The sequence below is a fragment of the Vulpes vulpes genome, chromosome 15, assembly GCF_048418805.1.
Source record: "Vulpes vulpes isolate BD-2025 chromosome 15, VulVul3, whole genome shotgun sequence".
Taxonomy (NCBI): Eukaryota; Metazoa; Chordata; class Mammalia; order Carnivora; family Canidae; genus Vulpes; species Vulpes vulpes.
The window spans coordinates 108,671,722-108,814,310 of record NC_132794.1 but is presented as its reverse complement, the minus strand read 5'-3'; the positions used below and the strand labels follow the sequence as shown (position 1 = coordinate 108,814,310).

Sequence of the window (142,589 nt, the reverse complement as noted above, 5' to 3'; positions counted from 1 at the left end):
CATTCATTCATTAAGATTTTATTTACTTACTCATGAGAGGCATAGAGAGAGGCAGAGACATAGGCAGAGGGAGAAGCAGGGTCCCTGTGGGGAGTCCGATGCGGGACTCAAACCCAGGACCCTGGGATCACAACCTGAGCCAGAGACAGATCCTCAACCACTAAGCTCCCGGGCACCCCTGGTGATCCCATTTTTAATGATGTGAATTGTTCTGTGGGTTCAGGCAGTGTCAGCCTGGTCACTTCATGACATTACTCCCCATCGGTCTGTTCTTTACAGCCATCATGAGCACTGTCGAGGTCCCTGTGGGACAGCAAAACGGAGATGTTTGTCATCTTGCCATCCTGGTCTGTACCTATTAGCTGAGCCGCTCCTCTGAAGTTTTCCCACATCAACCACTTGCTAACCCAGGCAGTTAGACTTGAGAGTTTGTGCCCCAAATCTGTGTTTCTCGAACCTTCATGTGTGCACAGATCATCTGAGAATCTTGTTAAGTTGCAGATTCTGACTCAGTAGGGGATGGGGCCTGAGGTTCTGTATTTTTAATAAGCTCCCAAGTGATATGGATGCTGGGTGCTGTTGCTCCGTGGACCACACGTGGAGTAGCAGGGCCAATCAATCACCTGTTATTGCTTCTTCATTAAACTTTTCTGACTGGTTCTTTACAGAATTATTGGTTTTTACATGGACAAGCTAGTCTAATGCTAAACTGTGGTTTCCCATATACCCATGTACAGTCAAGGTTAGTGGCTTTTACATTTACCCCTCCCCTCAAAATTGCCTCTGCTTTAACTTAAGCTCCAGGCTGTGTTATGTCTCTGCCTCTCTGTGTGTGTGTCTCTCATGAATAAATAAATAAAATCTTAAAAAAAAAAAAAAAAAAAAAACCAAAGTCGAATGTTTTTCTAAGGGGAAAATGACCTGGTGGTGTGCCAGGAGAACTGTCGTCTTCTGGTGGTAAGTTCATAAAGAACCACGGTTTTGCCTTCCCTGCATCTGGGACCCCTTCTTTTATTTTTTTTTAAATTTTATTTATTTATTCATAAGAGACACAGAGAGAAGGAGAGAAGCAGAGACACAGGCAGAGGGAGAAGCAGGCTCCATGCAGGGAGCCCGATGTAGGACTCGATCCTGGGACTCCAGGATTACAGCCTGGGCCAAAGGCAGGCGCTAAACCGCTGAGCCTCCCAGGGATCCCTGGGACCCCTTCTTTTAATGGGAGCTTGGTGTTGCTTTGGAGAAATATCTCCCCCAGGTTTTGTGTTTCTGCTTAGTTGGGGGTGGAGCAGCCAAGCAGACCCTCTTTCCATGGGTTTAAGTCTTGAGTAGAGCGACATTGGGACTGAAGATGGTGGGAGTGGATTTATTTCAACAGCAGTGATGAGAAAGGACAGTCACCTGTGTCCTCCCTCCCAGGTTCCTAGAGCTTCCCTAATTCTGTTTTTTTCTTAAAGATTTATTTATTCATGAGAGAGAAGGAGAGAGACAGAGACATAGGCAGAGGGAGAAGCAGGCTCCCTACAGGGACCCAATGTGGGGCTTGATCCCTGGATGGGGATCACGCCCTGAGGCAGAGGCAGATGCCCAACTGTTGAGCCACCCAGGCGTCCCTCAGTCGTCTAATTCTGCATGACTTCTGCTCTGCTAAAGTTAGCCTGAGCTGCTGTCTGTGGCTCACAACCAAGATGCCCAGCTAGGGAACCTCCACCAGTGTCTCAGACGATGGGACTTACCTGCCAGGGCTGTGGTCACACAGAGTGGGCAAGCTGACAGGAAGCGCATTGGTCACTGGCCTTTGTGACATCCAGCTCTTGTCACTGTCCCATGGTGGGCTGCACCCGGAGAGAGGAGAGACGATGGTGATTTGGGGCACCAGGAAAGCCCTCAGAATGAGGCTGCTTCCTTTTGGCTTTTCCGATGAGCTTGTTTTGTTTTTTTAAAGATTTTATTTATTTATTTTAGAAGAGAGCAAGTGAGAGAGAGAGCACTAGCTGTGGGAAGAAGTGGAAGGAGAGGGAGAAGCAGACTTTTGCTGAGCAGGGAGCTCGGTGCCAGACTCGATCCCAGGACCTTGAGATCACGACCTGAGCTGAAGGCAGATGCTTAACTGACAGAGCCACCCAGGTGTCCTAACTTAGTTTTATGGGAAGTACATGTTTTCCTACTGGTCAGAAGGGCATGTGGCTTCACCAGCTTAATCTCACATTTACCAGACAGAGGAAAAGTAGCAAGAAACTACCAGCATCGAGGATTGGATCTTCTCATAGGATCCTCACTCCTCTACCTCCCACAGTGACCTCGTCAATGCCCCCAATTGCATCCACATTTAAGGGATGTTTCAATTATGAGGGACTCAGTGAGGTCCCTGAGTCATCAGACAAGTTTTGTTTAGTACATTCTGCTTAAGAAGGTGGTGGTGGTGGGAGGGTGCCAGGGTGGCACAGTCAGTTGAACGTCTGACTCTTGATTTCAGCTCAGGTCATGATCCTCAGGGTCTTGAGATTAAGCCCCATGTTGAGCTCTGTGCTGGGAGTGCAGCCTGCTTGAGATTCTCTCCCTTGTCCTCTGCCCCTCCCCGTCCCCATTCCCTTGTGCCCGTGCTCTCTCTCTCTCTCTCTCTCTAAAAAAAAAAAAAAAAAAAAAGAGGAAGGATTTCTTGCCAAAGAAAGGAGAAGGATATTCATCCTCCTGATTCCCCAAAAGCCAAACAAATTAGTAAATAACAACAACAATAAAACGAAACCCAAAAAGCAAAGAAAACAAACAACAAAAGCCCTACCAAAACCAAACAAATGAACAAACAAACCAAAAACCCACAAGTAGTAGCCAAGCAAGGAATTACCTTTTCTAGAAAAGTCATGACTTTGGAAAGAAACAGAAAGTCCTGATGTAGTGCAGTTCCTGAGCCCAATTTTTATGAATATTCTTTCATTTAGAGAGAAGCAGGATCTCTAGCAGAGTATGCAAGAGGAGGTAGCCCTGTGAAAAGATCCCTTGAATTTGCAAGGCCCTAAATGTCCCCCTTGAAGCCTCAGCCAAGGTTTGGCAGTGCGCAGGAAGCCCAAAGCTGCAGAAGTGTGATGCAGCCTCGGCTGGGTGGAAGGGCCCTTGGTTTATGGCACCTAGTGACATCCCCATAGAGAGCAGAACCCAGGCTTCTGAGAGAAGGCTGCTGGCCATGCTCCCGACCCCATGACCTGGTTGGCCCCATCTCGTTTCCCCAGACTATAAAAGTATGAAGGGTTAGTAAAGTCCCCACCATGCTGTGAACTGTAAAACGATGAGCCCTCAATAACGCGAAGACTGGGTCAAGGACGATTCCTCCACTATTTTTTTCCTTTTTTTTTTTTTTTAAAGATTTATTGATTTATTTTAGAAAGACAGAAAGTACACAAGCTGGGGGAGAGAGAAGGAGGGGGAACGGATGCAGACTCCTCACTGGGCAGGGAGCCAGAGATGGGGCTCTATCTCATGACCCTGAGATTATGACCTGAGCCAGTCACTTAACCAACTGAGCCACCCAGGGGCTCCTAAAAATTTCTCCACAATTTTAGAGTAAATAGGTGTGTGAAGATCTGCAGTTATTCAGCTTGAATATGACAAGACATGGTATGGGAACCCTCCAAACACATTATAGCCACAGCAGCGTAGGAAAGAAAGGGAACTCAGCTGGCAAGAAAACAAAACAGATGAGGAGCCTGTCCCGGATGAGAACATAGTCCAGGAACTACCCATGAACAACTTGGATAACGGAAGAACTTAGTAAGGCTTTTAATCCAGGCAAACAAGGCCTCAAAAGTGAGATGATACAAAATAATAGAATGAGATTTTAAGATTTCAGAGCAAAGGAAACATACTGAGAAATTTTTTAAAAAACAGTATTGGGGTGCCTGGGTGGCTCAGTCAGTTAAGCATCTGCCTTCAGCTCAGGTCATGATCCCAGGGCTCTGGGATCTGGCCCCGCACTGGGCTCCCTGCTCTGTGGGGAGTCTGCTTCTCTCTCTCCTCCCCACTTGTGTTCTCTCTATCTCTGTTTCTCTCTCGAATAAATAAACAAAATCTTAAAAAAAAAAAAAAAGGAAAAACAGTATTGATGATATCACTAATATATTGGAAGTCAGGAGTGATGGAGATACATCTGAAAGATCAAATTCTTTTTTTTTTTTTTTTTTTGAAAAATCAAATTCTTGACCAGAGAGACTTGCTGGAATTATTCCTGGTAAGTGCAGGAAGTCCCAAAGGCAGAGTTGAGAGGAGATTAGAGCACATGAGAGCCACAGAAGACAGAGATGGCCCAACATGGTCATGAGCTCTCAGAACAAGGGACCCAGGAGACGAAAAAGGGGGGGAATGCACTCGGTTAGAGAAATCCTCAGAAAGAAAATACAAACCATTAGAACAAAAGGGCATCAGGAAAAAAAAAAAAACAGCATGCACGTACTGACTTTCAGCTGTATCCTGGTGAAGATATTGAACTTGGAGGATAAACAAAGACTTCTCAGACATTTGGGCAGAAGAAGCCATGAGGGGAAAAAGTCAAGTTTCCCAGACTCAGTAAGAGAAGACAATGGAGCAATGTCTAGAGTGTTCTGAAGGAAGGAAAGTAAAATCCAAGAATATTAAACCGATGCAAGCTGTCACTCAGCAGGCAGACACCTGACCAGGGAGGGTGCAGGGCCTGTAGCACCTGCATGCTCTTCTAGAAGGAGCCCCGCCAACCAGAGAGAGAAATTCAGATGAACCTGGAACTGTCATCCACTCAACAAAAACTAGGAGGTGGAAGGAAATGACTCCGAATCTTGACTCTCTATTTCTTTTTTTTTTAGATTTTTATTTATTTATCTGACTGAGAAAGAGACAAGGAGCCCACACAAGCAAGGGGAGCAGGAGAGGGAGAAGCAGACTCCCCACCGAGCAGGAAGCCCGACGGATGCGAGGCTCGATCCCAGGACACCGAGACCACGACCGCAGCTGAAGGCAGATGCTTAACCAACTGAGCCACCCAGGTGCCCCATCACTCTTTCTTTTATTTTTTTAAGAACAAAAAAATCAATATTAAAATATAAAAATTTGGAAAAAAGCTTCATGATTCCAATCACTTTATGACTTGGTCTTCATTTTTTTAAACATTGGAAGAATCTATGAGAGCTAATATTTCTTTTGGAAATTCAATGAACTGCAAACATTATTTGAAGTTCAGAAGTTTTTTCCAGCTTTTTGCCTTCTGTAAAATCAAAATAAAATTAATGTAAATTCTTTTTATTTTAAAGTAGTATTATGATATGATACCATTCAGCTCATTCATTCAACAAATGTTTATCTGTGTGACAAACACTACTCTGGGCACTGAGGAACCTGAAGGGAGAAAAAAAAAAAAAAACCAAAACGTTATGTATCTTATGTTAACATCATATATAGCATTATTACATCTAATATAGCCTATAAAATATTTAAAATATAGTAATATACATATTATCATATATCATATGTCACATATATATGATATATATAGCATTATTATATATATAAAATAGTATAAAATTATCTCTACTCATCCTTCTATCTTTACAGAACTTTAGAATGACTTTCACCAAATATTAATGCTGTGATTTCTGGGTGGTGGGGTGTGAGGTGTGTCCTTGAAACTTTCAAGTTGATTAAACTCTTCTTATAAAGCATGTGTGTGACACTTTTCAAATAAAACCACGTATGTTTTTAAAAAACTTGACTGCTGTAGTTAATTGCAAATTGAGGAATTATTCCCTTTTACTTATTAATTTTGCATCTCTTTCATTGCTAATGGTATTGAATGTTTTCCTGTATCTTTGTTAATTTAAGAATATATCAATCTTCATTGATATGTTTGTTATATGTTCCACTTACATGTATTGGTATGTAAATGTGTTATTTTGGGGCACCTGGGTGGCTCGGTGGTTGAGCATCTGCCTTCAGCTCAAAGTCATGATCCCCTTCAGCTCAGGTTGTGATCCGGGGTCCTGGGATCGAATCCCACATCAGGATCCCCTCAGGGAGCCTGCTTCTCCTTCTGCCTATGTCTCTGCCTCTCTCTCTCTATCTCTCATGAATAAAATCTTTTTTCTTTTTACTTTTACAATTTTAATAAATAAAATCTTTTAAAAAATGTGTTCTTTTGACCTTGGCAATCTCCAATCTATTATTCCTGGTCTGGTTGATGTTTATGTCTTAATTATTAAAATAACATATTTCCCTTTATAAAGATACATGATCATTGCAGAAAAATAATATAAATAAGCAGAGAGGGGGAAAAATCACACCATTCCACCTATTCAGAAACAACTTCCATTAACACCTTGGAGTACATATTTCCAGATGCATTTCTGTATAAATGCCAGTTGGGATTTAAAAAAAAAAAAACAAAAACGTCACAATACCACACTGTTTTGCAATATGCTTTTCTTCACTTAATTTACTGTGAACATCTTTCCATATCATTAAACTGTTCTGTTTTATTGTTTGGCTCCTTATTTTTAGTTAATTCACTCTTGGCTATTTCGATGGTTTCCTGTCTGTCAGTATTATAATCCATGACGCAGTGAATGTGTTTTATAAATAAATTTTTGTACACGCCCATGTTTCTTTCCATGCACAGTTGCTGGGACAGAAACTAAACACATTTTTTTTTCTAAACACATTTTTAAAAGATGTTTAACATATATCGAAAACTCCCATCCCGGAAGATAGACCAAATATCAGTCCCACAGGAAGTACATGGGTGTTTTTGTCCTTACAACTTGCTAAAAAGGCATCCTGTTAGTTTCTTAAACCTCTGTATAGGTGAAAAATTGTGTCTGAAAGTTGCTTTAATGTGAAGCATTTTGATTAGCAGGAAGGTTGATTTTTAAAAATTCTTATCAGTCATTTCTATTTCTTCTCGAAGAAATGCATCTTCATTTTTTTTTGCCATTTTAAAAAAATGGGCACCTATTTCTTCTTGTTTCAGAATAGCTGCTTATGCTATAAGGATCACAACCCTCTATTATATATTTTATTAACTCTTTCTCCTGGTTGACATTTAATTTTTATTCTGATCTGTGCAGAAGTTTTGTTTATTTCCGTTGCCAGATTTGTCAAAATCCTCCTTAAAAACAGTAGGGGGAAATTTTTTAAAAAAATTTAAAAAAATGAAGGGACACCTGGGTGGCTCAGTGGTTGGGCATCTGCCTTCGGCTCACCAGGCGTGGTCCTGGAGTCCCAGCATCTAGTCCCACATCCGGCTCCCTGCATGGAGCCTGCTTCTCCCTCTGCCTGTGTCTCTGCCTCTCTGTCTGTCTATCATGAATAAATAAATAAAATATTTTTAAAAAAATTTTAAAAATTAAAACATTAGGGGAGCATATTGTGTAATATCCAGAAATTTCTATTTAACCTCAATGAGAGTGGAAACACTCGAGCACATGACCTCACAAGTGGCCTCTCCAGCAGGGCTCTTTCTGCTGAGATTTCCAGTCACCCTGGTTCCGCCGCAGTTTGCTTTCTCCTGTCCCCAGGATGGTTGGTGACCTGCGACAATCCGTTTCTCTTTTCTGGGGCACCTGCTACTCACTACTCACCAGGGCTTCCTTTTGATGGAAAGATCAGTTTGACGGAGCCTCATCCTCAGGGTGCCAGGGCTTTAAGCCGAGCTGCCACCGGGCACCAAAGCAGTCTTCCTGCAAAAAGCAGCCCTTTCCCAGGTGGGTGCCTACTGATAGGAGGTGTGCATTTGGGCCCCCAGGGGATGTGGCTCTGGGTCTGGACTCCCTCCCTGGGACACCTGAAAAGGGCAAGGTGATGCTCCTCCGTCATGGAGAATGTGGGGAGTCAGCTGAGAGCCCTGCCACTGACAGGTTTGAGGAAGCCGGGTCATGAGGAACAAAGCCTGGATCCAGAAACCAGGGGTGGTCAGAGCCCAGCAGCTGCCAGAAAGGGGCTCTGAAGACTTTAACACCTGCAGGCTTTAACATTTCTTGACTTACCCAACCCCAGGCTTTAGGCAATCCCCCCTGCTTCCATACACTTTACCCACCTGCTCTGCAGCATGCTTTGCTTTGAGTTAGGATAACTAATGCACAGGTGTTATCTCCCTCCTGGATTGCACCCCTCCTTGTCCTGCACTTGCACCCCCTTGAGCACCCAACACAACCCCCAGTTTGCACAACCTGTCCTTCAGAATGAATGTGTCATGGGAATGGGTGACCATATGCATATTTAGTTGTCAAAATAGAAAACTTCTTTTCCTCCTCCTTTTCCTCATGATGATGATGATAGTGGTAGCGGTGGTGGTGATTTCTCTTTTAAGATTTTATGTACTTATTCACGAGAGACACAGAGAGAGGCAGAGACATGGGCGGAAGGAGAAGCAGGCTCCCTGCAGGGAGCCCGATGTGGGACTCGATCCCAGGACCCCAGGATCGCGACCTGAGCCAAAGGCAGACACTCAACCACTGAGCCACCCAGGGGCCCCAGAGGTGGTGATTAATGATGCATTTGTTTCCCCAAAGTTGGCTGCATTGATCACGCAGTTCATCTGAATCGCTGACACAGAATCACTGAAGAAGTAGGGTTTTCCCAGCCAGTCACCTTTGTCTCAAAGATGAGTTTTGTTGTAAACAGAGGTTTCTTTGTTACAAAGTATGAAAACCTGATCCAAAGCTACATTCATCTGGGGGCTCTCCTACCCGGGTCCCGGGTGCTCCAGGCAGGCGCCCACCACAGTACTTATCAGTTTCCACAGGACCAGCCAAGACCGTGGCCCAAAAAGGATGTAACAGTCCAAAGACAGTGGGACGCAGGAAAGCATGTGTTCTGCTTGCGTGGAGGCCTGGGGGACACTTGACTCCAAGGGTCCGGCTTACAGTGTCCCAGGGGGAAGGTGACCCCAGAACCACAGAAGCCAAGCCAAGACCCTGAGAAGCAGCAGCCTCCCTTTAGAGATGTGACGTCCCAACTCCGGGGGTGGGAGGTTGTGAAGAAGGACAAGGTGGGGCCATCAGGGAGGCCACAGGAGGCCGGGGGGAGGTTTCTGCTTCTGGCTCCAGGCCTCTGTTTCCAGCTTTTGGAAGGAAACTGTTGAAAATGAACCTGAGGGGCCCCTGGGTGGCTCAGTCGGTTGAGCGGCTGCCTTTGGCTCAGGTCATGATCCTAGGGTCCTGAGACCGAGTCCCCCCATCGGGCTCCCTGCTCAGTGCAGAGTCTGCTTCTCCCTCTCCCTCTGCTGCTCCCCCTGCTTGTGCTCTGTCTCTCTCTCTCAAATAAATAAAATCTTTTTTTTCTTTTTAATGCACCTGAATTTACTTATTTCTTTTTCCTGCACATAAGCTCTGCTCGCCCTGGTGGCCAGCGCTGACCTAGAAGCGTGGCGCATCAGAACCCGTTCCCACCCCAACTCAGACAACCGCGGTGCTCTGTGTTGACTCCCACCCTCTGGGTGGCCTCCCTCCCCCTGGCTCCCCTACCGGGGGTCCCCACCAGCAGTGGCAGCCTGAAGGGAAGCCCACGTGTGCAGGTTCTGGCTGACCGGGGAGAAGAAAGGCAGGAGGGTGGATCTGCTGAGAGCCCAGTGCTGGAAACCCCAGGTCCCCTCCGCCACCAGAAAGGAACAGAGGAGTGTTTGTTATTCTTTAAAATGTGTCTTTCTAAGCATCTGGCAAGTCACCATCTATAAAGTAAAGCTCGTTCCGGTGAGGGGAGGGTTTGAGTGATAAAGCTGACTATTCACCGTCTGGCCCAGTGTGTTTGACTTGAACGACCGTCAGAAGGATGAGTGTGTACTTGACATTTCTCCTCAAGTACAGAGTCTAAAGCGTTGCCAATCCGTCTCCAGGATGGGAAACTAGTAGAAACCTCTGTGTGTTCACCAGGGACTGTTCAGCTGCAAGTCACCCAGCATGGAGCCGCTTTCCGTGAAAAAACTCAGAGATCTGAACTTGACTTGTTTCCCAACCACACTGGGGTGTAGACTCCCAGCTCCCGATTCGAGTTAGGCCACTTGATCACTGTGTCACCATGGACAGGTCGTTTGGCCTCTCTGTGCCTCAGTTTGAACACTCGTACAGAGCAGAGGGTCTGACTCGCATGTGTGCAAACCTGCTTTAGGTGAGAGACTTGGGCAAACAGTGGGTCAAATCTAGCTTTTGCGTGGCTGGGAGGTAAGAGAGGCTTTTACACTTTTAAATCAGTGAAAAAGTCAAAAGAACAATATGCTGTGACATGCCAAAATCACATGATTCACATCATGCTAAGTGAAATACGCCAGACACAAAAGGATAAAATCCTGCATGGTTCTGCTTATAGGAGGCAGCAGAGGAGTAGGATGGCGGGCCAGAGGCTGGGGGCAGGGGCAGGGGAAGGGGGGGTTAGTGTTGGATTTGTGTGGAGTTTCGGTTTGGGAAGACGAAAAAGTTCCAGGGATGGATGATGGTGGGTGGAAAACAATGTGCGTGTGCTTAATGCCACGGAACTGTACGCTCGGAAATGGTTAAAATGGTCCCTGTATGTTACGTGTGCTTTATCACAATAAAACAAGGATGTGAAATTCAAATTTCAGCATCCATACATCAGGTTTTATCGGAACAGGACATGGCCAGCCGCACCCAGATCATCTATGATGATCCTTCTGCTACAACTGTAGACTTGAATAGCTACAGCAGAGACCGTGCGGCCCACAGGCCAAAATTATTTCTATCTGGCCTTTTGCAGGAAAGGTTTGCTGAGCCCTCGAGTCATAAAACACACTCCTCTTTGCAAGGGGGGGCAAACCTGACATCAGGGCACTTATTCGGAAGCTGTAATCCCCCTTGGGGAGCCTGGGTGGCTCTGTCGGTGGAACATCTGCCTTCAGCTCAGGTCATGATCTCCGGGTCCTGGGATCGAGCCCCACATCGGGCTCCCTGCTCAGTGGGGAGTCTGTTTCTCCCTCTGCTCCTCCCCTCTGCTCTTTGCTCTCTCCCTCACGCTCTCGCTGTTGCTCACTCTCTCAAATATATAAATAAATCAAATCTTTAAAAGAAAAAATGGAAACCGTAACCCCTCATATTCGGGCATCTCTGAATTCAAGACATCGTTCACAAAGGCCGAGTGGTGAGATAGAAAGACGGTGCCATGGCAGGGGGGATGTCTAGCTCTGCCACGAGCCACCTGGGTGGCTTTGGGCAGGTCCTTTCCCTCTCTGGGCCACAATGTACTGAGAGAGGTGGGGGTGCATGCGGACCCCAGACACACAGGTGTGTATCTATCTCCAATCAGAGCCACTTCTGAGCTGCGGGATGTTGGGCTAGTCATTGTTCCAGCCTGTGCCTCAGTTTCCCCATCCTCACAGGATTGAGGAGTGGATGTGTATAGTTTGGGATGATGAAAAAGTTCTGGAGACAGGTGCTGGTGATGGTTGCACAACAAGGCGAATGAACCTCATGCCCATGAGCTGCACACTCACAATGTCTAATATAATACATTTTATGAGGTGGACATTTTACCACAACAGTGAGAAAAGAGTGGATTTCGTACACTGTTCAGCCTTGTACCCGGCATGCAGCAGGCGCTTCATAAATACGGATCATCTGTGCAATGAAGGGTTGAAACCAGACAATGAAGAGCTATGGTAACACTTGGGATCTGAGGGGGGTGTGCTCTTTGGGTCCCAAATTTATTGCACGATCGCCCTCTCATTGATTGCTGAAGGCAGACTCTTCCTGCTAGCGCATTCTCCCGCAGGGCTGGGGCTCAGTGATGAGCAGGGAAAATTGGGCAGGTGTCAGGACTTTCCTCCCCGTCGAAGGGAGCCAACAACTGAAGGAACGTGCTCGGGTTCTTCCGACTTCACGAGACCCAGGTGGCCAGAACGGCTTCCACCTCCCTTGGGCCCACCTGCGCTTCCTTGATGAGACTCAGCCAACCGCCAGTGCTCAGTGGCCCCGCACGGAGAATTTAGGATGGGGAGTTATGGGCGAGGTCCTTGCTCGCTTTCTCCTAGTAATAGGAGCAAAAGGTTTCCTTCGGAGATGACTAAGAACATAACTGCTACAAAATTAAATGTCCTAAAACCAACCCTGCCAATGCAGTGACTATTTTTTGTAAGCTTTACCAGCCTCTGCATTTCTTTTTTTTTTTTTATTTTGTTTCTAAAATAATCAGGTTACAGCTCAGGGCGTCTGGGTGGCTTAGTGGTTGAGCATCTGCCTTCGGCCCAGGGCGTGATCCTGGAGTCCCGGGATCGAGTCCCGCATCGGGCTCCCTGCATGGAGCCTGCTTCTCCCTCTGCCTGTGTCTCTGCCTCTCTCTCTGTATGTCTCATGAATAAATACATAAAATCTTTTTTTAAAAATCGGGTTACAGCTCAATTAACAAGGAGTGATCAGTTCATTGCTTTGAGAGGCTGGCACCGTCTCATGGGTCCGTCCTGTCTAAACATGGTTGGTACAGGCAGGGAGGACAGTAGAGTTGAATAAGGCTTCTCTTCCTGGTAAGCCTTTATTGCTGGTTTTTGAAATCATCGTAATGATCGTGGAGAGAGCCAGCTGAAACCCAGCCGCACCGCATCATTACCCAGGGAGCCTTCGTGCCTGGACGCTGACCAACGAGAAAGGTAGGGCTGAGATGCGCGCTCCTCAGTTCGAGCAGGCTTGCTGAAAATCACAATCTGGGCTTGCAAAACGGCTCGGATTTCAGGCTTAGAGGCTGCCCCAGTCTGTAACCATCCATGTAAACAGGTCGTAACCTAATTCTGTAGATGAGCATTCCTGCAAAGGAGAACGTATTTAGCTGGGAGGCCTCTGCCCAGACTTCCCCGGCAGCCTGGCTTGGGAGTGCTGTGCGCCTTTCTCTGTCCTCGGACCCTTCAGGACAGGACCGAATGCTGAGAAACTTTAGCCCGTTTTTTTTTTTTTTTTTAATTTTATTTACTTATGATAGTCATACAGAGAGAGAGAGAGAGAGAGGCAGAGACACAGGCAGAGGGAGAAGCAGGCTCCATGCACCGGGACCCCGATGTGGGATTTGATCCTGGGTCTCCAGGATCGTGCCCTGGGCCAAAGGCAGGTGCCAAACCGCTGCGCCACCCAGGGATCCCACTTTAGCCCGTTTAAAAGAAACTCAGTCCATATGTAGACCCCTGACAGGACCCAGAGCAGGCTGGAGATTTAAAAATGTGGTGATCGCATTTTGTTTGGGCCGTGGGAGGGGGAGTGGAGGGGGACTGGATAATTTTTCAACAAGTAAAGGCATGTGTAAGACGTAGATCTGAAAGAAATTTTATAAAAGCATTTTTTTATGAGCAGCATGCTAAGTGGACCCGTGTAGGGGGGAAATTTGGTGGTAAGGGATTCTCTTCTAGATGGTACTTCGTGCCCCTGTAACAGAGCTGTGCTGACTGGCCACAGCTGGCAGGGGAGGGCAGCAGGATTGAGAGAACAGGTAGGCCGTGGGGGGACAGTCGGATGGGGTTTGGTGGCAGCAGTGCTGTGCTGGTAAATGTTTAACAACTGGCTCTCTACGAGGGGCCGGGATTGGGGAGATGCCCTGATTTATAGCACTTGCCGATGTCTGTGGTGTAAATACCGCTGCCACGGCCACATTCAAACTGTCCATGTGAGCTCTCCGGACAGGGCCTCGGCGCAAGGTGACCTAGGAGGAGCCAGCTCCATCACACCCATGACATAAAGAGCGATTCTCCAGAATTTCAGAAAGAGATGGACGTGTGCACAGGGGAAAGAGACCTGGCTGAGGAAACCCACTGGCTGTGAACCGGAAAGCTGTCGCCCATCACTTTTTCACAGAGGTGTAGGACATGCCAGCAGGGATGCTCAGGGCCCTTTCTGAGAATCTTCATGTCTCAACAGGGGAAAGTTGGATCACTGTCAGTTTGGATTGGATTGTCAGCAATGAGACAGATACAGAGAACGGTGACGTTCAGTGAACTTGTATTAGAGAGGCAGCACGACCACCGTGGTGCCAGGCATAGCCTCTCCCTCTACAGAGCTCAGACTCCAGAAAGAGACACAGAGTTATATTAATTATGCTATGATACGGGTACGGCGGCCAGGGGAAGGAGCAGTGACTTCTGCCCAAATGTCTGCATCGTGCCCCAATGATCACGACGCATCGGTGAGCTCTGAAACATGCACCCCAAAGAAGAGGCAAGAAGTTGTTGGAATTGCAACCGACATCAGCATGCCACCCACCACTCGACTGTTGGAAGCCACACAGTGACATCCAGAAGAGAGTCCAGGAGACCACCTGCACTTACCGCTGTGTGGCCTTAGGCAGGTTTCTTAACTTCTCTGAGGTTCACTGTCAGGCTTTGCAGAATGGGACCTTGCAGAACCGCAGGGCCAGAGATGGCCTCCTCAGAGCGGCGCTCAGCAGCACTCCTGTTGTTGAGGGCAAGGAGCTTGACACCTGCAGCGTGACTCTGAGCTCATGCCCTGCTAACAGGCATTGTGGCTTCGTCCCTCTTCAGATCCCAGGAATCACTAACTTGATGCATTAAAAAAATAGGCTGTTTCCGATAATCTCTAGGATCTCTTGTATGAAACAGTGACAGTGGGGGTGGCCCCATGCCCTCCCTTACCTGGGACAGTCCTGTTGGACACCTGCTGTTCTGGTGTAATTGTTAAAGCGCCCTATTTGCTACCCAAAGTGTCCCTATTTGGCCAAGAGTGTATATGGTCACCTTCCACGGCTAACATTTTTCAAGTATTTGCTACTTGCCAGAACATATGCTTTATAAATTTGATTTTAATGACGTTACTTTCATTTAATCATTTAAACTTATGAATACATAAGCTTGGGGGATGTAAAGTCATGCAAAGTGGCAAGTGATCACTGAAACGCAGACCCAGATCCTTCCGTCTGAAGCCAACGTCTCAATCCCTTTCAGCCACCATGCTTCACTGCCTCGATGTTGTTCAGTCACTCAACAAATATTTATAGAGTGCCTGTGATTCTATTCTAGTCCTGTGGTTCAGAAGAGTTTTCCAGAAATAAGTTCAAAAGGCTGTGCATGTGAAGTTGGTTATTGCTCATAAGTAAAAGCATCATTAATTAGGTCTGTGCCCACAGCACACACTGGAGGCTTTTGTGCACGTGTGGTGCCTACACGTAGCACATCTAGGCTTCAAGGAATCTTGCAGTAAATGAGCTTTGCCTTTTCAACTTGGTGCTTTGGAGAGGCCAAAATAATGTGAAACATTAGCTTAAGTAAAGTACCAATTAAGTAGGTGTGTTTGGTGCAAGGCGTGTTTCTGCTTGATAATTGTTCTTTATCATACACAGATGTGGGTTAGATTCCCAGAGATGCCCAACCCTGATGCCAAAGGAAATCAGGGAGACCTATTGGGGCCTTAAAGAGACAGAATAGCCTTTTCAGGTACGACTGGTTTTGCGTGATGTTTTTACGAGGCTTCTCTGTGACTCCCGATCGCGGTCTTTTTCTCCGACTACCACAGATTCATTTGTGCTGCATTGAATCCATACAACTGCGTGCCAAGGCTGACTCTCGACTGCTTCCTCCATTCAAATCCCCAACCCAGGATCCCCATCTGTTGGTCTGCTTCCAGGCTGGGTCAACTCCAGGCTTCTAGATCTGACTTCTCATTATATTAATGTCAGTTTCCTCTGATTGCACCAAATACTGCAAGGAAAGCAGGGCTGCATTATTGGCCCCACGCACAGATGGGCCTCTAGGGCCAGGAGGTTAAATGCTTGTTAGAGATGTAGCTGGAGCTTGAAGCATCATCGAGCCCAACCTGCTGCTCTTTCCACAGCACCCAGAGCACCCGAGGACCGAGTACAGCAATCAGAGACTCAGTAATGGAAAGAGGCAGGTCCAAGTGGATGAAATGGCTGGGTGCTGAGCTGCTAAGGACGAGCTAGTTGGCTGGGGTTTGCAGCGTGTACTGTGTTCCGTGGTCCCTGGACCAGCAGCAACATTAGCTCATCCGAAAGCTGGTGAGACAGGCAGCATCTCAAGCCCCCGCTCAGAATTAGTGTATCAGGCCACATTTTTTTTAAATTTTTTATTTATTTATGATAGTCACAGAGAGAGAGAGAGAGAGAGAGAGAGAGGCAGAGACACAGGCAGAGGGAGAAGCAGGCTCCATGCACCGGGAGCCCGACGTGGGATTCGATCCCGGGTCTCCAGGATCGCGCCCTGGGCCAAAGGCAGGCGCCAAACCGCTGCGCCACCCAGGGATCCCTAGGCCGCATTTTTTAACAGGATCCAGAGGCACTTCGGGTGCACACTGTAGTTTGAGACCGTCTTTAGACAGTGGCTGCCCACCTGCAGAAAGGTGGGGCTCCAAACCACAGGGATGAGGCCCCGCAGGTACTCCTGACTTCCATCATTTTCTTTTCTTTTTCATTCTCATGATCTGTAATTATCTTGCTCACTTATTTACTTGTTTACTGTCTGTCCCCTCCAGAACACAAATTTTATGGGGGCAGCAAAGACATCGTCTTGTTCAATGCTGAGTCCCTGGTGTCTCACCCAGAGCTCTGCACAAGGCAGGTGTGCAAAAAATATTAGTAGGCTGACTGGTCGGTTGGATGAGAATGAATGCATGAATGAATGAATGAATGAATGAACAAATGAATATGAAGAGAGGTGATAAGGAAAGGAGGAGGGAGGTGGATTAGCAGACAGGTGGCCATCCTTTTCTCAAATCCCCGAAAAACAGCTCTTGTTGCTTGTGAACTATTTGTCACTATTTGTCACAAAGCTGCCATTAGTAGAAATGGGTGACATTTGCAGATTGTAGGAGGTACAGAGTTGTCAGTAGGATCCTTCAATCACCAAGCATTGTGGTTGTCACATTTATCTTAGCAGTGAAACTCCTTTGCAAATGAAATCCGATGCAGAAACCCCACTTAGATGACATACACAACCAGGGGCAATAGGGTTCCAGATCAGAGGACAGGTTCCAGATGCCCGGTTGGGGCCTACCAGGTGCCCTGCATGGGGGCTCACCTGGGCATCTCCTCACTTCCATCCCTCTTGCTCTGACCCTGGCCTTCTTCAGAATGCAGCACAGAGCACCCCGTTTCCCCCTCTGTCATGATGGGGCTCGATGGTCTGCAGAGTGACAGCAAAGCTGACAATGCTCCTCAGCACAGAACAGTGGGGGCAACAGCCAGGATCTCTGGGGCCAGCAACCTTCCCTGCCCTGCACAGGGTAGGCTTTTACCCTGCTGACAGGTCCCCAGACAACAGTTTGGTTGGGGACCAGCCCCTGCACCCCAAGGGAAGCCTCCCCCTGCCCCCCAGTTGCCTCCCTGTTGCTCAGTGAAAGAGCAGGGCCAACCGGTCCTTTCCACTCACATTTGCAGATAAGGAAACAAAGTCAGAGAAGGGCAGTGGTCTGCCTTTGGCCCCCAGTGACGAGCAGGCATGAGAACTGCCGGCCCCTGGGACAGGCCCAGTTCTTCCTCCACCTCCCCAGGCTGGGCCCCTCTTCTTCATAGGCTAAAACTGAATCCCCAGTGTGATGATATCTGGAGGTGGGGCTTTTGAAAGAGGATTGGGTCATGAGGGTGGAGCCCTCAGGAATGGGATAAGCACCCTGGTAAGAGGCCTGAGGGTGCCCTCCGCCCTCTACCACAAGAGGACACAGCCAGAAGGTGGTCATTTAGGAAATAGAAGATGGGCTCTCATCAGACTCGAATCTGCCAGCACTTGATCTTGGACTTTCCAGCCTCCAGAACTATGAGCAGTATGGATTTGCTGTTCAAGGCACCCGGTCTAGGTGTTTCTGTGCTAGCGGCCCGAGCAGACTAAGACAGCGGGTCACCAGAACGTTGGGCTGCGGAGAGGAGTGATGGAGGAGGGACTCGCTTCTTCTCCATGGTCAAGTGTCCATTTACTGGTGTGAGATTTAGATCGTTGTAGGGTATTTGGTGGCTGGGTCATTTTATCAACACGTAGCGCTGTGCCGACCAAAACGCAACAGCAGACCGCATTACTCCTCAAATCACTTGTTCATGATGTATTTGTTACTTTTTCAGACAGGACTTTGGCCTATAGCTGCAGAACCTTGTTAGAAGAGAAAACTTTTCTCTCTGTAGTGTTCCAACTGTTCTCTCTTTACATCTCAGGTCGAATTCGTAGGTGTTCAGGATGTTTTGAAAGTTATCTAGGTAAGTCTGTGGGACCAGCGGAGTTGAGGACCCCTACTCTTCTGCTATCTTGCCCCGGTCTATAGCTGCAGAACCGAATAGGTGGTGACTTTTTGTATTGAGACACAGGACTAACGACACGATTCGCATTTGCAGCAAGAGGCCGTTCTATGAGGCTCTTCCTGCTTGGAATTATTTATCGAACACCTGTGCTCCCACCTGACCACAAGCTCCAGGACGACGGGCTCTGGCTGCCCAGCTGCTCAATAAATGTTGATTGAGTGACTGAATAAACAAATCTAAGTCAGTGGAAGTTGTCTGGAGTTTCTTGGTTATTCACTGCGTGTTTGTCCGTGCGTTTTATCAAATGCTCCAATTACCTCCCAGGTATGCCTTGACATAGAGACCAACCGTCTATTTTATTTCATTTTGTTCAATTTTAAATGTGCTTTGGGAACACCTCGGAAAGGAAGGCAGAAGAATATATTGAGACAGCTGGCTGGTGACAGCATTCGTCACTGTGGAGAGGGGGACGCATGGCTGCTGTGGCTGTCCCCGCACCCCTGGGCTGCAGTCTGCAGCTTTGTCTTTATGTGCTCTGGAATTGCCTTGTGGATGAGAAATCGCTTTCTGGAAATCTAGTGTGGTTTTCACATTACCGTTTCGGAGTCCTTTGAAGCTATTTCTGATACCCACACCCATCCCCCCTGCTCTTCCCAGGAATTGATTGGATTGGCCTCCTGTGCATGTGGGGCGGGGGGAGGTCCTCAGGGGCCCAGCTCAGAGATCCCTGCCGAGCTTAAAGTCGTATCTGTAGTCCGTGTACGTGAAATCGGGCAGGGATGGGAGAAAGGAGGTTAAAAAGAAAAAGGAAGTGTGTGTCTCTTTCCGAGTGTTCTTTCTCAACACAGATTTAAATTTACGCGTGTATCCAACCCTAGGCTTCAGCTTCACTTGATTTAGATCACAGCACTGCCACATAGAAAACGGCTACTGGAACTCGTGTTTGGAGCTTGGGACTGGAAGGTGTGGAGAGCAGTAGGGTGCGGTCACCAGCAGACCAAAGTGGGCATTGACAATCAGTGAGAGCTCCTCGTTTGCATCAGGAACCTCCAGATCTAACGGAAAAGAGAAAAAGTGGCAAGGCCAGGACAGTGGGGCTTCAAAGCCAAGCCATCTCTCCCCCATTGAGGGAAAGGTGGAATGTTTCCTTGTTTCCATGACTTTGTGCCTCCAGCCATTGGTCTCCCAGCCACTTCAGTGTCAGTCCAGGACAGCCGTGTGTCTGATCCTTCCACCCAGGCTGCTGTGAGTCCTCAGCCACCAGTGGTGTCTTTAGCTCCATAACAACATGGCCAACGTGGAGTATCACTCTCCATCCCCCAACAGCGGCCTCCTGCAGTGGATTGAAGATGGCCTCAAATTCTCTGCCACTCCTCCCATCAAGGGGTGAAGTCCCTTCCTACTCTCCTTGGCTTTGGGCTGGCCTGTCTTGGATGGAAGGAGGGTGATGGAACCTCTGGGGCTGGGCTTCCACAGGTCTGTAGCTCCTGCTCAGAACCCAGCACTGCACCATGAGAAGCTCAAGCCCGATGGGAGTGAGTGTAGAGAGGGAAACTGAGGCTCTCTGTTGACGGCCCACCTGAGCTCCTGAACACACTGCTGTCTGTGTGAGTGAATGGGAGGGTGGGCTTTCCAGCCCAGTGAAGCTTCCGGATGAGTCCACCCCCGGTGACACACTGGAGAGCAAAAGACCCCCCCAGCTGAGCCCAGCCAACCCACACTACTGTGAGGATAGCAACCGGCTGCTGTTTAAGCCACGGTATGTTGGGATGGTGTGTCCTGTAACAATGGATCACTGAGAAACCCAAAGATGGGCTTGCTAAGAGGGTTTCCGAAGGCTGGTAAAGGATTTTCCCCATTTCTTACAAAGCGCAGTGTGTAGCCAGGATATACATTTCCAATGAAAACCATACCTGGATGGTGAGTTCTTCAAAGTCAGAGCCAAGGGGGTCTTTGTAGACCTCATCGTCCATCTTTCATTTCACAGGCAGCGACATTCCTGGTCCCCGTGCCACTTGGCAACCTCTGTCCCCACTTTGACATCAAGAAGCCTTTCTTTTACTTGGTGATCCCCTCCAGCTATTTTTGTCATATGGATTGCACGGTACTTTCATATCTTCCTTCCCTCCCTCCAATCAGCCAGCAACACCCGGATGCTCTTGTCAGCTGCACCGTGGTGCCTATGACCACAAAATGCCAGAGGTTGTCTTTATTCATCTTTGACATGAGGGAAAGTTGGGGGAGGCTCGGGGGGAACCAGGACCTCAGTGCTGTCTCCTCTCGGTTGCATGTCTTGGGGCCCTCTTTTAGCAACAGCCCAGATGTCTCTGCCAATTCAGGGATGACCCAGAGTCCCCAGAGCTAAATGGATATTAATCCAGTTTCATATCGAATAAGCCTGCATGGGCAGGATGCCTGGGAAGGGGAACATCAGGCTGGGCATCTTGCCTTCCTTCTTGCCCCCTGGGTGAGCCTCCCTATGATGTCTGTTGTATGGCCTCGACCTTGATGAGCCCCTCAACGAGCCCTATGCTGCCAGACCCAAATGCAACTTTTGCTGTTGTCTTAGGCTGGATTCCTGGTGCACAGGAAGCTTACTTTGGCGTGTCCTTGGGACTCACATCCATGGAGGAGTGAAGGCAGTAGGACCAGAAAAGTCAACCGTGATGTGGTCATGGCAAATCCCTCAGCCGATGGCTCACATGACCCTGGAGGTAGGTGACTCCTCATAGTCTCTCACTGGGTGAAGGGCTGGGCCTTCCTGGGGCCCGCTCCAACAACTAGGGTAGCCAATTGTTACAGGACTGAGGGGCTTCCTGGCATGTGGGCCTTTCAGTCCCTAAAGGAGTCGGTCACCCTGCCGATGACCAGCCATTGGATATGGGCTGCCCAGGAAGTGTCATGGCCTCGGAAGGAGAAGGGATTCATGTCTTCAGCACCATGAGGGGCCTGGTTGAGGGTCATGGCCGCCAGCACTCACAGCACAGTCTCCTGGGTCCTGAGGGAGGACCAGGCACCCCTGCAGTCCCCACCACGGCCATTTGTTGCCTCACCGTGCTCCTGGCTGTGTGCGAGGAGCAGGTGGAGATAAAGTGGGAGCTGTAGCAGCCCAGGCTTCTCTCTAGGAGTTGGTGATAGTGGCCCTTCTGTGGGCACGTGTGGAGGGTGGGAGTCAGGGTCTAGGTTAGCAGAAAGGCGAAAATCTCTGTCAAAATCATCCTTGGACATCTCTGGACAAGGGTCTGTATCCGGTCTTCCAGCACCAGGCTTTCCTCTGACGGGAGCCGACCTCCAGTTGTCTGAGCACCAGAGGCAGTGGTCAGTTTACATCTTGGAGCCACATTGTCAAAAAAGGAAAAAATAACGTGAGGCTCTTCTCAGGGCCCTGAGGTACTGTGATGGCAGCGCTCAGGAGCTGGAGGTAGCGCTTCTGGTCTCTCACCTTTTGGCCCAACACCTGGAAGGGTGGGGCATAGGGCCTGCATCATTCAAACCCTCTTCCCTCCCTCCTACTCTCTTTTCTCCTTTCTTTCTTCCAACCCCCTTTCCCAACACAAAGCGCCGACTCCTAGGTTAGCAGGTGGGTAGGATGCAATTCTGCCGAGTGGTGGGAAGACCCTCCATACAGGCAGCAGACCCAGACTCGGGGGCTCTTCCTACCACCGACTAGGTGAGACCTTAGCCAAATCCCCCAAGACTTCTCTGGGTTTCTGTTTCCTGAAAGCTGGACTCTCTACCCCTTGAAGGCAGCCACTGTCTACAGCCAAGAGCAGCCAGGAGCAGGGTCAGGTCCCACTCGGGTCCTCAATAACCTGATGGCCCCATGAATGAATGAATGAATGAATGAATGGCTGCCCTATAGGGCTCCCGGGGACTCCCTAGGGGAAAAGCAGTCTGCAATCTGGTGCTGTAGGAATAAATGCACTGTCTTCACGATGGCTCCACTCAAGGCAGGAGGTGATGAAATCTCCAGGTGTGTTCTTCTGGCCTGAGACTGAAAAGGAGTAAAACCCAAGGCTGAATCTCTCCCCTCCTCCTCTGAGTAGAGGTCCCACAAGGGAACAGAGGCAGGCGAGGCAGGCAGATGTGGTCAGAGATGTCTCAGGGTCGCGATAAAGAGGAGGCCCCGGCTCAAAAGCCCCAGGTGGCCTCTCACCTGGCTTACCCGACCTCACCTGCTTTCGGCTGAGCTGAGGCCATCGGCAGCAGATGTTGATGATCACCTCCTGGATCGTGTGAAGAGTCACCTGGCCTGCCTGGATTGCGCCTGGAGATATACTGGAAGGATCTGGGGCTGGGACTCTCCCTCCCCCACATCCTAACAGGGAGTATTTCCTCTGAGCGGAACTTCCACACACAGGCCCATAGGAGGGGATCCATAAACTAGGTTTATTAACCAGCTGAAAGGCGAGCAGCTCAGGACCCCGGGCTCTGACGCTAGGAAGATTCAAACATCACCACGTTTGTTTATTTTTTTTAAGTTTCTGAGCGAATGTATATTTCTTTATGTTTAGAGATTGGCAGCCCTGGAAAATGAAGTTTATTTATCTACCAGATACACATCATATAAACAGCTGCAAACGGCCCCCCCCGACCCCCCGCGGCTGTGGCTCTCGGCTCTGACCGATGGGACCCCACGCTCTTGCAGCTGAAAGGTGCTTGCGTTTCCTCCTGTGCTCTGCCCTTGGCCGGGCCTTGGGATGGGCAGGGGGCGGGGAGCCTGCATGCGGGGACCCAGGTAGCAGGGAGAACAGGTCTCTGCTGCAAGTGGGGGCGGCTTCTAGAATCTTCGCCGGTTGCCTCAAGTCACTTCCATGTCTACACTTACTTGTTCATTCAACAAACTGATGTGGATCTTTTTTGGGCTCTGAGCGAGCCCCTGGTGATGCAGAGATGACCAGCCCAGACCCCGGGATGGGGGGGGACCCTTACCCCAAAGGTGAGAGCCTTGGGGTGCAGCATCTTGGGGGAAATGGTGACTTCCCTCTGCGGCATCTTTTGACCCCAAGCAAGCCCACCCGCCTCTTTTACTTCCCCAGCAGCGACAGCTGTCCCATGTCCTCCCAGCCCCGTTCCCATCTGTGCTGGGGGAAGTGAGCTTAAAGACGTTTCCGGAAATGAGGAGAGGTCAGGATGCTGAAGTGTTTGGAAGTCATCCTAGAGGACGCCCGCTGAGGCCCCTGCTCTCCACTAAACTTCGCTTGTGGGACTGCTCTGGCTTTGCACGTGTTCCGATTTATTAAATGTGGAGCCCTCCACAACGGGGTGAGCTCCCAGGGCTGCTGATGGGATCCATCAAACCTTCCTCCGCTGCATTGGGAGGCAGGCCGACAGAGCAAGTGCGCCAGGGCGGTAAGCAGCCAATACCCAGAGCCTTGCATGCAATGCAGATCCCCAAAGAATTATGGCTCCTGGAAGGCTAACTTGGCAAGAGTGTTTGGATGTTATTGTTTTTCTTTCTAGGAAGAGCAGTTCACGTTTACAAGATGGATTATTATCGGGCCAGGAGCGGCAGAGGGTGCAATTTCTTGCCTGAAAATTACTCGTCTTCTGAACCTTTCAGCCACTGAGTCAGCACCTTGCTTTGTCTTTGCTTCTCCCTGGTGGGGCGGGGCTTTTCCTATCTGCATTTCCTAATAGGAAGGCTCTTTTCTTGGGCAGCTGAGCAGTGGGATTTCCAGGCTGGTGCAACCTCTCCAATCTCCCTCTTTCACCAGCACAACCTGCCCATGGGCTCAGCACCTGAGGAGTGGCCTTCCAGAACTTGTGGCATTTGAAGAGTGGCCGAGATGTGGGTTTGGACAGCCCCGGAGAAGGGAGGGGGGCGTCACAGGCAAGGCGGCAGCCTGGGTAAGGGGCCGGAGGGACTGCTGAACCCCTGATGGGAGAGAAACAGTTGGGAAGGCAGGATGGAAGGAGGTGTAACTTCTCTAGCTCTTCCCACATGTGCACCAGCCAGCCCAATCCGTGCCTACTGGGACCCAGAGCCTATGACAAGACAGTGGCCCAGTGCCAACTGCCCCTGCTGATTAAGCACCAGGAGAGGTCTGGCCCCACCCTGGGTGCTTTTCTGCCATTACCTTGTGTTTTGGGTTGAATTATGTCATGTTGAAGTCCTAACCCCAATATCTATGAATGTGACCTTATTTGGAAATAGGATCTTTGCTGATGGAATCAAGTTAAAATGAGGGTCAGTAGGGAGGACCCTCCTGCAGTAGGACTGGTGTCCTCAGGAGAAGAGAGAAATTTGGACCCAGACACACAGGAAGAAGGCTGACTCGTGACAGAGGCAAAGCTGCGGGCCCAGGACTCCGATGACTGCCAGCCAGGAGAGGAGAGAAAGGATTCTCCTCTAAGGTTTCAGAGGGGGCATGGCCCTGCTGACACCTTGATTCGGGACTTCTAGACACCAGAACTGTGAGACAAGTCACCTGGTTGGTGGCACTTGGCCAACAAGCCTGGTTTTACGTGACAACTTCGTTATCGGACCTGTGGTTGGCAAATAATGGCCCCTGCCCTGAGATGGCCATTCTCAATCCCCAGAATCTGGTGACAGGACTTGCAGGGGACATGACATTAGAGTCACTGAGGTTCAAGTATGGCGAGCACCTGGGTGGACCCAATCTCATCTCGGAAGCCCCTGACCGTGCTCTCCAGCTGGAGCAGAAGAGACGAAGCAGAGGGTGAGGTCACAGAGACCCAGGGGGCTGTGGGCGCTGGACATGTGTGGCTCTGAAAATGGGGGTTGGGGGAGGCTCCTGGGTGCCGGCCAGGCCGGGAAACAGCATCTGAGCCCTGCAGCCACAGACAACCGCCTTCTGCCAACAGCCCGAATGCACCTGGAGCAGCTTCTTCCCCTAGAGTTTCCAGAAAGGAGCACAGCTCTGTCGGTGCCTTGATTTCGACCTGAGCCCTCCTAGACCTCTGACCTTCCAGAACTGTGACCTGCGAAATGTGTGTTGTTTCAAGCCACTGGGTTTGTGGTCACTTGTTCCGGCAGCCCTAGGACACTCATGTACCATTTATAAAACAGACAGAAGAACCATAAGCACACAGAGACAGGTTAGTCACCTTGCCCAAGTTCAGACGGAGGCTCAGGGGAGAAGCCAGCATGGGGACGCAGCTCCGACTGGAACCAATGTCCATGACTTACCTGTTGGAAGCCGAAGAAATTTGTGGCAAAGGTGGATGACAGGTGAAGTGAGTCCAGAGACAGTGTCACCTGATGTGACGTGACAGGGGCTTGGCAGGGGGACCAAGATCCCCAGGCTGGTGGAGGGGGTGGTACCCACAGCAGATGGCAACACTGACGGGGTCAGAGAAATTTTTGGGAACCCAGCAGGCTCGAGCAGAGAGCTGGCCCCTGACAATCAGAACCAGGTAGAGTGGCAGGAACGCAGCCAGAAAAATGGGCCAAATGTGTGAGGGCAGCACTTGCAGCAGGAGGGTTGTCTGCCTCCATCCTGCACCAGAGTTCTGTTTTCCCCATAAACGAACTCCCCGCAGGATAGCTGAGACCAGGTGGGAAACCACAGTGATGGGAGGGCTGTTATCACAGGCTTTGTGGCCACGTCCTCCTGGATCCACGCTAACCCTGGGCAGGAAGGTGGGAGCCAGGATGGCCAATGAAGTACCATTCCTTGGTGACATGGTCACTGGGTTCTGAGAAGTGGATGGTGGCCAGGATTTCTCCCCAGGGGCGGCCACGAGAGCCTGGCTGCTGAGGACCTGCCAGGAATGACTTCTCTGTCTGGCTCATGGTGAAACTGCCTGGTGCCTTAAATGTTTGGGGACTCATGGAGATTGTCCACTGTGGCAAGACTCTGCCCAGGGAACTGACCACAGCCACACATTTCATATACACACTAGATGACCAAACACCATAGCATCCTCATACCGCAGTCAACACCCTGCTTACTACTTCATTCAAGAGGAAACATGCCCGGGGCACCTGGAGGTCAGCAGGGAGAGCCTGCAACTTTTTTTTTTTTTTTTAAGATTTATTTATTTATTTATTTATTTATGATAGACAGAGAGAGAGAGAGAGAGAGAGAGAGAGAGAGATTGGCAGAGACACAGGAGGAGGGAGAAGCAGGTTCTATGCCAGGAGCCCAATGTGGGACTTGATCCCGGGACTCCAGGATCGCGCCCTGGGCCAAAGGCAGGTGCCAAACCGCTGACCCACCCAGGGATCCCCGAGAGCCTACCACTCTTGATCTCAGGGTTGTAAGTTTGAGCCCCATGTTGGGTGTAGAGATTACTTAAAAATAAATTTAAAAATTTTTTTACTTAAAATAAAACTTAAAAAATCTCTTTAATTAAACAAAGAGGAAACAGGGCTTTCTATCAGATTATTATCAACAACACCAAATATTCAAGTAGCTCTATTGATACATAAATTAATCACTTCAAAATAGGCACAACTGTGCCATACAGTGGCCCCAGAAACCAAGCCCAGGGGGGCAAACATCATGGAGTTTCAGATTAGGCCTGACTCCCTCATATTTAATGGGGGCCTTTCCAGTGTGAGCCCAGGATGGAAGGAAAAGGCACGTAATTCCCAGTGGTCTCTGGGAAGAATGCCCATCTCTCCTGGACTTGTCCCAACCAGTCCACCTGTGAGAGTGAAGGGCTTCTACCCACTATCAGGTTGCCATAGAAAATACAGAACACAAAGTTCAGTCTGAATTTCAGAAAAGCAGTAATTTTTAAAAAAGATTTTGAATTATTTATTCATGAGACAGAGAGAGAGGCAGAGACACAGGCAGAGGGAGAAGCAGGCTCCATGCAAGGAGCCTGATGTGGGACTCGATCCCGGGTCTCCAGGATCATGCCCTGGACTGAAGGTGGCACTAAACCGCTGAGCCACCCAGGCTACCCAAAGCAGTAATTTTTAATGTGGGTATGTCCCATGGAATACTTGTTCATACAATATTGGGGAATGGTTCTACTAAAAAATAGTGCCTGTGTTTATCTGAAATTCTAATTTAATGGAGTGTCCTGCATATTATTAGCTCAATCTGGTACCCCACCCCAGGTGTTCTGGGGTGGTATCTTATTTGGAGGAGACAAGGCAAACAAATATCTTGATTCCTATTTTGAAGCAGAGAGGATTTTTTTTTTTTAAACAAAGAAAATGTCCTTGTCCTCAGAGGATAGAACAAAACAATACTTCAGTTGGATAAATGCAGAATCTGCCCATCATCATGATGAGCTAACAATGGAATGAATCTGTGATATTTAGAAGACTTTTATTAGAAAGTGAGCAGGGCACTCGGGTGGCTCAGTCAGTTCATGGTCTGCCTTCAGCTCAGGTCATGATCCCAGGGTCCTGGGGTCAAGCCCCGAGGTGGGCTCTCTGCTCAGCGGGGAGCCTGCTTCTCCCTCTCCCTTGGCCTGCCACTCTGCCTACTTGTGCTCTCTCTCTCTCTCTCTGTCAAATAAATAAATAAAATCTTAAAAAAAATAAAAGGAAAGTGAACAAATCCTCTGCCCTCGATAGCTCCAGCTTCTGCTGGAATCAAGACTCTTCAAGGTGAGTCTGGGATATGATTACAACCAATACTCACAACCTATGAATAAGGTCACAGAGAGTCAGAAAGGCCGAGTAGCTTTCCCTGGTCACTGAACAAAGGTAAGCAGTGGGAACTGAGGCCAGGGTTAGGACAGGGCTACAGAGAGGGAGGTCTGAATGCCTCTAGTCTGGAAATAGTGATACCAGCTAACACATACTGATCATTTGCCATGAACCAAGCACTTTACATGAAGCTGCCCATTGGATCCACAAAAACTCTGGTAAACACATTAAACGGGTATTATTCCAGTTTACAGAGGAAGATGTGGTAAGAAGGGGCAGACACGAGGCCCCTTAGCAGGTGAACTGGCGGAAAAATCCCATATTCTTAGCCACCTCAGGACAGCAGAGGATATGACCTGCAGACCCACAGATCTCAAAAAGCTACTGTCTAAAAATTGAGACAATTACCATAATCTAAATGGGATGGCCAACTTCTCTAGAAGGGTCGGAAGAATGGACCCCACTGGCCTACATTCCCAGTCCTCAGCTGCTGCACCACCCTGGACCTTCCTCCAGCCCATACCACCTGCTCAGAGAAAACGGACAACATAGCTAAGTGAAAAGCACATGCTCTGAGGTCAAGCTCCCTCCGTCATGATCCTATGACCTTGGGCAAGCTCTGAATGTTCTCACTGCCCAATTTGGAAAATTGGGGTCATAGTGGTATCTACTTCACAGAATCCTTGTAATCAATATGTGATAATTCATTAAAGGTCATGATCACAGTTGTTTGGAACATAATAAAAACCCAATAAATGTCAGTCTCCATGCACCCACTCTGTGCCGGGAGCACTTGTCATGGGTCTTGCAAAGGGGGAACCACCAAAGCTCTGAGTGACCTGATTGGAGGAGCAGGGCTGTGGTCCCCCCTATGGACAGAGTGGCTGGCAAGGAACAAAGATTAGACACAGAAGCTGCCCTCGAAGCCTGAATGACCGTCCCTAGGGAGCCAGGACAGCTTCAGGGATACTAGGGAAAAAGCCCAAAAGGATGGGGGTGCGTGGCTTTCAAAAGTCAGCCCAGATCTAGGCATGGACTGGCCTTGGTGGGAGGGAAGCTGGTCATCCTCCACCTGGAGGGTGAAGGTAGCTCCCTGGCTTGAGGATCCAGGTGGAGAGATGCCCCGAGCTGGGGACAGAGAGGAGCCGGGGATGGCTTGGGGCTGGGCCACCCCACTCCCTGCAGGATGGCCTCCCAGCTGCGCTTCAGGAGGCACCAGGGTTCCTGCTGCGGACGCGCCTCCGCTCTGATGGCTCATCACCTGCGCAGCCCGAACGAGTTGGAGCCGGGGAGGCCGGGGGCAGACGGATCGCGCCCCCACCGCCTCCCCCGACCCCCCACCCCCCACCCGGGTCCCCGCCCCCGCCGCGCGCGCTCCCCGGACCCCGCGGCCACACGGGGGCGCTGACGCCCGCCGCGCGCGTACCTGCGCGGATCCCGGAGAACAAAGGGCCCCCTGGGGATGGAGCTCGGCCTCCCTCACCTGGAGCCACCTGCTCCGCACCCTGGCATCTGGCCCCCGCGAAGGAGTTAATTTTTTTGCTCAACGCTGCTCTTAGAAATCTGTTAAAGAAATCGCTCCTCCCTTGATGGCCTTTCTCCCCAGCTTGGGGACAAAATATAAGAGCTCTGGGACTCTAAAAGGGTTACTGGGTTTGTGGTTTTACGATGCGTCCTGCTCTGTATTCTCCGTCTCCTTCCCGGAGTTTACCAGGATCCTGGCAGCATCATTTTTCTCCCCTTTGGTTTATTAAAGTGAACTTCTTTTCACGTTTGGACCAAGTAGACTCAGGCTGTGGGGAAATGGTCTAACAAACTAAACACAGAAATGCGGGAGGGGGGGTTGTGGGGGGGGGGGGAGGAATGCACCGTGGAAATCGGGTCATTGCAAGGAAGAGAAATGTCCACCACGCAGCTCGGTCAGCCTTGCCCTAACATGGCTTTTTATTCTCTAACTTCAAAATATACCTCATCGACTAGGTGCAAAGCCCTGGGCTAACGTACCCGGCTGCCTTAATTGGGAAACCCCAAAAGAGGCTAAGTTACAATCACCATCAATCAAGTATCTATTGAGGGCCTGTGAGCACAAAAGGAGCTTAATAAACTGCCAGAGGCTAGCCAGGCAGTGTGCCCGGCCCTGGAACAGCAAGACGGGGGTGGCAGGCTAAGCTTTCTGGGTGTTATAATTTAGTGGTCCCCGATTAACCCCTCTCCCCCCAAACTGATGCCCGTGGTCAAATTCAAAGGGCTTTTTCCAAGGGCATTGCTGTCTTGGCTCAACCAGCCTTTCTCACTCTGGGTTCACGGCTCTGAGCATACAGATGTGAGTTCCTGAGGACTTGAGGGAGCAGGAGGCCTCCCAGAGAGGAACTGAGACCCTCCCCCTACAGAAACCCCCACTGCTTCGGTGGACCCCAGAATCAGGAGGTGATACTACAGACACCATATCACTGACGTTCAGTCAACAGAAATATTGCAGTTGTCCAACGAAGACCTTTCCTGGGAATGTCCAGTCCGTGCTGAGGAGTGGAGTTCCTGCCCCTAAATTCCTCAGGTAGCATGATAAAACAGCAGGAATACATGGGAATGTGTGTGTGTGGGGGGGGGGTGGTGGGGAGTGTGGGGCTCGGGAGGCAGAAGCAGTTTCTGGAGACCCTCCTAGTTAAGGAGATCCCAGAGGAGAAGAGGAGGTCAGGCGCACTCCCCAGTGACAATTGGCCTGTAGTACCAGCACCACTCAATTTGGTGGCCCTAGCCACGGGGTGAAATGTGGTTGGTGTTCCTGAAAGGCTGAAGTGTAAGTTTTGTTTAGTTTTAATTGATTTAACTTGAAATAACCACACTGGCCAGTGGCCACCGTATCAGATAGTATCAGTACAGGTCTAGGTGGGGGCGGTGGGCGGAGGGTGGGAATGGAGCAAAAATTGGCAATAGGACATCATTGTTAATCTCGTCTCAAATGCCCCACATCGGCTAAAAGCACCTGCATATTTTCTCTCCAGTCTGCTGGGAGCCATTGTCCTGGTGGAGGTGGTGGTTGAGTGCAGGCTGGGGGTGGCAGGAAGGCACAGAGTCTTGCAGCCGAGCAGTGACATGCCATAAATTGTCCTTAAGCAGCAATGGGCCAGGGATTAGAGGACTTTCCCCGGTAGATACCTACCGTTACCAGTAGGTGACTCCCCCTGGGGTCAACAGCAAGGTTCCTAGACTATGGTTTCAAAATACTTTATAGAGGATGTTGACTTCCTCTAACCTGGTTGCTGTTTGGTGATGGGTGAATGACAACTTTTTAGTTTCTCTGGAGGCAGCGAATGTTCAGCGCTTGGAGGGGCTGGAGATCTTAGACAAATTCATTTCTTAAAAGGAGACCTTAATTATGCAAAAGAGGGTGAGGCCAAGGAGTGCGAGTGTGTAGGGGGCACGTTCAAGGACCTTCCCAGAATCGTATGGTTCTTGGCAGCATTGGGGTAAAAACCCAGGTCTTGGATGCCCTGGCCTGGCGCTGTTTCTACTGCACAATGTTGCTGGTCAAATACCCTGTGACTTTGGGCAGTGTAGACATTACATGTGGCTGGTTTGGCCAACCAGTGAACTGACCAATCAATTTTGCTTCACAGATGGGCAGGTGCCTGGTAAGAACTCGCAGCATTGGGTGAGGGGGTGGAGGTGGGGTGCACCTGGGGGCAGTGTTGAGGCCAGAGTAAAATTTCCCCAATTATTCCCCCTCCCACTACTTTTATAGCAATGTTTGCTTTTCTTGAACCAGAATGCAGTCAGAGTTCCAGAATTGCCCGTTCATTGCTCTTTGAGTAACAGACCTGGTTACTCGGTTTTATGTAGCAAATATAGGCAGATTTTTAAACCTTAATTCCTCAAACACAATTCTTTAGAATTTTCCATTTCCGTTTGTTTTCATAATATCACTGATAAGAGTCATTTTATGAACCACAAACTTTGGCCCTTACCTCTCCTCCTATTTGGAAGACTGCAAATTCAGCCGACGAACTATAGGTGTGTGAAAGAGGTATAACAATCTTACGTACCTGAACTTGAAGGTTCTTGGAAACATTAATAGCAACAATGACCCTAACCAAATTCTTAAATCATTTAAAGTAGGCTGAACCCATGGTGAGTGGGTAACTGTTCTCTTGAAATATTAACATTTGGGGAGGCAATGAATTCTAATCAGCATATTTCAACTCTGCACTGGGTTGAAACCACCTAAAAGAAGCCATCACCTGGCATGGATAGATGAAAATGGTTGACTTGAGCTGATGACGATTGCAATGAATCCCAGCCCCATTAGGAGACCAGACTTTGGGTTTCTCTGCCCTTAACTGTGGTGAGACCTTGAGCCCACCACTACCCCTTTCTGTAGCCCACCCTTCTCCCCTGTAAAATGTGAGGTGTCAACGTGATGGTTTAACACATACTTCCTCACCTTTGGGTCTGGTCTCCTTAGGAAAACCTACGCATGTCACGGAAGCCACTTGGAAATCAAATGAACTGTACGAGCAGAACATAGGGGCAATTTTAATTCAGGTGCTTCTCATGTTTATTTTATTTATTATTTTTTAAAAATATTTTATTTATTTATTCACAAGAGATAGAGAGAGAGAGAGGCAGAGACACAGGCAGAGGGAGAAGCAGGCTCCATGCAGGGAGCCCGACGTGGGACCCGATCCCGGGACCCCAGGGACACACCCTGGGCTGAAGGCAGGCACTAAACCACTGAGCCACCCAGGGATCCCCCAGCTTCCTCATGTTTATAAAGAAATTCTTTCTTTGGGGCTGAATTGTTCACCAGTGTTAAAACATCTTCTATCTGACCTTACCCCTGCCTCTCTTGCTACCCCCACTGCTGGGGAGCAGTGGGTACCAAGAAGCATCGCGTTGCCTTCCATTTGGATAATGGTTTGTAGGACTCAGGCTGCCTGCCCAGGCCACATTCCATCTCAGGAATCTCCAGGTAGGCACCACCAGGTCCTTCAGCCAGGGCAGAGGGTGAGGATGGGGAATTCAGAAGTCATGGCTCCAGACTGTGTTAAAACCAAGTCCATAATAATATCCTGGTGGTGCCAATGGGTTCTAGACCCTTCATTGAAACACTTGAATCCTTCCAATAGACCCAGGGCGGAAATATTAAGAATGGCTAATAATAATCATAGAAAACACGTTGCATTTCCAGAATCATGAGGAGTATTTAAATAAAAACAGGTTTTATCACACTTTCATTCACTTAAGCTTCTCAGTGACCCTATTAAATAACTACAAGATAGGTACCACCATTGTCCTCTTTTATCTGAGAAGATGGAAAACTCAGAGAACTTAAGTAACATGCCCAAGGTCACACAGTCACTGAGCGGAGAGAGCTGCACCTTGCCTGTTAGAACCAAAGCTCCTTCACCTCAAAGTGAGGCAGGTGATCTGGAAAGACTTTGTCCCCAGGGAAGTCTTAGCTTTAAGATTCTGTTCTAAGTTTAGAAGCACTGCGGATGTTCGATATTCGGTGCTGGGATTTATGATGTTGCTTGAGTTAAATGCCATAAGCTCCCTGAAGATGGGACAGAGCTGTCAGGGGACCTGGCCTCTCTCCTCCTCCCAGGAGTTAACTATGCTAACCACCGTCCTTGGACTATTCTATATTTCTCCTTTCAAACGTTTCTTTTATGCTACGGACATTATTGAGATGTAGCCTAAAGAATGAAATTCATAGTTTTGCAGGGAGCTCAGAGCAACATCAGAAGGGCTCATTAGCACTTAACACCAGCGGCCTTTATTCATCTAACTTTTCTATAGGGTGAAGGAACAGCCACCCATTAAAAAACAAATTATTAAAAAAAAAAATTCAGAATCTTTAGAGGAGAATGGCCCGTGGCTGCTAGGGCTCCTACCACCTCCCCCCTCTTCCCCTCCCCTCTCCCATCCTCCCCTCCCCTCCCATAACTGATGGGTTAGCGACACAATTTGTTTCTTGAAAGTCATGGGGCATCGGAGTTCTGGTGTCCTCATTTTTCTTCCTTCCATTGATGTATCATTACTAGAGTGAAAGAAAGAAGGGCGTCTCGAGGGCTTTTGAAAAAAAAAAAAAGGTGGCTACTCAAGACATTTTGTAAAGGGGGAAAAATTGTGAAGAAAAGGGCCCCCGGTGGGGGGTGGAGGGGTGGTGAATGTGGCCTTGTCTGGCGGTTCTTTCAGCAGAAACCTGGTGCTAGCGTTGGTAGTTCAGTGCAAACTGTCACCTTTAGTTCTCGCTGGCTTTTCTGCCCTCGGCCCTGAACCTCAACAGATTGGGGCTTATTTACCTATTCACACTCGGCCGGGGAAGCTCATTAATAGGCTTATTAGCAACACCATTCACGGGAGGCCATTGACAAAAGGGGTTCCAGCCACTTGAAGAGGGAAGAGAAAAAAAACTGTCCAGAGATTATTTTCTCATTCAGAAGCCTCACTGGTGTGAAAGCTTTCCTAGACCCTCTGAGGTCACTTGAAGCCTAAATATGATGACAGAATTGGTTTTTGTAAAAAAAAAAAAAGAAAAAGAAAAGAAAAGAAAAAAATTCCAAACATGCTTTTGCTTCTCTCAAAACTGAAGAGTTTGCTGCTGTGGGCCTGTGGGCTTTGCTCCCTTAAAAATGAACACTCTTAAGGGAATAAGGGTCTTGTGATGGATTGGTGTCTTTTCATCCCTATAAAGAATAAATTCTGCAGACTGCATCTGGACATGAAAGTAGGTGTTCTGATTTGTCATTTTCGGCGGAAGCCTGCCTTTTTATTCAGTGTACATAAAGCTATTGATGAATGGGGTTAGGGACGATGGCTTCCTGCACCAGTAATTTATGTGAGAATGTGTTAACAGCATTTTCAATGGCTGACGGATGGGTCGCAGGCTGAGAAGGGAATCAGTCCCGAGACACTTGAGTTTCCCATCGGGGGAGAATATAAAGATGTAAGGGCCAGTGCCCGGAGCCCGCAGACAGTCAGCCACCCCGCTTCCTTGTGACCACGGTCTGAGAACTGGAAAAGGTACTGGTGGGCGTGTTCAGAACCATCCAGGTGTGAGTGGGCAGCTGAGGCTCACCTGGCTGAGGTGTCAGTTAATTAAAAGGCTTTTTTGGGGGGGGGGGCACCTGGGTGGCTCAGTGGTGGAGCATCTGCCTTTGGCTTAGGTCCTGATTCTGGGGTCCTTCATCGGCTCTCTGCAGGACGGCTGCTTCTCCCTCTGCCTATGTCTCTGCCTCTCTCTGTGTGTCTCTCATGAATAAATGTAAGATCTTAAAAATAAATAAATAAATAAATAAATAAATAAATAAATAAATAAATAAATAAATAGGCTTTTGGGACGGATCCAGGTTAGAAGACTTGACCTGGTTAAAAAACATAACCCAGTCGATGGACCGATAATTTTGCTTGAGATTCTATTATTTTTACTGTCGGATTTCCAAAATATAATTTCACAGCCATTTGCCCTAGGCATTTCAATGGAGTTGGTACTCCCAGCATATGTCATTTACATAAAAGTTTTCTGCGATGTATTGTGAAGCATTATTTTCTCACGATCCGGCACCTTCAAAAAAAAATTTTTTTTTTCCCCATCAATGTTATTGAAGTGCTCTATGTCGGTGACCCAGGAGCAACTGCATTTCTAAATGCTGGAAAAGTCGATTTTCCAGGTCAGTTTTGTACTCACTGCTCCATCTATCTTCAGGCCTCAAAAGCATTCTGAAGCACTTCTGGGTTTAATGACCTTTTCCAAGGAAAAATAATTAAGGTCTTTATCTATATTGTCTTGGACTTAAGCACCAAAGCTTAGGAGCTGGATGAGCGAGGAGAGGAGAAAGTATATTAAAAAATAAATTATCCCATAGACACAGCCACGTGAGAAAGGTAAATGGAAAATACGAACTTTAACCAATTGCAGCCTGCCATTCAGTCGAAGAATCTGATTTTGCATTTGAAGTTAGCTAAGATTCAGAAGGAGGAACTGCTTTGCTCAAGGCCACACAGCTATTTATAGCAGAGTTGAGTCTTTAGAATCTTTCCAATTTCTTTTTATTGCTCCAAATATATATTACTACACACCCCCCTCCTCCTTTTTTTTTGTTTCTTTTTCTTTTTCTTTTTTTTTTTTTTTGGTTGCAGTTTTTGACTGCCGATTTCAAAAGTCAGCCTGTGCAGATAACCAGCTGTGTGGCCCTGGACACATTACTCAACCTCTCTCCTCCCGCTTCTTTTATCAGAAACTGGGACTATTCCTCTGCAGGGCGGTCGTGCCGAGAAAAATACCCTGCCCCGGGGGTGCCCTGCCCAGAGCAGGGCCTCCGTTTAGCTGGTGCTGGTTTCTTCTCTCACTGCTATTGTTTTGCAGGACAGACAAATGCAACGTCCTGCAGACGTTCCCAGGTTGCTTCCTCTCCTCCAAAAGTTTCAGTTGCATTAAATTTCTCCGCGCACCCCCCTCCCCCGCCGCCCCCCACGGCGGTGCAGTGGCTTTAGGGGCAGGGCAGGGCAGGGCAGGGCAGGGCAGGGCAGGGCAGGCAGGGAGGGAGGCAACTGTTTTTTGGGACTTGAACTAACGCAAGGCAGCGCGACCGGACCGCCGCGGCCGCACCTCTCGGGGCGCCTCCCGGGCACCTCCCGGGCACCTCCCGGGCCCGGCGGCCGCGGTCTCGGGCTGCGCGCGGGCGTCGGGAGCCGCGCGGAGTCGGGGCGGCGGGTGCGCGGCGCTGATTGGCCGAGCGGGCGCCGCCGTCCAGGAAACGGCTCGGGTTTCAGCGGGGGCGTGACCCGCGGGGAGGGGGCGGCGGCGGCGGCGGCGAGCGCGGCGAGAGCCGAGCGGGCGGGCGGCGGGTGCGCAGCGGGCAGGGAGCGCGGCCGCCTCGGAGCTCGGGCGCCGCGGGGTGAGCGCGGCGGCTGCTCTGCGGGCCGGCGGGGCCGGGCGCCCCGGGGCCGCGGCTTCGCGGGCCGCTCGGAGCCTTCGCGAGTCGCGAGCGAAGTTTGGCGGCGGAGGCGCGGAGCCTGCCCGCTCCCTCCGTCGCGCTCCCCGGACCCGAGGGCGGCCGGCGGGCGTCATGCCCGCGCTCCCCCGCAGCCCGCGGTGCGCCTGAAGCCTCGGAGCCGGGGCGCGCGCAGGACCCGAGGAGCGAGCACTCTCCTTTTTTTTTTTTTTTTTCCTTTTTTTGGAGTTTCCCCCGACTTCGTCGCTCGCTGCATCCCGACCGGCCGCCGAGGAGCGTTGCCATTCAAGGTAATCGCCGCGTCGGGAGCCCCGGGGAGCCCCGGGGAGCCTCGGGGAGCCTCGGAGCATCCGCCGCCGGGGAGGCAGGCGCCGCGGGAGCCCCGGCCCCGGAGCGGAGGGCGCGGGGGGCCGGCACGGTGCAGCCCGGTCCCTGCCCTCCCTCCCGGGCTGCACGGGCACGGGGGCGCAGGGAGCGTGCTGACGGCGGGCACGGCGAGCTCTGCCTCCCACGCATCACCCCGTCCAGATGCTGACATCTGCCTGTGGTGCGACACCCACCCCCCTCCCTGTCAAACTCCGGCCGGCGCCATCCTGCGACCCCGGGGCGAGCCCACCGCCCGGCTGGCGGTTCGGCCCCGCAGGCAGGCCCGGGGCCCGGGGGGGCGCATCCTCGGGGCGCCCCATTCCGGGGTCCGCGCGCCCTGTCCCACCCGGGCCGGGCGGGGGTGGGGGCCCGTCTCCACCCCCCACCCCCACCCCGGAGGGAGCCGCTGCAGGGGGGCCGGCTGGGCAACGGGGTGGGGGCACCTTTGGGGCAGGAGGCCGCTGGGGCTCCCGGGCTTCAGGACCGGCCCCCTCGCCGCCGCCGCCGCCGCCGTCGGTGCTCCCGGAGGGAGCGCAGCGCGCCTGGGGCTAGGGGGCGAGCTGGACCGACTTTTCCCAGCTCAGCCGCGGCAGCTCGCGGGGGTTGAACGCGCAGGCGAGTTCGAACTTGCGCGCTGGTTCTTGCAGCGCCGGAGCCGCGCGGGGGAGCCAGGCCGGGCCCGGGAGGCGCCGGTGGGGCTCGGGGGGTCCCGGCCGGGCGCGCCCCGCCGCCGCCGTCCCCTCCAAGCCGCGCTCTCGCCAAACCCTCCTGCGGGCCTGCCTTCCTCCGGCCCGATTCAGTAAAACCCAGCCTTAAAAGCAAACCTGCTTTCACACTCGGGGCACCCATTATGTGTTTGGTGTGAAACGCTATCAACATTTAAAACCCCATTGTCCCCCTGGTCCCAAATCCCTGTAAATCTTCTACTGGCCGCAACTCATTTTCATCTGAAAAGCCTGTTTAGTTTGAATAGAAAAGCAATCAGGCGCCCCTCTCCCTCCTCTCCCTCTCCCTCTCCCTGGAATGTCAATTAAAATGCAGATTTCTCTGAGCTCTTTAGCGCCCCAAGAAGGGGGAGAAAAACAGGATATTCCAGGCCAACAAATGAAAGAAATGCTACAATGGAAGCGGACCTGCTGGTGGTTAGGAGTTCCCCAAAGCTGCTGCAAGTTCTCGCTGGCTTGCTGGCGTTCACCGAGGGGTGGGTTGTCGGCCGGGTCAGCCTGTATGTTGTGTTTTTTTGAGATTTCGGGATGTTGAGGACCCTCCTCTCCACCCCCTCTCGCCTCGGCCGCCCAGATTTGACCCCTTGATAGCTCCCTCCATTACTCAGCTCCAAAGACAAGGGGAGCAGTAGGGAGGCTTTGAGCTCCGAGATAGGTCTGCCCCCTGGGGGGGACCCCGGCATCCCAACCTTGCTTGGCACTGTTGACTTTCCTGATGTAAAATCTGCCGGGAACAAAGCGCCCAAGTGCTCAGCGCGGCTGAGCCAGCGGAGGCCAGATCACCGCTCAGTGGTAGAAGCTCAGTCGAAGCAGGCGCCGCGTCGGTTTGCCTTCTTGGAGCGTGGGGGCTTTGGGGATATTTTGGCTGATTGAGGAAACCAGCACAAACCTGGCATGGGGACCACTCGCCCCCCAGGCTCTCTTGCTTGTCACTTTGCCTGTCTTTGGGGGCAGGCTTGTGCCCAGGTGAAAACGGACCAGGGGAGCGGGTGGCCGTCAAGAGCCAGCCGTCCATCATAGGGAGGGTGACAGCTCCTCCTGGGGCCCAGGCTGAGAAGAGAGTTCCCTTTCAAGGGGAAAAATAAACACGCTGGGGCTTTCACTGAGGCTCAGACTCCAGGAAGGATTATGGTATTGAAGGCAGGAAGCCGAGATTGTGGCCGCCAGCAGCCTGCTGGGCCTGTGTTCCCAACACCGAGCCTCGGGACCTAATTATCCTGCCTAGGAGGTCCCTCCGTGCCTGTGTCCACTCCGGTGAGGAGTTGTGCAGACCTGTTGCCTTAGGCTTCTGCCTCCTAGAGGTTTGGGCAGGGGGCTGCCTGCGGCCTGGACCTGGTAGTGGCCAAAACTCAAGTTTCTGGTGCAAACTGATGGGCTGAATGAATGGGCTGAGATTTAGCTGATTTGGGTCACTGGCCAGCTTTCTCTGCCTGGAGCAGAGGAAGCCCCTCTGGGCTGGGACAGGTGGGTGATGAGGCCAGGGAAGCAGCCTGGGATGAAATCTACTAGGACTGAAGATTGTGCACAAAGTTGTGTCAGAGGCAGAACGTTCCCATGCATTCTGGAAATGCTTAGTAAATCAATGAGAGCGCTTGTGTACTCTCCTCCCACACGTATGTAGAAATAGATACGAGTTATCTTTTGAGGCTCTTAACTTCAAGAGGAAAGAAGATTTAGGGGAAAACAACATCCTTCAAGCAATCTGAAAATAGGAGGGTGTGCTCACATGCACACGCTTTCCTTGCTTTTCCTGTGAATCACACCGTTTCACATGTGCTCTCTTCTGAAGCCGAGGGTTTTTTTTTTTTTTTTTTTTTCTTTTTCTTTCTCCTTCTCAGGAACTGGTTACAGCATTCTCTTTTCCCATTCTAATCCCTAGTCAAGGCTAACAGGAACAGTTTTTCTGATGTAGCTTCGGAGAGGCTCAGGCAATGATGAAATCTTACGGCAGGATTTGAAACATCAAGTTGGCATGCCAAAAGCCCGGGCTTTAGAGATTATTATATTAGAGGTCTCACCCTCAACAACCCCCACCCCCACCCCTCCCACCCCGATCTTAAAATGTAGTTCACAGAATCTGTGATTCTTTTCAGCTTTTCTCAAGTTTGTGCATTTTGGTTCTGCACCTAGTAATTGCGGATAATGAACACATTTAAAGTTATTTGGAATCCTTAAGCTTGGACGATTCTCTTTGCTTTTGGGTCACATGGGTGAACAGACCAGCAAGTGGAGCAGCACCCCCTGTAACATCTACTCTGAGGTTTTAGCCAATTGGTGAGCGTTTTGAAAGTTGTCGGCCCAATCACGCACCACGACAGTAATTTACATATCACCATCCTCGCTAATAAACACCTGCGTTCGTCCTCACAGTTCGCACCCGCTCCTCTCCTTTGGCTAACCCAGCCTGTATGGGCTGAAGACATTTTCGAGGCCCCGGCTGCCGGTAGTGACAGTGGAAGGGGATTCAGGCTCTGATCCCCTTTTGGGAATCCGCCGCCTTGAATGTATTTGCCGTCCCGTTCATTCTCCGTAAGTGGCTGCTTGGCGAACGGTTGCAATACATTTCCGCATTGGAAAATGAATCCTGACCAGTGTAAACTGGTGGGGCTTTTTGGTAGCCTTCCTGGGGTCCCTTTTATTTCGCCGGTCCCCTTTCTTGCTGGGTACTACGGTGCAGCCCCAGGAATAAGTCTGCAAAGCAGCCGCCTCCGCCGTCCCCATCCAGCTGTCTGAAAAGGCCCAGTTGGCCTAAGAGAGGTTAGCAGGGCCGGCTCTGCCAACCCGAGCCTTGGTCACTTGCCTTTGTAATTGCCCTTGAAACTAAGGTCACGTTGCTTCTGCGTTCGGAGGGCTGTGGAGGTGACAGCGGATGGCAGAAGAGAGCGCACTTTGCCTAAGTGAAGTGGCCGCTCCGAGCCGGAGCCGCGTCCCGGGGCTACTCTTTCATCTCCGCTTCTGAAAAGTCTGCTTCCTGGAGATCAGCCCGCCCCGGGGTGGGCCGGCCTGGTGGGAGCACCCGCGACCCCGAGGCACGCGTGCGTTTGCCGCTGATGCAGAGGAACTGCTGGCGCATATCTGTTTGAAGAGGCCCAGAAACTGTTTTAGCCCCTTGGGTCTCAATGAATTGGCCTTGGGGAGGAGGATTTCACTGACTCGCCGACTCTGTCTCCCCTAGAGGCTGCAGCGGCTGCGGCAGCACCTTGGCTCCGTAGCCCACCGCAGGCTGGAGGCGTTGCTGGCAGTCCATGCTCGCAGAGGAGGTGTGCAGATGGGAGTGACGTCCACATGGAGATACGGAAGAGGACGGGGGATTGGCACCGCCGCGGCCATGGTCAGCTGGGCCCGCTTCGTCTGCCTGGCCGCGGTCACCATGGCAACCTTGTCCCTGGCCCGGCCCTCCTTCAATTTAGTGGAGGACACCACGTTAGAGCCGGAAGGTAAGTTGCTTCGCCCCACCTTTCGGGGTGCCAAGTTTGTTTGGGGAGGTGTCTGCGGAAGTGGCACTTTAGGTCAAGGCCTGTTTGGGGAATCAGCTGCCCTTGCATTGTAAGTGAGTCTCTGTAGAGCAAGGAAAGGGGCCTCTCTGCTCCCCTGCAAGTCCGAGATTGCTGCCTGCCTCCCCCCCACCAACCCCTAAGTCAGAGATTGAGAGAAGGTTCCTTGCTGTGACACTGCAGGCAGAATGCTAGAGTTTGGTGGTTTCTTGGTGTGTGCGTTTCTCTGCACTGGGTGAGGGAGGCAGCCGGCACTTCACCTTTTTCCAGTGGCCCGGGAGAGCTGTGGGAGGGGAGCCTGCAGGTGAATGCCATCTAGAGCCTTCCTGCAGGAGCATTCTTAGTGGAGGGAGAGTCTGGCTTAGGATGTAAAGAATTGCTGTTTTCCTGCAAAAGGAGCCATGAAGGGAAATTGCCATCATCTGAAATGCTGACGTTTTATTTTCATTGTCTAAGGAGAAAAAAGAAGCTTCTGAAGTTCACAGAGATGCTTGACCTATTACTTTTTTTTTTTTTAAGTCATTGTAATTCCCAATACCTAAGCAATACGTCACAGAAGCTGCAAATTCTGTTTTAGGTAAATTTGCAAGTGGAGGTGCATGGGCGTCTCCCACGTCTGTGAGAACTTCCAGATCGAAGAGGCCACACACTGGTATTTCAGCTTTGGAAATTTTAATTGTAAAGGCAGAAAGCCAGTTGTGAACACTCAATGGGGCTGAATTACTCAGCTGGGCAGGTTTGGAACCTCCTTCCCGGGTCTTTGGGGGGAGACGACAGTAGCCAAGCCTCCACTTGGGGCGGCATTGAAATCTGTCATCAGCAGGGAATATTGGTAGCTGAGTTATTTTTCGAGTGGTAATCCGAGAATAAAACGGCAGATCCCAGCACTCATCGCCACTTAATGAACCTGTTTGCTGAGAGCCCACCTGGTGCTTGCTTAGCTTTGGGGGCCGCCGTGGGTCCTGAGTGGTCTGGGGTCAGCTCAGCTGTTCTGGCAAAGCACCCCGTGCCACAGGCCAGAGAAGGACAGAGAGCTGCTTGGGGACAACAGGGGAAGGAGGGCTGTGTTCCTCTTTAGATGAGAGCACTGAGAAGGGGGCTTCCAGTGAGACCCCGCACACAGGTTGTGAAAAGATAGGTTAGGGTAGCTGTTTTCCTAAAATAGCTGTGATTACCCAAAGTGGTCAAGCACCGGTGAGATTGAGGCTGGGGGGCCCTGTGTCATGCAGAGGCTTGGAGGCTTTACCAGAACAGGTGCGGTGATGTCACAGATGTCTCCGGGAGGGGGAGTCTGGTGAGGGTTTCTGTCTGTGGCACTTAGAGGCTCCAGCTACGGTGATTATGGGACAGCCACCTTGTGACATGTGCTGTGACTTGAACACGCATATGATTTGCAAAAGGCGATGTCTTTTTAAAGGGCTTCATGTGAGAGAAAAGGGTCCTGGTTTCTGAAAGTCATGCCTGAACTTCTTTAATTCTGCTAATAATTAAAATAGATGTGCTTCCTAATTGCTGGTTTTCCCTTGAGTGCATGGCTCAGCACATAGCGAGGCAGCTGAGCCAGGATTTCCTACCGGGGGAGCCCAGGAATGGTCCAGGTTAGGAAGAAACTGTCATTTTTCATTTTTACCTTCAGGGCGGCATTATTGGGAGTTTATCTCAACAGAAAATGCGAAAGGGTCCTGGAGGACTTTTTTTTATCGTCCTTAATTACTGAAGAAAGTCTAAAATCTTCAGGAAGAAAGAGGTGGGGCAGAGAGGGGAAGAAACTGTGCACAGTGATAAAGTCCCCCCAACGGTTCTTTGTGTGGAAAAAAATCATGACCAACAATGGGAGTATTGTTGAAAGCAGGTCTTCCCAACCGGGATCTGTGGATACTCTGGGGGGTTGTGGGGGAGGGGGGTTTGCGAATTCCCCCAAATTATAGGAAATAACTTTGCAAAAGTCATTTCGTGCATTTTTCTGGGTTCACAGCTTCTGTGAAGTTTGTGTCCAGGGTTGTGAGACGTTTTAAGCGGAAGACACGGACCTGCAGAGGGGTGGCTTCGGAAAAGCATGCGAACCCCTGTACCCGTTTGCCTCTCTGTCATCCAGTGGTTTGCTAAGATGACCATGAAGGTCTTCATTAATGTTAAATGTATATTAATGTCCTTGGGAGCTTTTCTGGTTCCTCACCTCAAAAGGTCACCAGGAGATTTCAGGGTCCCTGGTAGCAGACAGCAGACAGCAGTCAGCACTCGGCCTGGCATCTCCTGAGCACCCGGGACACGTTATCATCCTTGTTCCCAGTGACATGGGCACATGTGTCTGCTCTGCCCCGTGGGGGCCAGGTGTGCCAGTTGCTAAAAACATCAGGAAATGTGGAGGCTTTGGGGGACAGCTGAGAAGAAAGTTCTAACGGAGAAGGCCCTTCGTGTCTGCAGGCAGCTGTGTTTGCTTTCTGTAGGGTCTGTGCTGTCCTGGTCTGCTAGCACCATATTGGCAACCCATTTGACTTCTTCCATTGCAGGAGTTTTGCTTTGGTGTCAGTCTAATTCCAGATGAAAAAGGAGTTAAGTGGAAGCCGACCAACTGACTGGGACTGCTCCAGTTTAGGCCATGGTCCTGCCGAACTGGGGGGAAAGAGGGTGGGAGGGAGGATGGATGGATGAGTGTGTGTTAATCCCAGTGTGTCCTGTGTGGCCAGTATTAACGATAGCTTTGGGTAACATAAATTCAGCCTTAAACTTCTACTGTGCCAGGCCCCATCTTGGAAGACTTTTTGGTTTGTTAATTTGGAGGCTCATATTAGATGATGTCTATTGGGCTGGACCAAAGGAAAATGTGTCCAGAGAAAAATGTGAGTAAGTTCCAGGAAGGAGCCTGGAGCCCTAATACTGGAGGATCCTTTTGGAGTCTTCTCGGCTTTGTACAATATTATCCTATATCATCTATCACATACCATTTGTCTTCTGGACACTGTGAAGTGATAACAGTACGGTTGGATCTACTCAACTGACTTGACAAGAAAATAATCTCCAGGAGATTTTAGTTAATATCCCAGATTAAAAAAGAATATTTTCAGTTGGTCATTCATTTGTTGGAGGGGAATGGCTGAAGGCTATAAACTCAGTTATTGACTCAAAGGGCGGGGGGGGGGGGGGGGGGGCAGTTGTCAATGCCAAGTACTGTTCTGTTGATTAATATTCTAATTATTTAAAGAATAGTCAAGCTTGATTATCCTGGGGAGGAGGTGACTCTTTCAAGTTCTTTCTGACGTTGTCACCTACTCCGGTTAATTAAGTCCTTGTTGACATTAATGATATCTTTGTTTACACCAGCCCAGTAGGAGCTAAAATAAAAGGGCTTTTCCAACCCCAAACCCCTAATTACTTTCCCACCCTCCACAAAGTGTGATTCTGGAAAGCAACAACCTGGGAAGAAAGTAGTTTGCATTTTTTTCTTTTTTTAAACCAATTTTTTGGCCACCTTCTAAGAGGTGATGCTGTCCCGGACCAGTGCGAGTTGGTCCAAAGCTCAGTGGCAGAGTGGGTGAGCGAAGGATGCACACGGAGAACTTTCTAAGTCAGATTTTTCCAGCATGGCTTAGTCCTTTGTTAGAAGTCTTGTGCATGCCATAACATCAGCCATACGCATTTAATTGCAAGTTTAAAAGAAAAAAAGGATATATCCGCATACCAAGAGTGAATGATTTAGAATAATCTTCTGTTTTGTATTATCTGCATCTTTGTTTCTCAGCACGAGTGTTAATATTTAAGAGTTGCCTAGAACTTGAGAGTTAGTAGAGGAACAAGGACTGAGCTCTTGGTCAGCTAAACCAGATGCAGGCTTATGCAGTTACAGACACAGTGAAGTACACATTCTTTATTTGTGTATAAAGTATTTCACAACTCAGAGACAAAGAACTGTGCTTAATATTACTTCGAGAGCTATAATTGGGCAAGTTGAGAGAACTGGTGTTTGTGTACTTTCTATACTCGCTCTCTCTGATCTGAATTCAGTGTGTGTGTGTGTGTGTGTGTGTGTGTGTGTGTTCTGTTTATTTTAACCAATCAAAACAGTGAATACCTACTATGGGGACAAGCCCCCCTCTCCCCCCCCAAGGAACCGTGAGTGGTTCTGTTCCAAGTCCTTGGGACCCAGCTGAGGGTGAGAATTCAGATAACCAGAGCCATCCAATAGGAGATATTTCCAGTATCAGACTGAGTGAAGGATTAGTGGTTATGGAATACCTAGGCTCCCCTTTAGACAGGAAGAGTCTTGTTCAGTGTTCACATTCTGCATAAAATGTATCCAGTAGCCCTGCAGCCTGCATCTTCTTGTTTGGGTGGTGTTTGGGTAATTGTTAAAAGGCTACCATTCCTTCTCATCAGGGTCTGGCTTGATTTTCCATTTCTGTGGAAGCTGTCTGAATTTAGTCTTTCAAGGAGAACATGAGAAATTGGCTTTTGGGTGCCAGGTAGGAAGTACAGCCAGTGTGCTCATTGGATTCCGCTGTCCTGATTGGATTCTTAGCATGGTGACTTGCCTCCGTAGGCAACTCAGATTATTTTTGGCAAGTTTTTCAGGTGATCCCACAAATGATTCCCATCCGTTGGTTTTTATGTCGCTGTGCGGAAATACCCACGATTTTATTATTTGTTTTCTTTGAGGGGGGATGACTTTAGCCTTAGGTTCTGAATTCTTTTTATCTATTTGCTGTGTCCACTTAGATTTAGCGAAGGCTCTGCTTTTTCAGCTTTAATGGCACAGAAATGCTTGATGTTGCACACCCTGCCACACCTTTGCCCCAGGTTCCTCGCTCTGACTTGCCCTTTTAGAGGGGTTTCTTTTAATTGACGGTGACCCTGTTCAAGCCTGTACTTGGCTGAGCAGTGAACCTGATGTAGGGGCTGAACCTTTGGCCTCCACTGAAAAGGGGAGTTGGTCTGAGCAGCTACGCTGCAGCGTCGTCATATCCAAGGTGAGCATCGTTGTATCCAAGATGAGCAAACGCCTAAGAACACAGCTTTGACATGTTAGAGGCTCTTGGACTTGAGATTTTATAATTTTTATTTTTATTTTATTGTTTATTTTATTATTTATTTATTTATTTATTTATTTATTTACTTATTATTATTATTGTTTTAATGTAAGCTCTAGACCCAACATGGGCCTTGAGCTCATGACCTTGAGATCAAGAGTCATGTGTTCTACACATTGAGCCAACTAAGGGTCCCGGATGTGAGATTTTAAAGCTATGTATAACTCATGTTCCATTTTGGGGAAAATGTTTATCTTCACGCAAAGCCTTAAGGCTTTCTGGCAGCCGTGGAGTCTCCACAAATCGGCCACTTCCTTCTGCTTCCCCAGGTAGACCCGGAGTGACCCTGCTGGTTCAGCTGTGGCCTCCTTGAATTTGAGAATGTGTCAAGGGGAGGGAGGGGAGGGAGCCTGAGGCCAGGCTCTTTAATGAAGTCTGGTTGAACAAGCTGTTGGCCACTTTACTATAATGATCCCATGTGTCTTGGAGGTGTCTCCTCCTGAAATTAACAAAGGTCACACTTTTCCCAAGTGTTTTTTTTTTTTTTTTTCTTTTCCCCTTCCTTGCTCTGATCTGTGACTACTCTTTTCTAAAAGGCCAGGATAAAAAATCCAAAATGGTAGCTGGCTCAATGCTGTGTGGTGCTTTTGGGCTTTCACTAGGCTTTATGAAAGTTATGTAACTTCAAGGTTTTACTACTTATGTATTCATGCAAAAGGATATTTAATTATTGGGACAGACTGTGGTTGTGTCCTTCAAGTGTGTATGTTATGTAAAATAGGCATGCTTTAGGTTTTCCGTGATTTTGGTTCTGGGAAACTTTGCACCATGATGGAGTTGTAAGATGTTGGGTGTGAACCGTTGTCATTTATTCCACTTTGGAATACATAAGTAATTACGCCCCATTCTGGATTTTTGCCACTTCATGTGAATATTGAAAATCTCAGATACTTCTTAGACGGAGTCAGGGAGCTAAGCTGTGACATATTCTTTCTTTTAACCCTTTGTCCAACTGAAGAATGGCGAATTCCAAGTCCTGTACGAATGGAATGCACATATTTGAAATTTCAGGTTCTAGTGAATATGTTTTATGAGGAGGTAAAAAAGCAGCCTATAAGGAAAGTTCTGATCTATTCGGGAATGAGGACAAGGGACATATTTATTTGTATGATTTATGTATCACCTTTCCTAGAAAGAAAGAAACTCTGTTCTGAGCTCTGATACTGAGAAACTCTCCATGAATTGTCATATTTATATTCTAACAGAAGAAGTCCTTTTTTATTCTATGTGGTCTCTTTTTACATATGGCTGTTTACCGTTCAGGTTTTCCATACATGACCATAAAGTTGTAATGCTTTAAGAATATGTAGACACCATCAAGGCCAGCTTGGTGGGGAGCGGGGTGGGCAGGGGCCATAGAATGAAAATAGGATCTTTGCTATTTTCAGTATCTTTACCGTGCTAAGTCTTTGGTTTAAACTCTTTTGGAAAACTCAAACTTCAGATTCTTAGTTGACAGTTAACGGTGAGATTGCCCCATAGGAGTGTGCCTGCCTTTAAGGGCCACCTCTTTGTCTGTCAAGCCTCCTGGGTTTCCACCAAAACATGTTGCATTCTTAGCTGTCGGGAGAGGTAGGTGCACAATTGAATATGGATCCTAAATGTTACGGATGTTTCAAATTTAAAATCATTCAGATCTTTAAAAGACCAAAAAGCCTCTATAAAAGTAACTTAAAATTTTCAGCTGACATTGTTTCCCCCATAAAAATGAATGAAATAATTTTGAATAGCATGTATTGTGCTTTCTGGAGACAAGGAATTTGGCCTAGAGTTGGGCAACTCAGGCTTGAATCACTGCCTTATCTACTGATGCTGTGACCTTGGATCAGATAGATAATTTCTCTGAGCTTCTTTTTATCTAAAATGGTGCTGATAATATCAATGTGAAGGCGAGATATGAAGATTAAATGCAAATAGACGTAGAATCCTTACTGTAGTTCCTGGCCTAGAAGAGGTGAGGTGCTTAGTAAATGCTGCTTTTCTCTCTACCCATCCCCACTTTCTTGGCAATGTAAAAACCTGATACAGGATTAAAAAAAAAATTCAAATGTTTTATTTCTTAAAGTGGGAGGGGGAAGGCCAGAGGGAGAGGGAGAGAATCTTATGCAGGAGCCATGCCCAGCGTGGAGCCCAATGATGTGGGGCTCCATCTCATGACTCTGAGATCATGACCTGAGCTGAGATCAAGAGTTGGACACTTAACCACCTGAGCCCCCCAGGATCCTCTGATAGAGGATTTAAAACTAATATTTCAGGTATAGTTACCCTGCAACGGACAATGATAAATCTTCTGATGAGAGACATTTACTTTAATTATGCTCCAGGCCCTGCTTTATCCATCCCTTGTTATTATCTTGGGTAATTGTGAGTCTGGACTTGAGAAATGTGATCTGATCACTTTGCTGGTTGCAGTCCAGATGGTTCAGGGTTGACCTATATTTTCCCTGTTGAAAAAACACAGTTGTAGCTCTGCAGTCATGGTGGGACCCGCGCTTTGTGGAGAGCAGTATATTTTGGCAAGGAGAGAGTTTTCTGTTGGAGGCCTCCAAAAGATTGTGATTAAGCCCTGTGAAGAACGATGGAGACTGGGTTTTGGGGTCAGGGGGTGGGGTTGGGGTGTAGCATGCTCTGCTTTTGCTCAAGCCAGTGAGGGGAGCACCATTATGGACCTCCTGCCATGTTTGCCCATAGTGACTTCCCCTGGACAGCCTGCTGGGCATTGCTTGGTGCACAGGTAGCTGGGCTTCCAGAACTTAGGGAAGGTAAGGAAATTGTGAGGGGACCCTACTGCTAAGGGAGAGGAGCTGAACAGTCCTTTGCATGTTACACCCTGATGGGGTCACTTGATAGGACAGGTGGGGGTGTGAGGGGGAAGTGGTCAGTTGGATGGATGGGGTCATATTCTTTAGCCCATTCCTCGAGAGGATAAGGATGAAGATGGTAACAGTAACTCAGTACCATTTATTAAGTGCCTGCCATGTGTCAGACACAGTGCTAGCTAGGTACCTTGACCTGCACTGTGTCTCGTCTTTTCTTCCCCCCGTTTTATTGAGATACAATTAGACATAGAGCACTGTGTAAGTGTAAGGCATACAGCATGATGATTTGACTTATTTATATCATGAAATGATGATCACAGTAACTTTAATATCTGTTATCTCCTCTAGACACACACAAAATATTTTTCATTGTGATGAGAACTCCTAAGATCTATTCCCTGATCCACAGGCACATGCGCGGAACAGCCTGGTGATTACAGCTGTCATGCTTGTGTTATGTGCCTAGTGCTTGTGTTACAACTAGAAGTTTGTACCTTGTGAACACTTTCCTCCACTGTCATCTCTAATCTTAATAATCCAGCTGGCCCCAGGTATCCATAGTCCCATTTTATGGAGGAGACCCTTGACCAAGACTCTTGGAGATGAAATGTTTCTTCCAAGACCTCATTGTTAGCTTGGGCCCAGGCATTTGGGTGAATTTATTTGTGTCAGTCACAAAGACTTTATCATTGGATTTTCCTTCTTTTTCCTGAGCAGGAGAATCTTTTGTGGGATATGTGGTGGCCCCCTCATTCTTTCCTAGATCTGTCATTTGACTATTAAACATGCAAGGAACACGCTGCTGGTCGGTTGCACTTCTCCATTGTCACTTCTCCACACATCCACACCTATCTTCCTAAAGCTATTTAAAGAAAAGTCTTGGGCGATAAAACCTCTCCAATAATTACCCCTTTGTCATTCTTCTAGAATGGCCTCCGGTGGTTATGTAGCTTATTAGTGAAAACTCAACCCTTCTCCTGCCCAGTAGACTGGAGGGAGATGCTGAGAGTCCTGGTTAGTGACCCAGGCTGAGTCACACGGCAGGAGTCTGGGCAGGTAGGTCTGGCCGCTCTGGTATTTGCCCATTTTCTGGCGGTTTGCCCTGGCACTGCTAACTGTTTGCCTTTTTGGTTGTCACTTTGATAGTATGTCAAGCTTTTCTTCAGCATGTCTGATTTTCGATTGGGTCAAGACCCACCTGCACAGACTGGTGTACCCGAGGCTCCTACCACCTGCAGTCAGGGAAATGACAAATGCCAAGGCCTACCTACCTGGCAGATGTCAGAAACTAGGAAAAGAAAAAAAAAAGTGGGAAAGGGGGAAAAAAAATCTAAGAATGAAAGGCCAGAAGAAATAATACCTAGATCTTTTCTGTTGGCTACGAGGGGCAGCCCAAAGGGAGGAAGAGGCTGAGGAGTAGAGGATCTTGAAAGCAAACAAAGTTCATTTTGGGTGGTTAAAAAAAGGTAATTTCTGAGACGCCTGGGTGGCTCAGTCGTTGAGCTTCTGTGTTGGCTCAGGGCATGATCCCACGGTCCTGGGATGGAGTCCCACATCGGGCTCCCGGCAGGGAGCCTGCTTCTCCCTCTGCCTATGTCTCTGCCCCTCTTTCTGTGTCTCTCATGAATAAATAAATAATAAAAATATCTTAAAATATATTTAAAAAGAACTTCTGAGTGGAGCTTGCTGGACGTGGAGGTGAATTGGGGCTGGTTTTAGTCTGCTGGACTTTGCAGTGAACTTGTACAGTGACTGCAGAAGGCCCAGGGGTCGTGGCATTGAGAAGAGGGCCTCAGTGTACGACAGAAGGTTCTGAGAACTTGGCCGGAGGAGACCGTGCAGCTTTCCCTCTCAGCCTGCAGCCCTGGTGGGGTGACACCTCTCAGAGCCTGGCAGAGGCAACAGGAGCATAATTGCATGGCTTCTTTGTCCCCCCAGATATATTTTTTGAATCCCTACTGTGTGCTGGGTTCTGTGGGGAGAGCACGGCAAGCCAGAAGTAGTCTCAAGTGCCGTTGAGTGGGTGGACACAGACCTTTGTCACGTAACTACAAAAATGGGGCTCCAGTTCCAATCTGGGATGCAGGTGCCCTGAAGAGCAGCGTGGGGAGTCTCACAGGGAGGCAGGAACCCTAAGGAGGCCCGAGTGCTGCTGCGATGGGGGCCAGGGGCTTGTGTGAGGCTAGAGAAGGAGGCCGCGCTAGGCTGGGAGGCCTGTGGGCCTTGTTGAGGATTTTTCTGGGTCCTCCGACTATGCAGCTTCCTGAGGCTACTCTTCCTGGGGAGGTGGGCACCACCTTGATTGATCAGCATCCCCCTGAACCCCACATCGGCCCTAGTCAGTATCAGCCAGATGATTCCTGCACAGCTCGAGAACTGTCCGGAACTTGGCCCCTCTGCTGTCCGCTGAGGCTGTCCGCCAGCCTTCATGTGTTGCTGAGAGGTGCTCACCCTTAAAGGTAGGGCCTGTGAACAGGTGGTCAGGGCTAGCTCCCAGCCTCTTCCTCGTGTGTCTGGAGCTGTGGTTTCTTACCAGGCTAACGTGGAAGCAGGGAGATGGTGGAGGGTAGGGGAGCCCAGTGGACCTGGCCTGGGTAGTGAACACTGATTGTGGGGCCTCCCCTGATGACCCCCGGGTGTGTCCTCCACAGCAAGCCAAGATGCTTGGGGTCCCAGCACAGATGAGATGCTCTGGTGGGTTTTGCCAGGGGCTCTGCCTGGAGAAGCGTGATCTCTTCCAGGTTTGTTTTGGAGAAGGCTTTATTTCTATGCAAATACACAGCTTAGGGCCTAGGAGTAAGGTTAATAACCCTGGTGACACCTGTCTTAATTTGGAATTTCCTGAATGAATGTGGTTTCAGTCCTGGGGCACAGGGCACAGGATCGCCCTAGGGGAACATTTCCTTTTCTCTGTCAATCACTGGAGGAAAGTATCCTAGGGGCGTGGACCTGTAGTTCTTGGTCCTGTGGGGCGAAGCCCCCTGGGGATGGGCCCCGCCCGCCGCAGAGGCTCCCTGCCCCCTTTGACTTCAGAAAACCTCCAAGAGGTCATTCCGACCCAGCTGCCTGCTAAAGAGCCCTCGGGCTATGAATCTGTGCCTTCAGCCAGAGCAGGATTTCTGCCCCGGCTGGGCCCGAACTTGCTGAGGCCTGCGTTGCCAGATCAAACCCATTCAAATGAGGAGGGCCATCTGTTTCCCCGTATGCAGCTGCTGTCTCTTCATTTGTAAATGGCCGAGATGCTGCTGGTTGGGGGGGACCGACCAGTCCTGGGACACAGCTGCAGACTCTGAACAAGTGTTGGAGCTGGGGTCCTGCTGAGAGGGAATGGTCCAGCCCTTTAAGTAAACTTGCTGACCGGTACCAGCAAAGGCAAAGGCTCCCCCACCCCGCCCCCCCAGCTGAGCAGGAGGCCGCCAGGCCCTCATGGAGTAACTCTTATTCCACCCTCTTTGCCTTTTCTTTTGTCCCTGGGGAACTATACTCCCGTATCCCAGAGTACTCCCGGAGAGAAGGCCTGGGCGAAAATGTCACATAGGCTTTGGCCTCTATCTGACTTTCCAGGGACTCGCAGGGCAAATGTACCCATTTTAATGTGTACCGTGGGCTATTGATGCTCATGTCTGCATGTGACCTGGTCCCAGAGAAGCTTCTAGGAGCCAGGGGTAACTCACGGGAGTGTGGAAAGGTGACTTGCCACCCCTGAACTCTTGCTTCTGGAATGTGATCAGCATGCTGGCTTTGGGGCATGCTCTCTGGAAAGCCGGCCAATTACCCCACTTGCTGTAACCTGGCTCCTCAGGCTTGGGAGCTGTGCAGGGCTCTGCTTGGGCCCCTTGCCCGAGGGGTTTGCTGCTCAGGGTGACTCCTGGCATGCTGTGGGCTTGTGATGAGGCATCTTGGGAAGGGAGCCCTTCTGGGGCTTCTGTGCCCTGCATGTAAATATCAAGTATCCCCGATTTGTTGGATGGATGAACAGTAGATGCTATTTTAATGAGCAGCGGGCCTCTTCCCTCAGTAAAGCCATCAAACAGGTGTCATTGGTGTTGTTCTTTAGCAAGGTGCTTCGGGGTTTAGTTCCATTAGAGAACATTCTAGAAATCCCCACTTAGGTAACCTATATAGATACGAGGTGACAGATTTGCGCATTTGAAAGAAAATCTGTCTTTAGGTCTGAGGACTGCAAATCAGGGTTCCCATGTGGCTGGGGAGAAAACAAGATCTGCTGCTCAGTTAGGATCAAGCTGCAACCCACCTGGAGGCACCCAGGCTGGCCCTGGCCAGAGCCCGGGGAAGAGGTGCTTTTGCTCACATGTCCCATGTCCCCCAAGCCCCAACCCGGCTTTAGGATTTACAAAGGCCTTCCCTAGGCGGCCTCTTGGTTCGTCCTCCATGATGACCTTGACCAGCAGCAGGCTAGCCCGGAGGTGTTTTCCTGTAAACTAGGACTCAGGCTCCGCAATGGGAAGGAGCTGCCCAAGTCCATGTCACTGCAAAACTGGAGTTCAGACTTGTCCTTGGACGCTGGCACTGAACTTCGCCCAGAGTGGGCTTTGGATCAGCCGCATGCATGACCACTATCTGGGAGCTTGTGGGAAATTCAGACCCTCAGACCCCACTCCACGTCTACTGATGCAGAAACTGTGGAAATGGGGGCCAAGGAGCTGTGTTTTAATACTCCATCCAAGTGGTCTTTATGCAAAATAAAGTCTGAGAAGCACAGCGCTGATCCCCTCCCACAAGAAGCTCAGTTGGAGAGGGTGGGTGGGGAGGCAGGCTGTATTTGGCTGGGTATGTACTAGATGTATAAACAAAGGCTGTAGTGTCTTGGAGATGAGAGCGGTGTTAGTGGGGATCAGGAATTTTCACAGAGGAGATGATGTTCGAGCTGGGCTTTGAAAGCTAAATAGGAGCTTGCTAGGCAGAGTAGTGGAGGTAGGGTGTACAGGTCGAGGAAAGAGTGCCCATTAGAACAGACAAGTCTAGGATGTGAGGGAGAAGGTGGAGAAGGATCTGGGGCCTGGGCCAAGGCCTTATTGTGGATGATGTTCTTTGGGTTTCACTCTGTCAGAGTGGAGAGTGGTCTCTGCCCCCCCCCCCCCGTCAGATTTGCTTTCAGAAGCTTACTCTGGACCATGGCGGGGAGTTGTAGAGGTCTTGGCCTTGCTCTCTTTTCAGAGCTGTTTCAATTTTTTTTTTTTTTTAAGATTTTATTTATCCATGAGAGACAGAGAGAGAGGCAGAGACACAGGCAGAGGGAGAATCAGGCTCCCTGTGGGGAGCCTGATGTGGGACTCAATCCCAGGACCCCAGGATCATGCCCTGAGCCGAAGGCAGACCCTCAACCCTTGAGGCACCCAGGCGTCCCAGAGTTGTTTCAGAATTAACAGGAGAGCAGATGTGGGGCCTAATAGATGGAAGGCAGGACGGAGAAGTAGGGCTTGAGGGCCTACTTGGAGCTTGAGTCCACATTATGTGGTGATTCTATTCAGCAAGAGGCTGCAGGAGGGGAGGAAGTGGCAGGGCCTTTGCTTGATTTGGGTAGCACCTCTGTAGACATGCAGGTGATGTGCTCCCTCAGGCAGGTGGGAGTGGGAACCTGTGAGCAGGGTCTTGAGTGTCATTGACCTGGAGTAGTGGGTAGGAAAAGCCACAGAGATGGAGGGGAATGGAGTGTAGGGAAGGCACCACAGGAGCCAGGAGTGGGATTGTGCACATATTCGTAGATATAAGGGGTGTGGAAGGAGGAGGTCCCAGGAAGGCAATAACTCCACCCCAGGGCTCTGTTCTTAGGAGCACTGACACATGCGCATAAGCAGAAAACAGAAGGACACTATAGATGCTTAACACTAAACTAGGGTGTCAAGGGCACTAGAAATATAATAGAAGGTTCCCCTCTGTTTTCTTCCATCCCCATCCTTGCATGTTGAGAGCACCTGGTTAGGTGGCTTTTCTGTCTTTCATGCTGCCTCAGGAGCGGTGATTTCAGCTGGGAGGTCTCCCTGCTGGGGGATACACTCACGTTCTTGCTGAGTGCCTGTGCCGAGCTGGATGCTTTTTGCCTGCTCTCTCTTTTATTATGTTCTTGGTTTGCAGGTGAAGAAACAGGAAGTGATGACAAAAGCAGAGAGGCTCCTCTCAGGTCACACAGTTTGTAAGTGGCAAATGGGGACTTAGGTCTGTGCTCACTGTGTCCTTTTAACATCTCCAGTGTGTCCTTGTGTGAAGAGTCATCAGGGAGGGGACAGAGATGGTCCCGGAGCCTAAATGCCAGGGCTCCAGGAAGCGCTCAGGGACCAGCTATGGGAATCGAAGGAGTATCCAGTTAGGAAGGTGGCTTAACCCCTTTATATGAGGAAGAGGGCTGTGCTGTTGTCAGGGCTCGGGGGTGCTGAAAACACTGTGGAGGCAGAGAGGTTTTCAGAGCCGGAGATGTGCTCATTTTAGAGGTGATACCTCTGCAAGGCCACTCCTGATTTTTTTTTTTTTTTTTTAAGATTTCCTTTATTTATTCATGAGAGATAGAGAGGCAGAGGGAGAAACAGGATCCCTGTGTGGAGCCCGTTGAGGGACTTGATCCCAGGACCCTGGGATCACACCCTGAGCCAAAGGCAGACGCTCAACCACTGAGCCACCCGTGAGGTGCCCAAGGCCACTTGTAATCTTAAAGATTGTGTTGATAAATGATAAAGGTCAGGCAAATCCCATTCATTCCTTTACTCTGTACCTTCTCCTGAAGCCCCTTTCCCCCCATTGCCCCCTGGTTCCCTTCCTGATCCAGGGAGTACAAACCGCCCCCCCTCCCCCAAGAAATGTTAGGATTCTGGGTCAGTTGGTAGGGCCACCAGCATCATCATGCCCAAGGAAGCCCTGAAGATCTTGAGAAACGCCTGGCAAGTGTGCTTCTGGAAGGCAGGAGGCTCGGGCCCGATGACCAGGCGGTCGAGCATGTAGACTCCTCGTTGTACATCCGACTGGGGGGTGCGGGCTCCTGTGACATAACTTGTAGTGCCAGTTTCTGCTTCAGATAATCTAATGGCATGTTTGGGAAGTGCTTTTTGACCAGAGGGCTCAGTTTTGAGGCTCTTGCTCAAGCAGAGCTGCTGGGACCTTGATGCAGATGACCTCGATCATACCTGCATCCCGGTGGTCTGGTGGAAACTGCTCTCCCGAACAGAAGACTTTGCTGTATGTGTTGTGACCGGGGAGAAAACCTTCCCTTTGGGTGTCCCCCAAATATGAAGGAAGGTGGCTTCCTCTCTCTCCCCTTTGGAGAATGTGACAATTAGCAGCCTAAAACGCCGGGATCAAAAGGAGAGGAGCTGCAGACAACAAAACGGGGAGTGACCATTTCCACTTTGGGTCCAAATCTTGGGTGATGGTGATGACTCCGGAGATGAGGGCATTCCTAGGCACTTCGCTGTTTCTACATTTTGATTTTTCTCATGGGCACCAAACAGCATTTCTTTCCAAGCTTGGAAAGCTGTTCGCCGTGTATCTCCAAGATACAGCTAAATTATATGAGGGGTGTGCCTAAATATATAATTTTTAATGGTTACCATATTGGAACCATATGCCATTATCCCATCTGATCATGAGGAATGTGAGCCAGTCCAGAATTTCTGGAACAGGCAAGCTACTGTGGCAGAGGTAGCTATTAGTGGTTGTTACGGCCCCCGTGGAACCGACAAGGAGAGTTTTAAGTGCTGACGTGTGTCTCTGAGACACCCCGACAATTGGTCCGAGAGAGGAATCTGCAGCCTTCCAGACTGTTTACGTATCTGCGTTCCGTTGCTGTGACTTCCTCGTACCCCCCGTTTTATGTTGGCAGTATTTCCCGAGGTAGGGAACTTTCATCTTTATATTGTGCAGCCTCCTCGGCTCTCCCTCCTGCCTCTTAAAGCACAAGTAGTGCCCATGCCTTATAAGGCCTCCGCTGGATGTCCCGGGTTTTGTCTTCTGCTGTTCTTGCGGACGGGGAGCTCTGAGGACGTCCGCGCCTTGGCTGTGTGTGCAGGGGTCTGCACAGCCCCCGGGCTGGGGCCCGCAGGGGCGGCCGTTCCCGACGTCACTGGGCGGGGGGGGGATCCCGGTACCTTTATGTCGTCCCGTGGGTGCGTCTCGGCGCCAGGCAGACTGGTCTGTGCCATCGCCCTCGGGGGCTCGCGGAAAAGCTGTGCCGTGATGCCCAACGTCCTGACTGCCCAGGCTCCCCCGATTCCAGCTTGTAAAAATGCTTCAGGAGCCCTGTCTCGCACGAGGGGGTTTGTGTTCCATTCCCGTGGACAGAAAGTTGGGGTCGGGCCAGTTACAGCTCCTTCCCCGGACCACAGCGTGGCCGCTCCAGGCCATCCGAGACCCCGAGGGCGAGCCCGGGCGAACCGGACCGGACGGGCTCAGCCGCCACTTAACTTCCACGTGTCTCGTGCCCTGTGACGTTGCGGTGACATTTGCAGCTTCGGTCTGTGTGCAGGGTCCTGTCGGTGATACTCCCTCCTGCGCGGGCGGAGGGCTGAGGGCTGCCTGGGAGAGGGCACCAGGAAGCCCGGGCTCTTTTACTGCTCTTGCCCCCAGGGCTGCTGTGACCTTGGTGGGGGGGAGCCTGGAGCTGAGCCCAGCAGGGTGGGTTTGTCCCTGCACCCCAGGCCTCTGCTCGGGCCACACCCCCGGGGGTGGGGTGGGATCTGATTCTGCAGTTCTCTCTCTCTCTCTGTCCCTTTTTAACCCTTTCTGGGGGATGTGTTTGGAGCTCAGCCACCCGGGACTATCGGAAATGCGGGGGGCTGCGATCCAGGGGTTGCCCCTGCGCATCCTCAGAGCCGGGTTCCTGTCTCTTAGCCGCGATGATCCTTTTTTTTTTTTTTTTTTAAAGATTTTATTTATTTATTCATAAGAGACACACAGAGAGAGAGGCAGAGACACAGGCGGAGGGAGAAGCAGGCTCCACGCAGGGAGCCCGATGCGGGACTCGACCCCGGGACCCTGGGACCACCGACGCAGGCGCTCCACCGCTGAGCCCCCCGGGACCCCCATTTGACTGCAGCCGCGATGATCTTGACATCGGGGAAGCCACCGCCCCGCGGAAACCCCACGAAAGGCTTAATTGGCGCGGTGTGACGTCGTGGTCGTCCCGCTGGCAGAAGCCGCCTTGTTGGCCCGTCGGAGCTGACGTCCGCGTCCACCGTGCGCGTCCCGGGCGGCCGAGCGGCTCCCATCTGTTCCCTGTTTGCCTTCGGGCGCCATTTCAAAAACCACACGGGCAAGTTTATAGGCAAACGTTATAAAAAGTGACAGTCTGAAGTGCTGCTCCGGCTGGCTTGGCAACGGAGAGCGTTACCTGAAATAGCTTCCTGTTCCAGACCCCCTCCCCGTCAGCGGTCCCCAGGCGAGCCTGCTGGTGACACTGCGAGGGGTCCAGGGACAGGCCCCGGGGAGTTGTGACAGTCCCGGCCTGACTTTCACGGGATGTGTCCCACCCCCCACCACCACTTAGGCTCTAAGCATATTCAGCCGGGATTTGCTTCCCTGGGCTTACTTACCCAGCGGTTGACACCTGTGGCGTGTGGCTAGTGACATCAGCTGATGCTGCTGCCGAAGCTCACGGCCCCTGCCCTGACCTGCTGAGCGCTGGCCCCTGCCTCAGTTTCCTTCTCTGCCCAGAGGAGGCCCCTCAGCTCCCCAGGAGTGAGGGCACGAGGCCTTCCTGAGGGTGGGGACGGCACAGACAGCACGTGGGGGACGCCGCTCGTTTGGTGGCAAGCTGCAGGAGCGTCCCCCCGCTCATTTCTTACCATCCCAGCGGTCACTTTATGGAGAAGAAGCCTTGTGACCACCTGCTGCTGACACTTCTCAGGGTTTGAAACTTGAGGGGAGCACGTTGACATCGGTGCACCCACAGTGTGCATGGGGTGCGTAGAAACCAGCACGGTGGTGAGCCATCCCAGGGCCTCATCTCATCCTCTTGCCCTTTCAGGTGACAGTGACAAACAGTGTGCGGCGCTATAGTGTGGGTCTGTGCTCACTTTCTCACGTCCTCGTGAACTTGAACTTCTATCCTGAAATATAGGTGGGAACGTTCCCTGTCTGTGAAAGAGTATTCGGTGTGTGTGGAGCTGAATGCCTTCTGGAACCTTCCCCCTGTTGTGTTTTGGCAAGATCAGATGAGGGACAGCATTGGGCTGTGCGCTCCAGGTGGCTTCCCCCCTCCCCCCCCCCCCGCCGTAAGAAAGGTTAAAAGTAAGCTGTAGCACCAGAAAAAAAAAAATTGAGGAAATGTTAATATGACTATAAAAGGTATTGTTTAAGTCTCCGGGGAATACTTTGCCCTTTGTCAACTGTCGTGTTTTACAGACCAGGCCAAGCAGCTTGTTGGGAGTCAAGGGGAGGCACCGGATCGTGTCCGTGGAAGCTGATCGACCTCAGTGGGAGGCTACCAGGGCATCACAGATGCATCATCGAGGGTGTCAGAGGACTTGGCTCCCCACAGAGCCGTGTCAGGGAGATGCCCTGTGCAGGTGTGGGCAGAGCATGCAGGGAGCATGTGTGCAGGGTGCGGGCAAGAAGGTCACCTGTAGGATTCAGGCACAGAAGAGAAGCCCAAGCCCCCAGTGGCCTCTTGGGGATGGGCGGGGACAGAGTGGCCTCCACAGTGCCAGCTGTTGGGGTTCCAGGCAAGGCACCCATGACCTTGGCACCTTGTCCCAAGGTGCGTTTGATGCAGGAGCCCACAAGCTGGGCGGGGGTGCTCCTGGGTGGTGTGGCAGTGGACCTGTGTGGCACCCCTTCCCTCCCCGTGCTCACCTCCTCCTCCCTCTGCTTCCCAAACTTCCTCCACCCTCCCCTTCTTTTTATTCACCTGTTCTTTCTCCCTGAGCCTTGCCTGCAGTCCTCCTGGTGGACAGCCCCCCCCTTCCCCCCATGAACTTTCTGTGACCTGATCCTCAGGTGAGGGAGGAGCCTGTGCTTTCTGAATTTCCTGTGTGGTAGTTAGAGGTTCAGCATTGAAGTCAGGTGGCTTAATCTTACGGGTGAACATTGTTCTTGATGTATGGGGGGGGAGGTTATTTTACTATCCTTGAAGCTTTTCGCCCACCTGGAAAACTGGGTGATGGTTTTGACCTGGTTTTACTAGAAATAAAAACCACTTTTAGGAGAAGTCCTCTTCCGTTGAGATGGGAGCCCATCAGTAAACTGTCCTGTGTTCTGTGGAGATCCACTCATCTAGATGGTCTCTGCGTAGCCTCTGGGAACAGTGGTGCTCGAGTCACTGCGAGAGCCTTCAGCCTTGAAGGGTGACAGCAGTTGTGCCTGTCATGTGCCCCACCAGTTAGAGTTTGGACAGTGAGGTTCCTGTTGGTTGTCTCGTTGGGTCCTCGCAGGTGACACTGTGTTCTGTGGGCCTTCCTGCTTTTCAATGGCTGAGGGACCCGGGGTGGGGAGAGGAAGCAGGAACAGAGTGGAATGGGGCCTCAGGGCTCCATCCCCTTCGATGCAGGACGGCACCTGTGTGCCCAACAGCTCCTGTGGCCCTTGCGGCCTCACTGTGTCCTGTTCCTCCTACAACTGGCACCTCTGGTTTCAACGACACTTAAGTGATTTACCTATTTCCGATGACGCAAAGGATTCTCAGTGAAGATGCATTCCTTTAGAGACGGAGAAATCATAACTCTACCTTTGCCAGGGGAGAGATTTTTCTGCATCATACGTGCAGGTATCTTGCTTATTATTATTATTTTTTAAGCTGTGTCAGCACATTCCACTGCCTGCATGAGATGAGGGCCAGGGCAGAGGCAGGCTGGCCGCATGGGTCCCAGTCTTTCCTGAAGAGGGGTGGGGGAGCACTGAGGTTTGGGTCCGGCTTCTCCTGCTCAGTCATCTCCTGATGACCAGTTCTGGCTCACAGGAAAGCAGATTTTGTAATATTCTCAGTGACTTGCTGATGATAAATATTGGTCATAATCATAAACATTGATTATTTTATGACCCAGGCTAATCCGCTGTCAGTTTGTTCTAACGCTGTGGGTGCTGCTTGAGTTAAGTATTTTTTGGTTATAGGGGACCCAGATGACACCCGATCCTTGCTCTGACCAGCTCCGAAGGGGTGTCGGGCCAGATGGCCTTTGGGACACCATCAGTTCTGTGACTCCAGGGGCCAAGCTGAATTGCTTTTTCTTCCTCTTCTTCCTTCCCCTGCTTTCCCACGTTTTTCCTCCTTTTCCTTTCCTGCTCAGGCCTCAGAGCTCAAGAACTTTCTATTAGTCCCCCCATTTAGCTGCAAGAGGCCTTCTGCTGCCTCAGGAAGAGTGGCCCAAGGACCGTCCAGCAGAGTTCCCAGCAACATCACTTTGCCCGTCACTCCCCAGAGCATCCTCCTCTGATCATCCCCTTAGGCAGGGGTTGGCCAACTTTCTGTAAAGGGCAAGGCTTTGCAGGACATAGGGTATCTGTCACCATAACGCATCAGCTGCCCAGGAGATGCTTGAGGAATGAACGTGGCTGAGCGCCAGCGAAACGGTTCACGAAGTCGGGCGATGGCTGGGTTTGGCCTGGGGGCCGTAGGCAGCTCCTGCTTTAGAACGAGCGCTCCCCGACCGAGTGTGCTTGTGTCGCTGTCTTGCTGTGTTTGGCTTCCTGACACTTAAGACCACCTCCTGTACTTTAGATTTTTTTTGGTGATTTTTAAAAAAATTTATTGTCTGTCGCCCCTGCTGTAAGTAAAGTTCCGCCAGCGTTGCCAGGATTTCATCGTCCCTGTTGCATCCTGAGCCTCCAGAGTGAAGCGTGGCCCATAGTCGGGGTTCAGTAGGTGTTGAACGAGAAAAACAAATGTACTTGGGAAATGTAACCTGCCTGTGAGCTGGGGTTTTCTGCCTTTGTTTCCAGGTGTGTTGATTGTTGTTAAATTTGACTTCCATTTTCTTTCTTTCTTTTTTATTTTTTAAAGATTTTTATTTTTTCATGAGAGACACACAGATTAAGGCAGAGACACAGGCAGAGGGAAGAGCAGGCACCCTGTTGGTCCTGGGTCTCGATCCCAGGACTTCAGGATCATGCCCTGAGCTGAAGGCAGACGCTCAACCACTGAGCCACCCAGGTGCCCCTGACTTCTGTTTTCTTATTTTTTGCTGGGATTATCTTTTTATGTCTCTGTCCTATTCAGTGTCTGGGCCCATCTTGGCGTGTATGTGTTTTTGGAGACACCCCTTTGGGGGTCCCTCGCCCTCCCATGTTGGCTAGTGATGGTGGTGTGGAGGAGGAATTTCTAGAACCAGATGCACACGGTCCTCACTGTTCCTTCAACAGTGGGCCTAAGGCACAAAGGGACTTTATTCCATTGTTACATGGGAGATGTGTCCAGACGACGCACGAAAGGACAAAACAGTTGCCTTGTGAGATTTGGAGGCAGCAAATGGAAGAGCTTCCCAGAGCGGGGAAGCTTGATGTTTCCTGGGCCTGGGACTCTGGGTACCATTCATAGTTCCCATTGTGAAGGATGAAAACCCATTCATGGGTCCTCATGGGTCCCAGCCAGGGCCTCCAGCAACTCTCCATACAGTAGGCCTGTGGCTTCCTCTCACCTCTGCTTGCACACACTGCCTGAGTGCCCTCTTGTCCTGGGGATGCAGTCATGTTCAGCACGGACCCCTTCCATGTGTATGCCTTGGGGTGGGGAGGGACGCTCAAGGACACCCGAACTCTCCATCTAGATCTTGCCATCTCCCTGGGAGTCAGGACATGGCTGTGTGATATGTGGTGCTTCCCCAGAAGCGGGCGAAGCTGGCAGGTGAATGAAGAGGGGAGATCCACTTCACCCCAGGCCGCGGGATGGTTGGCAAACTCCCATCCAGCAGGATGATACGAGCCTGGAAGAGGATGAGTTGGGTAAATGGGGAGATGAGGGAGGAAGGAGTACCACTAAAAGGACAAGGAGGCAGAGGCCTGAGGAGGCTGGAACCGAGGATGCGTAGTGGGGGCCTGGTGGGCAGGAAGGGACCCGGCTATGACTGTGTTGGAGGGTCAGGTGTGCCGGGCTCAGCGGCTTCATTTCCAGATCCATTTCTGTGCAATATGGAAGCTACCTCTTGGCTGTCTGGTGGGCGTTTTGTTCTTTTTGGTCTTAAGAAAAAAAAACAAAAACAAACATGAGCGATCCAACTTACCTAGCACAGAATTAAGTCTCCAGACCAGCAAAATACTCTGAGTTTGAGAGTTTTGTAGAAGGAGCCATTAGTTTCCCTTGAGTTTGAGGCATTTCATGTTAAGAAGCTCAGTTTTGAGATGACAAAGTCTAGCAAAAAATAAACAGGTGTGTGTGTGCGTGTGTGTGCGTAGATGTAGACACACAGCCATGCAATCGCATCGAGTGAAAAAAATGGTAAAACACACGTCCTTACGAATTAAAAAAAAAAAAAAAAACCAGCCACACAAATAGAACTTCCCGGGTGTGACAGTTGCGAGCACGCTTTGGATGAGCAGTCAACTGCAAAGTTTCCTTGTACGCTCTCATTCCATGCTGGGTGTCGGGTCCCGTGCAGACTCGGTGGGGCAGCTTCTGCTGGGGCCTCCTCTGGTCACGTCTCAGACACAGCCCGCTCTGTGCACGAGGCTGCTTCCTGGCTTCCCGGGTACCATTTGCAAACCAAGAACTGCCTCTCGGAGGAATAAACTGGGCCGCCACTGACCTTTGTTGGACGTTCTCTCCTTTTCCTCCTTCCCATCTGTCTCCATCTTCTCTCTCCTGCCTTTCTGCAGAGCCGCCAACCAAATACCAAATCTCCCAACCTGAAGTTTACGTGGCCGCGCCTGGGGAATCGCTAGAGTTGCGCTGTCTGTTGAGAGATGCCGCCACGATCATTTGGACTAAGGATGGGGTACACTTGGGGCCCAACAATAGGACAGTGCTTATTGGGGAATACTTGCAGATAAAAGGTGCCACGCCTAGAGACTCCGGCCTCTATGCTTGCACGGCGGCTAGGCCGGTAGACAGCGAGGCTGTCTACTTCATGGTGAATGTCACAGGTGAGTTGGCCTGCGCGCCCTCTGCTCTCTCTCCTCTGTAGCCAGTTTTCTGGGTCAAATTGTATCGGACAAGCAAAATCATAGCAGGAGCTGCTAATCGGATGCCACGCACAGAGCTTCATAGTTGAAGTTCTTTCCCCGGACCAGCTCAACCAGAGGGGCTGGTCGTTAAAAATGACACGATTCTCCTGTGCAAAGTAACATTCTACATTTAAGACAGTACGCTTTTCTAGAAGTAAAAACCCAGCTTTCTGCCCCCATGCCCCCCGCCCATACTGCCTGGCATCCTTGGCATTTAGAATACAGGATTAAAATTCAATGTGGAAGATTTCCGATTCCGTTTGTTAAAATTTGAGTTTCTCTCCTTGATTTTTAATTTTTTTCTGCCGTGCAGTTGGGGGGAACTGCACGGGCCCCCTTTGTGGCCGGGGTTCAAGGTTTGCTTTCAGAAGTTAGTAAACGGATGGAAGGCCACACAGGGGCTGAGTTTGGCTAGGGACTAATCCCCTTCTCGAAGGGGGATCCTGAGCACCGAAGGGTGGTGTTGGAAAGAATCTTTGGATAATAGCACAATCAGTGAGTCTGCTGGGGACTTGAATGTTGTTTGAAGCTGAAAACCCAGTTTCAATATATCCAACTTGACAGTATGTTTAAAGAACGTGAAAGCAGAAAGCCTGGCGAATCGTAATACAGACCAACTGTCACCACGGAGAGAAAATTTAAGCCATTAAAACCATCTTCACTAAACACGGTCTCAGACTTTTTGCGTGGGCTCCTGGGTTGCGGAATGCCCTATCCAGAAGAACTAAGTTGTACGTGATTGCAGCCTTTTGCTTTGCAAAAACACAACCATGGATATATTCTTTTGAATACAGATGCCATCTCATCCGGAGATGATGAGGACGACACAGATGGCTCCGAGGATTTTGTCAGTGAGAACAGTAACAACAAGAGTAAGTAGTGGCCGTCTCGGAAGGTCCCCGAGAGAGCAGAGCCTGGTGGGAAGTCCGGACTCTAACCTGTCGTCTTGCCCACTCTTCGGGATGCTGTGTCCTGCGGCCCTCGCCTTTCTCCGCTGTGTCTACTCTCCTGACTTTCTAATCTGAGAATAAACCAGTGTTACTGTACACCCTTTTCTACTGTTTGTCCTTTCTTATTGTGTCAGAAGCCCCTCTCTTCGGAAAGCAGTCACGATTTCTCTTTCCTCGATTCTCTTTTTCTCTCTGGTTTCTCACGGTTCGGTTCGGAGACATGACCCGAGTAGAACCACATGCCCTCTTGGTTTGCTTTGACGGTCTGCGGCTTAGCTTCGTGGTTCTCCCTCCCCTGGGGGACATTGGGCAATGTTTGGTTATCTCAACAGGGGGAGGAGGGATGCCAGTGGCATCCAGTGGGTGGAAGCCGGGGGTGCTGCTCATAAACATCCTGCGATGTACAGGACAGCCCATAACAAAGAAGGATCTGGTCCAAAATGTCAGTAGTGCTGAGGTTGGGAAACCGTGGCCTTTTTAAACATTACTGCGTGCCGAGAGGAAGTATGGGGGAGTTTGCCTTATTTTGCAGACAGTGATAGAGAAGCGAGTCTGCAAGTGCTGTTTGCTTTTTAAAGGCGGTTAATGCCGAGCAGTGACACAGGGCGGCCTTGGGGTAGAAGCACGTGGCCTAACTTTATCACTTCTGAGTTGGGTGGCCCTGGGCAAGTACTTCAACTTCATGCCTCAGTTTCTTCAGCTGTAAAATGGGAATAGTAACAGTGTCTGATGGGGTTGCTACGAGGATTAGATGAGTTTGTATTTGTACAGCGCTCAGAGGAGTGTGTGAGTTTGTTCAATAAAGAAGATAAAACAGAGCCTTAGATGTATTTCCAATAACATGGCTTGCGTGCTCCCAAAGTGATCTTAACACTGGTCACCAGCATTCTTGGCTCAGGTGTTAGAGTCTACATTTTTTCAAAAGGATTTTAGTCAGTTCAATACATTTAAACAAGGCCTAAACAATAAGACAATTAGTTGCTAAAATAGGCGCAGAGCTGTTTGAGGGAAGACGAGGAAACTGATGCTGTTAGGGACCTGGTTAATGTGGTAAGTGGGGAATTGCATTTGTCTGCGAGTCTCCTAGTAGCTTAGGCAAAAAGGGAAATATTTTGGTCTGTAGTTTTCATTGTTTTGGCAAGAGAAAACTTAGGGCCTGGACCACTAACATTAGCATCATCTCTAAGAGCTTATTAGAAATGCATATGCCAAGGCCCCACCCCAGATGCACTGAATTAGAAACTCTGGGGGTGGTTCTCTTATACAGCGAAGAATGAGAAACTCTGATTTAGGGATTCACATGTTGATGCGCCTTGAGCAGGAGTTTACTGTTAGAGCTCTTCTTTATAAAGCAGTGGGTGAGTGAAATGGTCTTCTGCTGTGATTTGTACCAACCCTCTAACAAAGTTATTATGATTAGTACTTAATTATTAAATCCTCGTACGTCCTCACTCCCTATTAGTTCTTAGGCTGTGGCAGGGGAGGCAGTGAATGACCCGGCTTTGGAGGTCCTGCTTTGGGCAGGCTCCGTGCTGGTTGCTGGCTCAGGTAGTGCCCCCAACGCGCACCCCAACACCATAAGGTAGAGAGAGGTGCTATTCCTGTTTAATTGATTGGAAATCCATGATTCAGTGAGCAGAAGGCAAAGCTACCATTCGTTTGTAGGCTTTGTTGCATGTCGAATCACAAGGGCCCTCTTTGGGTCCCCAGGGTGACGACGGGGGTGCAGTGAGATGCTTGCCTGCTGTTCGTAGCTCTCAAGTGGTGCCCCCATGTCAGAATCTGGAGGCAGCTGGGTTGTGTTGGCATGCCTGCGAATTGCATTGTCCTGGTCATCAGTACCGTGTCCTGGTTACCAGGAATACTTGGGAAGGAGTAACATGTAACAGCAAGGTATAGGTTACGTAACAAGTAGGCTGAGTGACCTGAAGCTCTTTCTGGTGATTGGGAAGGATTACCTGCCATGGACCTCCAGGACCTCCTGAACACTGCTCCTAACTGCCCCCAGTGCCTGTGCAGACGGTCCAGGGAGTGGAGCACACTTAATGAATGCCATGCCTTCACCCTGCGACCAGGGTTCTATGTAATTAGCTCTCGAATGACACCAAGTCCGCCCCGAGTTGGGTGCTCTGCAGTGATTAAGGGCTGGTGTTAGCTGTACCAGGGAGATACTGCTGTCGGGAACTGCCTCTGTTTGGTGCCTGTGAAACATTAGATGCGATTTAAAGTGATAGCAGTTCTTAGCTGGCTACTTGGCCTCTGCCATCTGTTAGTGTGATTAGGCTGGTCTGATTCACAGGTGCAGCCTGGGGCAGCAGAGATTAAGCAGCTGTGGCCTGTGTGGACAGAGGAATGCCATGGCCAGGGTAATTGGCAAGGCGGGGAAGGGGATGTTGCCATTAAAACAATTTTTTGCCACCTCCAGTGTCAAATGCCTGACCTGATTAATAGGGAAAATTGTAGAAGCACCAAATTCCATGCATTTTCAGCCACCTGGAAAACACCCATGTGTCCAGATCGATTCCTTTGGTGCCTTCTGATTGTCTGGAAATGCCACTGGGGTGTGTTTGAAAGTTCCTCTTCATTGAAGTTAACAAATGATGCTCCAGTGACCCTGTGCTGACAGGGACATTTCTGGGCTTGTCTGAAGTTTTTTTTTTCTCTTTTTGGGTTGCTAGACGTTAGTTCTGCAGCCATCAGCTTGAAAACTACATTGCGTGGGTCATTCCCTCTGCTGGTGTGCTAGATTTTTGTTTATCTAATTTGGGTGGTTAGCTGTAAGAAGGTAAGCTTATCTGCCTGGTGGGGTTCTTAAATTTTGTACAGAGCACAAAAAGCACCGTGGTCAAATACAATGGCAAAATTAAGCCCCAAATGACGGCAAGTTTGTTGAATGTTGGCCATGAAAGTAGGTCTGATCTGATTTTCATAGGAATGTTTTGCAACACTCAGGTTGACCTTACAGACTCTCACACCATTGTACAAAACACAGCTCAGCTCAAAAGTGGGCTCCCCTGTAGAGATTTCCCCACTTACACAAGCTGATCGAGTGGCTTGATTTTGAAAATCCACCTGTCCTGTTCCCTAGTGTCTCTAGCGTCACGGGCTGGTATCACGTTGTATCTCAGACCCGCCTTTCCCGGTAGACCACTTTGGGAGGCAGGGATTAGCTTGGATGTTGAGGGAATATTTTATGAAATTACAGTCCTCACGTACATCTTTTACGGGTCTCATTACAAACGGTAATGCTCCGGTCTGATCTGCACATTAAGAGAATAAGCTGGTGTTCCCCAAAGTCTGTCCCATGGAGCCCTAGTGCAGAATAATTCCGTGCCAAGAAGGAGTTGTATTTTGAAGTGAATTTGAAAAGTGCCTCCTACTCTGACCCTTTCTCAGGGACTTACAGTGTCCATCAGCTAATACAAACTCTGCAGTGTTCAATGGTAAAACATCTGTTTAACTTTGGCCTTATCCAGGGTTTTCCAAACTCATTGACCATAAGATCCTTTTTAAAATACAGCATTTATTAACATCCTGTTGTACATGCTTTGAAAATCCCTGCAATGGGCAGATTTGATTGACCTGACTTTTCTCTTGCCTTTTAAGTCAAGTTCTTCCATCACAGATGTGAAGGGCATTCTCAGGTCATATTTTAGCAGCTGACTAGCTGATGACCTCACACCTTACCAGCGCTGGACGTTTCCCTGAGCGGAACAATCCCGTGATGTCATTACAAGCCTGGCTGCCAGGAAATAATGCTGCTTACATATGCCCTTCAGTGAAACAGACTTTCTCGGACAGAAAGTTAACAATTTCAAATGCTAATTTTTGAAATGCCTCCAGGTTGAGGGTTTTGAAAAGTTCAGAGTTTATATGTCAGCAGGAAAAGCATAACTTAATTAGTCCTTGCCTCCCCTAGGTACATACAGGTAGCTTAATGGGTTATCTGGCAGCCAATGAGTAGACACTCATGTCCATTTTTTTTTTTTCTCCGAGTGATTTTTTATTACCCCAAGCTTGTGTTTAAGTGATTAATGTTTCTGAAGAGCTTGAGACTTCGTTCTTGGGAAGGTCGTGATTGACACAGTTCAGGTTAACTGCTGAACTAGAGGGAATTGATGGTGAGGCAGTTTTATCAAGATTTTTTTGCTCCTGGAGTTGTTCTTTGAGTGAAGAGATAGACATGCCCAATTTTCTATTTTGGTTTCACTCCTGTTGAGACCTGCAGATAGATGCCCATCCTCCGTGTCAGGGAGAAAGGCAATTTTTTTTTTTTTTTTGGAACTTGCTAGGGAAAATGAAGGGACTTGGCTTGAGATTCCATACTCCTTTCATTGATAAACTTGCTGATAATAACATGTTACAGTTACCTTTGGTCTAATTGGGATTTTTACTTGGTAGAGATTATATCTAAGTTGGTGAATGTTGTGTTGCAGTTTCCAGGAATTGAAAATAATAGTAGTAGTAGTAATAATAATAATAATTTTAAACTTAACCCAAAGCACACAGGCTTCCTCAATTTTTTGATGTTCCTTTGTAATGAAAAGCTCATCCTGAATTGGTTGGCGTGTTTCATCACACAAGGCAGGGATGGTGTTCTGTCTGGAACGTTGGATTGAATTATCTCTTTTGGCCTCCCCTGTGGTCAACCAGCATAACCAACAAGTGGAGGTGGGGGGGGTTTCTTTTGAAGGCAGATCCTAGGAGCTCCCACAGGCAGCTGGTCTCCCAGTGGGCTCAGGCATTTCTAATGAGGGTCACTTGCCTGGTTTGTTGTAATGTGTTTCTTATCAAGTGTCTCACTGGTCAGCAAGTTGTTGTTTTTAATGAGATTTTCAAATAAAGCCCGCTGCCCCCATAATCACGCACTCACTCACATCTCTGTATTTTGTTAGAGTTGTTTTCTCTTAGTGTATGCAAAACTGAAAACAGATGAACCTCAGTCTACTGGAAGGATGGGGGTAGAGCTCAGAGACATCCTCCCACCCCTACCCCAGTCAGGGTCAAAGCATTCAAATGTCCTGATTAGTGATATTTTTAAAGGCCCTAATTATAGACTTAAGACAGAGGCCTTAGTAGGGCTTTAGGGAGTTTGTGAGACTTAATCTAGGAGCTGAAACAGGCTATGTTTTTTTATTTTTGCATCAATAAAAATACAGTTGGCAGTCATCAGTGTCCACAGCTCACATAAATCTTGAACTTTTGACTTAATTACCATGGGAGAGTTCAAAGGGCAGGCTGGAATGGTTGAAAGAGCATTGCCCAGGGAGCTGGAGGCCTGGTTCTAGCCTCAGCCTGGCCTTGGCCATGCAACCTTGATCAGATCACTTGACCTTTCTGGGTGACATTGATCACATCAGCCATTAGACCAGATGGTCACTGAGGCCTGTTGATAACAGTGGTAATGTGATTCTTTGTTTTTCCTTTAAACCGCTGGGCTGTGTTCTCTTTTTGATTCCAGAAAGAGAAGAGACCATAGATCTTAGATGTCAATATTGGGATACGTACTGGGGCATGTAAGGGCTACTGTGGGGGTAGCCCATGTTTTCATTTACATGGTCAAAAGAAACCCTCTAATCCTACCATTTGTTGACACAATCAATATCTGCCTAGAGAATACCGAGACATAATGTTAGGAGGGTGAGGGACCTTACTAGAACATTCAGTTCAACTCCCTCATTATATAGCTCAAGCTTTTAACAGTTATCCAGCTGGTACATATGTCGGTCTGTCCATCCATCCATCCATGCATCCATCCTTCCAATAAACACTTGAGCGTCTTCTCCATGGGCCAAAGACAACTCGAGCTGTACCCTCCAGGTGCTCTACTCTTGTTGGTCAGCAGACCTTGAAACAGATACATTTCAGTATGGAGACAGCGTGGTGATGGAAACACACATAAATGACAAAGAGGTGGCCCAGCGAAGGAATATGATGTATCTTCACTGTGAGGTGGAGGTGATGTGTCAAAGAGACTTCGAGGGAAGTTTTTGTGGAGTTATACATCTCTGTTTAACCAGCACATCTTGAGAGACTACTGCTATATTAAAAGTAAAGTTTTATTAGCATTTTCACTAATAGACAATAACTGTATGGAAGATGATATTGAGTAGATATAGTATTCCTTGATGGGATTATTTATTTATGTATGTATGTATTATTATTTTTTTTTTGGCTGAGTTTTATTGTTCCTTTAATCTCACTGTTAGTATTCAATGACTAGGAGAACATCATTCTTCTGTTACATGTTACGTTGGAAGATCTGAGAAGGTCAGAGCAGAAGGGACCCACATATACTATAGTTCAACTTGTTTACCTCTGATTTAGCAGAATTCATTTTTTTATGCCATCTGAGATTTATATCACCATTCCTTTTCTGTTGAGAGAGTTTAAATTCATTCCTCTTACCATCCCTAAGATGATGCCAGGGAAGAAGACCCATTAAGTGGGATCAAAGAAGACACTTCTTTGAAACATGTTGTAGCCTTTGCTTGCAGTTTCATCTTTTATGAAGTTGTTGAGGAAATGTTTGTACTGAGCACCTACTATGTGCAAGGGTCATCTTGCTTTTGTAAATCATTGATTTGTTAAGTGAGTTCCTTCTCCAAATGAAAGTTAACACTGTTCACCAGCCACTGTATGAAAAGAGGCTGCCTCAGGTAGAAGAGCCTGGTCCTGGCCTCTTACCAGCTGCTTTATTGTGCTTGGTGTATATGTGTTGTGTGTGGGGGGGGGGGGGGGGGGGGGCGGGGAGCAGTGGTGTCTGGTGTTTCCTTGTATCCAGACTGCAAAAATGGCAGGAAATATCGAATACAAAGTTCGCAGAGGACATGAGGCCACTGATGAAGCGCACCTAGGGCTAGTCACAGTCTCATTATTTTTCTAGACCTTCTCGATTCTTCAGACTTCACATAAAACTAGTTTATTTCAGGAGGAGCCAGTATAAAATAATTCCTCCCTTCCAGCATCATGCTCGTTAAAAACAATTCGTGAGCTCAACACCTTCCAGGAAAGCCTAGTCACAGAAGTGTGTTGTCCCGTGTGATGTTAGCACTCAGCCAGAGTGGGACGGAGCAGAGCGTTGGGGTGGCCCATCACTGCCTCACAGAACTTCGAAAACTTGACAGCTTATCTGTTGAGTCACTATTTACAGGTATTCAGGGAAAGAGAGTGTTGCAGATGTAGGTTTAAATAGGTAACCCTGTAGGCCGTCTGCTTCTGCTCTGTTGATTGGCTCGTACACTGCCCTGCCCACCTTGCATCTCTGTGGCTTTTTTCTTCTTCTTCTTCTTCTTCTTCTTCTTCTCTCTCTCTCTCTCTCTCTCTCTCTTTCCTCTGTGGCTTTAGATGACAAGCTTGGTGCCCATACTCTGCTTCATGGCCGTGTGTCTCTTTTGCACGAGCAGATTTTATAGGTGCAGTTTTGACGATTGAAATTTTACCCCAGGGAAGTGGCTTCCTGCCAGAAATTCCAGCAAAATTCTTTCACCCTTGTCCTTAAATCATTTCTTAGGTGCCAAGACAAAGGTGTTGGTTGCCAGTGTGCTGTTGCCACAGGCCATGACCGTACGGGCTCATGTGGTCTGGGCTGATCCCCATGTGGGTTACAGCCTCCCTGACAGCTTAGCCAAGTGAGGGAGGAACACAGCAACATTCCTAGTTCCTTTAACTAAATCCTACTTTTTAACATTTTAGGGAATGTAAAAATCCTGCCCTGTGGAATGTAAGCACATATCTGTTGATTTCTTTTATATAAAAAAGAAAAGACATTCCAAAGGATCAACGCAGCCATAATTGATGTTATCTCAAAGAGTTATTACATTAATATTTAGCTAATTCATATGAATAGGCTATTGTGTTTACTTAAACAAATGACATGAGTACAGACACCTGACAGCATGAGGTATGCTTTTCATTTAGGTCAGATTTATAAAAGTCTTTGTGTAGCGACAAAGCTCATTATTTATTTTGTGCTCTTAATGGTTTCTTTTTAGTGGCTGTGGCTGTGGATGGATTTTTCTAAGTAGAAGCTTTTAAAATGAAAGATTATTGAAATTGTTCCAGTATATGCCAGGCTCTGGGAGTCTTGTGATGAATAGCAATCAAGTACTCCCTGGTAAACCCTCAGAAGAATGGGTGTGTTCATGGGCATTTGACAGCCAAAGCCAATGGCTACCAAGTTGCCTACTCATTGCAGATACAACTGGATTCAGAGGAAAGTGTGCAGCTCCGTTCTTATTCCCTTGGCTCTCCTCCTGGCCCCACTCTGGCTTTCTCTCCTACACATGACCGACCACCTCAGTTTTGTCTTGCTTGCACTGTCTTGGCATTGGGTAGACACCATCTATATCCTACCTTGATACTTAGATAAACAAGGATAAAGAAGATACAACATGCTCTTGTTAAGAAATCTCGGCCCCACCTTTTATAGCCAGGTTTTAAGAGCAAGGGTGAGGCAAACAGGATTGGATTTTTTTTTAAATTTTATTTATTTATTCATGAGAGACATAGAGAGAGGCAGAGACACAGGCAGAGGGAGGAGAAGCAGGCCCCATGCAATGTGGGACTCTATCCCAGAACTCCAGAATCACATCCTGAGCCGAAGGCAGACGCTCAGCTGCCGAGCCACCCAGGCGTCCCGGGTTGGGTGTTTTGAATGCAGTTTTTCCAATTTCTAATTCTGCCGTGGAAGTCTGGCTATTAAGAAGGGGATTGTTACCCACCCCGGGAGTGGGCGAGCAGGCTGTGTCATCCACAGAATAAAGGAGACTTGTAAATCCACATCACAGGCACAACCCCTGCCTGGACCTGTTTGCCTCTGGCTTGTGAAGTGTGCGTGCTGCTGCTCAGTCTAAGCCTCATCAGCAGTAAACACAGTTATGAATCTGTCTTCTAGAGTTCCAGCGTTCTAGAATGTTCTAGAACGTCCAAGGCCCTGTTGAAGTTTGTTTTAGGGAAATTTTGGCTACCAGTTGGCTGAGACAGAAACATACATGTGAAAAGTTAAATAGCTATACGAGATTTCTTGGAACTTTTGGGCAAGTAATAAAGAAGGTGGTGTGCCTTTGGCCCGGGCTGGCTGTTCTGAACTCTGGTCTTTAACATCAGAGTGGTTGAAGGTATGGATTCCGACCCCTTGGAGCAGCTGGTTCTTACCAGCCATGGAGAGTAGGGGCAAAGACTGTGGGCTCTGGAATCGGACTGCTTTGGCTCAAATCTGCCCACACCTCTTCCCAGCTTTGTAGCTTCTCCGTGCGTCAGTTTCCTTGTCTGTAAACAAGGATTATAATAATGCTTTTCTCATCAGATTGGTGTCAGGGTTAATATGTTAAACATGGGAGAGTTTCTAGAGCTCTGTTTGCAAATAAGCACTCGGTCAATAGTGCTCATTAGCCATTGTTGGCGGGCGTAAAGAATTTATGGTGGTATTCTGGATCCATGCTGTGGTTCTTACTTAGATAAAATGCCCTTCATTTGGCAATTTAAAGAGTTCTCTCTTCTCTTGAGTTTGAAGAATCGCTTGTATCCAGGACTTTGCAGGCCATTTGGAGGGCTCAACCTGACCTAACATGTAATCAGTAGGAATCTGCTAAATTTGATCTGTTTAGATACACGATGATAGAATTATGGCATCCACAACCACCGAAAAATCTTTTCTCCATTTTAAAAAAATTAATACCTACTTAGTGATAAGGTGCTGGGAAATTAATGATGCCTCCTTGAACAATTGATCATATTAGTATGGGAAGTAATATTATTGATTATCCTTTACAGCTTCAGTGGGTAAGTTGACTTGGCCTCAAGAGCACACTTGGTGTGTGTATGTGATCACTGTGTGTTTGTGAACCCTTGCTAGGTGTGCTGATCTAAAATGATACATTTTGGAGGACTCAGCTGTTGTTAGTTACTGTATGTGTTATCACTGTTTATAGAAAGTAGCATTTGAAAACATGATTTCCCCATGAATTTATATTCTGGCACCAGGAAGGAGGGAGAGAAGGTACCTCAAACACTTTTTTCCCTGTTAAGAGACACAGACTAACGAGCAGTGCATCTCCAGGGACCTTCTGCTGGGCCATCTGCTAGACTTCAGAAAATTTTTTTCCTAATGTAAATATTACCCAAGGATTTTTGAGGCTGTCAGCTCGCTCACATACAAAATAACATTATCTTCCCTGTTATGGAAATGAAGCTCTCCTTCTCTGTACATTGTAACGTTGTTTTCCACCCCAGGGGCGCCTTACTGGACCAACACAGAAAAGATGGAAAAGCGTCTGCACGCTGTCCCTGCGGCCAATACTGTCAAGTTTCGCTGTCCAGCTGGGGGGAATCCAACACCAACTATGAGGTGGCTGAAGAACGGAAAGGAGTTTAAGCAGGAACATCGCATTGGAGGCTATAAGGTAGAATGAAGTTTTCACAATGTTCTGTGTCTCCCATTTTTATTAATCCATTTTTTAAGGAGTTGCAAGGTAACAGGAACCAGAAGGAGTATTTAAAAATAAAAAACAAAAACAAAACAAAACAGTGATTATCCTAATTGGTCATTTCCATGGTTGATATTTTTAAAAAGTTTTCCTGGACTCGCATGTTCTTGAAAAGCATAATCTCCATTTGCATTGTTCTTTATGTGAGAAGCGTTTAATAACAGAAGGGTAGAAAGTTGAGAGTCTGTTTTCTATATGCTTTATAGTCTGTAAAACTGAAACTGGAGCAGAATCGGAGAAGCGTAAGGGTACTTGCCCTGTTTGAGCAGGATTGTACGAGTGTGGATGGACTTGGTGTGGACGTTGGGTATGAAATGTTACTTCTTAAGAGAGAGTGCTTCTGTGGTGACAGAGGCGATCTCTCTGTCCCCGTCTGCAAGGGTCTGGAGGGCCCATCACAGAATGTGGTGAAGTTTAGTCTCATCACTCGAGGGGGAGGTGGAAACGGACAACCATCTCCCTAAAGAGGCCTGTAAATGCCCCATTCAGGGTCTTGCTTATGCATTTGGACTGCTGAGCATCCTCTGTGGCTGGCACCGTACAGGGTGGACAAGGCACAGCCCCATCTCACAGGGGTTCCTTGCCCTTGGGAAGGCCGACCAGACAGCTGTGATCTGAATGCACCGAGGCCAGAAGAGCATGTTGTCCTGTGGATGTGCAGGGAGGGAATATGTTGGCTATCTGGGATGCTAAGGATGATAGAGGTCAGGAGGGGTTCCTGGGCTGAATTTGAAGGAAGGGGAAGAGAGACCTGGATTCTCTACATTGCTTAGCGTGGAAGGGAGGCCTTGAGGAATTTAGTCTATGAGGAAGGCTTATGGAACTTCACTATGACATTCTTTGGTGTGTTTGGAAAGCAAGCGTAGGTGCATTAGTTACCTATTACTGTGTAACAAACTACCCCCACGGCGCAGTGGTTTTAAACAACATTTATTATCTCACGGTTTCTGTGGGGCAGGAATCCAAGTGTGGCTTAGTTGTGCTTTCCATGGCCAGGTCTGTCCTGGGACTAAGATTTCAGCTAAGTCTGGAGTCTGATTTGTAGGATCAGCCTTGGGGAAGGACCCGCTCCCAGACTCGTTCCTGTGGTTGTTGGATTCACTAATTTGCAGGTTGTTGGGCCGAGGGCTTTAGTTCCTCCCTGACTGTGGGCTGGAGGCTGCCCTCAGCTCCTTGCCCTGCAGGCCTCTTGGTCTGGTAGCTGGCTCCCTCAGGGAGAGCAGACACGAAGAGGTAGTGTGTGAACAAGACGAGTCACAGCCTTGGGTAACCTAATCGTGGAAGTGACCTCCTACCACTTTGGCTGTTTTCTCTTATTAAACAGATCATTAGGGGAGGAGACAAATTCCCCAAGGGCATGAACATCAGAAGACCTGGGGGTCAGGGAGCCATTTGGGCAATCTGCAGTGGGGCTAAAATAGAGGATGCTCTAGCCCAGACTCCAGGTCCTTAAGAACCAGGTAGAAGAGGATTTCTTGGTGGATGGTCTTCTCTGCTACAGCTGTGTCCACCACACTGTTGTCACTTGGGAGGGCACGTGAGCCCTGACCCCATAACTTGTGTGATTAAATGGGCCCCCTCTCCCTAAAAAATGCCCTGGAGCCCTTTCCTAACACACCATCCCCAATTCTCATCTTGAAAGGGTTGTTTGCTTCAAAAATGTTTGACTTTTGTTTTAACATTTGAAAATACCAGTAGCCGAAGCCTAGTGGACCACGGGAGGAAAGCCTATGAGTAAATTTCTAAGTGCGTGCATGGGGCAGTTTGTGCGTGCAAACAGATGTGAGGCACATCTGCTGCTAGGTTCGTGCCTTGGAAGCTTGGAAGCTGTGGAAGGAGACACAGTCGTGCCTGTCTTGCATGACTCCTGCTTGTTGGCGGGAGCAGTAGGCAGGAGGGTGCTTTGTCTCTTTGCTCTTAGATCAATGCTTACGCCAGGCACGGTGAGATCGGAGGGTTAGCTTGCTCTTTTCTTTTTCTTTCTTTCTTTTTTTTTTTTTTTTCATAAAGGACGATTAGACAGCGATTTCCTTAGGTGGGTGCTGGTTGGAAAGGAGGAGTTAAAACCACTACAGTTGTGGCCTCAGGACTGTTCTAAGAGGCACATGCTCTCTGAGAACATACTTGATGCAGTTCCAATGGTTCATTTCAATACAACTGAAGTATAAGAGCAGTGGTCAAAATCCTGGTGGTTGATGAGTTTCCTCACTTAAGGCAGCCTTGGAAATAAGGAAGAAGAATTGATGAGCTCCCAGAAAGAAACTCCTGGTCTCAAAATAAATAGGACCAACATCATTATTATGGGTAAGGAGCTTTTTGCAAATCTGAATTAGTGATTATAAATGCGCTAGAAGACTAAGGGTGCCTGATGAGGAAATGCTGCTTGATTTTTAACAGGTGCAGTTCAGTTTTAATTATCGAGGGCGATACTGCGCTAACGGAAGAGCACTGTTCTAAAAGCAGACCTTCAGTGGAATACCTTTAGCCTGTTTCCTTGGAGGTGCAGATGATGGAATGATTTTTCTTGTTTCCCATTTGAGCCATTTCCGGGGTGAGAGAGAATGGGAATTTGAGTGCATGGGAACAAGAATCTCAAGTACTTTTTGCCTTAGGGGCACCGGACCGGCTAAGTTGGTGGAGCATAGAACTCTTGATCTTGAGGTTGTGGGTTTGAGTCCCACACTGAATGTAGAGATTACCTAAAAGATAAGATCTTAGAAAAATAAAGTATGTATTGCCATTGAGAAAAAAAGAGCAAGTTGGGCAGAGTATTGACCTTTGGAATGTGGTATGCTGGCTTGCAGTGATGAGGGCACATTTCTGGTCCTGCTGGACTTTCTCTGGAGAAGGGTCTGTGGAAATGCTTCAGCACCCCTAGGGTGTGATGGGGGTGTCACTCCATCAAGTGCAAAGGTGGTCAACCTGGGTTTAGGAAAGGGTTTTCACAACAATTGTGTCATTATTGGACATTGATTTGGGGATGCTGGTTCCCTTAGAAATCCATTGAGCTTCTGGGACTCGAAAGGGAAAGAGATTGCTCATCTCCTGGGAAAACATAGTTACCTAAAGCCTAAGCCTTACTATTGATGTGTTGGACTCACCACAGGTCCCCAGGTCTTGAGTCCTGGGTCGTCACAGAAGCCAGCAGCCCTGCTCCCACCACGAGTTCAAGCTGTCTGGCTGGTGCTGGCCTCTTCAGGGCCTGACCGGGGCAGTTGGGAGCATGGTTGCTACAGGTGGGTCTTTGTTACCTACAGAGACTTCTGCTTCTCCCAATATTCGACCTGAGGGAATCAGGGTACAGTGCAGTCCCCACGAAGCAGAGACCCCATTGACATGTGGACAGCCTGATGTCCAAATGTCCCTCTCCCCTGCCTCTCATCCCCTTTGCCACTTTATTTAACGAAGAAGCAAAGTGTCAAGTTTTCCAAGATGTATTTTTCCAGAAAGCAAGACCTGAAAGTTTCCACAAACAGATGTGTGTTATTTCTGTGATTTTTTTTTTCCTTCATAAATCTCATTCCATAAACCGTGGTTGCTCTGTCTGTCTAGCTCAGCTGTCGGTCTAGCTCTTTCTGCGTGCTTATGGATCAGCCACCTTGGCCCTTGTACACTGTGTTACAGCTTGTTTTGAAATGTTGTGCATATGGGGGCCAGTGAAGGGAGGAGGGAACAAACATAAACATCAAAACAAAATGAAAGGGAATTATGAAATGGGACAAAGCTCATTTTAATTAAAATGACCAATAGAGCTCTTTGGTATTCTGTAGTTCAGTCTGATTTATCAAAGACCTCATGCTGAGCCTTCTAAGGTGATTTAACAGTCATATTATTGTTTTCTTAGTATGTGGGCAAAGGCTGGTGGGATGTTATTATTTACGGTGATAAGGGTTGACTTGAAGCATAACTATATCTCCCTAATTGTACTTATGCCTGGGCTCTTTCATCAATCTTGACTGTGGGCGAGTTGTTTAAGCTCTCCTTGTTTTAGGTCGCCTAGCCTTAAAATGAAGTTTGGATGGATAGTCTTGAACATCTGATCCCTTCCAACTGTGATTTAGTAGCATAACCACCAACCATTTTTTTTTATCATAAACAAGAACACAGATTTTTTTTTTTTTTTTTTAAAGAAAGTGGTTACCTTTAAGGCTAGATATTTCAAAGGGCTCTGAACAGTAATTACAATCTAATGCAGAAAAGCAAGAAGACCAAGGCAATTAGTAGACCACCTCAGTTCCCAACTCATTCCTAGGTAATGACTCAAGCATAGAGAGCAAGAGTAGTCTTAAAACTGCCTTGCGTGCTGCTGACTAACTGCAGAAGAACCCAGAGAGATCACAGAACACAGCACCCCCTCAAGCTGGCCATGGAAGTGGCACCTGAGCAGGTGAGCTTCAGGCATCCTGGAACTGAGGACTCCCATGGAGCCCCTGAGCAGAGTGGGGCATTGTAGGGTCTGTACTGTCTGTTTCCTGGTATGTTTCAGGTCCAAGGAGAGATGAGGTGAAACCCGTTTCAATCACAACTAAACTGGTGGTTTTGCTGGGTAGGTTAATGAGATTTACATTTTCCAGGTTACTTAGATGTCGTATTAGAGACTTTTGATTAAATGTTATGCCTAATCTTGGGGTGCCTGAGTGACTCTGACAGTTAAGTGTCTGCCTTCAGTGCAGGTTGTGATCCCAGGTCCCATGTGCCTCCCTGCCTGCTTCTCCCCCTGGTTTTGCTCTCTCTTTCTCTCTCTCAGATGAATAAATAAAATCTTTAAAAAAAAAAATGTTATCCCAAAGTGTGTTTATTTGTAAAAATCACTATTGATGTCCTTATCAATATATTTATATCTTGTTGAGCTCTTTTTCTCAGCCAAGGCATTTCAGCTTTGATCCCAGATCAGGCCATCTGTGATGAGGAAGCTGGTGTGTGTTGTTTTCAGCCAGCAGGCACTGACTGCTCACCTATCTTGTGATTGTACTGGGTGCCTCCCTCCCGTCTGCCACAGCTTTGGGTCCCCGTGCAGCCCAAAGAGGGGGGCACTGTTATTTCATCCCTTTTACAGATGAGGCTTGTCACGTGGCTCCTCAGTGGTGGAACTGCCATTTGGACCCAGGTGGTTTTCCTCCAAAGTTCATGCTCTTACTAAACTGTTTTCTTCAAATGTGGTTCCATATTTTTATTAAAAAAAACAAAACGAAAAACAACTGTGATCTCTTAGAAACATGGAGGTAGTAGTGGCATCCTAAAGCACATGTAAGTGTCCGCCCAAGGTACACTGTTGAGAGCAAAGTGCAGCATGTGGTCCATGATCTGTGTAGGATTTTTCAAAATCGCGGTAAAATATAATATAAATTTTGTCATTTGTTTTTCACCTGAAGCAAAACACTCTCCATTAAGCAATAATTTTCTATTCCTCTTCCTGCCAATCATCCCCCGCTTCCCCGGCCCTGGTCCCTCTAATCTTTCTGTCTCTCAATTTGCCTGCTGCAGGTATTGTATTTCCTGCAAGTGGGATCCTAGGTTATTTGTCCTTCCATCTGGGTTCAGATGTGTTGTAGCAAAAATCATACCGTTATTCCTTTTTAGGGCTGGATAATGTTCCATTATATGGATAGGCTCCTTTGATTTATCCATTCATCTGTTGATGGGATTTTTCCACCTGTTGGCTCTTGTGAACGATTCAGCTATGAACATGGGGGCACAGGTATCAGAGTCCTTGCTTGCAGTTCCTTTGGGTGTATACCTAGCAGTGTGATTGCTGGGTCATTGGGTGATTCTTCATTTAGCTTTTTGAGGAAGATCATGAGATTTTTATAATTTTATTTTATTTTTTTTAAAGATTTTATTTATTCATGAGAGACACACAGAGAGAGGCAGAGACCTAGGCAGAGGAGGAAGGGAAGAAGCAGGCTCCCTGAGGGGAGCCCAGTGTGGGACTCTATCCCAGGACCCTGGGATCTCAACCTGAGCCTAAGGCAGATGCTCAACCTCTGAGCCACTCAGGTGCCCCGGTCATGACGTTTTTAGAGTTAAATTTGAAAGGCAGTGACCCTGCTGGCACTCTCCACACCCCCCCCCCCCCCCCCAGCGCCTTCCAGAGCCCCTTCAGGCATCTGAGGACAGCCTTGCATTTTGTAATTCTCTTCTGACTCCTCTGGGAGACCCATGCATTGTTCACTGAGTGCAGGAAAGTTTCTGCAGTTGGGTGTTAGAGGGTCAGAGCTCACCTCGCCCTGTTCTGTGGACACCTCCTGAAAAGCAAACTTCGGGAGTTTAAGCATTAATCAGATTGGCATTTGCCTCCACATCTGCCTGGTGATAAGCAGCAGTGAGTGCCACAGCCCTTGACACGTGTAAGCTCGGTTTGTGCACACCTCCAGAGCCCTGGTTTAGAGACCCCAAGAACCTGCTAGAAAATGGGGTCTGACATGGGGATCGTAGGGCTCTGTGCATCCTAATGACTACTGGCTTATGTCGTTCATGGGCTGCCTTTATAAAGGCCATGGTTCAAAGGGATTGCTGCCTTTCTTTATAAATTGGGCCCTGGTACTGGTGAAAGGAAGTCTTGGGGGTATTGGCCATCACATGGACACAGTATTCATTGACTTGGCATAGAGCAAAACTTTCCATCCAGCTTCTGGATGTTTATTCTGCTTATTATCGAACACCTAGGTATTTGGAAATGTCCAGATTTTTTTTTTTTTTTTTTCACTGTGGAAACCAAACATCCAGGTGACAGCCTGGGTCTTTGGCCTTTCACCTTTCACCAGGGTGTTTTGGTATCGTATCAAACTAAATCTGCATTCCCAGTTGTCACCTGAAGATAGCTGGGGTTTAGACATGCACCTTGGAAGACTTAGGTAGCAGAGGAATTCTGAAAAAACCTGTCTGGGCCACCTTTGGTCTTTGTGACCACGGGTGTGGAATGTTTGTGGAATCCACTTTTTGTGTTAGGAGCAAAAGAGTTTAGGCCATTCGCTTCAATCTGCTTTGTTTCAGTATTGAAATGTTATTTTTACAAGTCTTTAGTGAACATAGTTTTGAAGCCTCATGCTCTCTAATTCTGTTCCTTGGCAGATGAAAAATAATGATGAATTCCACAAAGATTTGGCCATGGGCAGGAATGAGAAGAAAGGACTGTGCATGTGGCCGCTGGTGCAGGATTTCTCTCCTCCCTGGCCCTCGTGCTCAGTCTGCCAGAGAGTTCCAGACACGGTGGTTTTGCAGCAGAGCAGTTACTACTGAAAAGGGGAGGTGGGGGATGGGGAGCAGTTTTATTTTACTTTTTTGTCAACTGTGTGATTTCTGTTTAAATGCAAAAAGTGAAAATGAGAAAAAAGTCAACACATGCGTAATCCTACCACTTCATTATGTAAAATGTACTGCTAACAGTTTAGTACATTTTTGTTCTGATTTTAGCTATGTTTAGACAGTCATGCTTATAAATTCAGGGCTGTAGGCACCTGTAGGGTTGTGTGTGTGTATTTCTATAAAACAGGATCCTGAATACACTTCTTTTTAATCCCACGTATTTCCCCCATCCCCCGCCCCATGTAGCAATAACTACTAATGATATCTTACCAGGTTGAATTTAAGAATACCTCGCTCTTTTTAATGACTGTATGCTATTTTGTTGGAATGAATTAAGTACACACTCGTTCATATAAGATGAGCTGTATATTATTAATGACTCTCTTCCTGATGGGTTCATTTTTGCTGTTACAAACAGTGCTCGAAGCAACAGTCTTGTTCATGTGCCTTGAAGTAATCCTGCTGTTTTCTGTGTAGGCTAGATTTCTAGAAGTGGAATTAACTGGGTAGAAAGAAAAAAAAAATGCGTTGCTAATTTTAATAGGCCCTGCCAAATTATTTTACAGGGAGGTTTTTCTCTCTGTTCCTGTTCTCAATTTGAGTCTCTGTCTCCCTACACCCTCACTAAGTACTCAATGACGTGGATCTTCCTAATTTTTGTTAATCAGCTGGTGAATAACAGTGTCTCATTATTGTTTTAATTTGCATTTCCCTGATTGTTAATGAGGTGAAGCATCTTTTCATATGTTTATTGGGGATTTACATTCCCTCTTCTGTGAAAGCAAAGAAGTGCCTTCTACCAAACTGGGACCTAACTGCCAGAAGGATTGTTGCACTAAGAAGATGAGGCATATTAAAAAAAAAAAAAAAAATATATATATATATATATATATAGGAGAGGACGTCTTATGCTTTTGTTGGAAGGATAGAGTCTTTAGGTTGACACTGAATCGTGGTATGGAGATGGAGAACTTAGAAGAGAAACTCAAGAAGTCTTTGAGTCTTTGTTCCCCATCTTGATAGAGTTACTGTTTGTACTCTTTGAGCTTGTCATTAAGCAACCACTAATTAATAGTAGGATATCCCCTGTGAAAGTGTCAGACATTCCCACTGTTGGCAGCTTCGAAGGGCGTCCATTTGGAAAATGCCACAGCTCATAAAATTTGGGACTGGTGGTATGTCAAGTAATCAAATACTGGAACGATGGTGTAAGAAAATAAATATTAACAGCATCGCATGGGGCAGTATTGATCGAGTACCAAGGTCTCTGAAAGGGCAGAAGCACCTTGTTTGGTAAATGTGTCTCTCATTGTGAAAGCATTTTATAAATGTTAACTTATTAATATTTGTAGTGCATCTCCAGGAAGTAAATAATATTCAGGGAGCGCACGCTCTTGAGTGGGGAATCTTATGTGGAATGCCACAGCCCTGACGAGAGATTGGATCTGACCATATGATGCCCTGGGGTTAAAAACAGCAGTGGTATGCCGAGCGGCATATGCCAAGATTTAATGTCTTGGGCAGAGGCAGACGATGCCCTCCCTGGGCAGTTCAGGTTCAGCTCCATTTGGAATGCGCTGTGTGCCAAATCTGGATCCAGGCGCAAGAAAGACATTGACAGTTTGGATGGGGTCCAGAGACAGGCACTAGTCGTGATTAAGGGCTTATGGGCATGACATTTGAGCGGGGGCTCAAAGAACTGAATATTTACAGCAGGGCTAAATGCTGGATTACGTGGCTTGGTGACGTTAGGGCCTGTGGCTTCATCCCTAAGTTACTCTCTGTGTGATGAGCTCTTCAGAGTCCAGGAAAGTCCCATTTCTGATGCCCCTGAGAGCTTAGAGAGGGAGGGTCTCAGTGTGTGACCGTCTGCCTCAAGTTGAATCAAAGAGTTACTGCCAGCATCTTTCATGCTCTTAGCACACAGCTCCCGGGTAACACTCAGGGGGCCGGGATTTGGGCAGAGAATTCTCATTGCCCTGGAAGGCTTGGCAACCGTGTCTTCTTCACAGCGTTCCCTCTATATGCTGTGCATGCAAGGCTCATTCCTCCTAAGTGGAGACCTGGCCTCTTGGTTTGGTTCTCCTACAAGTCTACGGCCCGGCCATGAGCAGTGAGCACGTCTTCAATGGAGAGGACAGACTCTCTCCTTTGGGGTCTGATGCCTTCAGATTGAGTTTACCACCAGACTTTTCGCCTGTGACAGTGAGAATGCACGTCCCATCATCAACCCCATGACATTCGATTGAAACAGTCTTCAGGGTTATTTATATAGGGGAGGCGGTGAGAGGGTAGCAGCGAGAACAAAGTGATTGTCTGCCCAGAACTCACTCTTCAGTGCTTGCACAAGAAGAATCCAGCCCTCACCCCCGTGATCCTGCATAAGACTGTCCGTGATGAGCAGTGGTCTCGGTTTTGAACTCAGCGTCAGGAACTGCCCTCTGTCACAGTGGCTCCCACAGAGCTGAACATCTGACGGGACACGAGTTGGGTGGTAACAGGCTCTGATAACCTCTTACCTCTGCTGGTGCCACTTTTCAACGTGGACAGCTGCTCTGCTCTCCCCCATTTTTATCGTGGAGCATTCATGAGATGGTTTTCTTTATTCTCCAGTTCCTTGACTCACTCATGTGCTTGCAGAGGCTCTGCTGGCATTATCGGTTTTTATGTGATTAAGGCAGAAAACACTTGCAGTGCTCAGGGAATCATTCAGAAGGTCAGTTGAAATTCCTGAAATCATAGTTAAGACTAGTAGGGCCCTGGCTTTTTATTTTTTCTCTCCATTTCTTTAGAGTGCCTTGCCCAGAATACCTTTAAAACGTGATTTGGAGTTGGAGAACCGGCAAGATAAAATCTGCATTTTGACCTTAGTCAGGAAAAGTCATGCTTGCTTGAAAGTTTGAGTCTATTAAAATATTTTAAAAGCAAGGTGGGAATGTTAGAGTCTAGTCTGTTTGCATGTTGACAGAACTGTGGGTGGGAGTCACAATAACTTATTTTCACATATGCTGCTTATCTTTGAAAAGTCTCAAGGAGTTTGTAAGCAGACGGATATACAACTTAGGTTTCCTGAGGATTCATTGCTCCCATATTTGGAATTCTGAGTATATCTCTCAGGAATATGTAGCATCTATTTGGCCACTGCCAGAGATGGGAGGGGCAGACCTTCGTTCCCAGTTGAGACTTCTCGAGACTTCTAGACAGCATCTGAAGGCCATGGGGAAAGAAATGACAGGCTTGCAAGCTGGAAGCCTCGAGGAACAGTACAGAATCTAGCTTGTGGGCTCCTTGGGAGAATCACATTTGCTAAGGCCGGATGGGGGTGCTCAGAGCAGTGCCTGGCATACAGTAGTGCTCATTGGTGTTGGCCCTAAGTGGATCATTGGTGCTATGGGATCTGAAGGTACCTAGTGGTTGAGCAACCTTTTAGCCCCTGTGCTCTGGGGCACTGATGGGTTGCAGGCTAATGTGCAGGTTCCTCCGGCCATTTGGTAGCTCCTGGAGGAACCCTCAAACCATGACGGTGACAGACCCACTCCACGCACTTACGTATCTAAACACATTCGTATCCCTTGCTAGACATTCACCTTGATGATAATGATCATTTTCCTTTGTCTCCATTCCGAGTACTCAGTATCTGAGGGCAATCTAGAATAAAGGTGATTCTTCTCTACCTTCCTTGTCTCCCCCAGCTTCTGGTTAAATCAAGGAAGCAAAGCACCTGGTATTTTGTGCCAAGATTGTGAAATAAGCACCTTTACTTTGATCTTTGCAGGTACGAAACCAGCACTGGAGCCTTATTATGGAGAGCGTGGTCCCATCCGACAAAGGAAATTACACCTGTGTGGTAGAGAATGAGTATGGCTCCATTAATCACACGTACCACCTCGACGTCGTCGGTGAGTGTGCTTCTCCCAGAGGGGCGGCTGTTCACCAGCCTGCTATAGCCTGACTCGTTTGACGTCGTGAAAGTGAGTCTTGTTTCTCCCCGTGGTTTAAGGAGAGTTGGTCTTTTTCCTTCTTTCTTAAATACAAGCTGTCATTTGAGGAGGATTGACAATGTTCTGTTTCCCGATGAGCCATGTTTTATGCATTTTGTGTGATCCTCTTAGTTTCCTCGTGTTGGTTTCATCTTGTGCAAAATGGACATGATATGAAATGTGCTGGTGTTCTGGAAGCTGAGATTTACTCTGAGAAATTTTGGTGTCTTCAGGGAGAGGGTATAGATATGCTCTAGGAGAACTTTGTGGTTTGTCTTTTTTTTTTTTTAAGTTCTTTATTTGAGAGAGAGTGAGAGATTGAGTGCAGGGGGGAGCGGGAGAGGGAGAGAGAATCTTCAGCAGACTCCACGCAAAGTGTAGAGCCCGATGTGGGGTGCAGTCCCACGCCCCTGAGATTGTGACCTGAGCCAAAACTAAGATTTGGATGCTTAACCTACTGAGTTACCCAGGCGCCCCTAGAACTTTGTTTTTTAAAAGAAAGACAACATGATCTAAAGAAGGGCAATTGTACTAGCCAGCTGCAGAGTAAAGGGGAAGGTCTCACGATCCCTGAGCTCATAGCTGGCTGGAGGAAGGTCAGTGTCAAGGCGCCCTTCACTTCCATCAGAAGGAAGTCATTCAATACTGTAGGTTCAGCATTTGTTCCTAGAAACGATGTCTTCTGTGAAAAGGGAACTGTTATGTGGGCTTGTGAATACCTTTTTATCTAAGTGCTCAGATAGGGAGACTGTTTTAATTAAATATCTTAGGGACCACATAACCTGTTGTCCTGCTATACAAATTTCTTCCTGTCTTGCCTATTGTGATGGGTTTTGTTGTAACTGATAAAGAAAGGATGTTTCTCTGTCATGTTGGAAGGTTGGTGATACGTAGGGTGTATCTCACTGCTGCAGGAATGGTGGGCTAAGGTCTTTTCTTTGTATAATCCATTTTTTTTTCTCTGTATTGTCATCTACCTGGACTCTCAGAATAACCATCAGAATCACCACTTGACTTTGAGTCCTGGCTGGGGGTTAGCTAACCAGTTTGTCCTTCTCCACTTGCAGATTGCCAGCTCCTGCTAACGGTCTCCACTCCAGGCTCTCCCTGCTGGATTTTCCCTGAATGCAACCCTATGTAACTCCACAGATTCATGCCCACCCACCATGTCTATGAACAAAGGCTTTCCTCCATCATTTTCTATGCATGGGTCCCTACCATTATTTCATATGTGGCCATTTCTTCTCCTTCAAGAAACTATAAACTCTTTGAAGAGAGGCTCCACAGCAATTTGAATTTCCCAAAAAAAACCATTAAAAAACCTTCCAAAAGCTTGATTAACCAATTACATAGACTTTGGTTAAGTGAAGTTTTAGGTTAACTGAAAAATAAATGGAAAACCATTTTGATTGTCTATCGTAAGTCAAATGAAATCCATAAGAAACTCTTCGAAAACATGAGATCTTGTTCATTTCCATGTGTATATGAGGATTCAGTGAAAAGAGTATTTGTGACATTTTATTTTTGTTATTCAGGAGCCTTAATGTGAAATTTGGTAGCCTTGACATTATGTAGATCCTGTGGACATTCATAAAAGACTGAGTTTTGGAACATTCTTTTTGCACAGAGGTGTTTGTGGAAGGTTTCTTAGTGGGAATTGCTATGTACGGATATTTTACGAATCAGACAGAAAGAAGTAACACTCAAATATGAGAAGAGAACAGTGAACATTTATTTTGGCATTGACGTGCCATAAATCTATTGATGAAGCACACAACGTGGAGTTCACATTGGGCCTCACATCTCCTGAATTTGACATCAGAGGGTTTCTATTTAAGGAAAGGGAGATTTGGGGCTAAAAGTTCTAAACACTTAAATTTGAAACTAAGTAATTGATCGTGTGAATAAAATAATTGTGTTGTAGTAGTCGGCGGGGATTCTGGCTGTGGATAGGTCCACAGATTGTTCCCTGGGATTGGTTGGGGACCGTTCCAGGAATCGGGAGTCGGCTGAGATGCCATCTCAGCCAAGGGCTCTTGCTCATAGCAGGTTTTAGGTTGAGTTGTTATGTAAAACATTCAAAAGCCCCTCACCCACCTCTCCTTTGAGCTTTCTGGCAGCTCATCTCTGTGAAGCCCTGAAATCTCTCTTACAGTTTAGGGCTGGATTTGAATCGGGCTGCTGAATAATGGAATTGTGCTGTCTAATGTTAATCCCCTGGCAATCAGTCTTGTTGAAAAGAGCGAATGATTCAGTGGTGTAATGTAGAGGGAGCATAGAGCGTATGGAGTAATGCAGAGAAAGGCCCGATTATGTCACAAATTTGGGAGATTGCCCAGCCAGACGTGAGCCAATAATGACACAATGCTGGTTGGGAATATCCATTAAAGCTCAACCCCTAATAATTTTCCAAGCCTTGAACCTTCTTTATAAATAGAAGCCAAGAGTCAGTGGAGTATAAGACATTTTCAGGAGAGATGGAGGTGTGAAATACTCTCATCTTTGCTCAAAACCCCAGTAATTGCTTTGAGAAGCACTAATAAAATAAGAATTGAGTCAGCTCGAGAGCCTCATGCAGACTTACAGGGTTGGCAGGCGGGCGTTCTGAACATCTCAGCAAGTGGCAACCAAAGGGATTCGGGCTTGAACCACGATTTTCTGGTGGCCCACAGTCCAAGGGTAATACACCGCCACGTGATAACAAGCTTCGCAGCTACAGCTGTGTTTCACAGAAAATCCGAGACTATCCCAGTGAAAGTGAGGTCCTGCTCTCGTTCACATTCTTCGAGGGTTTATTTTTGTTGCTATGATACATAGATTGGCGGTTCAGATATTACGAAGCATCAAAATGGGTGAGATCTTTTTATTGAAATTCTTCCTTGGAAAGGCATTCCCATAAGCACTTTAATGTAAAAGCCGTGTAATTTAAGTGACATTCTTGTGTTCTGGAATTAAACAGCCAGCCATTGTTGGGTGTGAGGGAAATGCTCTCGTTTATGGGAGCCCTTTTAGGAGCCTTGCTTGCTTGATCCTCATTAAAATTGACACCATTACTTTTCAGCCATTTACTTGCAAGGGAAAATTAGTGTGAAGCTCCGCATCTCGGTAATTGTGACTGTAATAAAACAGGCTCCCCCGAAAGAGCTGGCTCCGGGAGGTGGCGAGTCTTGGCCATCGTTCATCAGCGAATGAGGCTGAAGTGTTGGATTCTGATTGCTGTGCCACCAAGAAGCCGCAACCCGGGACACGTCCCGTAACTTTTGGTGTCACGGTCCGTGTCTCTGCAGATGAGAAGGGGCCGAGACTCACCCAGCCTTCACCAAAGGCAGCCTGGTGTCCTGGGGAGAGTGGCAAGTCGGCCAGCCCGCATGCTGGGACACCGAGTGAATTGTGACAAGTCGGTTAGCTTTTCTGAGCCTCTCTGTCCTCATCAGGGAAGTCGCAGTGATGGTACTTGGCTCATTCCTGTGATGGTGGTGTCTGTTTCCTAGGGGCTGCTGTGACAAGTGAGCACAAACTGGATGGCTTAAAACAACGGAAGTTTATTCTGTCTCTGTTCTGGAAGCCAGACATTTGAAGTCAGGGTGTCAGCGGGGTGGGTTCCTTCTGGAGACTCTGGCGGGGGGGGGGGGGGGTCTGTTTCACGCCTCTTCCCCAGCTTCTGGTGGCTGGTGCCTGCCCTTGACTTGTGGACATGACACCCCAGTCTGTGCCTCCCTCTTCCTGTGATCTTCCTGTCTGTGTGTCTCTTACAGGGACACCTGCCATTGGATTTAGGGCCGCCCTCAATCTGGATGGTCTCATCTCAAGATCCCTAACTTAGTTACAAACACCTTCTTTCCAAATAGGGTTACATTCCCAGGCTCCAGGGAATGTGACCCTATTTAGGGGTCTAATAGGACATGGACTTACCTTTTTTTGGGGGGGGCACAGTTCAACCCACTATAACGGTTATGAGGAATCTGTTTGGGTTACCAGATTAAAAAAAAAAAAAAGCACCAAATTGGCATCAGGTGGCCGACAACATATATCTGGTTTTCTCCCTTCAAATCTGGACTCTGGAGAGTTAGAAGGCATTTTTGTTTTTTTAAAGACTTTATTTATTTGAGAGATAAAGAGAAAGCTCAGAGGGAGAGGGAGAGGCAGGCCAGCGGGGAGCCCGATATGAGGCTCACCCCAGACCCCGGGACCATGACCTGAGCCTGAAGGCAGACGCTTAACCAACTGAGCCACCCAGGCACCCCTAGAAGTCATTTTTAATAGCTTTAATTAGACTCCATCAGAAGTTTTGTTAAGTAAACTAAAGGCCGTGTTGGGACTGACAGAAGGGGCCAGTGGCTGCCGTTCACGTGTCCTGCTAGATTTACACCTTTGGTTAATGTGGTGGTCAGTGCCACCCCAGGACCCATCAGGTCACAGAAGAGGATTGTGGCATTTGAGAGTTCCAAGTTCCTGAAGCTGGCCTCCACCCTCCCCTCTCACCCTACTGATAATTGAGGAACATCAGGTTTAGGGTGGGGGGGCAGGATGAAGGATTTATTTGCCAAGGACTTAACACCAGAGCCAGGGCCTCCACCTGAGTGTCCTGGAAACCTAGATTAATGCTCCGTGCACCTCACATGGAGGTCTCTGTTTTAGGTGTCCTGTGCTGTGGACCAGCAGGGACCCCTGCAAGACCCTGAAAAGAGTGCTGCTGTTACCCCACCCCATGCTCAAAACAACAGAGAGAGAGAGAGATGAAAATATTTAATGGACCGGTTGCTCCTCCTCCCTCATAGAGACCCTTTGGCTTTGATTTATGAACTTTTTCTCCCTTTGGAAGCTCCAATTCGGGAATTCCAGAGACCATGAGATAATTTTTAGCTTTTCACCTGGCATTGGCTATTGCAGGGCAGAGTGCAGGGGAGGTTGGAAACAATGGCTCCGGATTTGCTGAGGCCGGCCATGCCTTGTCCTCTGTCAGTCTGACTTGCAGAGGTTTGTCCTTCCTGGGACAAGAGCTGTAAGCACCAGACCAGGTCTCAGTAGATGGTTGGGAGCCAGTCAATGGCCAGGCATCCCTCTGGCTGGGTCAGGGTTCCTCAGGCCTCCTCACCAGCCCTGACTTGCTCAGTGGCAGACCAGCATGGTGCTGTTGACTAGTCCTTGACAAAAATCTGCTGTAACTGGGCCCTGGACATGATGGGACGGAGCCTGAAAGCACGAAGGAATCTGTCCCGGTGCTAACCCACCCCTCTGGTGTGTGCTCACCAGGAATGAAGAGTCTTTTATTCCAAGCACAGATTGAGAAGCCTGGCTGTGGGGTTGACACCTGGCACTGAGCTTTTGGCAGCCCATCCTCAGTGGGAGAAGGAGAAATTGCATAAATTGCTTACTGCTTGGGGCAGCCTCTGTCCTGCAAAGACAAAGCCTCCAGTGTGATCCCTGAGCAGAAGAGGGGCTGATGCAGGTTAGAGCCCCTCGAGCCACACACTTCTCCAGGGTGAAATTTGGTCTCTTTTTTTTGGTGGTGGGCGGGGGGGGGGGGGGGAGGGGGGGAGGAGGGGTTGGAACAAAGTCACATTTAAGTAAATGAAGATGTGGAGGCCTCATTAATTAACTGGTTGTTACTGAAACTGTCAACATTAGGATCATGCCTGTTCACTCCTCACGGAAGACACCTGTCTGTCCTAGTTTCCGTCACACCAGGGCTTCTAGGCAGAGCTTTTGTTTCTGTCTGATGAGGGGTGGCCGTGATGGTGTAGATAGTGTTGCACTACATGAAACCGTGCACCCAGAGATTTTAACGCCTGGAACCCTTGACTCTCATGATCAAGAGTTGCCACACTTGTGCATTTCCCTGGCATCCACCAGCCTCAGCTCCACAGAGTCCCCGACAGTTCTGCACCTGAAGCCTCTGGTCCTAGAGGTTTCCTGGCCAGGCCTTATTCATCTTCTTGCTGCCAACTGATTCTTTCCCTTTCTTGCTCTGGGTTTAAGACTTGGTGTGTTTACCCTGATGTTGGACCTGTATGCCAGCTCTAGAGTTGTGAAATCTCATTTGGGGGGGAGATTGAAAGCCCCCTTGTTGACACTGGGTTGGGGTACCATGCCGGGTAATAGGTGCCAGTGAGTGCTAAGTATGTAACCTTGTTTAGTTACCTTAGAATCAAGGGATTGGGCAGGATTGAGTAGGAAGCAAAGTCCTGCTGCTGCTTTAGTGGTTCTAGAGCCATTTCTCCCTTTTTTCCCCACCGGAGCCACTGTGTCAACCCTCATGGGACTCCACCCCTTACTAGAAGCACCTCTAGAGGTTCTCATGGGAATTACATGGTGGAGGGGGTTCCCATTCCGTTTCCAGCTTGGGTAGTAGCTCCGCGACCTTGGAAGGTGTGGAACCTCTGAGCCTCAGTTCTGTAAAGTGGGGGGAATGACCTTGTCCCACTGTGGGGTGGGGTGCGGTGAGGTAGTAGGGGGCAGTGCTTTTAAATAGCAGAACCGCGTGATGGATTGTTAGCCACTCCCGTTAGGTGGTCCCCATACCTCCTCTTGGATCCCTAGGCTGAGGCACCTGCACTCAGCGCAGCCCTGGTTATAGGAAGTGGTCTGTCCTCTTCTTTCCTCCGGGACAGAGATTTCAAAACTTCCTTTGAGCTACTGTTTAATGAGCAGATTTTTATACCTGTTTCACAACAGGGATTCCAGGGGCAAAAGCTGGTCAGTGAGTGGCTACGTCACTCCAGATGTACTGACCGGCAAATAAGTGCTTTCCCAAAGGACCAAAACCAGCCAGAAGTTTCCTCCTGCCAGGCGCTGTGAGCAGGTGGTGTCTTGTGTGCTCGCACTTGAGGTTGGGGCCAGACACAAGCCAACGTGGACGGGGCATATGGGAACCTTGCGGTGTCAGCAGTCTTGCCACGTTCCCTATAAGCCATCAATTGCCCTCTGCCCCGTAGTTGAGGAAGGAAGCCTTATTGATTGCTTAAATTTCTGGCAGGGGTCCCGGCCGAGGTGGCTGGGGAGAAGGCTAATATTTGATCGCTTGTCTCATCTTTGGCATTGAGTCTGTGGTGTGGGCAGAGAGGATGTGGAAGTGTCACAGACCAGTTAGTGTCTTACAGCCTTTTGTAAGAAGATGGTCTCCCCCCCACACACACCCATACCTGGCAGTGGTATAGGTCGGGGCATGGGCTGGACAGAAAGCTGCTGCTGTCCAAGAGTGGGCGAGTGGTCTTGGCATGAAAATGGAAGGCGCCGATCATAGTCACGGTGCCCAGGATGAGCTAGAACTTTCTGAGATTTCTATCCGTGTGTGCTGAGTTGGAAAAATGAAGAAAAGCAGTTTAACATGTGACTTTTTTTTTTCCTTAAAGATTTTATTTATTTATTTGAGAGAGGAGAGAGCACAAGCAGGGGGGAGAGAGGCAGAGAGAGAGGGAGAAGCAGGCTCCCCACTGAGCAGGAAGCCCCATGTGGGGCTCCATCCCAGGACCCCGAGATCATGACTTGAGCTGAGGGCAGATGCTTAACCAACTGAGCCACGCAGGTGCCACTAATGTGTGATGTATTTTTTAGAGCTCATGGTTCTTAGTCTGGTGACTCCTGAAGCAAGTCCTCTTCAGAGCTTCTCTCTAAACGCTTAATACAGCTTCAATTTCCAGTCACCTTTATAAGCCAGAGGACCCCGGTTGGGAAGTATTATGTCAACTTTCCTTAAAATGTGAATATAGAAATGCCGTGAGATTTTCTTTCTCTTTTCAAGCATACTCCAACCAGAGTGCCTCCCTCAGAACAGCCCACTGCTGGGTGACCTGACTTCATGTTCGGTATATTTTCACATCAAGGACCCGGGAGGCAGAATGACCTAGTATTGTAAGAAGAATGTGCTCCCAACCTAGGGAGCAGGATTGATTAGGAAAGGGAGCTTCTGGAGTTCTGTCAACATCTGTCCACCATCTTTCCACCGTTCATGACATCAAACGCAGGAGGAGGTGGGGAAGAGATGGCTGGGCACTGGGATTGTAATGGGATGATTTCTTGTTTCTCTTTCTGAGAAGAGAGAGGTGAGGAGGTGAGAACCTCATTGGCTTGAGCAGAGTACTCTAGAAGGGACAATCCATGTTAACTCTATTGCCCTGATGAGCCCTTGGTCTGTGAAGCAGCCTGTAGTTGGCCTAAGGGCTGGCAGGCAGTTGACTGAGACAGGGACTTTACTCATGTCATGGCACAGAAGACCCTAATACTGCCACAGTGAGATGATGATAGATAGGGATGGAGATTTCAGGATCTTTTTTTTTTTTTTTTAATGTATTTATTCCTGAGACACACACACACAGAGGCAGAGACCTAGGCAGAGGGAGAGGCAGGCTCTATGAAGGGAGCCTGATGTGGGACTCGATCCGGAAACTCCAGGATCATCCCCTGAGATGAAGGCAGATGCTTAACCGTTGAGCCACCCAGGTGTCCCGAGATTTTTGGATCTTGATAGAACTATGTTTTCACTCTCTCTCCCAGAGCCTCCCCCTTAGAGGGTTCTCTCACATAAGGATTCCTGTAGGAATCCTTTCCATCCCAAATAAGTGTATAGATCAACAGGTCAGATTGTGCCCCAGACATATTTCCCCTCATATCAGGTTGAAGGTGATATTTTGTAAGACAGGCACTGGATAGTATCTGGAAGGATCATTTGGCAGTTGTGCTTTCTTTGAAAAATGAAGTCAAGTCCTTTTTTTTTTTTTTTAGAGAGAGAGAGTGCTTGAGCAGGTTGCAGGGGCAAGTGGAGGGGCAGAGGGAGAAAGAATCTTAAGCAGGCTCCATGCCCAGCAAAGAGCCAAAAACGGGGCTCAACCTTCTGACCCTGAGATCATGACCTTAGCTGAAACCAAGATTGGACACTTAACCGACTAAGCCACCCAGGTGCCCCTAAGGGAGTCCTCATTATTTTTGGGTACTCTGGACTGGGGCTAAAAAGTAAAGGATTCAGTCCTTTGCATTTACATTTTGGCCAACAAAAAGAAAACCATTCTGTGTATGAAACCATCACTGAATGTTCAGTAGGGAGTGGGCTGGGTGGCTTGAGGCATCCCAGCAGGGTCAGACAGTGAGAAGCAGGCAGAGCCTTTCGTGACCTGGGTGACGATTTGGAAGCTTCTTCTTTAGGTGATGCTTACAGCAAGGAGTATCAAGAATCACTTCTATTTTCACTGAGTTTGCATCTAAGAAAACAAATGAGGTTTTACCGTTTGACTTCTCATGTAGTTTGTACTAACGGGGAGGCATTTCTTGTTTGCCCAGATGGCTGAAAGCTTTTACTTCTGCTTGAACCACCCTGGGAAGCAAAATAAAGCATCTAAGAGATTAGTGTGATAGATTTTTCTAGACTTCCTCTAGAAGGAAGGCGTTTTCATGGTGGAAGGTGATTAACTTGTGAACATTATTCCTGTAGACCTCTTTCCATGCCTGTACATGTTGATGATTTCATTCTTATTCGTGACCTATATGCTCTTTGGTCATGGAGATAGTATAATTTATTTAATCACATCCCCCCTGGGTGGGCGTCCAGGTTGTTTTCCAGTTACAAAAGAGGCCAGGTCCCTGGGTGGCTCAGTCGGCTGGCTAGGTGTCCACCTTCAGCTTCAGTCATGATCCCAGGGACATGGGATCCAGCTCTGCTTTGAGCTCCCTGCACAGCAGGGAGTCTGCTTCTCTGTCTCCCTCCACCGCTCCTCTGCTTGTGTGGACCTTCTCTCTCTCAAATAAATAAGTAGTATCTTTAAAAAACAAAACCGAGGCTACCATGGCAGGCTTTGCACACACCTATTTGTTGGCCACCTGGGTGACTATTTTTCTGGGATGGATTTCCAGAGGTGGATAACTGGATCCTCCTGATGTCAGTGAGACATTTTCAACCTGAAGAGCTTCATTTTCAGTCGTGCTGTCTTTGGGGGCTCCCCAGTGATTTGGTTTTTAGCTTCTTTGCAAATCATTTGAGAGAAAGTATTCTGATTTGGAGTCTAGCAGAAAGGTATGTTTAATTCCGGGACTTTAAAATAACACTTCCAGCATGCTCTTCCCAAGGAGGCAACCCAGTTCTGCAGACACCAGCTGATAATCGTACATTCCTGAAGGATGTTGCACCCCCCGTGGCAAGTGGCGGGGTGCTGAGGCCTTGTGCTGCGGCTCCCAGCGTGACCGCTCTCAGCTGTGTTTACCCCAGCGCCGTCGGAGCGCGCCTGGGGAGATTGACGTTTGAGTTTTACATCAGCGTGGAAGCCAGGCCCAGGCCCAAGACAGGGAGGGACTTTGTGCGGAGTCTTTGTGAGTCTTTGTGTCAGAACGGAGAAAAGCTCTCAGTAAACGCGACAAGATAAATACACGTGACTAATGGAGGAGGCAGGTTTTCCGTGACCCTAGAAATAGATCTTGTTCATTCTGTGATAGTGTCACTTTTGCCTTTTCTCCCCTTAAAAAAAAAAAAAAAAAGTGGCAAAGTATATATAACAAAACGTACCATTTCAGTCGATTTTGAAGGTGTAGTTTAGTGGCATTAAATACCTTCACATGGTTATACGACGATCACCACCGTCTGTCCCCAGAACTTTCCATCGCCCCAAAGCCACGTCTTTCTTGAACTAAAGGAAAGGCACTTTTGAATCTAAACTTTGACATGACTTTGTGGTCACCTCAGAGTCTTCGGTTCTGGTTTAACTTTTGAAGGCACAGAGTTCAGGGTATGGTAAACATTTGGGGTGTAAATAACACACATCCCTGCTCCTGTAATTTGCCCAAGAAGACCTAAATTGACACCCAGCTGGTAGAAGCCACTCGGGCCCCAGCCACATAATACAGTCTATGACATTAATTAGGGAAGGCACTTTGCCTACACCTGCTTTGGTCTTCCCAGGCCGCCCAGCCTCGGCCAGCACTTCACTCCGCTCTCCACCTCATCGAGCAAGCACAAAGGAATTAGTGGTGTTTTGCTTCTAGCATTTCACATGGTGCAGCCTCCATAAGTCACTGAGGGACTTCAGCGCTGGAGGGAAGACACTTTGGCTTTCCCCAAACCGGCTCGGTCTGCAGACGTTGCTCTCTCTATAGGAAAAATGTGTATGTTTTGGGGGAAGCTGGATCCCCACCCAGCCCAGTTCCGCAAGACTTTCAGAGTCAAATGTCCAGGCAGGAGGAAAATGAGGCTCAGCAAAGCTTAGGACAGAGAAAGAGCAACAAACCAGTGACCCTCTGCAAAAAGGCATTTTTCTTTTCTTTTTTTTTAAGTTATTCTGGGTGCTCAGTATCCCAGGCCACTCCCATCTATTCTAGAAGGTGACAGGCCTAGAATATCAGCTACCAGGTACTTGGACTCTCTAAAAGTGTGCTACTTCCTCTTGTCTTGCATCCAGACCTTCCCTTTTCCCACTGATCATTTTTAATTCTGACCTCCTTTTGTGCTAGTTTCTAGAGGCTGGAGGAAGTTTAGGGGAAACAAAACTCAGAACCCAACTAGATCTCTCCTGTCTGTTGAGTGCATTAGGTAGAGTCTTGACAAGGCAATGAACTCATTCTACTAATTGTAATTAGTGTGAGGTCTTTGGCAGGTTATTGGGCTCCTCAGACTTCAGAGGGCTTTGATCGCCTCTTGCTAACTGGTTTAGTGCGTTTTTATGCAACAAAAGCAACCACTACCTACTCTTTAGAAAACAAGCTAGGCCGGGAATTCTTTTAGAAAAAGATTTCTCCGTTGTTTTCACTTGTCCTCCAAATCGTAGAATGTTCTTTCCCTATTCAGTGCCTCAGAGTTGCTAAGAAACTGCCATTTTAGAGGAAGGGTAATTAAATTTTGATTTCAATTTAAGGACAGGGCAGACAAGGTTCTCTGCACTCCTTAAATGAATGGGTGCCCCAGAGCAGGAGACGTGCTCTTTCCAGATCAATACTGGGCACTCAGTGTGATTCAAGTCTCTTGGTGTTTGGCTGCCGAGAGAACGGCTTTGAAATGGTTCTTTGTGGCCAGCTCTGCTGAACTTTTGGGGAGAAATGCTCAGGAGACCAATGTGTGCTGGGAAACCAGCAACTCTGGGCTTGATTAATTTATAGGTGTAATTTAAGAACCCGGTCTCCTTCTGATCCCCGGGATGCGTATTTACTGAGCCTGTAGACATGAGGCCTCTCTGCTCCACGGACGTTTTTTATGGCCTTTGCTATGTCAGAGCAAAAGTTGTAGATCTCTTATGAGCCAAGCATATTATTATGTCCAGAGGAGGACTGGCATGTTATAAAGTTTCAGTGGTCAATTAACAAAGATTTATTCTTTGTCACTCAGGTATTTTTCTCTTGCTCAATAATTACCTCTTGGAACGAAGCAGGCTGCTTTCTGCCTGCTTTTTTCTGTTTGTGGCTCCCAGCTTCAGGGCAGGACTTGAGAGGGTCAGTCCTGAAATTTAGACTCGTAGCAGCTGGGCCTTCTGCTTTCAGAAAGTGGACTTGCTTGGAGCTCTTGACAAAAGGGACACACACACACACACACACACACACACACACACACAGAGAAATCTCAGGGGAGAGAATGTGTTTTTTAAAGCACTTCAGTCTGTGTTTACTACGCATCGATTCGGTGGAACCTCATTCCAGCAGGGCAGCCAACTTGCCCCATCGGCAGCAACCGCACCCTCTGGGCTTCTTTCCCTTCTGTCTCGAGTTGGAATTCGCGCAGGGGCCTGAGTGTCGCTCTTTTAAAGGTGTGCAGGCACTGTCCTCCTGCAACCTGCTTCGCTCACAGTGTGTGTTTTGAAACTCGCAGTAAGCTCGCAGGGGTTGAGCTGCTTGTCAGCTTTTCTGCTTTCCATACATTTATTTCCCGGCCCCTGGAAAGAGAAAAATCTGTTTTCTATCAGATCTGAGAGTTAAACATGCCGTAGGAGAACCTTGCCTGAAACTGTCAAGGCTTCCTGGTGGAGAAGCTGTGATTTTTGGTATCATGAAGATGGCCGAGAGATGGGCCAGCTCGGAGTTTTATTTCATAATCCAGAGATAATTCATCGGCCTCTTCTTTTTATATCAGTTTGTCGCCTGGCGCATTGGGAACCTGAGGGGTTCGCTCTGCCCAGGGTCTGGGCAGGTTCCAGGGGGAGCACGTTGGCTGTTGGGGTGGGAGTGGGGGTCGCCCATCATCACCACCCTGTTCCTGGTGTTTCCCAGGGGCCCCTGGGGAGCTGGCCACGGAAGTCCCACCACCATGCAGGAGCTGCCGCCTGCACCCTGCTCTCACCCCAGGGGTTCAGGAGTTCTAAGTTCCGTCATCCCCTTTACTGCTGATCACTGTTCTTTCGGGCCTGGCCGACCCCAGGGGAGCGTGATCGCCCAAGGATTTGAGAAGAGGCACACGGTGCTCTGCAGATGCTGGCATCCCGGGACCCTTTCCAAAATGTTTGGGGCCTGGTCTCTGACTTGTTTAAGGGCAGAGAATAAGGTTGCAAAGGAAATCAGAGCCTGATGTGGAGAAACGAAACATGAGGCCTACTGACTTTTTAAAAACATTTTAAATAACATTCTCTAAGGTTTCATTTTATACCGAAGGCAGCTGTAATAAGTTTTTGGAAGACGGTGTAAGGTTTCGATTACAGAGCAATCCGACTTGCAGTTTTTGTACCAAAAGTGAGAAAGGGCGGAGGGAGGGTGGGGGGTGGCTAAGAGGTTATTTTGTATAAGGTGAGAAAATTTGAAAGGATACATTCAGGACTGTGAGCGGTAACATTTGGGAAGCTGTAATTTGCAAATGCAATAACATGAAACCATTGCAGCGGCCTTTTTTGGGGAGGGGGGGTGCGGGGGGGGGATAGTCGGGATAGCAATGGGCTAACTTAATAACTGGAACGTAGCAGCACGCTGACCACAAGTAAAACAAGGCTGCAGCTCTGTAGTGGGTCCTGCCAGTGTTGCCCCAGTGACTGTGTTCCCTGCTGCAGGCTGGCGCAGGCCAGAGATGTCGGCGGTATGAAAGCGCTCATTGTTCCCAGGGCATCATTATTTGGTATTACATGCACAATGTTTGCTTGTGAAACGATTTATTGGAAACAAGTATGTTTAAGAAGGAGAACTTGGTTTGAAATTCAGTTGATCTGGCTTATGACATTTAAGATTTTATAGTACCTTTGTTTCTAAGAATAAATGCTGAGGTCCACTGTAAATATTTATCTTAAAACACACCAACTCACACACACAAAACTGGAGAACCGAGCCAGAGAAGGAATTGATACCGAAAATTCACTTTTCTATGGGAAAGCGTAAACCACCTCAGTACGAGGTACGTATAAAATGAGTGTTATTTTGTGAGCTTGGCCGGCAGCATCCAGCCCAGAGGACAGATCCTCCGCACCCCCCACCCCACCCCAACTGAGTCTCTTGGGAAGAGGCCTGGTGAGGACAGTTTGTGTGTGGACTTAACTCTGGTCTTCTCACGTGGATGGGGCTAGCCAGGATTAAACTGGACCTGTCCCTGCCAGCTGCAAGCCGGGTCCCCGGGGCATCCAGCTGGCTGCCAGACCAGACCAGGAGCCTCACTGTGGCCCATCTCAGGGATGGTGCGTCAGCCGAAGGGTGACGAAGGGCTTTCTGGTGATGTTTGAAGGGATCCTAGCTTTGAGATTTTCTGCCCACAAAAGTAGGACTTCTTGGTTCTCTGCTCAGCCTACAGGGTAATGTCGGGCAAACGAATGACTTCTTTGGAGGCTCTGAAATCCTTATCTTTTTAACGTGAAAGTGTAGATGTCTGTAAAGTGATGGGAAGTTCTGGAAGGAGAGGTGCTAAGGGTAACCCACTAGCTTTTCTTTTCTTTTCTTTTCTTTTCTTTTCTTTTCTTTTCTTTTCTTTTCTTTTTTCTTCTCTTCTCTTCTTTCTCTTTTTTCTTTTCTTTTCTTTTTTTTCTTTTCTAAGACCAACAGGCTTTTGCAGTAAAATCAATTTGCACATGGTTTGGCTTGTGTCCAACAAATTCCACTAAATGATATTTTAATCTGAAAAGCCCAAATATAGAAGGGTTTAGATATCTATCATTGTAATCTGCTATTTCCAGCCCAGTGCATGGGGATACTCAGGTACAGGGTGGAGGCATCCTTGGTGTGTTGGGTTGGCTGAGATCTCCTTCTTTCCTTAGGTCATTTTTTAAGGTGGGGGTTGAAGGCAGTGGGATCTGCAGGGTGGGGAGATAGATAGGGAGGCTGGCTTGTACATGCAGGTACGTGGGGATGGGATGATACATTGGTGGGTGGCTGGCTGACTGGTTATGTGTGGCTCTTGACCCAACCGCCACGTAGGAAGATGGCAGTTGGCTTGTGATTCTAGTGCCTTTGTGGACAGGATCACGCAGCAGGCTGGTCTGTTAGCAGATTCTTGAGGACTCTGGTGTGCAGTTTCTCATGTCCCTTGACGTGGCTGCCTCTATGAGATTTTTGTAGAGACCACCTCTAAACCAGAGAGGAACTTTTTTTTAGGTGTAAGATAAGAGGTGTTGCCTGTTGAGAACTTTTTGCTGAGAGAGAGAGAGAGAGAGAGAGAGAGAGGCAAGGCAAGCAAGGGTGGGAAGTCATTGCTAGCATACCCTCTATGGGGCTTCCTTGAACATGGCCTAGAGCACCACCAGGATTGGGGAATTGGTGTCTGGTTGTGTTTCTTTCAGTGCCACATCCGAATAAGGATTGTCTATTTGTGCATCTAACATTTGGCAAATGGTAACACGTAATATGTATCAAGGAGATGAATGGGTGAATGATGAATAAAAAGAGTGAATTCCATAGTAAGGAGATGAATCCACTTGTTCAAGTCAGGCTGTTCATAACCTTGAGCTCCATCTTTCAGTTCTTCTTTTCAAAGCAAGAAACGGAGGTCTTCTCCGAGCAGCTTAGAGATATTTCTGGAGACACCGTGTATGGGAGCCATCGTGGTGTTCCGAGTGCCCTAAATCTTGTCCCCTACCCTCTATGTTACGCTCATGGTCAATGGGAGTCTCTGATGTTATGCCACGTGGGACAAATAAAGGGGCCCCCTTTCCCCTGCCATTTGTCTTCTCGATCGTCAAAATAACATCTTTCCCCTTGTTCGGTAGGTGGCCACAGACAACCAATAACTTGAGATATCAGAAGTTCTTCTCTCTGTTTTCTAAATAAGTATTCTTTTTTACAAGGGTCGCGCTCCAGCAGTCTCCTTTGAAGTCGGTTTTGTTATGCATTGGGCCGCAGTGTTATTTCAAAGGAGTCAGCCAGCAGACTTGAGGCCTTTTTGGCTTATGTTCACGAGCAGCCTTCTGGACAACACAACTTATTTATTCATCTCCCCCCTTCCCTCCCTCTCTTCCCCAGAGCGATCGCCACACCGGCCCATCCTCCAAGCTGGGCTGCCGGCAAACGCCTCCACCGTGGTCGGAGGCGACGTGGAGTTTGTCTGCAAAGTTTACAGCGATGCCCAGCCCCACATTCAGTGGATCAAACACGTAGAAAAGAACGGGAGCAAATACGGGCCCGACGGGTTGCCGTACCTCAAGGTTCTCAAGGTGAGGACTTTCTGAATCTGAAGGGACCCACGCCTGGGGTCTCCGCTGTGGACATGGGGACAGGTTCTTTGATTTCCTGTCGGATCTGTGAGAAGATGATTCTCTTTCTTGGACCGGCCAGGAGGGAGTGTGTTAGGGAATTAGCGGATTATTGGGCTCACTGGTAAAATTGCAGCAGGGAGCTCTGGGGTGGTGGAGGGGCTATTAAAGTGGGGGTCAGGATAATTCAACTGTCCGGCAAGACATGCAGACTTAGTGGCCCATCCATAAAAATGGGGATTGTGATGCCGTTCCCCCCCCTATGGGGCAGCTGTGCAGAGTCCACCGGGTGGTATGCACTGGGAGACCTCTGCAAACTTGAGGCACAGTACCAGTGTCTACTGTTAGGCCGATGTCGCCTTTGTCCGATGTCAGGCTCAAACTGGAGCAGCCACCGGTCAGAAATGATTTACATTTTACTTTTAAAAGAAATCTTTTAGCCTTTCAAATGGACTCACATGTGGCTTAGACGATAAACTTGAAGAAAATGTTCTTGCACCGGTGAAATGTTGAACAAGGAAACTTTCTTTCTCCTGGTATTTCTTATTTGGTTCCTTGCAAATCCCCATTTAAGAGGGGCCTTGGTGATCACATCGGCCTCTTTAATTTTTAGATCTGTCTTGCTCTTCAGGACGGTGAGAGCAAGCAGCAGCTAAGTCCGTACAGCCTCTTCTTAGCCACTGCCTGCCACGTCTGCTGCATCTAGGTGCTCGTGGAGAACGTCCTTTAAAAGGACGGTCTTCCAGTAGAACCATAGGCAGCTCCACTAAAAACTCAACCAATGAGGTATTCTTCTCAGCTGAGAATGCTGATGATCAAAAGAGCTGGAAAAAGAGGACCAGCTTGCTAGGTATCGAGTACACCGATCCATCCCTCTCCACTGGGTCACTTCCATTGCCATCAGTTGGCATATTTTGTTCCATCGAAACCCACAACCCTTGAAGGCAGCTGCTTAGACCTAATGGAGGATGTTTTTGTTTTTGTTTTTGTTTTTGTTTTTTTGTGGTATGTTGGTGGTGGGACCCTAGGCAGTGCAAAGTCCTTCCTGGTTGGCCGTTATATTGTTCTCCTGTGTCTATTCCAGCACTCGGGAATAAATAGTTCCAATGCAGAAGTGCTGGCTCTGTTCAATGTGACTGAGGAGGATGCTGGGGAGTATATATGTAAGGTCTCCAATTATATAGGGCAGGCCAACCAGTCTGCCTGGCTCACTGTCCTGCCAAAACAGCAAGGTAACAATGTTTTGTGTTTTTTTTTTTTTTTCCTTTTTTTTTTAAAAGAAGGCTGGATATAGAAGCTGAAAAGACTTGGTGCTTTGGGAGACGGCAGGCAGCTTATAGGATGACTCTGTGGCCTTGGTATATTTGTAATAATCTCTCTTCGGTGATGCGGCTGGTGTGATGCCAGCAGCCATGGAAAAATGCCCACGATGTTCAAAGTGCTTGCTCAGATTTTTTTCTAAAGATTACACTCCACCCCTCCCCCACCCAGTTTTTAAGTGGTTCCTTCTGGTTTATCTTGTTTGGGCTGCACATTCCCCATCATTACTGCACATCATCAGCATTTTAAATGCACACAGGGATGCCTGTTGAATTTGGGACATTTGCATATTAGCAGAATTCTGATCGAACACCTTCTTCTGACCCAAATTGGTACAGAAATATTGGCACTATGTAATTTTTCCAGCGATATTTTTTCCTTGATTGCATAATTGAGGCATAGGAGATACTGTCCTTGACCTTGCAATCTCCAAATTGGAACATAGTCCATTTAATGAACATGAACACCATTGAAGGCAACAGGTTGGCATTCTCAGTTTGTCACGACTCACGTTCAAATGTTTCTATAGAAGGAAAAAAAAAACCCAGTTTCTTTGCTACCATGATCATACTTCTGTTTTCTTTCATGCAACGTGAGTCAAAATGGTTACACGGGAGTGAAAATCAGTCTGCTGGCTGACACAATATTCCACCCTGGTTGGCTCCCACAGGGCTGGAAGGATGTGCAGGTGTCCGCTGGGGCGTGTCTCCAGGGCTTTGCTTTATAACCCAGTAATTCAGACAGAACCGTCCTTTTTTTTTTTTATTTTTATTTTTTCCAAGGTGGGAGTCTGCAGCCAACAGGACCAGAACCCAGCTGGGGCTTTGGGTACCATACTTTTGGAAAACCACCCCCAAATCCAAAGCAAAACAAAGGCCAAGAGAACGGATCTCTGTGGGTCAATTTTTCCATGCGTCTGATTGCATGCATGTCTAGGTGGTGAAGCCGGTGTGGTGACGGGCCTGTGGAGGCGAGCTGCTCAGTGTCGCTCAGTGTCTCTCGGTTGTGGGCTTTGTGGACGGGCTGCGATCGGAATCTTCTGGTGGCCAGCACCTGCCGGAGCCCCCGGTGCGATGCCTCATGGTTCCACGGCCCCCTCCACGATCATCCCTGTGTTGTCTAGCCTTTTCTCTTGCTTCCCTGTTTTCTAGGCCGCCGGTGTTAATACCACGGACAAAGAGATTGAGGTTCTCTATATTCGGAATGTAACTTTTGAGGATGCTGGGGAATATACGTGCTTGGCGGGTAATTCTATTGGGATATCCTTTCACTCTGCATGGTTGACAGTTCTTCCAGGTATATACTGCTCTTTCTCTCCATGGTTTTTTTTCCCTTTTCTTGGTTGATTGCTATAAAATTAACACGGCTTCTGTTCTCAGAAATGGCCCCTTTTATCCTGGCATAAAGATTTTTAAAAATGTTGGAAATTATCCCCCGGGGATAAGAAAGTTGCCTTTGGAAATTCACTTACAATGAGATCCCACACTCAACGTTTATGATCAAGTGAAATTTCATCCCGAAAACCCAAAGGGATCTTATATTTTTACTGAGTCACTGAGTCGATGATGTATAAATTCGCCCATCGTGTTTCTCTTAAGGAAGAAGTTGAAATTACTTTGTAAAATTCAAAGTAATTTTTTTTTTCTCATTTCGAATTCCATTTCATTAAAATCCCATATGTACTTTTATTACTTTGTTCCACTTTTCTCTTTTTAATGCTATGTAAATAGATGGATGTATGTTGAGGTACCAGGGGAGAAGCCCCTCTGCATGTAGGGCGTACAGAAGCAGTGTGTTACCTACCTCGGGAATCGGTGGCTTGCCGCATGTCGCAATAAAACGGACCCTTTTCCTGCAAAGCATGCTCTTGCCATCTTGGGCTTGATGTTATTTCCGCCCTGTGGGGAAATCGTCAGCAAAGCCCTGTTGCCTAAATACTGCTGCCTGTCTGAATCTTTAACTGACATCTCTGTCCTGGTTGAACTCTTCCTGATAATCACGTTCTACTTTGATGCGTCTGTCTCTGTCATTTCCTTTGTGAAACTGCATTAGACTGGTTTGCTAGCTCATGATGTTCCACTCCAGTTATTAATTCCTGATTTTTTTTAGATTACAGTGTCTACCTGCATGCTTATTTTATATCTAGTAAAAAGAAATTGATCATTTCATTTTGTGCTGTGCTGCTAGGAGTTTTGACTATCTTGCAAGTATTTTTCCGATTAAAATGTATAAGCTTTAAATAATACCATCGCATCCATTTTTCCTTTTGTCGTGAGTCTGCTCTGTGAATATTTGCTTTGAGACAATGAGATGCCTCTTACGTTGAGCTTGCTTTTTACTTGCAGTACTGCATTCTGCAGGTGCCTCATTGGCCCTTCTTAACCAATTTGCCTGACAGTACTAGCAACTAAGGATGCAGTTCGAGGAATATATTGTTTGGAAATACACTGCTTGTAGCTTGATGACCATTGAGGACTGAGGAGGGAGCAGATATTATTGGAAGTTGATCTAAGAGCATGCTACCTTAAGTAATTTTATGGCTACTCACATGTAATACCATTTCTATTTTTTCTTTAAGAGAAAAGTTATAGTGACATCAGTATAACCAAAAACACAAATCTTAAATGGTCATTGATTAAGGAATGTTACAAACTTTCCATGGCATGGACACAATGATTCTATATTAAAGACGATTTGGTCTTTTAAGTCAAATGCATTTGTTTATTTAGTTGGATAATAAGCTGGACTGTATTAAGAAATTTGAAACCTTTCCAGACCAGCCTACTAGAGGAATATTTATTTCATTTCATATGGAAGTGTGTTCATGTGGGGTAAATCACCCTGTCACATCTTCCTCTGGAAGAGCTTACCCAAATAAGAGTGAGGTACCATCTCTTCCGATGGAAAAGTGGGCATTATTTATATTTAAGAATTTTTAGTTTGGTTTGCATCAGAGACCACCACAGAAGACAGTCCCTTTTTTGGAGGTATGGTTGACTGTCCTGCTCTGCCCAAATGTCTGCTCTGCCCAAATGTCTGACAGAATGTGGCCTTGTAGCCTGCCCTTTGTGTCTTAGTGGCAGCTGACCTATCACAATAACTGGATTGCAGAGGCCCATTGAGGCTTGAGATAGCGGCCGCTTGGGCACTGGTGGTCAAGTGAGGAGCCCTTGGTAACTCACCTTCAGTTGGGAGAGGTGCATGGCAGGCCCATAGCCCATGCCATTTTGCAGGATGGAGTCATTGGGAAGGGTCATCACCTTGTGATTCGTTAGCTCTGCCAGGATGCATCAAGCCCATGTCCTAACCTTGTGGCCTGCTTACCTGTTCTTCCCCTGTGATCTTACACTCTAGCTCCTGTAAGAGAAAAGGAGATTACGGCTTCCCCAGACTACCTGGAGATAGCCATTTACTGCATAGGGGTCTTCCTAATTGCCTGTATGGTGGTGACAGTCATCCTGTGCCGAATGAAGACCACAACCAAGAAGCCAGACTTCAGCAGCCAGCCAGCTGTGCACAAGCTGACCAAGCGCATCCCCTTGCGGAGACAGGTAACAGAAAGTAGATAAAGAGTTTGAAGAAATTTATTCCTCTCCCATGCCCCAGCCAGCCCCCCTTGGGTCTTTTGCTCGGCTACAATGCCATCTACTTCTGTGAACTTCACTGTGCGAGCAATCCCGACGTGCCTCTTAGTGGCTCTCTAATCAGTCATTGGGGCCCAGAGAGTCCTGCCTTGGGGCATCAGTGGGGTCAACTGAGTCAAGTTCTAAGGGCAAGAAAGCATGACAGTATGAGACTCTGGGAGCTAATCGGTAGGACTGGAAATGACACGGGGAGGCAATGCCCTTGTGTGTTTGAGGCTCAAGTGCAGCGGTCTTTTTGAATCATAGGCCATTTGTCCTCTGTGATCTAATGCTGTTTTTGAGACAGGCTTATGCCACTAGTTGGAAAGGGAGGGACTCTGGTTCTCTTTGACTTATTTTTTTAAATCAAGGTCAGAAACTTATGCCCTGGAGATGAATCTGAACTACTGCTTGATTTAAACCAGACTATGATGTCTTTCTTAACTGGGTTTTGGCTCGACCTCTCTGATTCTTAAAATAGAAATGTATGCATATATTATGTTATTGTTAATCGTTCACAAGTGTGGCTCTGGATTTGGTGGTAGAATGATTTTTATATTGAACGAGCAACAGATTGTTCTTAACCCCATGTCTAGTCTTTTTTGCTCACATGTGCCTCCTGATTGGGTTAATTTTGCTTTGGGGAGACAGGGCAAGGTAGAACCTCTCTGCCTCTGCTTTAAACCAAAGCAGCAAAGCTGAGTGGGACAGGATATGCTTTGCCTCCTTTCTCTGTGCTCGTGGAGGTGGAAGGGGAAGGTAGATGTGAACGGAAAGTGTTTACAAGTAAAGTGTACTGGGAACTTTGTTCCGGTAAAGGTATTTCTATTGAAAGAAGTGAAATGGCTAACTCACTGGCTCTGTTGCAGTGTGTGCTTTAGTAGAATTTACAGGGCATTTGTTAAAATCGCAGATTCCATAGTCTTAGCCCCAGGGATTCTGGTTCAGTAGATTTAGAATGGGACCAGGAATCTGTATTTTAAGCAGGTCTTTAGGTGATTCTGAAATGCAGTCTGAGAAACTCTGGGTTAATCCCAGCCCAGTCCCTCCTGGGACTTCAGGTGGCGATGACATTTTCTGGATCAGGCATTAGCACGGATTAGGAACCAGTTGGCCAGCCGCAGTTTTGGCATGGCTCTGAGTGTTCTCAATCCAGCTTCAGGCTCTGAGCTGAATGGGTCCTTGTTGACTTCTTTGAAGTCATGTATTAAGCAGCTTTTTATTCTCTTAGGGGCTACGGATAGCATTTGGAGTGTGTGTCAAGTGCAGGTGATTGCCCAAATTGTGTTGGACCACTCCTGCCACCTAAAATGCTATTGTTACTAAAATGACACCACTATCATTCTTGGGGCCTTCTAGAGAAGCAGTGATGGGGCCACTTGCCTGACTCTAGTGGAGAGTCCAGTCTGAAGGTGATTCTTAACATGGCCAGGTGGAGCCCTTCAGGTGCTATGGCCAACCCTACCTGCCCCTCCTCCTTTCCAGTTACTTCTGGGCCATTCTTCTAGCCACCATCTTGAGAACCTGACCTCGGGGAGCTTTAAAAGGGAATGGTTCCGATCTCTATTTTTCTTTTTTTTTTTTTTTCTAATAGGGGAAAATGCTACGTTCTGGAGGAAAGCTGCAATTTGGTGTAGCTAGACCATTGGCCCATCATGATTTCATCATCTTTTCTCCTGCAACTGTTACAAGTGCTCTTCTTTTTACTCAAATATAAAAGACATAGCCGCCCTTAAAATCTCCTTGACTCAACCCCAGTCATCGTACTTTTGTTTCTCTTTGGCTGACTGGCCTTTTTTTGTCTCCACATCAGTTGGGCATTCTTCCTATACAAAGGTCTTGCCCTGTGTAACCAAAGGGAACAGTAGGTTTTCTCCTTTGTTCTCCCTTTCTTCATTCCTTTATCATAATTTCCTGAGTGCTTGGTATAACCCAGGTTCCATGCAAGATATAGTCTGTCACCTTCACCAATGGTTCCAAGGTTATTTGGGGGTCATCATTTGGAATGTGGTTGTCTTGGGTTTTCATAGGGTCAAGTAGAGTAAGAGAAGCAGAAGAAAGTGGTCAAATACCAGTCCCTTGGAAGAAAACAGATCTCTGAGAGATTAATTTATTTGGGGGAATGTGGATACACCTCAGCTCCTCATATATGTCAAAATGGCTGTGTGATTCTTTACAAAGAGCACACTCACTCCATCAGTAAGCACGGCCCCTTTGGCGGGGCAGGAGATGTCTATCAGGTATCTGGATAAAAGAGGGTTATTGGACTGTAGCTGGAATGAAAAGCCCCGACAGATATGTTGATGACAGAGAAAATACCACAGGGATGCCAAGCATGCCTTTACCTGGCGACAGGTGAACCTGTAATCAGATGTCTTGAAGATGGCTTCTTCCTAGTTTTTGCAAGGCCACTTTCCATGCTGTATTTGCCCAGCCTCCTCTACCACACAGGTAACTGAGTGTTTTCATGATGGAGTTGGAGGGTTATCTTCTTGGCCCTGACCCTCGCCCCTCCCCCAACACATACACACAATATCTCACTCAACTCAATCCATCATTGTTCTCTTTTTGGAACAAAAGGAGTCGTGTTTTTTCTTTTCCTTCTTTTCTTTTTTTCTTTCTTTCTCTCTCTCTCTCTTTCTCTCTTTCTCCTACTGTGAATTTTTCCTTCTTGACATTTACTAATTTGTACTGGACTTACTGTCATAAGATAGACATTTTAAGTTTTTTTTTTTTTGAGTCAAAAATACTTTTCTCTGGTAGCTAAGAAGAAATTCCTTGTGTTCATGTCCCAGTGAGTGTGAGTTTTTGAGGCTCTTTATGCATTTTGATGCTTGAGGAAAGAGAAAAGAACTTTTTGGTTGGGGGAAGCAGGTGGCACACAGCATCTCTCTGTGTCCCTTGACAGGAGCTCCTCGTGCTTTCAGTGCTGGGGCTTGGATACCATGCCAGCCACTGGCTTACCTGCTCCTGCTCCTTTGGCATCAGTGTGATCAAGGAGGCCGGGAGGGCTAGGCCAGAGAGGGTGTCCTCATGAGCTTGTCAGCTCTTGTGTAGGAGTCCGGGGCTGCCGGTGGACAGCCACAGTCACTGGGAAGCAGCCTGTGCACATCCGTGAGTTCGAGAGAGGGCCTCAACCTCTCGCGTGCTGCAACACATCAGTTGGGTATTGGTGGGAGGGATGTAGAGGAGGTCAAAGATGTTTGCTCAGGAAGCATGCAGTATTGCTGGGTTCAGTGGATCCATTTTTTAGGCGGTAGGTACAGCAGCTTCCTTCCCTGGAACCAGAAGTTTCCATAGGGCAGGATGGAGATTTAACTCTTGCCATAAACAGATAAACCCATCTGCTGGGTAGGGACGCACATGCATGCAGCACCCACTTGTACCACCACTGGCCTCTGAGAAGGGCCCAGAGGGTGATTTTTTTCTGAGACTTTAGTTTCACCCTCTTGGTTGCTGTTTCGGGTAGATCAAGATTATCTTTTATAACAGTGTCTTTGAGGTGAGTGGCATGTTCCCAGGCACCTCCAGAACGAGATAGAAGATGGGGGACTGGCTGGGTGCAGGTGGTTCAGGAGCCAGTTCTTGGGGCTGCGCATTCTTGGTTATGAAACACACTGGATCCTGTGAGGAGGGAGGGTTCCACTCCTAGAAGCTTATTTGCTGTCTAGCAGCCAAATACCATGATCTTGGAACATTCTCCATGTTTTGGCTAGTCAGGTGGTCTAATGAAGCCTCCCTGGTTCCAGAACATACTTGGGTAATGAGGACAGCTCTGGATGGCTAACTGGGTTCCGCCCTTCCATGTGGGTGCTTCATCCTCGCTGGCCTCCCCATTGGGCTGCTTTCTCCTCTCAGCCCTCCACAGACAGGGCAGTATGAGATCTGATTTGGATTTGGGCTACTGGGATCTTCTAGGAAGACCCAGCCTGTCCAGGACTGGTGGGTGAGCCATTGATCCAATGGGTTTATTCATGGGGGAGGCAGAGACCTGTTGGAGAAAAGTGATAAACCACCTTGTCTGATGACTTCAATTATGTTATGGAGGGAAACAGAATCCAACCCTAGAAACCCCTTCAACCTTTATCCCAGGCACCTGGTTGGAAGTGGTGAAAGCATTTTGTTTGGATGTCAAGGGAGTGGTGGGCAGGGCTTAGAGCTAAAAGTATGTTAGCTCGGGGCCTTAGTTCTGGCTTGGGAACGTGGATCCATAGCCTCAGAGACAGGAATTAGCGTGGCCATTCGTCACCCCTCCCCTCTTTGCCTCTGCCTGCCCTGTTCTCTGTGAGGTCCCCTACCTTGGTCCTAACCTAGTGTGCAGAGATAACACTATTTCTTGGTGGCCCTTTAAAAAGAAAAGGGGGAAAAAAAAACCCTATTACCTACTCCCTTGCTTAATCTCCCACATATACTGTAGAAGTATACAAAATGCACAATTCATTAAAAGCTTGATTTATGGCACGTGTTAAAGAGATTCTGGAGAGTGGGGAGTTGAGACTGCAAATACGCACTAGAAACGTGCCTGCTGGGATGGAGGGGTGCTTTATTTTAGGGGGCTCGCATTCATTCTTTATTGGTAATTTAATTATCACCACCAGTGGAATATTTTTTAGAGTAGATAGAACATGTGATAGGGAAGTTCATGATTTTGTGCCAAAAAAAAAAAAAGTGATAATTTAATAGTGCTGAGTTAGTCAAGGGGTTCACGGGTGGGCAGCGGAATTACTCGAGGGACATATTCGGAAGGAAAGACACTCCAGCAAGATGCAGCGTTTCACGGAGGAATCGCCAGCAGAGGATGGCGGTGCCAAGCCCCGGAAACACGTTAGCTCTCGGCAGAAGCGGAGTGAAGAGAAAGCCAGCCACGGTTTACAGTCCCAGAGGGGATTTTAAAAGCTCAGTAAAAATGCATGGAGGTAAAATTAAGATATACCTCCATGGACAGAATGACCAGATTCTAGTTTCTTATACTTCTGGCATCTTCTTACCTTTTTTTTTTTTCACCCCCCTTTGTGCAAAAGTATTTTCCACATTTGTGCCTTGAATCTAAACCTCCACATCGAATCTGGACAGAACTCTCCTAAGTAATCCTTTTTTGCAAGCACGATTTTCAAGTTTTCATAAGTAATGATAACGGTAGGGTTTGCCAAGGGTTTCTGTTTTAAAAGCTTTCACGTTAAAACCTCGTTGAGATTGTTTGGAAGGGGATGTGAACTTTTGCCATGGGTTTGTGGGCAGAGATTCCTCTCGGGTCATAGGCTAGCCGCAGAGCAGTTAACGTCCGGCTCAACGTTAAGTCTTTCTGTTCTTAAGCAGCCTCTAAGCCACATTCATCATGAGGACGTTCTCATGCACCAGCTCTCCCCCTGCCCTGGGACCGACCCCTGACTCCCTGATCCTTAATTTCTTAGCTTTGCTCTTTCACTTGCTGGAGCCGCAGCCCATGCTGGCTGGGAGCAGAGGGTGTCCTCTTCCAAACCCGTCAGGCCTGTCCTGTTGTACAGTCAGCCCTTAATGCCAGCGGGGGTTCGTTCTTCCCCAAGCACACAGTAGGACAGCATCACCCACACAAAAGCAGCTGCGTGCTCCAGATCTCCTGGATTCCCCAGAGGCAGGTGCCAGTCATAAACTCCCTTGGATCTGGGCAGCACAGGATTCTAAAAAGGTGCTAGGAAAAAAACAGTTGTGGTGTCGACAGCAAAACTAACTGAGCCCATCACAAGGGCCCAGCTCAGCACTGAAGGCTTTATGGGTGTGACCTCATTTTACCCTCAAGTTCACTCTGTGGAGCGGGAACTTTCCTGGTTTCCTTTTAACAGGTAGGAAACTCTAGTTTAGGATGGATAAATGACTTCCTGAAGCTCTCACGGTTGGCCAGCATGGGAACTGGGGCTTGGCCCCCGACCTGCCTGGGGCCCCGTGTCGTGAACAGGTAGCAGAGGACAGGTACCATCTCGGGTTAGCTGCTTGGCCAGGGCCAGTCGCTAGGTGCCTACGCAGGAGGGTGCAGAGATGCAGCAAAACCCAGGCCGGTAGCCCAGGAGGCAGGGGCCGTGTCCTCGTCATTCCTGACTCCTCATTGAAGTCCCCGTGTTTCAAGCCTGTGCGCTTTGCTTTTTTTTCCCCCCTCCTGTGGCGGTTTCACCTTCCTCAGTTCTGATCCCTGCTCTTCTAAAAAATATTTTTATGTTAAAGAAGTGCTTCTTCTAAAATAAAAACAACTATGTATGCAGGGTAATGAAATTCAAGTGGCTTGGAAAGTTCTGAGGTAAGATGAATTTTGCCCCTTCCCTCAGCTGTCTGTCTTCTCTGAAGGTGACCACCATTAGATGTCTCCTGTATCCTTCCTGAAAGTTCAGAAACAACGCTATGTCTCCCCCCTCCCCCCCGCCCAAGGGAAGGCTGCTTTCCCACATCAGACTCTCTAAGCCTTGCCCATATGAGCAGAGGTTTTGGAAGACCTGCTGTTTCACTCAGAACCCTGCCCCTGTGTTTTTTTCCCCATTGGCTTGCCCCTCCTCTCCACTGATGGCAGCCCATCTGGTACTGATAGTGGAATTCTGGACATCCCATGGGTCCAGTGGTGATAGGCTACCCAGCTGTCCTTGCAGAGAGTCCTGGCAGCAGACTGTGCCAGACCACAGCCATTTGGGGTCTGTATCATCAGCGAGGCTGACTTACTAGTGTGGTGGCTCCTTGTTGTCTGTGATCCTCAGTTCCAAGTTCTTGCGGCAGTGAATGGTGATTTTTGCCTCTCTACATGGGAGAACTTTCCAGAAGACCTTCTTGTCTTTGAAAACACCAGCTTCTTTTTGTGCGCATAGCACACGGCCTTGATGCGGGATGTTAGGATTTGGGGAAACATCTTTGGCCAAACTCAGTCCTGAATCTTTTGTGTCTTCTCTATGGATGGAGCACAAAGATGTTCGTGTGGTCACTGGAGACTGTAGATCTTGATGCTCTTTGAAAGGCCGGGTTTTGGATGAGTCCTACAGCTGAGTCAGTGTCGTGCAGTGTGTTGGGCCCCATGTGGATTCTGGAGGCGTGTTCCAAGTTGTCTGTTGGCTAGGGTGGGGTCCCTTGCCTAGTCCCTGGTGTTAGTGGGGAGCAGGGGTGGGTTCTCTGGGAGTCCACACAGTTAACCTTTTGTGCTTTCCTCCTTGCTTCTGCCATTTTTTTTAATATAAGATTTTATTTATTTATTCATGAGAGACAGAGAAAGAGGCAGAGACATAGAGGGAGAAGCAGGCTCCCTGCGGGGACTCCACTGTAGGAATCGATCCCAGGACCCCGGATCATGCCCTGAGCTGAAGGCAGACGCACAACCACTCAGCCTCTTGGAGCCTAATCTATAGACAAGGTTCTCTCAGTTCCAAAATTAATGATTCTTTAGCTTCTTTTTAAAGAAAATGTTTATAGTGCTCTTGTTAACACTGCTCATACTGTCTGCATAGTAAAATTTAGGAGTGACTCCCCCGTCAGAAGGTTGCTCAGAAATGTTCTCTTGTATGTTTTATTTTTATTTTTAAAGATTTATGTATTTATTTTAAAAAGAGAACAAGAGCATGGGAGGGAGGGCAGAGGGGGAGGAGAGCATCCTCAAAGCAAACCGGGCTGAGTGGGAAACCCAGCGTGGGGCTCCATCTCATGGCCTGGAGATCATAACCTGAGCCAAAATCAAGAGTCAGGTGCTTAACCAACTGAGCCATACAGGTGCCCATTCTCTTGTGCAGTTTAAAAGGTAATAGAAATCCTGGATTAAACAGCACATACAACTAGATTTTAATACGGAAACCGGCTTCTGATTCCTAAACGGATTCTTCCCCCAGTCCATTCTTGGGCATCTTCTTGGGTTTCTGTTTGCCTTAAGGAGACTTTGGCCTTCCAAAGGAGAGAATGAAGGGATTCCAAGCAGGACGTTCCCCAGGAAGTAAGTACAGGTCTTCTGGTTCCCAGTGGGAATGGTTCAGGCTCTACTTTGTGAGTGGTCACCCCAACTAAGTTTATTCTGCGTTCCATCTTTGCCACCTTAATTTAAAAGGTGTTTGTCAGCACAGCTGGGGAGTCCCATTGACCAGGGCAGTCATGCAGGGGACAGAACCAGGGAGGGAGGGTGGGCCGCCTTGTTGGGCCACGTTAAACCTGATGCTCCAACTTCTGTGAACTCCAAGTCTCGTTCATGGTTTAGAATAATGTAGTGGTCAAGCAGCCGATGATGGTACCAGGATTGTGAGTAATTCTCAAAATTAGTCTTCAGGTAGGCTCCGCGTGTGTTTTCCTTTACAGAAACCAGCACAGGAAAGACGCTCTAAGAAGTAACCATTTTATCAGATGCAGATGGAAACAAGTGAGGGTGAATGAGAAAACTCGGGGCAGCCCTTGTGTGCCGCAGGTGGGAGAGGCGCTTTCCCACAAGATGATAAAGCAAGGATGTGGGGGTTTTTTCGTTTTCGTTTTTTCTTTTTTGCTCCTTGACTCTTCATCCCATACGTTCAGTCCACTAGTTTCTGAAAGCAAAATTAACAAGAGGCAGTTGATGTCCACCGAATGGCCTGGGCATCCACCAGTTCTCGGAAGGACTGGGGAGCAGCAGAGAACGGCCCCTGGTGCCTGGGTCTCCAGTTACCTGGAATTAAGGCACTTGGAGCTCCTGGCCCTTCACATTCAAATCCTAGAGCTGACATTCGGCTTTTCCTTCCAAAAGGCAGACAACATATTGAAGAGCTGATTTTCTAAAATGTTTTCATGGACTTTCATAGGCACAGAATTGATTCACGATCTGAGCTAGTCTCCAGGGAGATTGATTGGTCATGCAGGGCTCTGGGACAGTTCTAGGCGAAAAGGCAATAATGAATCCCGTGGGGTTGATGCTCTGTCCTCAGCTGCTTGTTTTGAAGAATTAGGTCAGAAAGCTGACTTCTATTTTGCTCAGATCCTGTCTAAAAATGTTTGCAGACCTGGTCTTAGGAATGTAGGATGTGGGTGAAATCTGGTAGCGCCTAGATGGGAACAGAGGAGTTGGAATCCAATGGTTTTGGTCCGAAATTCTTGACTTTGGCCAGCACTCCCACTTCTCTTCCTTTCTAAGAATCGAACATCTGGCTGGGCTTTGGCCGGCCGCCAGGCTTCTCAGGTGGAGCCAGGATTACACCTGTGTCTTTGCATTTTGTATCCAGGTGTCTGCTGAGTCCAGCTCCTCTATGAACTCCAACACTCCGCTGGTGAGGATAACCACGCGCCTCTCCTCAACAGCAGACACCCCCATGCTGGCAGGGGTCTCCGAGTATGAACTGCCGGAAGATCCAAAGTGGGAGTTTCCCAGAGATAAGTGAGTACTTCTATTGGACGCATCCTCAAATGGAATCTTGGTACAAATGTTGGATTGACATTTTCTTTTTCTGATCCTTAACTGCAAAGATCATGTCTGACGGTGGTAACAGGAGTGAGTGAGATTGTATTTCTAAATAGCCAATTCCTGAAGAAGGAAAGAATTTATTTTCTCTCTCTCTTTTACTAGCTCCTTTAAAATAGCAACTAGGCGTGGCTAGTCCCCAAACTAGATAGTACCTGGTTAGCACCTTTTCAACTTTTTTAGATAATTAAGACCCAGTCACATGGACTAAAAGGACTATATCCCGTTTGTAAAACAGATACATCATTCCAGCTTCTGCTTATGACATGACTGTTGTCTAGTTCATTTCTTTGGAGAAATTGGGTATAAAATACAAACGGCCTTAAGAATCTTCAGTCAATGTTGCTGTTTTTAAGGGTTGTTAATGTAATATAGGGCTGCAGACAGTTTGACTGTGGTACCTGCCATCAGATTTCCAGTGGTCCATATATTCTTCATTGGATGATGTGGAAGTGTTTCAGTCATATGCTCAAAGCACAGCCTCCAGGCCCTGTTGAAGGCATTACTGGGAGCTGTTTATCTCTTGATCTGGCTTCAGTTCCATGTATTTGGGCTCTCCTGGACTGGATTTGAATCCTGGCTTCGCTTGCCCCAGTGGCTGGGCAACCTTGATTCTCTGAATTTCATTTTTGTAAAATGATGATCATAGTACAGGCCTCCCAGGACTGAGTACAAATCTTGGCTCTTGAGTTTCCCTGTCTTCTGTTTCCCTCCCTGCAGTGGTGAGCTGGGAGCTCTGAACTGCAGACCTGACAACTTGCCGGCGCTAGGCGGAGAGTGTGTGAGGCAGATCTTGTGCTCCCAGCCCTCCCACTGCTGGGCGGGACCAGTTCCCAGACCTACCTTCCGAAATAAAGCATGATGGTCCTTGAAGACTATTGGCTCACTTCTGGGGTACCACTTGTAGTCCCTCGAATTTGAACCTTGGGAGTAGTGGAAGGTGGAAATCACAGACTGTCCATCTACATCACATCACCAGAATAAGCTTTTGCTTTGCTTCTTTATAGCTTCTCCTCCCGCTTTGTCTTGACATTGGTAGTATCTCCTGAGATTATGTCAGAGAGGTGTTTTGATTACAATAGAAGAGACTCATACACAAATTTAGAGGTACCAAGATGAGCTTTTCTAGAGACCCAAGTATTATTTTAAATTAAAAAGGTTTTAAAAATTTTTTATTGTTTTTTAAAGATTTTATTTATTTATTCTTGAGAGATACAGAGACATACGCAGAGGGAGAAGCAGGCTCCCTGAAGGGGGCCTGTTGTGGGACTCGATCCCAGGACCCCCGGATCGTGACCTGAGCCAAAGGCAGACGGTCAACCACTGAGCCACCCAGATGCCCTTAGAGACCAAGTCTGATGAGCTCTATTTGGGAGAGGTAGCTTACGTGGCCCCCTGTGATTTTGATTTCCCGCAACTCCATGCCAGTTTTGTCTCCCAAAAGCTGATTTGGAGATACTGGTGTGCACCATAAGCCAGGACCAAATAATTGTACAGGTACCCCTCTGTCAAGAGAGTTAATAGAGGTAATTTCCAGTGTATTTGTGTGCCCTAGTGAAAACATCATTCCTTCATTCAGGATTTGCTTATTGAACAACTGGGAGGAGGCATCGGAGAAAACAGAAAGAATGGTTTCTTTACCTGGAGAATGTGGAAAGAGAATGGAACGAGGTTGTTCCTTATGGAGTCACCTTGGTCCCAACTTTGAGTGTACAAGTAGGAGGGTTCGTGTGCACAGGCGTGTGCATGCACAGGGCTGAACTCGGAGTTTTAAGAAATTATGCTCTCAGGATGCCTGGGGTGGCTCAGTGGTTTAGTGCCTGCCTTTGGCCCAGGGCGTGATCCTGGAGTCCGGGATCAAGTCCCACATCGGTCTTCCTGCCGGGAGCCTGCTTCTCCCTCTGCCTGTGTCTCTGCCTCTCTCTGTGTGTCTCGAATGAATGAATGAATGAATGAATGAATGAATGAATGAATGAATGAATAAACAAATCTTAAAAAAAAAAAAACAGTTACTGCTCTCTCAGGTTCAGTCCACGGTTTTTGCTGCTGTGACACTGCAGTCAACAGTGGAAGTCTGTATGTGTGTAACTGTTAGTTCCCACCTGGCAGGGGGTGGGGGTCCCTGAGTGCGGAAAATCTGAGTGCTAAGCATTTCAGAACAGAGTTGAGCACAAACGTAGGTGGAGCCGATTTCCAGTGAATGAAGGCTATTTAGAAGCAGTTTATTAGATTGGAGGCAGAAGTGGTACAAAGAAAGGATTGTTATGCTTGTAGTAGCAGGGCAATAGGACATAAATTAGCCATTTTTCCAATGCAAATGTTTATTTTCTGCCAAGATATGAAATTTAATTTTAGTTCAGGAGAGAAACAGAATGACCTCAGCACAGCCTACACTGCCCTAAGTCTTTATTTAGCTTTTGTAAACCATTGTGTACTTACCATAAATACGGTTTATTTACTAAGGGCTACTAAATACTTGGTTGCGTCGTGCTTAAGTGGAAAAAAGAACCCCACATTCATGAGTCTTCCAAAGATTTCTCCATTCTGTCAGCTTCTAGGATATCCAAAGACAATATATGGCTATGAGTATGACATTGCACCGAGCTTTCTGAGCTTAGAAATACAGTTTCACTCTGGATTTTCTTCATTATTAATTTTGGGTAGTTCAGGGGTTTCTAAGCTGTTAGGTCAAACAACGATTCCCCTCGATTTCTAGAATTTTCTTTGTTCTCTAGGGAAAAATTAGGGATTCCTTGAAATGTGTTTAAGATTCATATCATGTAACTTGGCCAGGAACATGACCGTAAAATCCATTGGTATTTGAATAATAGTGATTTTAAAAGACGTCACTTCACAGAGACAAAAAAATAAGAGCAGCTTTAACATTTTTTCTTCGAGACATTCTAAATTGCGAATATTCAACTGGCTCAAGATCAAAAGCTCCTCATTGTTAGCACTTAAGAACCCTGACCACCTCACTAGCAAGGATACCTTCCACAAAGAAAATAAATCGTGAACACAAATGTGAAATTTAATAGCTGTCCCGCCTGTAATTGACATTCTCTACAACGTCACTAAGAAAATACTCGAGCGCGTGTATACCCCGGGTCTCATTAGTTCCATATGATAAATGCTCCATGCTTTTTGCAAGCCGCTGAAAGATTTTTATATTTAGTTCTGGAATTTCCCCTTCACCAGATGCTGTGCGCTAATCCCCTATTTACACATTTAGGCTGACGCTGGGCAAACCTCTGGGGGAAGGTTGCTTTGGGCAAGTGGTCATGGCCGAAGCGGTGGGAATTGACAAAGAGAAGCCCAAGGAAGCAGTCACGGTTGCGGTGAAGATGTTGAAAGGTGCGTGGGGAGGGGGACGGGGGACGGGTAGGGGTGGGAACGGGGTGGGAAGTCTTATCAAGAATGTTCCTTTTGTGGCATGTGAACTCTATCATGGCAGGGGGTCAGAGAGCACATAGTTGACCTAGGGGTTGAGGAGTTTTCAGTATAAATCAGCATCCTGGACAGACGATTTATCTTGAGCTGTGTGTACTTACAAGAAAGAAAAGCCAGTTTTGGTAGACAGTGGTAGCCTTCCAGATTGTCCTTCATCAGCTCCTTATAGATGACCGTGATTTTTTATTCCCTCTGTATTTGTATGTGCTTAGAGGTATCAGCTCACCTTGACTGGTTCATTTAGATGCCTGCTGCTATGTTGCATTTGGGGACCCAAGCCCTAACTTACAAATAAAGGAAGGTTGCCCTTGTGGAGGGAGTGAGGAGGCGAAGGGCGAGGGGGACACACCTTCTCCTTTGTAAGAGACTGAGCAGAGTGGACACGGGGCTGGGAGAGTCCCTTAGAAAGCTAAAAGGGAAACGAGCGGGATCGGTGGCAGGATCGGAGGCCGGGCACGTTCTGGGATGTGTGAACAGTCACCCCGAAATGCGAGCATCACATGACGTTCGTGTGATGACCGCGCAGCTCTGCTTCATGCCGGTGTCCGAGGAGCTTACAGCTCTTCAACCTCTACCTTTCTCCTCCGCAATGTTCTTTTGTGAGCAGAGCTCCAGGGAACGGTTGCATTCCAAGTCCTGCGGTAGGGCTCTTAGAAAGGACAGAGTTTAAAAAAAAAAAAATGGGCAGAGTTTTCTCCGTGTGCCTGGGCAGAGACACCTGCTCTTGGATGGGGGTGACTGGCTGTGGATTCTCCTGGAATTAGGCTTTTTTCTGTTTCATGGGCCGCCATGTGATGGTCGTTTGTCCTCGAGTGGGGAGGTAGCAGGGTGGAAATAGTCGAGAAGATGAATTTTTGTTAGCTGTTGATCTGAATGGCTCCCAGGGAAAACTTGGGTGTTTTGAGCTCTTCCCCTTGGGATTTGATGCCATGGAGGACTGTGTTTGCTCACCCCGTGTGTCTCAGCTCCACCTCCACCGACAGAGGTGGCCCTCTGGCTTTTGTCCTGCGTGGCCAGGGCCTGCCTCGTGTGCCCTCACCCTCCTGCGGGGCAGGTGTGCTGGGCTGCGTGCCCTGCAACAGCCGACCTCAGCAGCCCCTGGCCACGTACCGGGGCAAGCGTGCGGAAGGCCCGGGCTTCCAGCCTCTTTTGGCAGAACTTTTGTTTGGTTTTTGGAGCTCCAAACTGGAGATCTGGGTGTTTATTTCTCTGGATATACTCAGGCTGGCCTTCCCTTTCAGGATGGAGAGGGACATTAGCCCCAGAGCCCTGGGAGGGCCCTGGCTATTTTTACAGCCAATGAGTGGCTCACAGCACAAGTACAGCCCTCCTCGGCCGCTGTGTGGATCTTGCCTTCCAGCCAATTGCATTGCTCTTCCTTTTGTGAAGTGAAAGACCTTTTTTTTGCAACATGGCCCCTGTGCATCTCCTTATTTCATTTTTTTTAGTACATGCAGATTTTTCTATATTGGATTAACTCGAAGGGAGGCACATGGGAAAGAGTCTTGCCACTTTCTAGAAGCTACATCCCCCTGAATGTGGAATCTAGCCTTTTTTCTTGCAATTACAGAGCAGAGGTTTTTAAGACTTTTATTTTTTTTAGGTTTGGAATCACAGCCCCCCTTTGAGAAAGCCCACCATGGAGGGCACGAATCTTTGCCCGCTCAAAATGCACGTGTACACACACACTTTTGTAAACAGTTATGAGGTGCCCCCTGAACCTGCCTATAGATTCTATATGGGCTCAGATTAGCAGCATTTGGTCTGGAGAAAGCCTGTAGTGATTTGAGGTGCCTCCTTCTGCTTCTTCTCCTCTGCTGCTTCTTCCTTTGTGTTGTACTCACAGTTGCTTCCAGACACTCGAAGGGTGATAAGGTTTTTTTTGAGGCAGCTTAGACCTGCCAGTAGATGGACTTATTTCACAATAAAGTTAAAACACCCCCACATTTGTGAGGTTTGCTGGAAAAGAATTGGCCTTAGCATCAGACGCCTATATGCTAGTTCTGACTTTTGACCCCATTGGCCCCAAATTAGCTATTTGACACGGATCAGGGCAGTTCCCCAGCTGGGCCTTTGCCCCCTTACCAATAAAATGAGGGAGGTGATTTGGAAAGTGTTTTCTGGTTCTAAAATTCAATTTCATGGTCTTTCAACTAAGTTTTTGGCAACTAGCAGCAGCAGCTGATGGGTGAGAGAAAACTAACTCGTTTTTAATTTACCTCATGTTTGTAGACGATGCCACAGAGAAAGATCTTTCTGATCTAGTGTCAGAGATGGAGATGATGAAGATGATTGGAAAACACAAAAATATCATAAATCTCCTTGGAGCCTGTACTCAGGATGGTGAGTAGGAGGAAAAAATGCTTTCATCTAAATAATTTACGCTTCAGTGTTAACATCATTTTAGAAACGGTTGGACTCTTGGATCTTGCTCCTAGGGCACCTCAAGTGCATGTTTAAAGTTCTCTTTAAAATCCCCTTAGGAAGATGTTCCTGGCTGTGAACACAAAGGGGGCTTTGTGGCTGCACTGGGGGGCTGGGGAAAGGTAGGCGTTGGGCGACTTGGATGGGAGGGCCTTATAGAGTCCTTCTGTTCTTAGGGCCTAACCCGGAGGGTGCTGGGAAAAGACAGTCTCCTTGTTTTTGTTTTGTAGCGTTAAGAGGGGATTTCTCAAAATAAGACTATGGGGGTGCCTGGGTGGCTCAGTCGAGTAAGTGTATGACTTGGGCTCAGGTCATGATCCTGGGGTCCTGGGATCGAGCCCCACATCGGGCCCTCTGCTCAGCGGGGAGTCTGCTTGTCCCTCTCCTTTCGGTTTTCCTCCTGCTCACGCTCTCTGTCTTTCTCTCTCTCTCTCAAACAAATAAAATCTTAAAAAAAAAAAAAAAAGGAGGGGGGAAAAGACCCTATGTGTTGGTTGATGAATCCCTCAAAATGATGATTGAAGAAGCCGTGTCTTGCTATGAGCAGTGATGGGTTGCCAAGAATAGGAGAGGGAGAGCGTGGAATGAAGGGACACTTTATCTTCCTTAAGGGAGAGAGAGCCCTGACTTCTCTTGATAATTAATGAACTTGAAAACGCCTCTCTTTGCCTCAGCAACTCCTGTTTTAGGTCTGTACCAGAAGTTGGGAGACTTTCCGTGAAGGGGGACTGTAAATATTTTTGGGTTTTGTGGCGACTACTCCTCTTTGCCATTGTAGTGAGAAAGCAGCCACAGACAATACAGAAGTGAATGGGCCTGGCTGTGTGCCAATACAATTTAATTACAAAAACAGGCGGTGGGCAGGATTTGGCCCTGCAGGCTGTAGTTTGCCAACCTCTGGTCTACGCCACGGAGAAAGGATTGCACGTGTGTGTAAGGAGGCAGACAGAAATGTTCGCTGTGTGCTGTTAACAGCCCAATCCTGGAAGCAGTGTAAATGCCCAGAAGTAAAGGGAGATGAGTAAATAAAGTGTGGTATGTTTATAGGATAGGATACACATAGCTCTTAAAAGGAATGATCTAGATTTATTTTTATCAGCCAAGCTGGGTTCCACAAAGATAATAAGTGGGGGGAAAATGCTGCAAAGCTGTCTTTATTATTCATTTATGCGATTAAAAATAATAGCATTTATTGATACTTATATGTATGTAAAATCATTAAAATGAACTGGAAAAGGCAAATTGGTGATGACCATTGCTCTGCAGGAGGGCACAGGCCAGCACGAGAGTGATTGGGGAAGGACACTCATTGTGTGTCTGTTTCTCTAAGACTTTTGAGGCTCTCTTGACCCAAGTGTCTCTTATCATTTTGGGGAGATTAGAATGCAGGTGTTCTATTTTTGTGTGTGCTTTTCTGTATGTTGAAATAAAAAAAAAAAAAAAAAGGAGGACTGGGTTGTAAGAAAGAATACTGGGCTTCCCAATGGCAGATCTGGCCGCGTAGCCTCAGTGAGCTTGTCCTCTCCATCCACAGGCCCACTCTACGTCATTGTGGAGTATGCCTCGAAAGGCAACCTCCGTGAATACCTCCGAGCCCGGAGGCCGCCTGGGATGGAGTATTCCTATGACATTAACCGTGTTCCTGAGGAGCAGATGACCTTTAAGGACTTGGTGTCGTGTACCTACCAGCTGGCGAGAGGCATGGAGTACTTGGCTTCCCAGAAAGTGAGTCCTTCACATTCTCCTCAGTTGGGTGCATTCCAGTTAAAAAGGTCTGTGAAGAAAACAGGCAGTTTGGATGTGCTCATTTGCTAAATCAAGCCCTTGCATGTCCTGTACAACCTGGAAAATATGTATTGCGTTATTCACATTGGGGTTTAGTGAACTCTTCAAGAGCCGGGGCAGCCTCAGAAGTCTATAGTGACACTGCATAGAGGGGCAGAAAAGATCTTCTTCTCCTGGGAATTCAGCTCTCGGTAGACAGCAACTGGTTTAGGGGGTGCTACCTTCAGTTCTGATGGGGTTTTGGGGGAGGGGCTTTATTTGTTTTGTGATGAGTTTTTGGACATAGACTTTCTTGTGTTTATGGTTTTCAGTTTGAAAGGGCATTAAATTCTAAGAATAAAGGTCAAGCGGAGGGATATTTTAGTAACACTGAATCCTGGGTATCCTCTGGGTTTATTTTGTCTCATTTAGCGGGGTGACCCTCTGGTTAGAAGTTGGCCAGGTCCCCTGAGGTGAACTGTCTGCATTCCAAGCATACCACTTGCAATGGAACTTTAAACATCTGAGTTATTCTGAAAGCAGTTAGACAGGTGCCCCGATGTCCTCTGGGGCATTTTGGATGACCCAAGGCACCCTTCTGTAGCTCACACTTCCGAGGGGAGGGTTGCAGAACTTCCTCCTTGGGCAGAGGTGGGGTCACTTCCTACCTGCAGCGGAGCTGGATGCTGATGATTGGGTTCCCCAAAGAAGTGAGATTCTCTTGTGGGCATGGAGCCCTTGTCACTGGGGGGCCCAGCTGGGTCATGGGCATGCCGAGTCACGTGGGTGAGTGAGGCAGCCCATATCCGACCACGTGGTGTCAGGGCTTCAGGGAGGGGTGGCTGTACCTCAGCCCCTTCTTCTGTGGCCACGTTAGAACATGGCCAGAACTACCACACGTTCTGCTTTTTGTTTTCTTTTTAATTTCCTTTTTTATTTGTTTCTTATTTTTAAGACAGTCCAGAGTTGAAGACTTTTTCAGATTTTTTTCCCCCCTGGGAAAGCTCTTAATGCATAGATTTTAGAAAACAAATGGTTTTGTGTGCATATGCACGTACACAGGGGAGTCTGCCCACTGAAAAGTCTTTGACATGAGGAAATGGATCAGATCCAGAAGGTGAGACGTTTGACAAGCCTTCGCTTCTAAATGTCCGTGTCATGAGAGACAAAAAAAAGCACTGAGGAAACTGTTCCAGATTAAGGGAGGCTTAAGAGACAGGACAGCTATGTGTCCACGTGTGACCCTGGACTGGGCCTTATTCAGGGTTGGGGTGGGCAGCTTTTATAAAGAACATTTTTATGAACAACTGAAGTTCGAGTATGGTCAACGCTAGCTAATACGACTGGATCGATGTTAAATCTATAGGTGGTGATCATGGTCTTGTGTTAGGGTAGGGGATCTCTGCTCAAGTGTTTAGGTGTGAAGTATCAGTGAGGTCTGCAACTCACTCTTATTTATTTATTTGTTTGTTTTTAAAGATTTTTTTTTATTTACTCGAGAGCGGGAGAGCACGCACATGGGCAGGGGGAGGTGCAGAGGGAGAAGCAGACTCCCTGTTCAGCAGGAAGCCCGGCATGGGACTCGATCCCAGGACCCCGGGATTGTGACCTAACCTGAAGGCAGACGCTTAGCCAGCCGAGCCACCGAGGTGCCCTGCAGCTCAGTTTTAAATAGTTTAGGCAGAAAAAAATATGTGTGTTGGGGGCTGAGATTGTGTGTGAAGAGAAAGGGCCAGCGTGACAAGCGATCCACGGACCTTCCTTGTTCTACTTCACCTCTGCTGTAGCTTTCACATATCCCTAGCTAAGACCCTGGGGAGCATGGCCTGCCTGCAGGCTGCCTACTGTGACCCTCGGCCCGGGTCACTCTGTGTCCTTCCCGATATGAGAGCGGGGAAGTGGTTTTTGGACTCTGCATGACTCCGTTACTAATAGAAAAGTGGTAGGAGAGCTGGCTTGGTCATTTTATTAATCCTTCAGGTGAATATCCCTGAGCACTCTGGACTCTGGTGCCTTGTGCCCTAGGTCAGGCTCCCATAGCGGGAGTCGTCCTGGACTTCTTGGAGCAGGAACCTTCGTGTGACAGCAGGAGAGACCAACAATCAGTGTGGGAATAAAAATAAGTATGGAGGGACACCTGGGTGGCTCAGTCGGTTAAGCGTCTGCCTCCAACTCAGGTCATGATCTTGGGGTCCTGGGATCAAGCCCGTATCAGTCTTCCTACTCAGTGGGGAGTCTGCTTCTCCCTTTCCCCTGCCTCCTCCCCATTGCTCATGCTCTGTTTTTGTCTCTGTCTCTCTCTCAAATAAATAATATCTTTTAAAAAAATAGGGAAAGGTTAAGAAGCGTGCTGTGCAGGGAACAAATTGTGTGAGGTCAGTGTGGGGGGGGGGGGGCTCGGGGGCAAAGGTGGCTGGTGAGCACTCCCGCAGAGGGATAGCATGTACAGCATCTAGGGAGGGACACAGTGTGCAGAGAGCAGGGCGTGAGATGTGGCTGGACACAGGCAGGCCCTGCTCATTGAAGGCCTCGCGGACCCAAGGCCAAGGCCTCTAGACTGTTCCCCTGGTGCGTGGCAAGCCACCCAGGGAGAGTGATAGGATCAGGTTTGTGCTGTAAAGCTCCCTGGCTCTGGCGCTGCTTGCAGCTGGTGGGTTGGAAGTTGGGTGCTGGTGTTTCAGGCCAGGGCTTATTGGCTCCCATGGGCACTGGAGAAGACGGATTTGGATATATTTGCTATTGGAATTGTTAGTGATTCCCAGCTTGAGAGGTCTGGTGGTGGTGCAGCTGATCAGGATGAGGAAGGCTCCTGGGCGGGAGGTGGAGGGGGGAAGGGGGGGGAATAGATTCTGGTGGACAATTCAGGATGCACTTTGAATATGTGTGCGAGCTGTTCAAGGGCCCATGCCGGGCAGGAAGCGCAGGGCGGAGTGCAGCTCTGGGGGCTGGGTGAGACCTTGGGAGCCAGCAAAGGAAGTTCCAGGGCATGGGAGGTCATCTGGCAGGGGAGAGGCAGAGAAAAGGGGGAGTAGGAAAAACTCTCAATTCCTAGAGCATGGCTCAAAGCACCTGATGGCAGCGGAGGCTGAAGGGCCATGGGTAGGAGGCCAGGCAGGATGTGGTTCACAGGGGCACCAGAACGGGTTTCTGGAAGGTGGAGTATCTCTCTGCTCAGAATAGGAGAGAAGGATGTGCGTTGCACCTGGCTCTCGGAGCCCGTGTAGACCACCCCCCCCCCCCCCCCGACGCCCCAGCCCTGAGGACTCTGGGATCCTTCCTCTCTTGGATCTGTTCAGTATAGTGATGAGGGAGCCAAGAGTCAGATGAACTTTGTGAAAGGGGGCAGATGGAAACCTTTGAAGATGACAGACGGCCAGTGCCCTTATTAATGCTGTGATAATAGCCACTCTTGGCATTAGTCATCAGCACTGATTTTTGGGAGCTCAACATTGACGAGGCCTAGGACAAGCATTTTACGTACGGTATCCTCCTTAGCCTGAGAGCACCTCTGACGTAGGTGCGATTTTAGGCTAAGGATGCTGGGGACCTTTAGGAGGTGCCAGGAAACCTTTGAGCCCGGTGTGTCTGCGTCACTGTCCTCGTTTCCAAGATGGGCACTCCTGGGTCTCTAGAGAAAAGTACTGGCCCCAGACCAGGCCCTTTGGTTCTCCACTCACCCACACTGCTCCGCAGCCTCCCCCCTGTTCTCGGGTAATCCCTGCCTCACCCCAGATGGAGGGGGAACCGGGAAGATGCCCTGTGCCAGGGCTTTGTTCACTAACAGAGTGGGCTGCAAGGGACAGAGCCGTTTCGTTAGGGCTTGAAGGGTTCCAAAGCCCTTTGCAGAAGATCTCCTGCTAATTAAAGACCTGGCACGGGTTTGAAGCTGGTGGTAGATGAAGATCTTAAAAATGGTCCCCTGCCTCCAAAAATGGAGGGTTTATTCCTGACCGTGGGGGATGAGGAAGCAGGGCAAGGGCCAGATTCGGACCTGCTCACACTCAGCCTCCCAGCCGCTAGCGATGAGCTTGCTGGAGGCCTGCTTAAAGACTGTCGAGTGAGCTCTCTGGCTCATTATGATGGAATGCAATTATGAATCCGGCTCGGCAAACGTTTACTGGGTTGAGGTCCATGCTCGGTGCTGGGAATATAGGGATGAACGTGTAGGGCCGTGCAGCCCGGGTGGCTCAGCGGTTTAGCACCGCCTTCAGCCCAGGGCCTGATCCTGGAGACCCGGCATCGAGTCCCATGTCGGGCTCCCTGCATGGAGCCTGCTTCTCCCTCTGACTCTCTCTCTTTCTCTCTCTTTCTTTCCTGAATAAATAAATAAAGTCTTTAAAAAAACAAAACAAAACAAAAAACCCAAATGTATAGGGCCTGTCCTTGAGCTGCGTGTGTGTGTGTGTGTGTGTGTGTGTGTGTGTGTAGAACCAGGGGGATGGATCATTAAAGAAACACCGTGATATACACAGAATCCAACAAGGTAACGGGGTATTTGAACCTTCTATAAATCATGAAAGCTCTTCCTGGTTTTAGTTCAAAGCACACTAATTTTTCTTCTTCCCAGACCCCAAAACCAGTTAAAACTCATTCTAAGATGTTATGCGTAAGTGGGTGTTTTTTGTTTTTTCAAGCAGGCGCCAGCTTCCCCATCTGTAAAATGGGTGCAGTCGTACCCATCTCATGGGTTGCCATGGGACTTTAACTCGATCAGACATCACACTGTCTGGGCCGCAGGGGGGGTTAGTCGTCTTCCCTTAGTGACCCGTTACTCTCCACTCACTTAAGAAACGGATCCCAAACGGGCTGAGGGCCCTAGTTATGTAAATGGGCTGCTCTGCACTGGAAAACAGCTCCAATTTCTGCAGATGATGGGAATTTGGCTTGATGTTAATTATTTTCTTTCTCTCGCGCGTTGGTTCCAAGTCTCTCACTGTTCAGCCCCGAGGGTGGGCGTTAGTGTCTGCTATAGCGTCGTGGGATGTGGGAGGTTGGTGCTGGGGCCTGGCCCCCGCCAACAGGGTGATGGAGGTCGCTGTCGTGGTATCTCTGAGTCGAGCCCTCCTGTGCGGTGGGAGCCCAGCGTGTGGGAATCCAGATTCTTCTGACCACACAGCTTGCCAAACGCACAGAGCTCGTGTCGGCAGGGAGCACGCCGCCGGGAGAGTTTGGCCGAGGGCTTGGAAGTTCAATTTGAAGAGGCCTCCAAACTAGGAACATGGCCCCCGCCCCGGCCGGATCCCCAGGCGGCTTCTGGGAGCTCTCACGTTTCCTGCTTCCGTCCTGGCCAAGCACAGGCCTACTTACTTGCGGCGCTTTCCTGCTCCCCCTTCCCTGGTCTTCGCCCATCCAGGGGGCCACAGAAGCGTCTGAAAAACAAGGAATCGTTGGGCACTGGGCAGGAGCAAATAATCCCTAATTTCTTCTTCAGGGAGAGTTGGGCTTGCTGCCTTTCCCTGGCCATTTCGTGGCGAGCCTGTCTACGACCAGCCCCGTTTGACCCTTGTCAAGTGGCCTGATAAGACCTCCTCCATCTGGTAGTTGACTGGGCCAGGAGCCTATGTCAAAGCATTTGGTAGGGATATTCGCTCACTCCCTTAGACCTTGCCTTTTCCAGAAATAGGGGATGATGATGATGTGGGATTCTCGTTACCATGTGTCATGATGAAATCTTGTTATATTGAGGTGTAACACTGTGCAAAAGTCTATCATTTGTAGAAAGGACAAAATGGGGAGTTCTAATGACTACGTCTTTCTTGAGACCAGGGTGAGTAACAGAACTATAAATTAGCTGTCCTGTAGTGAGCACGTCCGCATCACCCCCCCACACACACCCCTACCCCACCCACTCAGGTGTTTTGCGGACCTAGGTTGGGCCCTTTGTGTGGGCTGGTGTCCTCCAGGCCTGGGCGTGGGTAGACGGGCGTTGGTCATGATATGAGTCGGGGAAGGACATGGTCAGTTCTTTGAGAGACTCAACTTGTGAGAAGCATAGCAGGTACCGTAGGGCTGAGTTTGGAAGTGTGAAGACCAGTCAGGCAGGTGGTGAGGCTCTCCGTGGGGACGGGGGTGGGCAGTGGCGATGTCCTGGGCTCCGTGGTTAGCAGTGGGGACAGAGCTGGGTAGACAAATTGCAGAGGTATTTGGGAGCCAACATCAACAGAACTGGGGAGGAGTGTGCAGAGAACTCTGGTGACTACCTCTCGGGACTGAGAGAGACCAAGAGGGTAAGGATTAGGGAAGCAGAGACCTTGGATTTGAGGTGCCAAAGAGATGTCAATGTCGAAATGTCCCGTAGCCTGTGGAAGATGACAACGAGGTCCTGGGAGAGAAGTTAGGAAAGGGGTAAGGATTTGCAGATCTTTTGTGTGTATCTAAGAATGGAAGCTCTGGGGATATGTGGAAATACACACAATTAATGGGACATTTCTCCTATTTCGAGGGTCAGGAGAGGAGAGGAGCTAGATGGAGAAGGTGAGCCAGGAGAAGGGATGAGGGGGACCGTTTTCTGAAAGGAGCACAGTGTCCAGAGCTGCAGAGGGAAACATTGAGGCATCAGAAGCGCTCCCTTAGGTCTGACATAAACTTTTGGAGGGGCAGGGATGGACTCAAAATATTTGCGGACTGACCAGGAGGGAAAGACAATGTGGTGTTGGAGTTTAACCAGCTCCGTTGAAAGTTTGGCTGTAAAGGGCAGGAGAGCAAGTGTTGAGAGAAAAGATTTTAGAATAATCTAGTACAGATCTCGTAGGAAGGACTCCGTATTGACAGTCGATGGTGCGTAAAAGAGAATTGGCTGCTTGCTGTAGCTTTGCTCTTTGAAATGATTGGGGCCTTGTTTTTTTAGTTACTTCTAATTAGAACAGAAATACCAGTTTTTGATTAAGGTATATTTTCTTTCTCTATTCTTAGAAGTGAGTATGTTTTCCCCTTTACTCTTGAAACACTCTGAAATGTGTCCTTTCTTGATTTCAGTGTATTCATCGGGATTTAGCAGCCAGAAATGTTTTGGTAACAGAAAACAATGTGATGAAAATAGCAGACTTTGGACTGGCCAGAGATATCAACAATATAGACTATTACAAAAAGACCACAAATGTAAGTCCATGGCAGCAATGTGGTGGAAGGGAGGGGGTGGTGGTGGTGGCACGGAATGTTCCAGATGAAAGATAATACGCGCTCATTCCTCTGCCCTTTATCCCTGTTCTTTTGCCATACTCTCGACAAACTTCTCAATAAGCAAATTGAAGCTCTATTTAAGAGACTTTTAGTAAATGTGAAACAGTCTTCTGTATAGAATAATCAGCACCCTCTCTGGTCTTCATCGGGCTCTTTGCCAAGGACTTCTCTAGCCAGGACTAGAGCTTGGGAGTTTCTGGATTAATCTTTGCCTAGAAGGTGGTCAGGGTGTGTTTTATGTGCTTGGGAGGTTGATAAGAATGAGAATCCGAAGAAATGGCGTCTTACTAACCTGCCCAAATCTGTGCATCTTGCACATTAGGTGTAGGCCCCCTTGGAGCTTATTTCTGCTCTGAGAACTGAGCAGTGAAAAATCATGAGTCAATCAGCTCTAAATAGGGCACAGCCTCTCAAGCCAGCTAAAGGAAACTGGTTTAATATAGTGGTTTTTACCTGTTTTCCACACTTGCAGGGGCGACTTCCGGTCAAGTGGATGGCTCCAGAAGCCCTTTTCGATCGAGTGTACACCCATCAGAGTGACGTGTAAGTAACTCCCTTTTCTCTCTGGCTTCTCCATCGGGTTGAGTTGCAAAAATATTATATTCACCTTTCATCATTCTTTGAGGCCTGCCGTATTTCACACAATTCTAGAAGGTGCAGGAGCCGGCCCTAGAAAGGACGGATTTTATGGTAGGCTGGTAACCAGTGCTCTGTTACTAATCTGCCTGGCTTCAAAGTACATGGGAGGTGCAACTGCAGACCTCCTCCTGCCAGAGCGGAAGTACCGCCCCCCACCCTAAACCCCCCTACCCCAATTCACGGACATCTGACTACAAGGCCGCTATCTAATTTGCTAGGCTGTTGGCATGTTCTTTGCTCCCTGAAAGAAGGAATTTTGAAACTTCTCCTACCCGAGGGTGGTTCGTCATACCTCATCATAGGTTTGCCCTTGTGGGGAGAAGCTGAGTGGGGCACAGTCTCTATTATGATACACTTAAAAATATTATCAGGGTTAGGCTCCAACTGATATTTTAGGATTTTAGGTTTAGAAATTAGGTTGCGACATGTTACCATTGTGGGAAACTGGGTGGAAGGTACAGAGCATCTCTCTGTAACTGTTTTTTTCCAAGTTCCTGTGAGTCTATAATTAGTTCAAAATAAATAATTTAAGAAAAAAATCAGTGGATCTATTTTTTATTTATGTGAACGGGAGGCTCTCTGGGGTGGGCACTGATTCCGTTGCTGTCACAGCCGGTCATGTTTAGAAGGAATGCATTAGGAGTGAGTCAGCTGCCCGCATTATGCTGCCACTTTTGCTCTACACAAAACTGGTTAGAGTTTCATGTCTCACCCTAAACCTGAATAGAGTCCGTGAGGCTGTTTTTCCAAAGCCACAGTGACATAGGTCCATGCAGGAGTCTTGGCTTGATTATATCAGGAGTTGTGAATGTCCTGAACGAGGCTCAGACCCAACTGTGGGTCTCCACAGGGTCAGGTGCACATGGGACCCTGAGAGATGTTTTCAGTTTCTGCTGTAAGAAGCTTGTCTGGGGCACAGGATTCCTTAATCCTCATCCCAGCCTGATGCTCACTCCCATCGTGACCTTAGTAAGTCACAGACCTTCTGTGTCCTCAGACGTTCCACCGGCCTCACTGGGCAGCTGTTACCTTGCAGAATTGGCTTTCTGGGCTTAGTCTGTCAACCGCCCGTACTGGTGGGTCACAGCCTTGGGGGGTGGGGTCAGGCACCCAGGCTGGTGGAAGAGCTGGAACAGGAGGAGCATGAGGAGTTTTGCAGCTTAGGAGTGGAGATCCTCACATGGCTCACATCACACTGCCTTTAAGGCGGAGTAACCTCATTCAGTGTCTGAATAAAAAAAAAAAGCAACCACCCCAAACCTACACCCCCCAAAAAAGAGGGATGGCTTCCCATCCCTACTCTGTTGTCTGGTGATGGGAAATTCTGTGGGAACATGTCTCAGGTTGTCATCACTGCGGGGGGGGGGGGGGGGGGGGGGGGCAGGGAAGATACTCCTTCGGGGCAGGGAGGGGCACGTGGGATGACCTGCAGGAGGCTTCAGGCCATTAGTCTTGGAACAGGAGAAGCGAGTGGGCGTTTGCTGTATTAACTGGGCACACTGAGGTTTTTGTGAATCGGGTGGTTCAGTAACCCTGTTTCCCCTCTTCCTTACAGTTGGTCCTTCGGGGTGTTAATGTGGGAGATCTTCACGCTGGGGGGCTCACCGTACCCTGGGATTCCGGTGGAGGAACTGTTTAAGCTGCTCAAGGAGGGGCACAGGATGGACAAGCCAGCAAACTGCACCAATGAACTGTAAGGCCCGTTGTCTCTCCTGGTTCAGTGCGGGCCCCCATGCCATTAACTCTTCCCCTGACTTTTTTTGGGTTTCCCAAGGCCCCAGGCTTTCTGTACAGGCCCCAGGAAGCATTTTTGCTAATAAGGTTTTTCTGGGCCCGATCCCAGGACAGAGGTGGATGGCTACTCTGATGGCTGTAACTGTCCGAGAGGGAGAGCATCGTGGCGAGGTGTACAGAGTGAGCTTTCACTCAGGGCATTGGGCTGCCAGGCCCCAGGGCTCCTGACTTGAGAGCCTGAGCTGGGCTGATCTTCCCAGGCCCCTGTGCTGTGCTATTATCTCTGCTCAGAGAGGCAGGGAGATAGATCTGGCCTTTTCTCCTACACAAGCTAGCAAGCCGTGGCCCTGCCCCCACCGAGCGTAGCATTAAAGAACCAGCACGGCCTTTCTTCACTGCTGGAGTCGACCCCCAGCACGGCCAGTGGGAATGGATGCTTTAGAACTTGTTCGTGACCATTGAAAATTACTCTTCGGGATTAACGTTTCCCACATCTCTTCAGAGCAAGCTAGTGTCTGGTTACCTATATTTTGCCCCTACACAGAGAATTAAAAATGTGTCCAGGTGCCATCCATAGAGTCCCAGATCGGACTGTAAAAACCATAAGCCAGTTTCTGGAAAAACCGAGCCCACACTTCAAGTGGAATTATGTTGTGTTGGTGACATACGTCTTATGCAGTAGAACCAGTGCTTTGAAAAGGAGTCTCTCTTCCCAACCCCCCAGGATTAGCTAAGAGTGATTGTCCCGGAGACTGTGGTCTATTGTGTGTCGTTTCATGGGGATTTTCTATCCATAATCCCATGAGTGCTTTTCACTGTACAGTGGACATCTGATGAATGGCACATTTTATAGTATATTATATAAAGGTATTTATTGTGCTGCCTGTCATTCCTATTGCTTTTTCTAATATGGAGGGTCTGTCGAAACCCGTAATCAAGATAAGGCCTGGGACCCTAGGCCTGTCCAAGAGTTAATCAGGAAGTTAATGTTCAGCCCAGTGATGGCAGATTAATTCATAAAAACCTTACCTTAAAGTTGTGGTTTAAAAAAAAAAAAATTTTTTTTTTTTTTTTTAAACTGAAGAACCTTTGCTGCAGTCTTTAAAATAAAACTCAAAGTGTCAGGGAGAAGAATGTGTCGTAGCTTCGATTGGGGGCAGGAGTGGGGGGTAAGGGAGGGTGTGCTGGGGACAGACTGGAGACCCAATAAGGCTTTTCCTGCAGCGTCTAAAAGTGCCATAAAGGTGTGAGACCCACTGTGCTGTGTCACTGTCACAGGAATGCAGAAGTCAACAGTGATGACATGTAGAAAAAATGGCTTTCCCGATGGCATAGATACTGTCCTCAAAGCTTTGGGATAAAGTGATGTTTTTGTAGCTGCAAGTGCCTTTCAGAGGAACCGAGCAGTGAATTTTGGGGGAAGGCAAATAACTGCCTTCTCATTTAGAAAGTTCTGATACATTTTCATCATTTAGGATCTATTCTTGTAGTGCCTCTTAGCACTGGCTTATAGCCGTGTGCACCTAGTGCTTAGAAAATTAATTCACCAGGAAATCCATTTCCTCAGGTATATGATGATGAGGGACTGTTGGCATGCTGTACCCTCACAGAGGCCGACGTTCAAGCAGTTGGTAGAGGACTTGGATCGGATTCTCACTCTCACAACCAATGAGGTAAGAACCCTCTTCCAGAAGCCTGTGGTCCTTTCTTGGGAGGCCAGTGCGGCTTTTTCAATGCAACCTCCCCTGTCGGAGTCTGTGGTATAGATGATCATTTTTCCACAGGGGTCACGCAGAGTTAAAATATGTGTTTCTCCTCAATCTTGATTTTTCTCAGAACTGCATTTTGAGAGTCTGACTCATGAAACCAGACAGAGGGCCCTACTTGAGGCTCTCTGTGGCCTTCGAGTGGTGGGCCTCGGCTGTGGTCTGTTGGAGAGTCGGGAGGGAAAGAAATGTCCAACAGCAGCATTTGGGTTTGCACGTGAGGAGCTTGGGCTCTTGTGCTGGTTGGATTCTGAGCTCTAGTGATTAGTGGAGGAGCTGTTGGTGTTCCATTACTGGGCTCCATTGGAAGCAGTGAAGTTCCGCCATGACCCTCCTGTCTGGTAATGGCATGTGGCGTGTGGTCTTCATCTATGTGTATATGAACGTATACACAACTTCCTATAAGGAGGGACTTAGGTTTTTAGATTTATTTATTTATTTTAAAGAGAAAGAGCAAGAGAATGAGAGTGAGGAGAGGCAGAGGGAGAGAGAGAGAGAGAGAGAACCTCAAGCGACTTGGCCCTGATATGAGGCTGATCTCATGAACCCAATCCGAGAGAGCAGAGCCCATTATGAGGCTGGATCTCACGACCCTGAGATCATGATCTGAGACGAAATCAACTGACTGAGCCACCCAGGCTCCCCTGGACTTGTGATTTTTTTAGTATATGGGCTGCTGAAGTGAGCAATGGACTTGTGATTTTTTTAATGAAAACCTGGACTTTTTGTTAAAATATTTTTCTGTAAAAGATTTATAATCCATACCAAAGAAAGAAACACTCTGTCACCCACTGACCAAATTCAACCGTGGTAGTGCTTCAGCATGCCGATAGAGTGGTCTCTGTGGTTGTGGAGAGTGGATGATCTGAGCAGGAAAGATGATAAAACCCATCAAGTTCAAAAAAATCCCAAGAAAAAAAATTGTTAATGAAGGACTTTGAGATATTTAATGAGGGTGTAGAGAGCAGCCTTCCTTCAAACAGGGGAAAAAAAAAAAGTCCCCCAAACCCACCGTTGTCTTAACAACAAAAAGAGGTTAAGATTGTTTGAATAAAAATAATACATTTAACGTATTTTAAAATACATTTAATAGTTTTAGAAGGAGTTAAATAATCAAATGTTGTGATGGGAAGCCTTAAGCCAGCAACATTATCTTGTGCGTCTAACTGTAGCTGATAAAAGGAGAGATTGCATTTAAATGAATACAGCTGACCTTCAGAAGTTGAAAGGAAAGGAACAGTTCAAGGGGAAAAAAAGCAACTTTCTTCTCTTGCCAAAATTGTTGTTTCTCGTGTAAGTTCCTTTAACCCTAGACTTGGAATCCACTGATACCCCTATTCTTTGCCCTATCAGATCTGAACATTTAAGTGGCTGCATTTAGAAACTGGGAAAGCACTAATGTTCCATTTTAATGGTCCTATGTCCATGCTCAATGCTCTTTATTTATATGCTTGTATTTAAAGTGGGCCCATTCATACTGAAATTTTCATCGAGCATCCTAAAATAAAAAAGCAGAATGCCATATTGTCTAACGGATATAAAAATCGAAGTTTCTTTCCTTCTGAAAATCATTACCATATGCTTGAGAAAAATGGTTCCATTTAGGACAAAATTTCATTTTTATCATTGTAAGCAAAAAGTTCTCTTTTGATGTGGTGGGCGTGTTTGTTTCCAGGCGTGTGGTTAATGCTGATGTTGTTGGAACTGACACATCCCCCATTCTGGGATGGGGACTCTTTCTCTTGCCAACCCTGGTGATGAATTATAGTGCTTTATATTTAAAAAAAAATTTTTTTTAGGGGGGGGTCTTTCAAAATGTATAGTCGCCAACATTCTGTGGGCTCTTTTCTGATAACACCGGGGCTGGTTGTGCTGTGGTCTGCACTTTTTGCCTCCCCTCTCAGCAAAACCACACGTCCTGGAATGTCACTGGCTTCAGGGTGTGTGAGCAGAACAAGCCCAGTGAGTGAGCTCGGGGGAGGCAGCCAGACCCAGAAGTTCCTCAGTTTAGAAATCTTTTCCGTAGTTTCGGACCAAGGGTCTGTGAATCCCTTCAGTAAAAGGCCAGATAGGGAATATTTTTCTTTGTGAGCTAAATTATTCAGTTCTGCCGTCAAGGCAAGAAAGCGGTTATGGACAGTGCATACACGAGTAGTGCATCTGTGTTCAGGATAAAATTTGATGGATCCCAATATTTAAATTTTATGTGAATTTTATGTCATCTTATGTACTTTTAATGCCATGGGGTAGTATTCTTCTTTTGACTTTTTCCCCCCCAACCCTTGAAAAATGTTTAAAGCCATTTTTAGCTCATGGGCGGTACCAGACTGGGCAGTGGACTCTCACCCCTAAGTGCCATAAGCTGGAAGATACGTTATCCCGGGTCACCCAGTGGGCTCTCTTCCCTAGCGACCCCAGCAGATGCTGGTAGGGAGCAGAAGAGCCCCTTTTGAATTTCAAACTCTTCTTTAACAGTCCATTATGGATTTAATATACACGAGTATATCCGAACCTTTTCTGAACCTGTTTACATTTTCAACTCCGAGAGCTTCTGAGAGTAATGAATTACATCTGTGAAATTACCCGCTGAATGGAGACATATTCCCCTTAAATTATCCTAGAAACTGCAAGAGTAAAATGCAATTTGTAAAATAAATAATTCATGGTGTCAACTATTTAAAGGGGGTCTCAGGAATCCCTAACATGTTACATTTTGCCGGAGCTCGGATTTGAACCCTGTGCGCTCTCTCTCTCTCTCTCTCTCTCTCTCTCGGAGGCATGTAGCAAGCTGCTTGTTTGGTCTGTGTCAGTGGACTTGACTGCTCAACCTTTTCACGTTCCCTCCTTGCCACTAGTTTATTCATGATGGATCATAAGAGAAGAGTTAAGGGCGACAGTCTAGAGTAAACCAAGGCGGGGGGCTCCAGGAGGCCTGTGGGAGCTGGGTGGGCCGGGTCCCTGAATCTTCCAAGGGTGCCCCTGTCCCATCTCAGCTCTGATAGAGCATCTCGAGAGCCTACATTTGAAATAAAAGTCTTCTCTTCCCTTCTTTCAGGAATACTTGGACCTCAGTCAACCTCTCGAACCGTATTCACCTTGTTATCCTGACCCGAGATGAAATAAAACGTCTCTCTTCCCTTCTTTCAGGAATACTTGGACCTCAGTCAGCCTCTCGAACAGTATTCACCTAGTTATCCTGACACAAGGAGTTCGTGTTCTTCAGGAGACGATTCTGTTTTCTCTCCAGACCCCATGCCTTACGAACCATGCCTTCCTCAGTATCCACATGTAAACGGCAGTGTTAAAACATGAATGAGCTTGTCCTTCTGTCCCCACATGGGACAGCACCAGGGACCTAGCCACACTGAGCAACGGGGCCAGGCCTTTAGGAGCCGGTTGGCTCCGCTTGTATATATGGATCAGAGGAGTAAATAATTGGAAAAGTAATCGGCACACGTGTAAAGAATTTATACGGTTGGAAACTTATAATCTTCACCAGGAGAAGAAGAATGTTTCTGGGGCAATGGACTGCCATGGGCCACCACGCGCCCATGACCCGCTGTGGGTACTGGCTGTGGACCAGCTGGACTCAAGGCAAACCTACTTTCTTGCCTTCCTTGTGAATTTTGTAATAATTGGAGAAAATATATGTCAGCACACACTTACAGAGCACAATTGCAGTATATAGGTGCTGGATGTATGTAAATATATTCAAATTATGTATAAATATATATTATATATTTACAAGGAATTATTTTTTGTATTGATTTTAAATGGATGTCCCAGTGCACCTAGAAAATCGGTCTCTCTTTTGTTTTTAATAGCTATTTGCTAAATGCTGTTCTTACACAGAATTTCTTAATTTTTCACCGAGCAGAGGTGGAAAAGTACTTTTGCTTTCAGGGAAAAAAAAAATGGTATAACGTTAATTTATTAATGAATTGGTAATATACAAAACAATTAATCATTTATAGTTTTTGTTTTGTTTTTATTTTGTAATTTAAGCGGCATTTCTATGCAGGCAGCACATCGGACTAGTTAATCTGTTGCTTGGACTTAACTAGTTATCAGATTCTTTGAAAAGAGAAATATTTACAGAATATGACTAATTTGGGGGAAAATGAAGTTTTGATTTATTTGTTTAAACTCTGCTGTCAGATGATTGTTCTTCTGCCACCCAAATGCCAGCAGTAAACAAACCCATCGATAGGAAAGTATTTTGTTTTGCTGTGCAGCTCTGTCATTGGGCCCATGGAGCGCGTAACTGGACTTCCCAAGACAAATGGTACCAGCGTTCTCTTAAAAAGATGCCTTAATCCATTCCTCGAGGGTGGACCTTAGTTGAGATGATAGCAGACTGTACTCCCCTCCGGCAGCTGGCCTTCTGCCCTGAGTTGCACGTTAATCAGATTAGCCTGTATTCTCTTCAGTGGATTTTGATAATGGCTTCCAGATTCATTGGCGTTAGGGAAGCCTGTTAGAATCTTCACGTGTCATCGTCGAAATTGAAACGCTGAGTTGTTCTGCTGATGGTTTTGGAGATACTTCCATCTTTTTAAGGGTTTGCTTCTGTCTAATTCTGGCAGGACCTCACCAAAAGATCGGGCCTCGTACCAACGTCAGACACGATGTTGCCGTGTTGTGCGTTCTGTATTTAAAGTATTGTGTTTTGCTTTGGAAACACCTACTCACTTTGCTATAGCCATGCAACATGAACGCAGATTACACTGATTCTACTTGTTACGAAATTGGAGAAAGTATTTAATAAAACCTGTTAATTTTTATACTGACAATAAAAATGTTTCTACAGATATTAATGTTAACAAGACAAAATAAATGTCACGCAGCTTATTTTTTTAATACTCGTGTCTCACCAAATGGTTTCCTGTGCTTGGAGGTGTTGACTCAGTGCTGTTTGGTGTGATTGCATGAAAGGCAGAGCTGTGAAGGTCCCTCGTCTGCTACACACCGGTGACTTGCCACAGTGGATTGGCCTGGGACAGGTGAATCCAGTGGAAAATCAGGGGAGCTTGGTTGCTTAAGCTCTGGCTCTGTTGCTTCTTGGGGCCCCAAAGGTATCATTGTATCTTTCTGGGCTTTAACTTCTAGAAAAGCAAACGAGAGATGGCGTGGGCGAAGCTTTGCAAATGGGGGAAGTGTCCTGAGGATGGCAGGTGCTGGGTGAGAGAGGTTCAGATCTGGATACTGGGGAGGGACCTTGAAGCCTTTTAGGCTGGCTCCTCATATACAGAGAGTAGAATGTGCCTCAACATTTCAAAAAGATAGCTTGAACAAATTCTAAAATAATTTGACCTATTTCCATGCTACCAAGAATCTAAAGAGGGAAATGGTGTCTTGCCTGCTAACAATGAATTTATGACTCAAGGTCCCATTATACCTGCTTGCCGGTCTCCGTATCAGGAAGGGGAGACAGAAGTAGCTCAAATTCATCCAAATGTCAGGTCTCAGAACTTGATGGTTAAAAAAGTGCCATGTTTAGGCTCTTTATGGTGTTTGAGGCTGTTATTAGTGGAGTGAGGGTCTCGCCAGCTATCTAGAGGGTGGCCTACTGTCCTGGTTCTGTGTTTGCCAATCTCTGGTGCTACGCACCATTTATTTATAGGCAGAGCAGAGTTATATAATCCCACCCAAGAGAGTGTGACTTTGGGAAATAATTGAAAGCAGCT

At 48.0% G+C, this 142,589-nt stretch overlaps 1 protein-coding gene across 9 annotated transcripts; it reads left to right on the top strand.

Annotated features, from left to right (window-relative positions):
• Positions 1-36,615: 36,615 nt before the first annotated feature.
• Positions 36,616-141,762, top strand: FGFR2 (fibroblast growth factor receptor 2). Of its 9 annotated transcripts, none has more exons than XM_072740243.1 (19): positions 36,616-37,013; positions 40,990-41,251; positions 41,886-41,960; positions 63,963-64,229; positions 65,105-65,182; positions 75,494-75,663; positions 86,828-86,951; positions 103,362-103,552; positions 106,063-106,207; positions 108,266-108,462; positions 117,711-117,862; positions 121,179-121,300; positions 123,629-123,739; positions 125,355-125,545; positions 132,560-132,682; positions 133,236-133,306; positions 134,958-135,095; positions 136,704-136,809; positions 140,050-141,762. In XM_072740243.1, exons 2-19 carry the CDS (start codon positions 41,083-41,085, stop codon positions 140,212-140,214), a joined length of 2,595 nt encoding a protein of 864 aa, XP_072596344.1. In that variant the 5' UTR covers positions 36,616-37,013; positions 40,990-41,082; the 3' UTR covers positions 140,215-141,762. The 9 variants fall into 9 exon arrangements, with proteins under 9 accessions (XP_072596344.1, XP_072596343.1, XP_072596346.1 ...); XM_072740242.1 differs by lacking the exon at positions 106,063-106,207 and adding an exon at positions 104,676-104,823; XM_072740245.1 differs by lacking the exon at positions 41,886-41,960.
• The last annotated feature ends 827 nt before the right edge of the window (positions 141,763-142,589 follow it).

Coding starts and splice junctions, on each gene's coding strand:
- FGFR2 (XM_072740242.1), top strand. CDS start 41,083: ATGGGAGTGACGTCCACATGGAGATACGGAAGAGGACGGGGGATTGGC. Junction 86,952..103,361: donor GTACCACCTCGACGTCGTCG/GTGAGTGTGCTT, acceptor TCTCTTCCCCAG/AGCGATCGCCACACCGGCCC. Junction 136,810..140,049: donor TCACTCTCACAACCAATGAG/GTAAGAACCCTC, acceptor CCCTTCTTTCAG/GAATACTTGGACCTCAGTCA.